The sequence below is a fragment of the Poeciliopsis prolifica genome, unplaced genomic scaffold, assembly GCF_027474105.1.
Source record: "Poeciliopsis prolifica strain line A6 unplaced genomic scaffold, Auburn_PproV2 SCAFFOLD006, whole genome shotgun sequence".
Taxonomy (NCBI): domain Eukaryota; kingdom Metazoa; phylum Chordata; class Actinopteri; order Cyprinodontiformes; family Poeciliidae; genus Poeciliopsis; species Poeciliopsis prolifica.
In genome coordinates this window covers 14,400,398-14,522,825 of record NW_026562381.1, presented here as the reverse complement: position 1 = coordinate 14,522,825, position 122,428 = coordinate 14,400,398, and the positions used below count along the sequence as shown (strand labels likewise).

The window sequence follows — 122,428 nt, the reverse complement described above, 5'->3', positions numbered from 1 at the left end:
AGGTACACCTAAACTTTAACTTTACTCAGTACTTTGAAGAGAGGGATTTTGAAAGAATTAGGCAAAGGTGGATGCAACAAGTTCATCAGGCATGAACAAATATTTATTATATTTAATATTCCAAGCCACTTATATATGAGTAAAAATATGAGTAAAAAAACAAAAAAACAGAAAACAGTAGAAATATTGGATTGAATTTGATAAATACCGCCGTAAAACACTGCAGTAGAAATAAAATGTGTGACTTTATCTTAAAAACCTCTATGAAAGATAACATCCTGCTGCTGCATCTGTTGGGAGAGTAGATAAGTTGCTGGTTTATGGTCTGTAAATGCAGCATAATGTCCTCCAGAAGCTCCAGCTCACTTGATTGTTTGACAGCTGATTGGCTGCTGCTGAGCAGTCAGAGTGATAAAAGAGTAAAATTGACTGTAATCCAAAGTTCACTCTGTGAATGGTGATATTTACTGTTGTTAATGACACAAAGAAAGAACATTTTTGTCCTCACAATATGCACAAGTTGGCAAATTCAAACAGCACAGGGCAGGGGTGTCCAACGTGTGGTCCGGGGTCATTTGTGTCCTTTGAAAGGATTTTGTTTGGCCCCTGGTTACAAGTCGGGAATAGTAAAAGCTGTGCCAGCAAAACAGAAAACAATTTGAAATTGTCTGTTTTTTTAACATGACATATGTATTTCATAAATAAAAAAAGTTTATTGTTGAGCAGAAAATCACAGTAAACAAATTTTTGTGTTTTTTTTTTATTTCATAAATTTTGTGGCCTGCCAGTAGCTTAAATGTGCCAGTTTTGGCCCCAGAGACAAAAGGTTTGAATACCACTGGCATCATGCAAATCTTTGATTATTTTTTTCATATTTTAAGGTCTTCGACAGAATAGAAACCTTTAATTAGTTATATGTAACTTAATATTTCGCAGACGTATAAATGTAACATGATTCTTCTTTTGTTTGAATTTATTTGTAGTTTATTTTCTTTGTATATAACTTTGGGTTTTTTTTTAGTCATACCACAGTCAGTAAAGTCAGACTAAATTTTATTGGTCTAAAATTAATTTAGACATCATTTAAGCTTCTTCTTTAACCCGTTAGATTGGGATTAAATGTCTTTTGCCCCCCAATGAGCCAACTTTACTTCTGACTCTGTCTGAATCATGATGACCCTCTGCAACATTCCTGCTGCAGGACATGGGATCACTGCTGCATACAAGTCAGACAGATAATTTTAACACAGCAGCTCGTAAAACAGTTGTTTTTCCACCTAATGACAGACAGAAGTGCCAAAGTCTCGACATGAGCTCCGGTTGTTTCTCACCGTCTGAGCGAATCTTGAACTGGCTCCCATTTACACACACAGCTGTTTACTGCTGAGTCATGATAAAACATCCATTAATGCACAATTACAGCATGATGTCAGTGAAAAAGTGTCCGTAAGAGCAGAAAACAAAGACATGCAAAACTTGTATTTTGCATTTAATATAACTGCTTAACTTTCAAATTTGCTGCAGTTTCAATGCCGCAGTGTAAAAATCTTATGAGCAAGCTTTTAGTTTTAAAAACAATATTAATTTATTGAAATTTATTTAATCAAACTGAGTAATCTCTACTATGTATTTGCTAAAATTTAATGTTTAGTTTATTGTTTCTTTAATTGGTGGACAGAAGTGATGTCATCTGATAACTGCTGATAGAAGTTACTGTGAATAAAAAAGACTAATTATTTAAGAAACACACCCTTTCTTATTTAGCAGAAAGAAAGATTTGAAAACATTAGTATGTGTGTAATTAAACTATATAATGTGTTTCACAATTGATTTACTAAAAAACATTTTAAATGCTCCAATTAATTGAGTACGACTATATGTGGTGAGACATTACTCCAGGTGAACCCCAAGGCATAGTTCTTCTCCCACTCCTGTTCAAACTATGTCACAGCAAAGTTCATATAAAAACATTTTTAAAAGGGTTAATTTTGTTTCCCTCTTCTATTGGATATTTGCTAGACAGGAACGATTTAAATACATAAAAGGCAATTTATGAAAACTATCCAGCTGTATCTTTTGATATCTCACGTTTGTTCTTGCACAAATAAACTCAACTTTCTGAAAATCTTCAAATGTTTCTAACTGGGGAGCTTTTAGGATGCTGTTTCACTGTTTCTGTACACTCCATATCAGGATATTGTGTGTTAGGGTTATTGTGTGTAGAGGTGAAAAGAAGAAGTATTAGGCCTAAAAAATGATCAGTATTAGAAAGTCATGTCTTTATGAAAGAAGAAAAAAATTCCGTAAAGCCCCGAAACAGAACCTTAGCTGAGAAAAACAGCAAGGGAAAACTTGGAAAGACAATCGGAAAGGATGAAAACTTTTGATCAAGACCAGCTTAGACTACAGGAAAGACCAGCTTAGACTACAGGAAAGTTTGGCTGTGACGAAAGAAAATGTACAGAAATGAGGGTGTGACTCGAGACATTTGCACAATGGTGATTCATGGAGGAATGAAATCAGGATATAGAGTATCAGACTATTTACAGTCTTCCTGTCAACATCAAGCTGCTATTCAAAAGAAGGATGTTTAGGCAATAGCCTAGTAAAAAGGAAGGAGGAAACCTGGAATCGTACCAAAGCAATCACTGAGTTCAACATCCAGAAGGAGCCTCATCCTCCTTTTGAGACTACAAATCTGAGAAAACTCAGATACATATAGAAGCTTTCTATTAATACTCTCTGCTGGAAGCAGGAAAAACAGATCTGTGGTCTCCTGTAAATCAAAGTGGCTTGTTTTCATCACAGACAGGCAGCAGGTCGTTACTGACGCCTGGAGGAGGCAGTTCGCTGCTGGCTACGGTTAGCGCTCAACACGTGGCCCTTACATAAGGGAGCCACTCCTTCATTAAACAGAAACATCTGGGGATGAAGAATCTAATTCAAAGTGATCCAGGAGAGGCAGAGACTTGTCTGCTGACTTCCTGGCCGTTTATGATCAATCACTGCATGGATATTAGGTTGTTAGTTGTGAACAATGCATCGATTAGACTGTTTCAAACAGCGGATTAGGGAAATATTAAAGCTACAGCATCCAGTCCGAAGCAGGAGGGATTTATTTTGAATATAGTTGACTGGATTCAGGTTTCTAGAAGTCTGTCTGAAGAATGTGTGGAGAATTAGATTCAGACTTTCACAATTCGAGTTTATAATAGACAAAACAGAATTAGCAGGCCAACTAAAATATAAAAATCTGAAACATATGGACAGCATAATGGGAGATTCTCATTTGGGGAAGTGTGAATGCGCAATCAAACTCTGATAGGGACCGAAAAAGTTAAATCTGCTCTGCCTACAAAGCTCAGTTTCTTGGTGCAGTTCAGATGTGAACGCCAATCAGACTGGAGTCCGCTCCAAAAGCAGGAAGCGGACGACAATGCAGGGCATTGTGGGTAAATGCCCTGCGTAACCAAAACAAATGCGAAATTCTAGCACTAAAGGGAGAAAAGACTCATGGTCTTTTACCTGAGACAAAAGAGAAATCCTACAACCACTAAAAACTAATGCTGCTCCATTTTTTGCTCATGTCATCTTCGCAAGTGTTTGTGTTGTTTCCTTCTTGACTTTCTTGGTGCAGCGCCACCACAGGTGAGGAGGTGAACCTCACCTGTTATTACTTTTCCATTAGTTTGGTTTGTTTCACAAAGTCCAGTAAAAAAGCGAACTGCATTAGCTGAAAATGTTGCAAATTTGGTTCTCAATCGACCCGAATCTACCAGGGTTAGGGTTAGAAAACTCCCTAACATTCCAACAGGAACATGGATAAAGAAAAAGCCTCAGTCTGTTTTTGTTTCGCTCTTTCTGAAAGTCATGCAAGTCTCTTTTGAGGGGTTTCTTAAGACGGTTAGGAAGGGGAAACCACAGTTTGTCCACAGGAAACTGAGTCAGTCTGGAGATCCAACCAACCCAGAGGCTCCAGAAAGCTTGCAGGATCTGTACGCCAGGTTGTCTTACGCAACGCTGTGGTTCTGCATGTTTAACTTCAAACACTGGGGCCCCTCACAAGGTAACTACTGTTGGGAAGCAGTAAAACTCCACTGATGCTGCGGGCCAAGTACAACGAACACAAGCGATTTTTACTAAACAGCTCAGCTGAGGGCTGATAGATGAAAAGACTCCAATCCAGTTTCCTGAGCTCTGACCTGAAAAAGCAGAATCAAAAACAATTCAGTGCTACCAAAAAGCTTCACAGTGATTAAGTTTTATCCATTTGATCTCTTGTAATATTTCACATCTTTCACATCAGTTTTTTTTTTCTTTTTTAGCTTGTCTTTCGCTACTCTTGCTTGAATACATTTGTTGGATGAAGAGCCAATATCAAGCTTGGTGTTTCTTTTTAATAATAATAAATAAATAAAAAAACACCAAAGGAACTACACTAAAGGAATAAAATAAAATAAAAATCCAGTCCAGAAAAAAGATCATTTATTGCATTATGCTTGATATTTCCAGTGTGAAAGATGAAAATGTTACTCCAAAATATCTAAATACAGTATAACAAATAAATTTTTGAATAAAATAATCAAACATTTATTTTATTTTTAGATTAAATAAATGTACATATTAAATCATTTCATTCTGCGTAGAATGTTACATACTTTTGTGAGTTTTTATTTGATGATTCTTGTTTTTCACCAAACTCTCGTTCTGAATGAGTAAATAGATCAGCGTCTGATTGGTTGATCCGACAGAAAGGTAACTTCAGACCAATCATCTGGACTTTAGCAGAGTTAGCCCCGCCCACTGACTTTAAATTGCAAGGCTGACAGACATGAAGAACACCATAAAATGATCAATTTGTGAAATAATTAAATGTAATTTTTGTAAATATAAATTGCAGCTAATATAATTGCTGGATAGACAATAAATTATGGATGTTGTTTTTATTTCAATATTGATGAATGGCACCTATAAGTACTCATAAACTAAGCCACTTTGGACCCTCTGTTATAAAACAAAGCAAATGACGTTGAAGGCAACTGTTTTAGTATTTACATCCTTTCTGCAGCACTGTGAGCTGATCTCCATGACATGTAATGGCCAGATTGGTTGCATCTTGGGGGGTAATCTTGGCTTGACTAAAAAGCAGCTTCTATGTTCGTCCAGTAAGCAAACAATGAAGTATTGTTGTACCGGATATACCTCAGATACTTGAGGCCAGAAGTCAAAATAGAGAGAGAAGTTCATTTTGTTGTTGGAGAGGGAAAATATTTGAGTTTGTGGACAGATAAGAACTTCATGTGCCTTGTTTTTAACCCTGCACTGCTCCTACTGAGCACCAAGATTTACTGATGAGGGTTTGTGTTTTGTCTTTATTCTGAAGATTCAATTAGCAGAGTTCACTTTTTGTGGCTGAAGCACATAGTTTGACATTTCCGTTAGTGCAGACAAAAGCCTGGCTTCCTGACACCTGTCTGCAAAAGCATAATGAATGTCCCCAGCTGTCAGCATCTCTTTGTGACGAACAAACAGACTCGTTTGTTCAGCTTTACAGAGAAACACGGCAGCCTCCTCTGACCGCCAGGCTTTTCAACTCTCAGTAAAAAAGGAGTCCAGCTGAGTTTATTTTGAGAAAAATTCCTCAGCTGAAGGATCTTCAACTTGACCCGTGTGAAAAACAACTTCAGAGAGACTGAATTTAGTCCTTCAATTGCTTTGATTTCCTCTTTAACTGTTTATACTGAAAGTCTTAATTTTAACATATCTATACATAAAAAAAAAATAAAATAAAAAAAAACTAAAAATGATCTCCTCACACTCCCAGAGTCAAGACAGACAAGAATGTCCTGTGCAGGATGGGAACTGTTTTATCCACCTTTTGGACCATAGTTTATTTTTACAGCACCGAATCAGAACTGCTGGTCAACGTCTCAGACCTTTATATAATCAAATCACAGAGTATTTAAATTTCTTTAGTAGTCAGATTTGTGCTGTGTGTGTAAAAAATGAAGAAGTAGGAGGCCAAAAGAAGAAGAATGGGGGCTAAAAGGTTATTTGCAGCAGATGATATGTACATGGGAGGCACATTTTTAAGGAACATGCTTTGGGAATCCAATCCTGTTGATGAAATATTAATGATGCCTCAGTTTCCCATTGGAAAATCCAAATCCGGAGTACATTCCAGTTGATTTTTTCACTTTATGTCACATGAATGAATACTCTTTCCATCAATTTTTGTTAGAATAGCAGTGTTGCATTTACAAAGTTGGTTTTTGTACGTTTTAATTTTAAACTTTTTCATGTTTTTTTTAATGTATTTTGTGTTCTTATTGTTTGTTTTATTTTTTAGATATTTTTTTTCCACATTAAAAATCCCTAAAACAAAGGCTCCTTTTGTTGCTTGCTTGTTTTACAAGAAATCTCTCCTGGTCAAATATAAAGACTCGACTGAGAATGAATAAAAAAAAAAACATCAAAGGTCCAAAGAATAAAAATGAAAAGGCCTTCAGAAACCCTAAAAAGTTTGCATAAAACATGTACAGACAATTTATTTTTACCAATTAAAGAGCTGTTAACGCACAAGTGTTTTTGCATTAAAAAAATGTCACAAAGGTCTTCAAATATAAAAACTTTTCCTATTACAATCATCTGAAATCAGGATTTTGATGCTATATTTCTGTTTTATTTTAAAACAAATGGCTAAAATCTAAAATAAGTTATAGTATTTAAATAAAGTTTTAAAGTAAATAAGCACATTGAAGGTAGAACTGAATGAAATGCATCCTGTTTATGTTTGTTTTTGCAGTGACTGAATGTACAGCTGTGACTTCCCAGATCAGATCAGAGGAGGGATCAGTTGGGGTGAAGGGTGTGTTTACGGCTGGACCAGTAAAAACCAGTTTAAATTTAGCTGGAAGAACAGTTCTCAATTATTTGCTGTTTAAAATGAGATTCAAACCAAGTTGTTGATGCATTTGAACGCCGAGTTTGGCTGCTGGAATGTCACAACAAACATCTGGAAGAAAGTAAATTATGAGCCGACAACTGGATCTGATCTGATTTTCCTCTTCAACATATCTACCGATACGTTCATCTGAATTTTATTTCATAAAACATGAACACACACCCTCACAAAATGTTTCCTTCTGCCACTTCTGCAGGGGCTGGCACCGAAAGCGTGACTGGAGGAAATATTTGAGATTCCCAGGCAGCAGCTTTCCATGACATATGGGAGCCAGATCTGTTTGTGTGTTTACTGCAGACTTTTATATTTACAGCGCTTAGCAGCTCCTTCTGAAGAAAACACACTCACTTACAGAAACAAGAGCTGATTCTCAGACGGGGCTTCTGCAAAAACAATCAGGGAGCAACAGAAATTCATCCTTCCCTCATGTTTTGACTGGATTTCTTACTTTTTTATTAAAAATGAAACATATTTGTGATGATTATGATTATTTCCAGCAGTCTAGAAAATTCTGCATTTTAAAAGGATTTCAGCATTTAAGCAAAAAGGTGACACCCTAAAATGCTCCATATTTCATTTGCATTTAATGCTCTGCTTTCTTCCAAAAGCAACGGATGTCAATATAAGAGCAACATGTGAGGTACTGCAGTCCTCAGACATGAATGTTTGGAATCCATTAAACTCCTGAGTCCCAGGAGACGCTGAAGGTTTCCAACTGTTTCATATTAAACCACAAGATGAAAACTGATGAAAACGGAAGCAGAGCAACAGAAACCCTTCCACCATGAAGAGTTTGACCTGCTGCTGCTGGATCATAAAATTTCTTTATTGCTACCTTGAAGCCTCTCGTCACAGTTGGTTCAAAACATTTTGCTGTCGGGGCGTCGCTAAAACTTCAAAGAGTAAAATTAAGACAATTAAATCTGGGGAGTTCAGATGCTCCTGCAGATTAAGAAAAGTCTTCAATTTCTTTTTAAAGGCGACATGTTATGAAAAGTTCCCTTTTCTTTGGAAAACTAGCCGTTTCAAAATCCAGCGGGCGCTACGCTGCTACCTAGCAACTCCAGACGATGCCGAGCAACCGCAGCTACAGGAAATTGGATGCAATACTCAATAATGTCACAATTAACAGCTATAATCATTTAAATTCTCAACTGGATTAAGTTAAGCTGATTTCTAAAATTTGAAAAATGAGGAAAAAGTAACTGAAGTTCAGAAATGTTGAGAAATTTAAGTTAACTCATGAGATGAGAGAGAAGTCAATGAAAAACTGTTTTCTTTATTCTGGGATCAACTTTAAGTGATAAAACCTAAATAATTAAAAAAAAAAAACTCCACATTAAGTCAACTTTTTTCTTTTTATTTAATAAGCTGGTTCATAAATTATCACACATAAAAGATTCTTTTCAGTAGTTACAAAGTGGATATCGATCTTAGCGCTTTAAAAAATAAAATCAATGAGAAGGAAATTGCAGACGTTTGGAAGATTGTGGTTGATGAATCCAAAGTCCTCTCAGCGGACCAGAGAGGAAAGTTTAAGGAAAACAAAACATCCGACCCAGTCATGTTCCCAAGATGGCCGTCATCTAGCAGCAGACAAAACCAAGACATGCCGTTTGCATTTCTAAGCACATGCCAGATTCTTGTTCTACGTTCTCCAGTGTGTTCAAAACGGGGGAAAGGTAGAACACAGTAGGCGAGTTTCAGGATACATTTCAACTAGAGAAAAAAACAAAAACAAAAAAAAAAAATAGCACGACCTACAAGTGAGGCTCACAAAAACAAACTGAAGTAAGGAAGTGGCATCTTCATGGCTCGACTTTGATTTCTTTTCTCTGGATTGAACCAGCTCAATCTTCACCCGGTTGCTCATTCAAATTCGTATAACATCTTAAAACTTCTCTTTCTGACAGCTAAAACTTTTGATTCAGAAACTTCCATGATGGATTTATTCACCGAGTCCGTCTGAAGGATGGAGAGGAAACTCATCTGGCTAAAACTGGCCTAGCACTAGTTCATACTCAACGAGGCCGGAGTCTCTTCTCCCGTCGGTTTGTGGAACGTCTGAACGTCTTTCTGGACGATACAGGAGCCTACTTGGACATTTGCTGCTGAATGTGCTGGAGGAACTCATGGTAGGATGACGCAGACTCAGACCGGTCCTCCACCAGGTGCTGGAACAAGGTGGCCTTCACTGACGTGTCGTCTCTGCAAGAGAAAAAAAGATGAAAAAGAATTATTGGCATGCGTTGTTGCAATATTGTATAAAAAGGTTGAAAGGAAAAATTGGTAAAATGTGGCATGAAAGTAATTATTGGTTGCAGCACTACATTTAGTTAAAAAAAAAAAAACAATAATAAAGTAACATATAGCAGAATTATTGGCATTCTGAATATTTACGATAAAATATTAATGAATATTTATCAATTCACCCTTTTAAGCATTGGTCAGAGTGCTTTAAAATCTTTAATAGGTAATCATGACTTCCTACTTTGCTCTAGAATAGGTATGACATGAAACAGAGGCCCAATACCAAATAATGATACAAGACATTTAATCAACTCCACAGAGAAATGATTCCCCAGACAGAAAACCAACGTTCATCCATGTGTGTTGAAGCTAAATTTTACAGAAAACCTCAGATTAAAACACATAGATCTATTTTGTTGTATAGTTCGACCTTTTCAAGTGTTAAAGAGGAGTCAAATATTTCTGATACACATAATTTCATGTAAATAATCCATATAATAGGACTTTTTTTTCAACTGTACGTACTGGGAAATATTTTCCCCTAAATTTAAGCTGCAGCAATAAAAATCCTTCCTGATTTGATCACACAGTCCGTTTTTCTTCTCTACTTTATTTGCTGGTTTCTAAAGTAAAAACATGCTTTTGTTTCAAAAGGAAGATCTGAGGTGGGTTGAGGTGGGTTTTAATGGGCCTCCATCTGTTTTTGGACATTAATTTTAGGGAAATGAAAGTCAGCTTTGCTGTCATTTCACATCACCACACAAGCGGCCATTGAAATACCACTCAGCCCATTCGTCCTGACATCAGTGGCGTAAACATGTGGTTGAGTAACAATGCGGCACCGCAAGCAGCTTAGGAAATTGAAACAATGCGTTCCCAGTAGATGCCATTACCGCGACTCCCAACCAGTGACCTCACTGCGTTTCTACTCTGGAAATAGTCTTCAGTTGACCTCAGACCCGTGTCTTCTGCAAGAAACCGTCTCCACCCGGTTTCTGTTTGCCGTTCTGTTGTTTCATCATAATAAAATGAGGCTGAACATTTCTAACCGAATCCAATTACAACAACTTTTACAACAAAGCTTCATAGTCTATGTTCATTTTTACTTTCGAGACAAAACCTGAAAAACTAGGTCCTAAAAACATGTATGTATGACAGGTTTCGTTAATGTATGAAGCAATTTCGCTGTGAGCAAACAGATGAACAAAGTTGAGCAATTTAATGTTTCACAAGAACTAGTTCTAATTTCAGTTCCCACAGACTAGGAGTTATTAGTAGAAAGGCAAATTCACATGTTTTATGATTCATTTCATAGCATCTACACTAAAGTGCTTTATGAAACATGAAGGCAAATCATCTTGAACTATTACATTAGTTAAAACATCCTCCTGTAATATCTTTGTTTCTGAAATGTTAATTTTATTTTAATTCTGTTGTGGTTTGCAAGTGAAATTTTTCTATATTTTCTACTTTGAAATCCCAAAGTTCGTTATTTTACAGCGGTTTTGTGCAATACACTACACCAGATGGCATATAACTGGGAAGTGGACAAAGAGACGCAAGATTTTAATCCTTCTTCCAAAGTGTGGCATGCATAATTAATCATGATTCCTCTGATTCTGAAAGGTCCAACTGACTTCAGAAGTGAACTTATAAATACATAAGGAAACTCTCGACTCAATCTGATGGCCCATTGGTCCTGCACCAAAATACGGCTGAAACCAATGATTACTTTAGTAATCGATTAATCGATAATTCTGATGATTAATCGCTAAATCAGATATAAAAAAGGCATGTCATACAGATTGTTTTATACAACCTCTTATAAGCCTTTTTTTTATTATGCAATATTAGAAATACTTTAAAAACTTCAAATAAAGAAAATTCTTTTTTTTTTAAACACAAAAAAAGTAATTTCCTTAGTAAATATGAAGTTAAAACTATTCCACTTGAGGAGTTTTGGGTGAAATACATAGTTTTTATCTTAAATGTAAAATGTACATATTTATATAGTTTTGGTTTATTTATTGCTCTGCATATGGTTTTTCAACAAATGACTTGTTTTGAATCTGCATAATCAAGTTAACGATTGATCAACCACCATATTGATTGATGATTATTTTAATAATTGATTAATCGTTTCAGTCCTACATTGGAAGGTAGTTCCATACAGTATGGGGGTCACACACTTTAAGACTTTAATGTCTTAAGGTTTTTCAACTTTAAGACGTGTGAGAGGTGTGAATACTTTTGCACTTTTGTCAACAGGTGTTCCAAAATACAGTTTGAACTAATGAAATAAAGCCAAATAAAAACACATTTAATGGAAAAAGTTTTTGATAAACTCCCTCATTTATGGGGGGTGGACTGTTCAGAAAGAAGCATCAGGCACAGAGTGGGATGTGAGTCCGGTTCTGCTTACTTGACGATGTGGATCGGAGAGCTGAACGCTCTGTTGTCCTGCAGCCAGTCGAGAAACGCTCTGACTCTTTCCGACAGAGGAGTCTGCAGCTCAGGAATGTGATTCTGAGCGTGACAGGGACAGAAAGAGGACAGCCAAAACATCAGCCAACACTGTTCTTACTATGTTTCAGACAATGCAGATTCCCTCTGTCATCCAAGTTACACAATGGAGTCAACAGACACATTCCTGTGGATGGAAGCGCGGTGTGTAGGTAGCGCTAGGAGTAATCTCTCTATTGTCACAGAAATAAAAAACGCAGCACAAACAAGAGGCTGACATTTGTTGTTTATTCTGGGTGTTTCCATCACACCCACCATGCAGTGATTTTTGAACTTTCTAGGTAGTTTGAAAAAAGAAATCTGAAAAGCTTCACCAGCAAATCTGTTTTGCTGTATGAGTTGTTTTATTTTACCAGGCAAACAGAAAAACAGCAAATTTGTCATTTTAGAAAAATGATGACTTGCACCAGTGAGCTGCAGAAAGAGTTTATGCGATGCTAATATCCTGCAGTTTTTGTGTGTATTTTGTTGTTCAGCTCATACTGACCATGTTGGTGGGAATTGAAGCGTAGCTGGAGCAGCCCAGAACATCACGGATAAACATTTCATTGCAGCATTTGCTGATCCACAGGTAAAACACCTGGAGAGATAGGAAGTCATCGACAAGAATCAGAAATAATCATAACTGCAATGTCACAGTTAAGTTATCAATTAATTGGTTATTCTGACAATTAATCTGACAAAAAAGGCACATTCTGCAGGCTTTATAAAATATGTGCAAGCAAGAAATGTGAAAATAAGAAAAACTAGAAAAGACAAATCTAGAGAACCTAACAAAAAGTGAGGTGGTTAAAGATACAACTCGGGAAGGTGGATTCCCATTTGTTGTACAGAGAAACAACCTTTACTTACATTGCCACAGTCCATGAGGAACGCTCCATCTCTGCTGAGCCTCTCAGCAGAAAGATGCAGCAGGTGAGGCTGAGGAACTACAGTGTCATTCAGATGGAGCGCCCCCTAAAGGACACACAAAAAGGCTTCACTTAATGTAACAGAATACAGACACTACAAATCTACAATCATAATGACAAATATATAAAATAGAGACTGACTTCTCCGAGTGAAAACATGATTTTAACAATTTGTCAACTTTCCACTTCTAGTGTAGCAAACAACCTGAATCATGGGAATACAAATTTTCAAACAGGGCGAAATGTGAATATGTTTAAGTTAAACATCCCACCTGGTCAGACATGTTGTCCAGCCGGTACAGGTCAGGATGAAGCATTCGCATCAGCTGCGGCAGCGGCTGCGTCTTGAACTCACACATGGCGAAGATGCGCTCATCGAGCCGCGTGCTCGTTCCGGTCCGCAGCGCTTTCTGGAACAAACCGGAAAATATCTTCAGCCATTCATTTCTCCAATGTTGGAATATTTCTCCGATGTAGGTAATATTTAATTTATTAATCTATCAATCATTTAAACAATTAATTGAATAAAAATAATGGCACATTAACAATTTAAATCAGTTTTTTATAAAATATTAAAAGATACAAATAAATAATTAAATTAATTCCTAAATAAGAAAAACATTTCTCTTTAGTCATTTTGAACCAGTGGAAGCTAAAACTATCCCACTTTAGGAGTTCTGGTGAGAACATATTTACAAAGGTGTTTTCTCAAATGCAAAATGTATATATATTTTTTGCTTAATTACTGCTCTAGATGTTTGTTTTTTTACCAACTAATTGCCTTTTCTGAGTCTATATTTTCCAGTTAATAATTAACTGATTCATAAATTACTTCAGAAATCAATTACTCATGATTAATCACGATTCATCTTTTCTGCTCTAACTCCCACCTGTTTGAGTAGAGCCAGGATATAGAGTGGGAAAAGTCGCATGGCTGCAGGAACGACGACGCCTGACTGCTGCAGGTTCGACACGCTGCTTTTGTAGGCGCTCACAAAGTCCACGACGGCGTTCACCAGAGCATCACGAGCATCTGACAGGCTGGAAGATATCGATCGATCGATGGCTGGAACACACAGCAAAGATCAATTATAAAACCGGAGGGGAACAAACACCTATAAAAATGACTGATAACAGGGTTCGTAAAAACTGCAAAATCTGAGCAATTCCAATGCAAGTTTTCACACTTTGGAGATGAAACATGCAATACAGATCATATAATTTATTACTGTTTTTAATAATGTCTTGTGATAGAATTCAACAATGTGAACTAAAATGTAGCAAATGTTGGTGTTTAACAAATTTTACAAAAAATATTCTACAATTTAAATGACTGTTTAACTTCTAAAAATAATCTTTACTTCAGTTACAGTTATTCAGTTATTGATGAAAAAGACACTGAGCCATTAGAAACAATAAATATTCAGAAGTAAAAAAATGTTTCTGCTAAGTTTTCTGGCATTTAGGAAATAAAAATAATTTTATGCAGTTTGAATATCAAAATACTTTTCAAACATTGAAATTCAAGCAGCCATATCGACCCAGATAAGAATACATTTCTAAAATCTTTAGAAATAAGATCATTTTCAGTAAAACAATGGAAATTAAAGTGGTAAAAGATGTGAACTCACCCATGTTGGCTAACAGACATGTGATAGCCTGAACATCAGCTCCGGCGTAAACGTCGCTCAGCTGACTGACCACCGGCAGACACAGAGTGTGGACTCTGATCCGCCTTTTCCCTATACACCAACAAATTAGAAACATTACTTTTATTTCTATTATTTATTGTATCAGAAAATAATCAGCTTTATTAGGTGCTGAATTTGGGTTTACCTTTACTGGACGTGTAGAGCAGAGCAGCCTGAAAACAGGCCAGAGACGAATCAGCAAGAGAGTCTTCGATGGACATCTGGACAGCGAAGGCAGAATCTGGGTTCACATTAGCCAGCGACAGCAGGTCGGTGGAGCGCACAAAGAAGTTACCGTGGAACGTGTGGATGGATAAACCTGAAACCACATTATTTAGGTTTAAGTATGGCTTCACAGTAACATCTGAAAATGTAAAACTAGCGTCACATTTTGTTGGGGATACCTTTAGTGCATCGTATTCTCATGACGGCCTCGAAGCCGACCTTCCTGGTGAGGTAGCGCTCGAGGTCTCTCTGAAACTTCTCCAGCTGCGCCGGGTTGTGGATGTAATGAAAGGAGGGGTAGTAAAAGACGCTGCCCGCCGAGTACCTGGAGACACACGCTGAAAAAAATATGAATGTGAAAAGGATTAATAAAAAAAATAAAATAAAAAGATTCTTCATGTCTGAGGAAATTTAAAAGAGACTCGTTATGCAAAATTTTCTACTTTCATTTGAGTTTCTACTTCTTTAAAAAAAGAAAACACCCAGCTGCTTATTTGGTAATAAATTAATGTTTTTTGGCGTCTGGAAGATGAGCAGTTTCAAACACTTAAAGCCTGTTACCTAGCAACCCCGACAGAGTTCCGAAAAAGTGATCAAGAATAAAAATAAATTGATTGCTCAGGTTAATTAGATCTGGAGGAACATTTGAATTTCTTTATAATTGGAAATCCAAAAGCTTTTATCCTATAGAAGAATGAGAACCCAGAAGTTTCAAACCTGTTCTTACCCAGTGATGAAAGGTCGGCGTACTGTGAGCTGAGCAGGAACAGATCCACTCCAATCTGCTGCCCAGAGCAGTCCAGCGCCAGCTTCTTATAGAAATCTGTGGCAGGCCCCAGGTGCTGTGCTCCCTGAAGTTATCAGTAAAATGTAAAACAAAATTAGAACAATTTGAGATAAAAAAAAAAAGAGTAGATTAATTCATTTAGCTTTTCCATTTGAGATTTTCAGAAAAAGATTTTCCCATGACAGACCCAAAAAAAGCTAATTAGCTAACAAGGGTATGTTAGCAGCCAGTTAGTGGTAACCTCAACTGCCTCAAGTTACAGAACTCAATAAAGACATCTGGGCACAACTCAATTATTTGATAGACAGAAAGTTCCAGAAGAAAAATAAACTTATGAGATTAAAAAGTCCTGCCTTGACAAAATTTCAGACATTCAGTGAACTTATGTTGTTTTTAATGAATTTTAAATACAGGAAATTCATTTTAGATACAGGAATTTAAGACTGTATGTAGTTAAGACGAGGCTAAATTAATGACAATACATAACTGCATTTCTAAATTTGCTTAATGGAAACACGGCAATTTTGGAAAAAAAAAGAAAGAAAGAAAGAAAGAAAATTGTTTTTTGATCAAAAGCTTTGTCACTAGGATAAGGTTTCACATTTTTTGCATCACAAACTGGATGATGCCACAGTTCAAACCATGAAGAAGACAACAGGAAGCAGCTGTTGTATCATGACATAGCATGTTTTTTAGTAATTATTCACATACTTTTAATAGTGACTCTTGATTAATGGAAACTGCCAAATTTAGTTTCTTTTACATTAGTGGAATACTGTCGTAGTTTTGCACACATTTGTAATGGAAGGACAAAGCCATTTTTGGACGTGAAAAATGTTTTGAGCCAAAACTGACAGGATCCAAACTCTATGGAGAAGTCTCCAGCCACACTTGAAGTGCTGATTAACCGCTTCATTTGTAGATTAATGCAGCCTTCATTAAGGTCATTCAGTTGTTTCTTAGCACTTCAAATCTTGCCAGAGTCTCCACCACATCAGACCTTTTGATTCCAGAAACTTTTCCAAACTCCCCCATAATCAAAATCTATGAACCTTGGTGCTGGATCGCTGGTTCGGATCTTCTCTTGACTGCAGCTTTCCTGGTCCCAGAGTCGGAAGCTGAGTCTGGAACACCGTGACGCGACCGCCGGTGGGCGACATGAGCTTGAAGGCGGCCTGTAGGGCGGAACCGAGAGCGCTGTGCGTCTCTCTGCTCTGGCTAAACATGGCCGGTAGCGACGTCAACAGCTCCTTCACAAGCTGAGGAAGGAAAATCAATTTTAACATCCTCACATATGGTGTGAACATTAGTCAAAATGTTCATATGTTTTATGCCACTGCTAGAAGGAAAATGAAGACAAGTACCTCTTTACTCTCCTTTAGGTTCACCATCAGACTGTCATGTGATGGTATAAAAACATCTGCAAAAACAGTTATAGTGACATCAAAAGCAAAGAGTTTTACTATTATTTCTCACAAAATAGCATCTGGAAATGTTATAACTTCTCCTTAAATCAAATCTTGGATCTCGCATTCCTCTTTCCAGGAGAAGTTGACTGGTAGTAATTTAACTTTTACCTCAAACTGCATGATACAATTTAAATTCCACAAAATGAGTCATTTTTTTTTCTTTCTAAAGAAAAAGTCCAGATATCTAAAATACATTTAAATACTTTGAACCGATGGAATAACAGAAAAACATTAAAGATTAATTTAAAATGTTGTTATATCTTAATAAATAAACCTAAACATTTAGTTATTTTCACAGCAACTTGCCTGGAGACAAATCACCTTGTTAGAAGCCATTAGACCCGTCCAGTTAATTTTATAAAAGGTCAAAAAAATGAATTTCTTATCTGCTGCAACATAGTACTGAAAGGATCATTATATAAAAAATACTTTAAAAAATCAAAGTAGTTTTTGAAAGTCTGATTATTTTACCATGATCCAATTATTTAATTCAGAATTTTATAAAAGTATTGAAATATGTATGCATTTATTTATAACATAAATATATAATAAAGTTAATTATTTTAATATACATCTAAAATATTTAATATGTATAAAATATATTTTAATGAAATTATTACATAAATAAGCATGGAACTTTTGGTCTTTATTAATTTAATTCACTAAATTCAACATACAATTTTCTCATCAAATCAAATGAAATTATTAACAATATTTTAGAAATAAAGACAAGTATTTGTACTAATTATACAAAACCAACCAATGGTTAAAGCAGAGTTTTCCCATGTTTCTTTTCTAATGGGAGTGAAGAGACATACCGTCGATGTCCGACACCACCAGCATCTGAGGCTGAGACAGTCCCTCCTGGAGGTTGTAAAAATGGACGGTGTTGTCAAAGGTGAGGAAACCCACCTTGGTGCGCGCGTCTCCTGGCAACCTGAAATGCAAAACAGCATCCATCAGTGATTGTTTAGGCGGGAAAATGTCAACAAAACAAATGTTCAGGAAAAAAAAATACTCCAATATGAGTTTTCTATGGTGAGGGTGGATTCACACCAGCCACTTTATGTAATGTAATGTTTTTAACAGAACACAAAAATAACCTGAGTCAAAGGAAAATGCAGTTTTCAAACTATGCTTTCATTTAGTTGTCCAAACTCACTTGTCCAGGTTCTCCAGAAGTGATTCACAGAAGTACTTCAGGTATCCTGCCTCCACGGCGTTGTGAGACACGTCGAGCACAAACAGGTAGACCGCCGGCTGTGGGGGTCGCAGCTAACATCAGGGACAAAGACAGAAAGTAAGCTGTCACATCAAATGCTTAGATTCTTCTGTGTTTTCAAAGTTATTTAAAGAAAAATACAACACCTCCCTCTGGTGGACAAACAACCACATTACAATAACAGGAAGTTGTGGAGAATTTTACCATGTAGTCTGAGGAAGCGATGAACTCCACAGTTGAGTTTTGGACCTCTGGCCTTTTGTGAGGCTCTCCGTATGACCTTGTTACCGGGTTGTACATAAACTCATCTGGAACTAAACAAAACATAAAAAAGAAAAGTTTTAGATTTTAAACAAATTCTATAAAAGGATGAAGAAATCAGTACCTAAATGTTTCCTACCATCGTTGACTCGATAACAGAGGTTACACTTCCACCGGCGCTGGTCCAGGAAGGTGACGAACGGGTTGATGTACGTCCGACACGAGCGACACCGTACTATTGTGTTAGATGTTATCACTGGTAGCTGCTGCAGAGAGGATCAGGGGAAGAGTTAAAATCATCCTTCTGCTCAAGTTCTGACCTCTCCAAGTTGTTTTCGCCATTTTGTATCTTTTAGAAAAATAGTCTTATTTCTGCAAGAGCAGACGAACAAAGCAGGCTTTTATTTTCACGTGGATGAATGCATACAGTCTTTGACCCATTTATTTGTTTTGGGCAATAGAACTACTTTTCCAAATCAGTTTCTTTCACTTTAAAACTTTAACAAAAACTGCAGGTGTGTGTCTGTGTCTGGTTAGTTTTTGATTGAAATGTGTTTGTTTTTCATTCAGTGTGTAGAAAATCCAGTATGAGTAGCAATACTTCATAATAAAATAAAAAGTAAAAAGTACATTTTCTAAGGAAAAAAAAAAAAGGTGTTAGTAAATGCAACAGAGTAAATGTAACTAATTACTTCCTGGCTCTGAGTAAGAGCGGCTACCTGTAAATCTCTGAAGGGGTGAAGGAGGAGGCCCAGAGGGAGGCGGGCCTTGTTGAGTAGCGCCTGGGTTTGAGGGATGCTTGTCAAGGTGCACCTGAATGTTCTGGAGATCAGAGGAACAGACAATCAGGATAATAATAAGAAAAAGTGTTGAACAATGACGGCATGTGACCAACTTACTGTGGGCTGCAGTTGACCTTCTTCAGATCGGGGCTGAGGTTCGGCTCCGGAGCCTCCAAGGGCCTGGAAGGGAGCAGGTTCCTCTCCTGCAGCAGGTTGACCGGCCGGAGGGCCTCCATCTCCAGCTCTGGGACGCCGCTCAACCCTCCCAGAGCTGCAGAGAGCTGGGACAGGTTGGGGAAAGGCTGCAGAAGAAGAAATGGTTAGGAAAATAAAAAAATTAGAAAGATGTTCCTTTCTGCACAGCAGTTCTCTTCTGTCACCTGGGAGTACTGCTGGTAACCCGGCTGACTGTACATGCTGTGGGACGGGGAAGCATCAGGGTGGGAGGCCGGTCCGTGCTGATAGGCCGATTGCATGCTGTGGTAACCATAGCTACCAAAGGGCGGAGCCTGATTGGTCATGTTGCTGGAGGGCGGCATGGAATCTGTGCAAAAGACATTTCAGCATCAATATCATAATTAAAACAGGAACGTCTCAGTGTTTTGGTATTTTACTTTAACTATACCACTTTAGGAAGGTGGGATGTTTAATTTAATTTAAAAAAAAAATTACCATGCAACTCATTCAACCTGCTCCTTCACGACTACTTAACGGCCTACATTTTTATATCTGTGCATCCCTAATAAGCTTAGAAAGTTAACCTGCATGGACAAAAATTATACAAAACTCAGAAATTCTGTTTAATAATAATCATAAACTGTGTATTCTCCAGTTTTCAGTTTATGTATTCATCTCGTTCATATTTTGCTCAAGTTGAAAAAAAAAACAGGATCTCTTATTTGCGATGTTTCCATTAAACAAGAAATTATCTTTGTTCACATAGTGAATCATTAAAAAACACGATGCACCATCATTATCCTTCAACTTCCTGTCATCTTCTAGCTGGTTGTTGATCATGTGACTCGTTTGATACAAAAAAATTTTGTGAAATAATAAAATAATTTTAATGCAGGTGAAAATCCACTTCACTCAAGCACAAAAACATGACTTTTTTCTACATTGTGTCAATTGAGCAAACTTATTTTCACAATTCCAATTTGTGTAATTTTAAAGTAAATTGAAATGCAGTTTGATGTTGTACCTGGACAGCTGCCGCCTTCGAGGGAATCATAGTTGTTGGGAACTGGAGAGGCGCTGCCGGTACTGGAGGAGGAAGTGTCGCCGCCTGAGAGAGACAAAAAAAAAAAAAAAAAAAAACAGGCAGGAAGGATTTAAACATTTGTATAAATATTACCCAAGAGGGACCAAGAATACTGGGGTGACAGAGAACAAAACACGGTTAAAACAAGACATTAAATCCAAGTGTCAGTAGCAGGTAGAGGCAAATAAAAGTCAATGGGAAGCAAAAATAGAAAATAAAAAAAAAATCAAAGTGTGAATTTTTGTTTGGTGAATGCAATACTTTAACTCCCTCAGGCCTCTGAAAAACAGGGTCAGAAGAGCCAGAGGAGCAGCTTGAAGCAAACATGAAAGCTTGTCTTTAAGTCCTGAAGGAGTCGTTGTGCTGATGTTGTTTTGTGTGAAGCAAAAGCTTCAGAGGATTGGAAAAAAGTAAAGTTGAGAGAGAAACAGAGGTTTCTACCAGCACCAGAACGTTCTGAGCCAAACTGTACCACACTCAGAAACCCAAGTTAATCCCTGTAAGGTGCTAAAAGAAGCTAATAAAAACAATAAAAACATTGTTTTTTATAGTGACACCACTTTTTATGGTTTAATCTCCTTAAAAAACAGAAAAATAATAATCCGCAGTGAGTTTGACTCATTATTGACAAACTATGACGAGTGAACGCAGACGAGTTTCTGATTGGCTTATAGAAATCACAATTAGACGCCGATTTTTGAAAGAAGAATGAAAATCAAACTCGATTCGCGCCGTTATTTTACAGAAAAGCTTTACACTGATCATTTAAATGTATTGAGAATAAGTGGTGCCATTTAACTTTTTCATAGTGTTTTTTTTTTTTTGTGCGTTTTTGGGAAGACTTGGGAAAGTTTCTGAATCCTGTTATTCATTTCTGGATGTGAATTTAACCCATTTCTGTGTTGTAGAATGTCTTCGGATTATGTTTTTTGTGTACTGGTACTTTAATTCAGTTAAATTAATTTAGTAATTAGATGAAACATGGAAGTGGATTAGACATCCACTCCAGACATCCAGGGCTTTTTATGCAGTTTGTAGTGATGATGAAGTGATGATGAAGTCATTTTTCTGGATTAAAAAACAGAAAAGTCAGACATGGACAATAAAGTTCTTAATCCAATCAAATTTTAGTTATGAGCCTTATTATAATTTTTAATCAAGTTAATTGAAGGGTTTGTCAGTAATTATTTGCATTTTAATTGAAAACCCTAAAGTAAACATTTTTTAATTTAACATTTTTGTTGAACAAAGTTATTGAACAAATAGACATATTAGCTCAATAACAAATATGTTCATTGTTTTTAATCTGTTATTCAGGCTATTCAACCATTAGATTCGTGCAAATTGGTCCATTCAGCTGTTTATCGTTTGTGCATCAGTCCTCTTGGCTACAAATATGCAAGCTTCACATTACGGCAAAGTGTGAAACACTTATGGTGAAATGTCCATGATTTAAAGAATTAATGATGTGGAGAAAGCAAGTGTATGTTTTTTATTGTTTAATATTGTGCAGCATGCTAAATATTAAATATTTGAAGATTTTGCCAAAAGTAAAACAGATTGAGCCTACCTTGTTTACCAGAAATTATAACTGAAAAATCCCCTTTCTTTTTGTCCTTCACTTTAATATTTATAGAGGACAAAATGCTTAAATATAATTTTATTGAGTGCAAACAGAGTACACACGTTCCTCCAACGCATGTCCAACTCTGGGCAGGATTTCCATAAGGATTAGGTGGACAGAATATTTGAATGAAGCCATTAATCCATGTGGGTCAAAGGGAGAGATCAGCAGCAAACCAACACACAGCAGGCCTGATGCTGGGAGCTCATTGGACAGAACTGGATCCAATTATCTAGCAGTAAATCTGAGCAGCAGACGCCGGGATTATGAGCTCTGAGAGAGGCGGACCGCTAAGCATTCTCAGAGACACTTGTTACACCTCTTCCTACAACGTTCAGCTCGGTGGCACATCTCCTCTCTTGTAGCATGACTTCACATCATTCTGGTTCCATCACAGATTATTCATGATAAAAACACTTTTCAAAGTGTTTGATGTGCTTCTAAAAGTTACACTGATCTTGTCATCAGTGCTGAGAAGAAAAGGAAGATTCACAGAATCTGGAATGCAAGAAGCAACATGTGCTAAAGCAGATTAATAAAAGAAAAATTATATGTATATAGTATGCAGATTTTGCAAAAAAGAAACACTGGATTTGGTTTTTAACATGCAAGTAAGTGAAAAAATCTGAAGCATATAATTTACTTATGTCATTATTTTAGGAAGTCAATTATTGTTTTTTTTTTACCTTGGCCTCTGAGAGTCAATGTTTAAACAACTTTAGAGAAATTAATTTTCCAACCAAAAGTTAATAGAAACACTTCTGAATAGATTTTATTTCATTTTACGAACTCTGAAACTATTTTAGCAAACAAATCACAAAGAATATAAGATAATTTTTGTATATTTTGTACCAACTTCACAAAAGAAGTTGTCTAAACTCCCTCAAAATAAAGACAAAATATTTTCTCTATAATTTAGCACAAATCAACAATTTCAATATTTTCTGCAGAGAGCCGTTTTAAAATAAATAATATTATAGTAATAAATTATAAAATAATATTGATATAGCAGAATATTTTCCAATCTGTTTATCTTAATTTAGAGATAAATTAATGTTTTGCACAAAGAGACAAAGTGTGTTGCACCAAGAAGATCTGAGGAAATCATACGGGACAAACAGAAAGCTAAAACAAGCTTTTTCTAAGGGACATGCTAGTGCCTGATATCCAGACTCTCCAGTGAGGATCCGTAAACAAGCTGAGAGAGAGGCTATATTTAAACACATGTAAACCTCTGGCTGATAAAGCTCCAGAGGAGTCGTTACAGGCAGAACACCATGAAGACCGACTAACGGCACCATTTACGTCCCTAACATGCACAAATTCAGGAATACAACATTATTTCTTAAATGTAATATGTTGGTACTGATTTTAGGATTTGCAATCTCGTGGATTTCAGATTAAATATTGTATTAATATGAAAATGTCATTATTTTCATAAAAGTAATAGATTCCCAAATCAAATATTGAGAAAATCATTAATGGTCTAGGACAACTCAAGCACCAGAATAAAAATCACTTTCTTATTCCCTTTTTTAAAAAAAAGCAATTTTTTTTTAATATAACTCAGTTCTGGATAACGATGCAAATACACAACATTATGGAAATTACAGAAAAACTATCGACTTATTTCTAGCCTAAGTTAATTGTTTGCATTTCAAATCCAAATGACATTTGAGCATAAATGGAAAACATTAAAATGAAGGATTGCTGTGGCAGCAACGGCATTTAAACCGCATTTCCAGTCAACCATGAATGATGCAAAGCACTGTTAGTTCAGAGGTCAACTGTTGCCTATAAGCTGTGAACATTCTGCATATATAAAGCAAAACGATGCAGCTCATGCCTAGAGCTCACTGAAAACACTAGTAGACTAAATAGTTAGTTTTCCAGTGCGTCTTAGGGATGCACTAAGAAAAAGAAAACAAAGAAAAAGTTGCACCTGTTTTGTTGAGTGCCACAATTAACAATAATTTTAGTCTTTATCTTTTAGATAAAAGATTCAAATAAATAATTCAACTCCTTTGTAAAATAAGAAAACAAATATTTTATTGCCTAACATGCAATAGCATTATCATTCCCTTAGTGTGTTTGAGCATTTGTTTGATATTTTGATATATGTGAAAATCTCAAACATTTTTGCTGGAAGATCAACACTGTGCTGAAAATCATCCATACTACGAGTTTTATTTTTTTTTATAGAATGTAAATCAGGTTAAGCTACAGCTAAAACTATCACTTCAGAATATCTGGGCTAAACATAATTTACAGAATTATTTTCTATATCCTAAATGTAGATATTTTTTGGCGTAATTCCTGTTCTGAGTTTGTTGTTCTTTCAGCAAAAAACTTTTTAAAGTCTGTACTCTACTTAACAATAGATTACTAAATTATTGGACAATAATTACAATAAATGATTTATTCTGATTCATCGTTTTGACCCAATCTAAATCTTTACATCCCAACAGCATCAAAATTACAGATTTTAATTTGTTTGTGATTTTTCTAAAAGAAAAAAAAACAAGACATCCAGATAAAGTATGAGAAATGTTGCTTTAGACGAAGAAGGAGGGATCTGATTAGTCAGTAAACTGATTAAAGGGGATTTGTTTGAATAAGATAATTTACTCAACAGGAACAGAACCGTGCACAGGACAGGACATTTCAGTTAATGTTGATGCTTAAAGGAGCTGCAGGAGCTTATGTGGATGAAAAAAGCAGAAACAGGTGGGAGAGGGGTGAAGTTTGGAGGTAAAATCTAAAGCAGACCTGCTTCCTCATCCTCATCCTCCTCCTCCTCATCATCATCAGTGCTGGATGACGAGGGGGCTGCAGCTGCGCCTGAGGTGGTGGCAGAGGCTGAGCTAGCTCCACTATTAGCAACATATCCGTACCGCAGGCCTGTTGGAAGGGGGATCGGGAGAGGATCATCAGAAAACTATCAGGACTGAGCGACTAACAGCAGAGGGGCTCGGAGTGTGTGTGTGTGTGTGAGTGTGTGAGTGTGTAATGTCTATCTACATTTCCCCTCAGTCTGTTTTCCTTCAGTATGGAACAGAACTGCTTTTACCTTTAGAAGAATTAAAACCAAACCATTCAATGATGTTTTTTTCCTAAATAATATCATCTCAGAACTTCTAAAACAAACTGAAGTCGACCTTTTTTGCTTATATATCGAGGGCTGGACAATGCGGCTGAAAATCTTAACGCAGTAAAAGCGAATCATATCAGTTGATATATGTACATATATATATATTGATATTTAAATGTATTTGTTTTAAATATCTGAAATAATTTTAAACTTCTGCTTTATCCACAGTTTTCACTCCATGGCCTTGTTTTTTTGTTTTTTTTTAGCAGTAATCAGCGACAGTGAAACATTCAGCTGCTGCTGCAGCAGTTAATCTACAGGTTGTGCTAGGTAACCACAGCATGAGTAAGTCTGTTGATTCCACTCATTTTTTTCCCCCACATCCCCCAGAATGCTGAGCTGTTAAGGATCGGAGTTCTGTGAATAATTTAAAGATTGAATATTCTATTTGATGTATTGTCTATTGATAATGATCACGTGTCTATTGGAATATGAATTGTTATTGATTTATTGTCCAGCCCAACAAAACCAGTTAACAGATTGGCAAAATGACAATTAAAAGAATGTCATTTTGCAAAATACAATGAGGCAAAATACAATTCAAAAATCACAGATGAAAAACATTTATTAGTTTTCTTTATATAACACAAGCAAGAGGAAAACATCAACAAGTGGCTCCCATGTATGCCTTATCCTTTTATCCAATTTTCTAAAGCTGATAGTTTGAATCAGAAGAAAACTATGATCTAAAACAGACAAATAATGTGGAACCATGCTAACATTAAGCATAAAGAACAGCTCAGATATCACTGTTGGAGTGAAGCTGACAGGAAACCTCCCAAATTAAAGAAGAGTGGTGAAAATATGCAATAAAAAAAACAGAACTCAATTTGATATCCAAATACATGACTGTACACAAACTGTACTACTGAAACAAACTGAAATGTTTGTACAAATAAACAGCTCTCTTTCTAAAGTCTGAGGCTGTGCAGGTGGGTTCTCAGAAACTTAAAAAAGAAAATACAAGTGCAACTGGTGCAGGTTTTCTGCTGTACTTCTGATAGCATCAGCAAAGAAAACTATGGATCAGAAACTGGCAGCACATTTCTGACCCTAAAGATTTGCATCGAGGTTCAGACACCTGCACATCTGACAGTGTTTGGTGTGCACAGCAATTTCATGTGTGCTGAATTGGAAGTGCAGCTGTGACCATCTAAACCTTTCACAACCCTTCCACGCTTGCTTAGTTCCACGCAAGTTTCACTGTCAGAGCTGAGCTAAAAGAAACAAAACTATAACGCCAGTTTCTGAGACATTAAAATTAAGACAGATTTTTTTTTTTTACCAGATCAGAAAATCTTGAGTTTTAACAAATTAAATCTTCAAAACACCAAAAATCTGATTAATCGATTTATTGTTCAGACCTACCAGAAGATAGAAAGAAATGATACGATGCGTAATCTGGTCTGTGAGCAAAAGATCTTTAAACACAAACATGCATCTTGTTTGTGAAGCTCCATCTTTGCACTTTTGTAAATAAAGAGGCAGACGTCTACCATTTTTCAATATAAAACAGAAAAATAAGCATTTATTTACCTTGGTGGTGGCTTGGGGAGGAATGGACCGAAGCGGAGGGGGTTTCTGAGGGCGGGCGGTTTCCATCCGCACCTCCGCTGCTTTGTGTCACCCCACTGTAGGAGTTGTAGTTGTGGCTTTGGTCATAGTGTTGGTGGATGTTGTTTTGGACAGCAGCTTATCACAGAAAAACAAATAATATTGTTATAGGATGACTAAACTAAGACAGAACCATTAAAGTTTGGAAACTAGAATTAGATAGGAGTTGTAAATTGGCAAGACACCATCTGTCAATCAATTGAGTGGGTTTGGCAACAACTGACCAATCAGGGGTCACAATTTGATCCAAAATGAAACACCCTTAACCTGGAGGAACTGAACCCACTTTACCTGTGACAAATTTGTTGCAGTCAAAGAGATTTGGTGAAAAAAATTAAGTAAAATGGTAAATGTTCACATGCAATTATAAGCAAAACCAAACACTTTAGCATTGTGCCAAGTTATTTAATAAACAAAAAATAAATATTAAAGCTCAGTATGTAACCTTCATAAAAACATGTTTTTTCCACATTGCCATGGCGTCATGTCAATTGGCAAAGAAAAACAACAACAACCCACATGATCAAACTTTCTCCCTGGTATACCTGTGCTTCCTTTGCCATTCACTGTCGCTGCCATTTGTTGCCCCGTGCCGTACCCTGGCTGCACTGCCGTTGAGGCTGGAGGCAGAGCGCTGAACTGATGCAAGGGCGCACCCATCTGGGTGGACATGACTCCAGGTGCGGAAGTGTTGGAGGAAGTGTGGGGAACATACTGGCTGCTCGCTGGGCCAGATGGGTATGAAACATCTGGGTAGACGGGAATGCCAGCTGGCGATGAAACCAAACTAGGATGCTGCTGCTGCTGCTGATGGTAATGATGACGGGGCTGTGCTGGAGACGCTCTATATGCTTGTTGACCATAGTAGGGCCCTGGAGTGGTGTACAGTGTTTGCTGCTGCTGGAACGCCTGTTGGCTGAACTGGGCATTTGAAGGTGGGGGTGCTAAAGATGGGAGATACGGCTGAGCGGGAGGTGGAGCAGAGTATGGAGACGGTGCTACTTGATGCTGAGGGAGTTGTGTTTGCTGCTGCTGATGTTGGTGGTTGTTTTGGTAGTAGTTCTGACTGTGGGCACTGCTTGTGATTGATGCTTTGCTGGGAGCGGAAGTGGCGTGGCTAGGGATGGAGGAGTAGCTCTGCTGTGGAGGCGGGATGCCATAGTAACCTGCATGAGGGTACATCGATGGGTGGGTTGGTAGTGGACCTGTAGAGAAAGAGAATAGATGTCAAAAAAGAGGCAGTCTACATTTCAGGCCTGAAATCTGAATGAGCCTTCAGAGTCACATAAAGACAGTTACAAAGTCAGCCTTTTATCGCCTGAAGAACATTTCTAGGATTAAATGACTAATGACTCAGCAAGATCTTGAGAAACTCCTCCATGCTTTTGTATTTAGTTAAAATTGACTGCTGTCTGCATTCTCACAAAAACCAGGAGGATATAGCAGTTCTGAACTCCTTACTCTGGCTCTTTGTAGCTCAGAGAACAGACTTTAAAAAACTGTTCTTAGTTTATAAATCACTGAACAGTTTAGCACCACAGTACATTAAAAACTATTGTATCAACCTTTCAGACCACTGAGGTCTACTTTGCATCCCCAGAACTAAACATGAAAAAGCAGCATTCAGCTTTCATTCACTTCTCAACTTCCATAAAACTGCAAACTGCTGAAACACTAAGTTTCTTTAAATAAATATTAAAAATCCACCTGTTTGGAGTCGCTTTTAATTTATAGTAAGTAGAACATTGAGTAGCATATTTTATGTGTATTTTGATTATGGCATTTGACAAAATGTAATGTTTAGTGCTTGTCTTATAATTGATGACTGTAAAGATGACTCATAATTTATTTCACTTCTTATCTGTCTCACTACAGATCAGAAGTGAGATATTATCTCACTACTTAAGATAATATGAAACTTAAATAATTATAGCTGAAAACTCAAGATAAATCTGTGGTCTGTTTACTGGTGCCAAGTCTTTCCTTAAAAACATCAGAAATTTCAAAAATCACAAACAAACTAGAGAAAGCAGAATAAAGACTGGGCAGATAATACAGCATCAGATTACCAGCAGTGCAACTACCACAAACAGAGAGGAAGAAAGCTCAAATTAATGATTTATTTCTGAATAACCCTGAGGAAAGCCCCGACTCCGACAAGAGATGTTGGTACCCTTTCACAGGTTCTCAAGTGTGAGTACGCTCACATCCCTCAGCGTCTAATCACAGATCCTCAGCTAGACTACATCATACAGGAAAGCACTCCAACTGCCGTCCCAAGTGAACAAACATAAAATAAAATCACCTGTACTCAGGTTGCAGCACTTGGAAGCACCAGACTGCACACATCAGTACTACCAGGAAGATCTTACGAAGCCTGCTGTACACCAACAAGTCTGATCTAAACAATAAATTCAATTATACTAAAAACTGAAACTATAATTTACAATAAATATAAGCACTCTGCATTTATTTTTCATATGTATAGCCGTGGTTAATACTCTCATTTCATATCCCATCTATATTTACACTGTTAAGAACAAGCTAATGTAAAACTATAAAAGCTGCTTGATCATATCCCAAAATGTAAAATGTTACACAGCCGTTAATAAACAGACATATTTATGAACAGTATCACTGTTTCTCTTGCACAGACATTTCACCATCTGTCACTGTTTTATCTTACATAAGGCCCTCTAAGATTTTATATTTTTCTTTACCTATTTTTTGCTCCTTAATACTTTGTTACTTTTGTTTGTAAACTTCAAACCTAATGACACTGTATTGTCTTGTGGGTAGCAGAGTTTATTATTTTATCAGAAAAAGGAATACAAAAATCAATTTAACTCAAAAGTATCAAACTTTCTTTATCTTTCATATTTTTAATAAAAGATGAAGCCATAAAATTAAAGTACATACTATCCTAGGGATTAGGTAGGAAAACTTTAATGACAATCTGTAAACACTGCACAGCGATTGTTCTGTAAAATTAGTAAAAGTTTTTCCTCATTTTCTTATATCTGCTAAACAATTTTACATATTGTACAGTCAGGGCTTGTCGCATTTTAAATACTCGTTCATCAGACAACATAAAAATAAATGTAAAAGCTACTCGTACCTGCAATTTTAAATTAATAGTTGTTTTCGGAACTTTTGCCATTAAGTGTGAAATGATTGCGCACAATCTGTCTCACTTGCTAACACTTGGCTAACTTCAAGCCCGTTATCTCCATTGGACTGCATTAGCTTCGAGCTAGCAGGTCTTAGCACTTAGCTTTACCGCGAGATTGAATCATCACTTCTCACAAATAAAAAAATAGGGTTTCCTCTGTTAAGTCAAATTAAATCCGTTCAAAATAACAGTGGCGAAATAAAACGCCAAACGAAGAAACAGAAAGCAGAGTACAAAAAACAAGCCTCCACGGCGTTAGCATGCTAACAGCGGCAGGCTGGCTAATCGATCCTCCTGGCCTGTTACCGTTCTGACAGGGGGGCGCAGCTCCACCGTTCGGCGTTGGGTTCTGGTTGTAGCCCGCAGAACTGTCGAGGTTTGTGAACCCCGACGCAGACATCGCGCGGTGCTCCCGTTCTCACGTCCGGAAACACAAGGATGAGTGAACACACATGAGCGTCCGTGTCCCGAAGCCTGGGTACCCCCCACCCGCGACAGAAGCGGCAGCCGCTGATGGTCGTTGAAGACCCGGGCAGCAAAGCCAGGGAGGTCCGCTCAACTAGTGAGATGCTTAGGAGATTAGCTGACACCTGCGAGCGTTCATGTCACTCCCTCTGCTGGAGTTGCTATGCAAGTGATTATTTTTTCACATAACAGGTTGGTGATTCATTCACTAATTATGTTTAATAAAACATTTGAACATAGTAGCGTTAAAATATCCACGAAATTAGACCATGTTAGCAACTTTTTTTCATGTACACTATCCCATGAATTTTTAATAAATAGTTTCATAAGTCTTGATATGCAAATTAATTTCCAGGAAAAAAAGGAGTGTATAATTACCAGCAGGTGCATCTTTTAACATAAGATGTGCACCAGCTGTCTAAATCTGGACAACTAAAGGAAGCACACACGTCTCTATGAAATGCTTTTGAATCATTTTGGGGGGTTTCGCATTATGGTGGGGCTGCAGTTTTGTGTCATAATTTTTGCAGTTTCAACGTTTAAAAATATTAAACAAAACACATTTTCATCTCAAAGGTTGTAAATTTAATGGATGTAATTCTTGTGGCTGCTGAAGCTGTTCTGATAGTTACAGAAATGATAAGTCTGAGACAATAATTAAAATTAAAGGTTTAAAACAAATCTGTTTTGTAAATAATGGACTTCTTCTCTACTCTGAGTTTTGGTTCAATACTGAAACAGAAATATTTGTAGCAATTGCTTTTTATCTGAATAAAATGCAATTGCTATTTCTACTTCAACATTGTTTTCTATTTCAACAATGTCTTTTTTCTCCTAAAAGAAAAACACAAACGGTAACCAACTGTTATTGTTTTGCATTTCAAAAAGTTCAACCACCTTTAGTTTATTGAAATCAACATGTCAGTTTATTTTAGTACTAGTTGGAATTAGATGATTAGAAAGGTCATCTAATTCCTCCAATTTAAGTTGACAATACAAAATATGCAAAATTAAGTTCAACATTTCAATAAAAAATGTATCCCTTACTTAATTTGGTTTTTTAAAAAACCAAATAGCTGCATACAGCTATCATGCATTCGTGGTTGTGGTTTGTATATGAAACACATGCAGCTTCTCTAACTGACACAATAAGCATCGCAAGGCTTGCATTACACACAGTGCATGTGAAATATTCTGCATATTTTTGGTTAATGAGCCTCATCAATTACTGGTTTGTACTTAAATATTGTTTATCCAGAGTTTGGAGCTGCAATATAAAAACTTAATGGGGGAAACAAAACAAAACACATCTGAAAATTTTTAATTACTGTCTGTACATTCTGAATATTTACATCATAAAATAAGGATACAATTCATAGATCCAGGAGGTACTTTTATGACTTCTCATTATATTTTAATTAAAAGGTTTCAGTAATTGATATATTTAGTTGTTTCTTATTTCATTTTCAACATTGCTATAAATTTTTTTAAAATAAATTTGCTCATTCCATTAATTATTTAAGACACTTTAAATCCAGATCTTATGTTGTTAAACATCCTGAGGGATTCTGGCCCGTGTGTCGGTGCACTCGCACTCTTCTTTGGGTTGCTGAACATCAAAGGCCTCCTTGTCTTGAGTCTCTCCTTTCCTTTGGCAGGATGGGCAGCAGGCGGTGCAACCTTTCTTTCTGCAGCTGGGACAGGACAACACCAACTGGCAGCAGAACTGGGTGCTGCAAAGCTCATACTGGTCCCATGGAAGGCCGCAATACCTGCAATCTGATTAGAGACACCAAGATTAAAGAACTCCAATGGAAAATGAATAACTTCCTGACAGTACAAGCTTTTCTTTAAGTTTGCACTTAAGGTAAAGGTAATGTAGTTTAATTAACAGTCCAACCTGCGATGACATCATTGTTGGAGGAGATGGTGTAGCGTTCATCGAACACGAAAAGTTTCCCTCGATAAAAACCTTCAGGGAAACGCTCCAAGTACTTATGGATTCCCCCTTTCAGCTGGTAAACCTCTTTACACACATCCTGCAACATTTACAGGTTAGATAAGAACAAAAATGTTTTATAAAACATGGAGAATGTTTAAAACATACATTTCTACTAAATACATTATCACTAAACACCTTCTGTAAAGGAGAATGATGAGCTTAATGGGAGTTAGCACCAAATCTGCATGATAACAAATTTTGCTGGACAATAAATTGTCCCAGTAATTATTTTAATAAGTGATATTATTTTCAGATTATTTTCAAGTAATACATTGATAATGGCATAATAATGAAAGTTAATCATCTCAAACAAATACTTAACACTGGGAGACATATCCAAAATTAAACACAGCAACCAAAAACAATAAATAAAACTCCAAAGGGAAGTTTTAAAACTAAGATTTGGCTTACTTTAGAGCGGAGGTAGGCAGATCCACGTTCACAGCGAATCCCTCCTGTGCAGTACATCAGAACCTTTTTGTTCCGGAACAGCTCCAGGTTCTGGTCGATGTAGTCTGGGAAATAACTGAACTTACGGATGTTTGGGGCCAGACACTGAGTGAACTGGCCCTGAGGGAAAGAAAAATTTAAATAATTCACAAGCCTTACTTCTACATCTTGCAGATTTAACAACCAGAACAACCGCACATACTTTATTGTTTTCAACTAATTTTTTGCTCAGTATGCCTTGCAATTATAACTATCAATACTTACAATTTTGCTCTCGTAAAAGTTGCGGCAGTCGAGGAGGATAGTGTCGTCGCTAGAATCTCCGTTTGCCAAAAGAGCTTCCACTTCCTTATGAAACTCTTCAGGGTCCAGATGAGTTCCTGGGAGGCCAAACAGACATTTAGCAGTTTTTACCAATCTTCCATTCAGTAACTTAACTATTTTCAGAAATTTCTTTGTTTGATATTACAATTAACCTTCAAGTTTGAATTATTCGGGCATAAAAGTAGACATAAATTCCAGGGATGAATAAGTGTTCTTTCCACACGTAAGAGAAAACGTAGCCAAGAACCAATTATTATGTTCCAACTGATAAGAAAGCACATAAGTGAAACTGGCAAAGAAACGGCAATAAAAAACATTATATTAATGAGAATTTGAAATGCTTAAATAACAAACAGGCCGGTTCTATTTTCACTCTTTTTCATCCTCTTTCCTAAAATAAAGGGTTTTTTCCAACTGAAAAAATGTAAAGATTCATCAGCCTTTCAACATTTTTTATTACCCTCAGGTTGTAACTCACTCACTCGCTGCAAGCTGTTACCATATTTGTCAGCATTTGAGCTTACCATTCTCTTTGTTGGCATGAAAAACAATTTAATGCGCTGCAGCTGGTAAAAAGTTTTATGATGCAAAATAAAGTTATTTGCAAGATTGTTATGATCAGAAAAACATGGTTAGGCCCTTGAGTTAGTCAGTTTTTCAGACTTGAATAATTTATAATTTAATAACATTTATAGAAAACTTGTCAGAAAACAATGATGTCATCATCATCATCAACTTTATTAAAGACATCAATAGGTACACATGAGAAAAAAAAGAAAATAATAATAATAACTAAAAAAATACTAATAAAATTTGTGTATCTATAAATTATTTTATGCAGCTAATGTCCAAAGATAAACTTTGACACATATTCAGAAACCTGGAAGAAATATTGATTAAATCACATCAATGATTAAAAAAAGTCTGGCTACTTTCTTTAAGAAATAATGAATGTGTTATTTATCACACCAGTATTTTAAAGTACTGGAAATAATTGTATTATAAAAATGTATATCAACAGTAAAACTAACTATTGATAAAGTTTAAATTTGAGTTGTAAAAGCTGACAATGAAAAAGCCACTCTAATGAACAGTAGAGTTTCCTACGATTATTATAGTTTATATATAGCAGCAGCAGAATTATAGAAGTGAAATTAGTAGAATGTTTCAGTACCTGCCAGCTTGTAGGACACAGCATCAGGATCAACTCCCATTGGGACAATCTCCTTAAAGACTCCAACCTTCAAGTCTGTAAAACACTCAGCACCTCCATCGCTGGTCTAGACAAACGTCAAGGAGAGAAATATTACAAATATTTCTACTAATTTACCAGGCTAGAAGTTTAATTGGCAAAACAAAGTCGCAAAATACAACTGCTTTTCCATCTGCTTCTGACCTTAAAATCTTCTTTTTCAATCTGGAAGGCAGGATGTGAGAGCATTGCACTGACATAAATATCAGTGGCCGCATTGGTACCTCCAACTGTCCCATTAATACCTTCTGCTGCCACCCTTATCTGAAGAAGATGGCCAATACATTTAAAAAAAGTTTAATTTTATGAAGTATTTCCCTTTTTCCAGTATTTCAACATTCAGCAGTACAGTGATAGAGTTCATTCACCTTGCCTGTTAAGTGAAGCTTTTCACATAAAGCTTTCTGCCAAGCACAGATAACATGGGGATCATCCAGCTGACAGTAATGATAATAAAGAAGAACCTTTCCAGGGCCGCTATATGTAAACAAGAGATAAACAGATAAAATCTAAAATGACAGAGAGCGTTAAAACTGTAGCAAACAGGAGAATATCTAATATTCGCTTACTTTATCACGTTCTCCTCAGAGAGGTGGCTGATATCTGGTATCCATACAGAAATGTCCGCTACTTCAACTTTGCATTCCTTTAGCGGCTCAGCCTCTTGTTCCAGCTGTTTTAGTAAATGTTCATACGCGGCTTCAGTGAGCTGCTGTATATCAGAATTATGACTTTTAGCCACATGTTTATGGATGGCAGAGTGTTCGCTGAAGGTTTGGCCACAGCAGCACCAGGACGCGTTTTCTTTATCTTGATAACCATTCTGCACGGATGCTACGAAGGTGGCAAACGACTGCAAAGGAGAGAAAAATGTGACATAGGAAATGTTTTTAAAAATGTAATCCTAGAAGATCAGTGTGGTTAAGCAGCTGATCTGGAGTCAGGGGTAAAAGTTTTACAGTGATCCAAATGTGTGTTTTTTTGCCTTTTTTTTTTAAAAAAAAAAAGTTAATTATAATAAAAACAAACAAAACAATTTTATACATTTTAAAAGATCTGAATAAGTATATCAATTAAATGCATGAGTTTAAGCCTGTCGATAATTCTCCAACATCTGGACCAAATGTTGAAAGACTGAACATTAAATGCATATCACAGGTTATTAACGTTATTGATTTTTTATTTGATATTTTTTCAATAGCAAATTATTTTTAGACAGTATAGTCTAATATTCACATTTATACACTAGAGAAGTCACTAATTTTACTTAACAAAATTTGGGATAAATGCGTCCAAAATTGGGTACACAATAATGTATTGCCTATAAGGTTATTTGAAGATTTAGCACAAGTTTGCGAGATCTTTCAAAGTAAAAGCTGTATTTTTACAGCTACATTTTAATGTCCGCTAATATGAAGATAAAATATTATTCTAATATTTGTCGCTGTTTTATGTCTAAAACTCATCGAGATCTATGCGGAGTTTCAAAATTAAAGCTCCTCAAAATCAAACATTTCAATGTGTTGATAAATTCCACTTCAGATCTTAAAGAAATGTGTCAAGAGTTATCTGGAAGTTTTCCTTTATCATTCTTAAATAGGAGGAATAACTAGAAACAGTTTCAACAAATAACACCAAGAAGCTGAATACAGTATATTCTCACCTTCCTCCTACAGAGGCTGTAGCATCTTCTTTGCGAGGCAGACAGCTGTTTCTCTTGTTTTAATTCGTTGCAAACTGAACTTTCAACCTCCCAGTTCAGGAACTCTGAGCAAGATGTTTCCACTGCCGCCATTGTTGTTTCTTGGTCTTTAAAAACAGCTTCAGGACAAGACTAAATAACATTTATTGTTATTTAAAAAATCAACATTTTTAAATAATCGTAATTTAAATATGTTATTATTATTATTATTATTATGGCATCCCAAAAGATGACAGAGGACACATTTATTACAAACGTGCCAATTTGTAGGTCGGACGACAAAAGACAGTGGACGTTCCGTTTGAACCCGGAAAATCCCGGATGTGCTTCACTCGAATCAGACCGCTGTTATTGCCCTGCTGCGTTAGCATCGAGCTGAACCAGCAGAAAAGCAGCTTGTTTAACCGACTTTCTGTTTGTTTATTATCGCCGTTTTCCGTCGTGTATTTTTGCCTTTATAATAGGTATTACACATAATGTCAAGGAGGCGACATAGCGATGAGAACGACGGTAAGTCTGGACGTTAAATGCAGACGTTAGGCTAATAACGTTAGCGCGTTTTCGCTTCATTCACGCATGCTGCAGGGTTACATGTCATGTGATTTTATTTATGGGTTTTGATTGATATATCGCACAATTAAAACGCATTTAAACAAATATTAGTTTGTCTACTTAGTGGTATTGAATTACGAGTTGCTAGGTCATACTAAGAGCCGCGGCGGATTTAACTGGTTCTCTGACCGTTAGCCAGCTAACTGCTGAAATAGCTGTAATTAATATGGGGGCGGCAACTAATCAGATTTTTTGTGTGATTTGATGTCTAGTCAAAAATTCAAATGGTTCAAAAACAAAAGATTTTTCAGTACAAAATCATACACATTAATGTTAGCTAAATTGTTAATACTATGAAATGCTTGTTTGTGTTAAATGTATCATTTCCTCATAGTTTCAGTGAATGAAACAATATTCGGAAGTTGCTCAAATAACTCATTGTCTGCTGTTCTGGCACATCACAATATAAGTACATAAAAAAATACTTCGTTAAAAGCCTAGACATCGTTTAAGCAGTTATTCGAAAAAGTTGTTAATATTTTTTAGAAATTGCGTTTAAATTGTACTTATTTACGTACATCTGCACAACTTTGATTGAGGTTCAAGACTTAGTTTTTAAGTGCTTACATGCACAAGCTGAACACAAAGTGTTTTAAATAAGATAAAATCTAAAACAAATTTGCAAAACATTGAAACATAGACACTATTAAGAGTCTCAACTAAAATAGTATTTCTAACATTTATTTTAAAAAAAATAATGACAGCAAAATAAGTGTTGCAAATGTTACTTTTTATCTGTATCTAATAGATAAAAGTCTGAATTTTATGAAATATCTAATGTATTTTCTATACATTGATTTATATTTTGATGTGTGGCAGTGCAGAGTTATTGACAATCTGCTAAACTATTCAAGGAACTTAAGAATCAAGAGTTTTTCAGAGACATTATTAGTTTGTAAGATTCTTCAGGTATGCCTAAGGTTATGCCCTGAAGCAGCCAATGTAGCCACATGGCAGTCAAGGAAATAGGCACAATATAATCACACAAAACCCCAGGAAATATTTACTAAGGAACACTACAATATATGTTCCCCACATAAATATGTGGGAATTGAATATAGAAATAATTCAATTACTGATGTTTGCCCAGTTTAACTAAACGCAATCTTTTTGATTATCATTTGATTTGTGAGAAAAATTCAGTTGAGATGTGAACACATATCTACTGCTTGTCAAATTAACGAATAATAGTTTTTCCTTTGGATTGCTTTGACATACCAGGAGGTCAAGCTCATAAGAGGAGAAGAACATCTGAGCCCATTGAAATTGAAGATCGTCTGGAGTCTTTGATATGTCGCGTAGGAGAAAAAGTAAGAGGGCTTCTCGACATATTTTTAGCCTTTATCACATGAACATATAAAATGTGATTCCAGTTCTGTGTCATTGTTTTTCTGCTATATTAAATATGAAAACATGGTTTTTTTTTTTATGTCTTTAGAGCACCTCTTCCCTCGAGAGCAACCTGGAGGGCCTCGCAGGCGTCCTGGAGGCTGACCTTCCCAACTACAAAAACAAAATCCTGCGTATTTTATGTGCTGTGTAAGTTTGTGAACGTTATTTGTCTTTGTTGAGTATAGTTAGTTTTAGACGGTTGTTTCACTGATGTGCCATCTGTCAACAGCGCTCGCCTGCTGCCAGAGAAGCTCACCGTCTACACGACTTTAGTCGGTCTCCTCAATGCCAGAAACTACAACTTTGGTGGCGAGTTTGTGGAGGCGATGATCAGGCAGCTGAAGGAGACTTTAAAAAACAACCTGTATAATGAAGCAGTTTACCTGGTACTTTGACTTTTATCATTAAAATAAAATTGAACACCACATCAGTTTTTTTAAAGATAATTTATTTACTTCCCTTTTTCAGGTGCGCTTTCTGTCTGATTTGGTTAACTGCCATGTCATCGCCGCTCCATCTATGGTGGTAATGTTTGAAAATTTTGTTAGTGTTACCCAAGAGGAAGACGTGCCACAGGTAAAGTGTAAATATGTGGATAACTTTGTATTTCATATTATTGCATTTTAAAAATTTGTCATGAAAAATAACAAATTTTTCATGACAAATGTGAATAAATTTTATTTAGTTTTTGTTTAATAAACATCTAAAATATTCAAATAAAATTTTTGTATAAATGTTTTGCGGTTCTGATTGTGAACAGATTATAAGTAGCTGCTGCTGTGACCCTGCTGTGTTGTGCTCCTTTTTCCTTTCCAGGATTTTTAAACTGGTTTCATTTCCTTCCACAGGTTCGATCGGACTGGTTTGTGTATGTCGTTCTGTCCTGTCTTCCCTGGGTTGGGAAGGAGCTTTATGAGAAGAAGGACGTTGAAATGGACCGACTCCTCAGTCAGATTGAAGGCTACCTCAAGTGTGTTTCCCATATTTAGATTTTTTTTCATGCTTTTTCTGATCTGGTTTTCTATTTTTTTTTTTGTACTCTCACACTGTCCCACACTGTTCCCTGCATATATTTAGGAGGAGAGTGAAGACTCATGTTCCTATGCTGCAGGTGTGGACGGCAGAGAAACCTCATCCACAGGAAGAGGTGAGAGTGCTGCTATCCGGAGTGATGTGCTCTTGTGTCAGTTGGCAAACATGCTAGAGATAAAAGTCTCAATTTCTAATGATTACTGATAAAAATTTTAAACAACACAAAAGAACAACTTTAAAACTATTTGTTTCAACATCCTGCAAACCTTCACAATAAAAGCCTGAAGCATACATTGCTTATTGAGGCATATATTTTACATACAGAGTCCTCCTGACTAAGACAATCTGAATACTGTATTCCCTCACTGAGCTGCAGACTGCAGGACAGGTAAAGGACTGATGTGAGGTTAGTTTTATTTAATGATTGCTTGTAAAAAGTCTAAATGCTTAGTACAGCAAGTGATGATCTGGAGAGAGAAATTGAAATCAATTCCTGGAAAAGAAATCAGTAAAAGGAACTTTATGTAAATCAATTAATTTCATACACAGATACTCCAAATGATTTTATTTTGTTTACTTTGGGACAACTAATGAGAATTCAACATTCAGTTACTCAGAAAATTCAGTATTATGTATCTAAACGCGTATGAAAATCTGATGGCTACATTGTGGGCTACATGCTAATGTGGAAGACTGCTGACTTGACCATTTTTGGTATTGATTCCAAATTAATTTTTAAAAATATTACCTGACAGTGAATATTGTTAAATAGTAGTGATGTTGTTTTTCTTTCCTGTTCCTTGTATGCAGTTAGAATAACCTTTCCTCCTGTTCTTGTCAGTATCTGGACTGTCTGTGGGCCCAGATTCAGAAGCTGAAGAAAGACCGCTGGCAGGAGCGCCACATCCTTCGTCCGTACATCGCTTTCGACAGCGTTCTCTGTGAGGCGCTACAGCACAACCTGCCCCCGTTCACCCCGCCGGGACACATGCCTGACGCCCAGTACCCTATCCCCCGGGTCATCTTCCGCATGTTCGACTACACCGACGCCCCAGAGGTTCGTCCATCTCTTCTGAAGGACAGATAAGTTTAGCTTCAGAGGCTTTATTTTAATTTTTTCTCCGTAGGGTCCCGTCATGCCGGGCAGCCATTCTGTGGAGCGGTTTGTGATTGAAGAAAACCTGCACTGTATTATCAAAACCCACTGGAGAGAGAGGAAAACATGGTGGGTGGAGTGCATGAGGAAATAGTTACATAGCAGCTATCCTGCCACAATAAGCAATAAATTAACCATATAATAAATTAAAATGAGTGCCATAATTTCCATTTGAACAACAATCATCAAAGAGATTCTCCCCTTTAATGTTGAAAAACATTTGAACCTAGTAGAAAGTCGTCAGTCTGTTCTACCTGCCACTATTGCCTGTTTTCCCTGGGAAAGCTGAGTGATTATTATTTTGTGGGAAAAAAATTGGGTACAGAGACTTCATAATCTGTTTTAATTATTTTCATTAGTTTTTTGATTTTTTATTTAAAGTTTTCTGTGTTAAATACGCTTTAGAAATATGTTTTTATCTTTGAGCGCTTTATACACGTTATTGTGTATTATTATTATTATTAATATTATTGAAAACTGTTTGAAAATGGTAATATTGGTGTTTGTTGCAATAATTTCTGGGACAATTTATTGTCTAGCAAAATTTATTGTGATGTGTATTGCTCTGAACAAAAACACTAAAGCTGTGCTGCTGTTTTCTCCTGCCCAGTGCTGCCCAGTTGCTCAGTTACCCAGGAAAAAACAAGATCCCACTGAACTACCACATCGTGGAGGTATTTCTCTCTTTCATGATTCTTCCACACAAAGTGGAACAATCAAAACCTTGTGATTTACCAGTTGAGTTTTCTTTGTTTCAGGTGATCTTTGGAGAACTTTTCCAGCTCCCATTACCGCCCCACATTGACGTCATGTACACTACACTTCTCATCGAGCTCTGCAAGCTGCAGCCAGGGTCACTCCCTCAAGTTGTATCTTTTACTGTTTCCATGGCGAGAAAAAATGGAGACATTAACAATAATTGAGAATCGCGGTCATCCAGCATGAGTCTCAAGTCTCTTATAACGGCACAAAGTTGTTGTTTTTTTTTCTCCTTTTTAGAGGAATAATTGATGGTTTGAGTGGCATTCAGAGTTAATTCTGTTGCATTTAGTGGATAGAAACTTGTATTTGTCATTTTGTTTCAGGAGTTGCATAATGAGAACTTTACATACATTCATTGAGAAACCAGACTGCTGCTGTTGTTTACCTTTACATCTGCCTGACAGCTGGCCCAGGCCACCGAGATGCTTTACATGAGGCTGGACACAATGAACACCACCTGCATAGACAGGTAATAATACTTCATGCTAGTGGTTTCACTTGATTAAACATTCTAATTGAGTTAATTATGGGGTCTATAATTTAATTAATTGTATTTAAAAAAGCAACATTTTCAATTCAAAATCTGATTTTGCTGCTAAATTATTGAATAAATAGACATGAGCTCAACAACAGAGATATTTATTGTTTGTAATCTGTTATTTAGGTTATTCAACCATCAGATTGGTGCAAAATGCTATTAAACCCTTTAAACTTTTAAATGTTTCAGGAATCCCTGATCATTCATGGAATATCTTTGGACCATTAGAGCTGTAAATGTCTGTGTTGCTGTTCAGCATAGAGATGCTGTTTAGGCTTCTGTGATTGGCCAAGTCCTCTGGTCGTCACATCAGATCATTTTCATAGCAAATATGATCCTCTTAAGATCTCATTTATAAAAAAGATCTGTTTTGATAAATCTAACAAAATAACCCAATTTCTCTATTTCTTCTTGTAGATTCATCAACTGGTTTTCCCATCATTTGAGCAACTTCCAGTTTCGATGGAGCTGGGATGACTGGTGAGCGATGTGTGGCAGAGACATGTAATCTTTTTTTTAAAAACAAAGTAACTCAGAGTTTAGTTTAATCTTGTCCATGTTTCATCTGTAAAGGGCAGACTGTTTGACATTGGATTTAGAGAAACCAAAACCCAAGTTTGTCAAAGAGGTTCTGGAGAAATCGATGAGGTATAAAACATTTCCACATCTCAGTTGGAGATAATCAATATGAATTAACACGAAACTGAAGGAAAACATTCATTCTAATGTACTGTTTGTTGTGTAAATCTTGTTTACAGTGTAATATCCATATTTTGTTGCTTTAATTACAGACTTTCATACCATCAGAGGATCGTGGACATTGTCCCTCCAACTTTCTCCGCCCTCATCCCTGCTGAGCCCCTCTTTTCTTTCAAATATGGAGACGAGAATGGTAGTAAGACTCCCTTCCACTGTTCTATGTCATTACCTGCCTCAGAATAATACAAACTGGACTGAAATAACAAAATGTAATATTTACTTCTTTCTTTCCTCACAGCCTCATTGCCAGGTTACCCAGTTTCCATTACAGTTTCCAACGCCATAAAGAACCGAGCGTCCAATGAGGAAATCCTCGCCATCCTCAAAGAAGTCCCCAACCCAAACCAGGAGGATGATGATGGTTTGTCTGAGGTTTTATTCGTCGTTTGAGAGCAGATTGTACTTTTTGTAACAGTTTGGTAGTAAGGCTTTTCTCTTCTGTCACTAAGTCCTCCTTCTCTCAGTTTGTAAGATCATCTCTTTAGTGTTGTATCGGCACAGCATGTTTCATTACTTGTAAACTTTAGTTTGTTTGCTTTCCATCCTGCTGCTAATTATTTCTCTGTATTTTCGGTCACGTCTTCTTTTTTCTGTTGTGCTGATGCAGATGAGGGTGAAAGCTTCAACCCACTGAAGATAGATGTGTTTCTTCAGACTCTTCTCCATCTGGCAGCGAAGTCCTTCAGCCATTCCTTCAGCGCGCTCGGCAAGTAGGTCTCCAACTGCGATACGCCATTTGTCAAAACATGAAAACGACATGATTGATGTTGAGTTGGGAATGTGGCGTTGTCTGGAGTGAAGTCAAATGGGGATTTCTGAAACCAGATTTTAGTTTTGCATTGTGCTAAAGTTGGGCAATAAATAGATTTTTATTTTTAAAAAATCAAAGTTTTGGTTTTTGAAGGTTTAGCAGATGGAAAATTTTTACACACAATACATGATAGAAATACTTCATTTTTTAACATAAGGAAGAACTATATGAACTGAGCGGTTTCATGACGACGTTATCAAAGATGATTGGAATAAAAGCCGCTTTTTCTAAATGTCTGTCATTTGCAGTTTCTGTTTTAAAAAATGGAGGAAAAAGTATTTAAAATCAGAAGCGGTATGAAGAAATCTAACTTTATTTTTAAACTATATCGCTCAGCTCTAGGATGTGCAATATGAGGAGTCTAACAAGTCCTGATGATTGTTGTAGATATCTAAACGTGCATAATGACCAGTCAATGAATCCTGCAGATTTCGCTGTGTTGAATCCTTCCAGATTCCACGAGATCCTTAAAAACCTGACGGAAAGTGACGACGGGAAGCTGCACATCCTGAAAGTGGTTTATGAGGTGTGGAGGAACCACCCTCAGGTAAAAACGGCTCAAATGGAGACGAGGGATGTATGTGCTGGAACCAGAACGTAACGGGAAAAGACGTTTGTGTTTCAGATGATCGCCGTGTTGGTGGATAAAATGATTCGGACGCAGATCGTGGATTGTGCCGCTGTCGCCAACTGGCTCTTCTCTCAGGACATGGCTCACGAATTCACCAGGTGACATACACACCATCGTTTTTAATAAAGATCTTTCTCTTTTCATCTATAATCTAAAATACTTTTAACTCATTTAGACTTTTCATCTGGGAGATTCTGCACTCAACCATCCGAAAGATGAATAAACACGTGCAGAAGATCCAGAAGGAGCTGGAGGAAGCTAAAGATAAGCTGGAGAAACAGCAGCACAAGAGGGTAACCCCACGTCTTTTTTTATTTATTATTAAACTTTGTTGCTGTGGACTATTTAAACATAACCCAACAAATGTGACTACATTTAGACAGATTTGTCAGAACCTTAAAGATAAAAAAGTAAAAATGCACAACTGACGTTCATGACCTTAAACTCTGTCTGTCCGTGTCCTGACAGAGGGACAGCGGGGACGACGAGGACATGGAGAAGAACAGCGAGGAGGACGAGGAGGGTCAGCTGGAGGAGCAGATTGAGAGGCTGCAGGAGAAGGTGGAGTCAGCTCAGAGCGAGCAGAAAAACCTCTTCCTTGTCATCTTCCAGGTATGGCTGCTCAAAAACATTTCCAAAGCCTGGTCCACTGGTAAATATCTGGGAAAACAAACACATTCTGATATGTTGTGCCCTTTCATCCACACCAAAACTGTTTTATACCACCAAAATTATTCACAAAAACTCCAACCAAAATGGAGATGTGAGGAGAGCTCTCTAATTATGTTTGCGTGTGACCTTGGAAAAATGGAGATTTAGCGTCTCGCGCGACAAATAACAGTGCTTTGATACAACTCCCAGTGGACATCATCTTGTTTTGTTAACTTTATATTCAATGCTATTTAAAAACACATCAACACATCAACCTGTCCACACAAATAAACGTCCTCGCACCATGTTTACTTCCTAATAGGAAGTTGTGCTTGTTTTGAAGCAATTTGATTGGCTGTGATAATAATTGCGCTACACTGACGCTTATGGGTCTGGCATGATTAAAACCATAGTAAGTGGTGGATTTGTGTGGGTTCATGTGGATGAAAACTTACTTGAAATCAATCTTCTGTACAATATATATTTTTAAAAATGTAGTTGAGATATTTGTAGTCATTAAGACTTAGTTTTATATGTTCAAGCCCTAATTTTACAGTTTGCCATAAAATTGTAGAACTAACTAATATTAGGTAGTTAATTAGCAGATAAATCACCTGCAAATCTCGTAAATGTAACTTTCTAAGTTTCCACGTCACAATTTGAAATTGGAAAAATTAATTATTTACACTTCTAGTTTAGTTGGAATTAGTGTGACTTTCCATAGGAATAGTGACTACATATCATATCAAGACATTTTTATGACTTCAATTTGACAAAATACCAAAAAAAATTAGTTTTTTAATGATAAAGCTGATATGAAAATAGTGCAGAATATGTTAAGGATTGTCTGTCTCTCTCCTAGCGCTTCATCATGCTGCTGACGGAGCATCTGGTTCGCTGCGAGACAGGCAGCGTCGACATCAGCACACCCTGGTATAAAAACTGCATCGAGCGGCTGCAGCAGGTCTTCCTCATGGTAAACATCACTTTCCACTTATTACATAGTTAGAAGAATAAATCTTCCACGTGTTTGGTATCATTTTAACATTCAGTTTTTCCAGTAGTTCCATCCTTTATTATAAAACAGACATTTAAAATGCCTTACCGGGATTTTGATCTGACTTCATGTTTTGTCCTGCAGCATCATGGAACCATCCAGCAGTATATGGGAACTCTGGAGAACCTGCTGTTCACTGCTGAGCTTGACCATCACATCCTGGCCGTCTACCAGCAGTTCTGTGCGCTGCAGCTCTGAGAGAAAACGACTACCTGAGGAAATTCTTTGTTCACGCTTAATGTGAAACAGTAAAGCGTTAGGAACTACTAGCTCTTGCATCAAGAATCTCTTCAGATGTTTTTTTTAAATTTTTATTTATCCGTTTTGTGTTCGGTGCCAATGTGGTCAGTCACATGCAGCCATAGCTGAATACATTTCTCAGAATATGAATCCAGCTGGACTCATTCATTAGTTTACAGTAACGGTCATTTTTATTTTCTTGTTTTTCATGCTTTTTGGGTTTAGTTGACTTTTATCTCCTGCTCGTGTTCTTATTGAATGGATATTTTTTAAAACTACATGAACTGTCTGGGTTCAGACAGAGTGGTAGAAACGTATGCAGGAGAGACGACCGAATCCAGAGAATGATCTACTTTTTTATATTTGTCTTCTGTGGAATTAGGAAGTAAATAAAATTCTCCAAAGTCTTTATCCACCTGCTGCTTTGTGTCTTCATTGTTAAATAGAAACTAGGTGCTGCAAGACCTGTAATTCAAAAACAAATTCATTCTAAAAACGATATCTGAAATAAAGAAGGTGGGAAAATTAAACACCATTTCTTGTGTTTGACCTTAAAATAAAATGTCCAGCGAAGTTAAGAAGTCTGGCACAGACTAGAAAGAACCCAACTATGAAAAATCTAATGCTTGTCTGCAGTTGTAGACAAACATCCAACTAGTGGTGGTTTTACATATATTTAACTTGAAACGTTAAATATTCCAGAAAAACCTTTTTAATGTTTCCATTGTCCAAATCTAGAGCAGTTGATGCGTTTCTGTTGATTGCAAAAATTTAAACGTTTCACAAACAAAGACAAAAGGTGTAAAAAGCCAAAAATGTTCTTATTTTTTCGTTAGAAAGCTAAATAAAATTTTATTACGTGTCTATTAGAAGGACAGCAGAGTCGCATTTTGGAGATAAATTATTTATATTTTTTCCTATTTATGATTAATCTCGTTAAATGTAACAGTTCAGAGGTAAAAAAAAAAACAAAAAACTCAGACTATAGCTTTTAGTCTGAGTTTTATATGTTATATATATATATATATTATTATAGCTTTGGGCTCCATCTGATTCCCTTCACTAACGGCTCTGGTTCGAGGCGTTTCATCCCCGCTGTTGCTAGGAAACGGGTGATGCATGCTGGGATAGCGCAGGTCAGAAGCGAGGAGATGGTAATAATCACATCTAATGTGATAAATGAGCCAAAACGTTTTTAATCAAAGTCAATTCATCATCATTAGTATGTGGGATGATAAAAGTTCAGCTCTGATTTCTAATAACATGAGAAAGAAAGTTGTTAATTCCTCAAATGTTTTGAATAAAAGCGAAAATCAGGCTGAAATAATTGGCTTTTTTTGATTACAAAGGTCCGGATTTACACCGTTGTGGATGAAATCATGCTGGCGAGGACTCGGAAAGGCTTTATTAAAGTTTCAGTAAGAAAACCTCATCTCATATTACAAAAATATACAGAAAGGAAAACTTGGCGAACAATCAAACTGTCGCTGTACCGTACAAAGATCTTCTATAAAAAAAGATGAGCCACTCCAGTTTTCAGGTAGACATTGAAAATACCTGATTCAAATGTCCTTTGTTTAAAACATACAATAAAACATGACATTCACGTGAAATACATATTTACGTACAGTTGTCAGATTTAAAATTATAACTCAGGAAAAAAAAATATACTAAAATGCATAAAAATTCCCCTATTTTTATCCAATCGAAACAAATTTCAAGCTGAGAAAAAAGTGGAAAAAAAAACCTCCACAAACAATGGAGTTTGTGGATTTCGTGGATTTTTAAAATCCAAAAGAAACATTTTTATTAAGTGGTTATAAAACCGTTACATTTTACATTTTAATTGATACACTAATGCTCAGTTGGATTTTAACATCAAATATTGACAAACAGGACAAACGTTTTATTTGTTTACCATGATGCTAAGTTAACCAAAGCTAGTCAAATGTATTTTCGTATTTTTTTTAAGCTCTGAGATGGCAACACATTTTTTTACATGTTTAAATTACATGAGAACAGTTAAGAATGTTGTTAAGGGTTGTTTCCCTGGGCAGGTTTAGTTTAGTGCAACAACCCTTCAAGTGTTTCTAATCCTTTTTTGTTTTTCTACTTCAGCACATAATCAATGAGGTATTTCATCTATGTTAAAAAGTACCCTAATTTCTTCCATCAGTAAACCTGGTGAGAGTTTTCTCTCCATGACAAGTTTAAAATATGAAACATGTTGTGCATACCTACCTGGAAGAGTTATTAGCAAAGGCTTCCTTCACATCAGACCCTGGATGGTCTTAGTTCAATGTGAGGGAAGCCAAAACAAACACAGGATGAAAACAGAGACAGTAGTGATTAAATTATTGTACAAAATTTGCAGTTTAGTATTTCAATTATGTTCATTAATTATAACAAGAGTAAAACACAACTAAAATGCTCCAGGATGCAAAAACACTAAATATTACCAAATATTTTTGGACTAGTTTCTAATGCAAATATCGTAGATAAGCAAAACTTTTCATCAAGATATAAGAGTTTGTTTTAAGCAAATAAATCCTTAATATTGATGAAAAATGAATAATTTTATTTGCAGATTAATTCATTTGTAACTTATGAAAATTGTCTTGTAATAACCGAAATAATCTGCCAGTACTTTTTTGACCATATTAAGGAATTATTTACTTAAAAGTTACATGTAAGTTAAGTTTTATCTCATTTCAAATGGTAAGATTTGTTTGTTTTATAGTGCAAGAAATTGCAAATGACTTCTTTTCTCTTTTGAAGCAATAGAAAGCATGAATAAATTGTTCCTGGTTCTCTTTTAAGAATCATTATCAGAGAATCATATTGCACAGGGATATCTGGATTCGACAGGCATAACACTTAGAGGCCGGATCCAACCCGTAACTGTCTTTTGTTTCCATTTCCTTCAGTTCTCGACTATTTGGTAGGAAGTGGTTGTGTCGTTATTCTCTCTGGTCTCGTAAGCAGCTTGTTTTTCCGCCTCCAGCCGTCTGTAGCGGGTTTGGAAGAAGACGAGGAAGCAGCAGGTGAAAACACTGGACAGTCCTGCCATCACCATCATGGGCACTGAAGAGAGGAGGAGCAAACATTTCATGAAAAAATAAAATTAAAAAAGGATTAAGTAATTAAATATTAAACACTTCCCTACTGTTATTTTTTATTCTTTAGATGGTTTGTTATTTAAACACTGGATTTCTGAAAAAACATTGAGTAAAGTTTATTTGTATTGCAAATTTTAGCAACAATGCAGCTCAAAGTGCTTTACATCACAAAAACATCATAAAGTCACAATGTGAAAACATTGCAATTTGTCAAATTGCATAATTAAAATGATTGATTTCAATTTGGCTTTTTTTGAGAAGAAAAGAGTCATTTAATTCAAAGATTAGACCAGAGGTTCATCGTTATTGTAAAAAACATCTTATCATAAGAATTTTGATTTATGGTTGTCGATAAATTTCTATTAATGACGTCAAATAAAAATAAAAAAGAAGTCTAAAATTTATTTTTAAGATTTTCTTTATGTTTTGTTGCATGAGAGCATCAATCAATATCAGTAATTTAAAAATATGATTCAATTATATAAATCACAATTTTTGTAAATAAGTGACGTCGTGAATAAACTTGTTCAAATGAGCATATTTGTCAAGAACAGCAATTGCATTTGCAGTGCTATGAAAGCTCTGCCATACAGCTACAAAAATAAATTATACATTGTTGTTTAATCATTATTTTTATTGTTATCACAATAGTAACCCAAACACGTTAATAAAATTCTAACTCCATATTGCCCATCTCCTAGATTAGACTTTATTTTGTAATTTTTAGTGCAACATTATGTTGCTGTTGCAAGAAAGATTTATATATCTTAAGGATTTTTACACATTTTTGCCAGAGTTTCCAATAAATTTGTACTTTCTGGTAACATCTTATGAATATTTAATAATTTTATATTGAATAACTGTTGTTCATATGTTTGTTTTACTATATTTATTGGGAAGTTATATGGATTTATATGTATTTTCCAGCAGAATGTACCATTTAAATACATTTAAATTTCAGAATGTAGTTGTAAACATCCTTGCGTTTGAATCCTACTTTGAGTGAAGCTTTACTCTGAACAAAGTGAAACAGGTGTGGCATCATGTGACCAACCTTTCCAGCTCAGCACTGCGTCTCCGCAGGTGGAGAGCGGAGATTCGGTGATGGGTTTGGTCACAGCCTGCAGCAGGATGATGTAAACAACCGACTGCACCTGCCTGCAAGAAGAAAACAAGAATCACTTTCACCTCAATACAAAACTCACAGACACTAATCAGGGTTCATTTCAATAAAACAAAATAAAGTTGTATAATTTATCATTTTGTATTTAGTTTCTTAAATCCTATCCAGATAAACCAGATGTTAAACACCTGATGCTGTATCATTTCAACCAAATGGATTAAGAAGCTAAAGTGAATTCAGGTTTATGCAGGATGACAGAAAGAGACATTTGATCTGGATATAAATAATTGAATAAATAAATAAAACTCTATTTTCTGGTTAATATGGTATAAATCACATTATAACTACATAATGTCTAACTTGGTATAAGTTACTTTAGTGGCTCAGGACATTAAAGGTGTCAGGAGGACAAAGTACAATTAAATCATTTTAATGTTCAATATTAGTTACTATTTGTTTATTTATACGTGGAAGCCTAAAGTATTTTTTTAAACGAATGTTGTTTGTTTTCTGTGTGTCCATTTTATTTTACTTGTTATTTTTATCCTTTAATAAACATTGATAATCCTTGAGAAAATCCAATATAATGTTTATGTGCAAATGGCAATAAATGATTTTCTATTCTATTCTTGTTCTAGTTTCTAGAGCAAATATCTGTACACTTGAAATAAGGTAAAATAAATTTACAACTAACTTTTTAACAAGATATAGGAGCTTGTTCTAAGTTAATAATTAGTTAATATTGATGAAAAAGAAGCAGAGTATTTCATTTATAATTTGAGAAAAATGTCATGCTTTAAGCTGGTTCCATCTGCCAATGGAACCAGCACTTTTCATCAGTACTTCAGAATGATTGACTTATAACAAGCTCCTACATCTCGTTATAAGGTTTACTTGCAAGTTACTTTTATCTTAAAAATAAAACTAAAACCAAAAATACTTGATAAGATTTAGTGTTTGTAGAAACATTATTTCTCTTTTTTTTCAGTAACCTTAAATGTGCAACAACCTTAAACGTTTAAAGGCTTCAGCCATGTCCCATCATGCAAAGCGTTTTGATACCCTGAAACAAAGATGAGCCCAGCCGAGGTGGCCTCTCCGACCGGGTACGAACTCTCCACAGACAGCTCCATGGCCACAGGGTAGATGGAGAATCCGAAGAAGCCAAAGAGAGAGCAGACGGCTGCGACAGCGACCTTCTGGTGAGGCATCAGACTCACCTGAGACGCAAACAAATATCATCACATCTGAGTTCACTCTACCGGGAGTTTTCTTCATTCAGTTTCTCACCACTGAGAAGGCGATGCACGTCAGAGTGGAGAGGCTCAGGCCGATCTTTGTGACCTCGGTGAACTTCTTCGTCTTGTCCACGTAGACGCCGACGGCACCGGCGCCAACGATGCCGAAGACGATGAAAAGAGCGCCGCAAAGGCCAGCGAAGTCCTGCAGAGGTCAGATTTCACAACCTGAATATTGCTGCTGACAGCACTGCGATGCAGAGGTTTGGAAACTGTTTAACCTTTGACATTTAGTCTGATTTATGCACAAAGTAATGTGTAATTGTGAAAGGAAGGAAAGTGTAAAATACTTTGGGAAAATTTGGCCTTAATGGAAGAAGAAAGTCACTATTGAAAGAAAGTCGTTCTTTTAAGGTTTTCTACAATTCATACAGTGGATGCAGAAAACTAGGGCTGAAATTATTAATTAAATTAATTAAAATAATCATCAAGTAATTTAGTAATTGATCAATCATTAATTGGAGTATATAGATGCAAAATAAGGCAAATCGCTAAAGGAACGTCAAACTCAGAGCAGTAATTAACTCAGAACTACAAAAAATATGGATATAAGATGAAAAAATATCTGTAAAAAGTGGTTATATTATTAAGTTGACTCAGTGAAAAAACAGAACTTTTGTGCAGTTGAAAACTCCCTGAGTGGTGAAACACGGCAGTGGAAGCAACATGGTGTTCTTCAGCAGGGGCAGTGAAGCTGGTCTGAGTTGATTTGGCAAAGAATAATTACCAACATGGTGCTTAATGGTTTTGCACTTTTCAGATTTTTTTGCAATTTTTTACTTTTCCACTACTTGTTCAATGAAATCAATAAATTAAAAGTAGTTCCTGTGTGCAGCTTAATCAAACTTCTTTGACTGGTTTCCTGAAGAAGAATATTACAAATAAATATCCTTTTTAGGAGCAGTATTCGTGTTTTTGTCGCTACGACTCCTGCAACCCTAAAAAAGAAGTAATAAATTGTTCTTTTTATCACTTTTATCATTATCAAAATAGCACTGTATCATATCAATGCTCAAAAAGACAAAGTTTTACACAGTTTTGCCAAAACAGACCTTCTACTACTGTGCATAGAATGATAAAACATCTGTAGCTTGAATGTGTTCTTACGTTGCTGTATCCCTTCACACACAGGATCTGGTCCAGCAGCGTGGAGAAGCAGGTGAAGACAGCGATGCCGGAGCCGAAGCACAGCAGCAGGATGAGGTACGGTTTGTTCTTCAGTAACTGCAGAAGAAGAACGGCAAAGGACTTTAGCAGTTACTAATCATTTTTATTAATGAACACTTTTTAGAAAATATTATTTGTACCTCTTTAAAACAACAACAATAATAACCTTTAAGTAGGTATTAAACACACTTTCCATTAACTCCACATTTCTATGTTTGTTTGTTTTTTTTATTTTAATCTTCAATATTGTGTTTTAATTTGTTGGAAGTAAAAAAATTATAATTAAAAGAAATAAATGCTTGAAAACATCTGTCTAGATTAATCTATTTCACTCAGTGAGTTACTGAAATAAAAGAACATTTAAATATGAACCTAATTCATTCAGATTCACTTGCATTATGATCTACAAAGATAAAATGTTTTAGTCCAGCAAGGGGAGATATTTTAAATGTCAGATAATTTTCTACAATAAATTTACATTTTAAACAAGTTTTGAATGTTCAGATGCTACAGTTTATAAGGTTTAATGGATTCAGTGTTAAAATTAAATTTCAGTCAGGCAGCTCACTGAACACCTTTGTTCTCTGCACTTAACTGTGTTTCATTTATTGGTTTTCTCTCATTTGTTCTGATGTCAATTTCTTTTTGAACTTTAAATTCAGTTTATTTATGTTTGCATGTATTGGTGATGAAAAACTATTCATTTATAAATCTCTTTTTATGAAATTAGTGCAGTCATAACATTTTAATCTTAAATCAAAGCGTGTTAGGGTCAAAATTAAACATTTGTAGGCGTAAAATGGCTTTTTTGTTTAAGACAAGCCAAACTGGTAAAAGAGAGATTATTAGAGGTCTTTGACTTCTTCAGTAATCATATTGATATCTATAAGTTTGCAGCTTGAAAACCTCGGTTTTAGGGAAATTAATTAAATTAGAGGTTTGATTCTGCTGAGAAATTTCTTTTCAAATTTCTGCTGAAGGAAAGATTTAACTTTGACGAGCAGAAAACAGAGAGTCGTCTTTATGTTCAGCCGTCCTCTTCCAGCTTTTCATTTTTCCAGGACATTGGTAGGTTGGAGAGGTTGAGGTTTCAAGGTCTTAATGAAAGAAAAGAGCAGGTTAAACACATTTCACTTATCATCTGATTTCATCTGGAAATGAAATCAGATGATAAGTGACTCAGCTTTGTGCAACAGTAGAAACTGTAGATGTTTTCTTTGTGTTCGACTTTCCAACATTTGTAATACTTCTGTTTATTGAAACATCTACTTTTAAAGTTCAAAGTGAATTAAGATGCTATTTTTTTCCAATAATAAACTTAAGGATCAGAGTTTAAAGGGAAATTTGGACAATTATTTTGTTGTTTTTCTAATTTTAATCTAAAAATCAGCTTGATGCTGCTTTACATTTCTGCCTTTGCTCTCTGTGGTTCATTTGTCTGCATTTTTACCAGTTTCAGACCCTGAATGAACGGCTCTGATCCGGAGGTCTCGGCGCCGGCTGACGGTGGCGCTGGGGGTTTGCCGCTCCGTATCCCCACTGTTGCTAGGAGACAGGTGATGCATGCTGGGACAGCATAGGCCAGCAGCTAGAGGAGGGCAATAATCACACATAATGTGGTGATGAATGGGCCAAAATATGGCAAATAAAAAACAATTCATCATCATTAGCAGATGGAACAATCATATTTCTAGTAACGTGAGAAGAATACTGTTAAACATGATTCCCAAAATAATTTGTCTGAACGGACTGGGGAATTTGGTTATTTGATGACTTAAACTCACCAGTTTTGGGATTTGAGTCGATGTTTTGGCGATCACAGGAGAAATAATGTTGGCGAGCAAAATGCCCAGGGGATTCGCTGAGGAGTGAGAGCAGAATGAGCAGCCAGTTTACCAGTTTCTGTTCCCAGTTTCAACGTCTGAGTGACTGAATCAAAACATTTGCATGTCAGAGAAATAAATCTTTCCCTAAACAATTATCCTCTCAACATCTGCTTATTTTACCAAACAGATTTTTGCTTATTTTTTTGAAGACTTTGTGTTTTTATTTCTGCGAGAAATGGAGGACATGGGTGACTTCCTTTAAGTTTTAATCACATGTTGAAACTGACCCAGTTCCCCTTTTCACCCAGGAGAAAAGAGACACATGGTTTTAGATTATTTTCTTATTTTCCAAACATAAACTCCTCTGATGGTTATTGAAATACCTTTAAACTGATCATAACCAATGCAAGTTTAATCATTTTTTTAGGTTTCTGGTGTAATAATTGTAGTACATTTACACAAATAATGACTCTGAAAGCAACAGGAATATTGTTGTATTTTTCTTTTTTTATTATAATTTGGAGACTGTGGATATTTTCAGAATGAAAGATTACCAAATCCTGAACTAATACTTTCATTTTAGTCCTTCGGGGAAAATTAAACACTAGTGAAAGCTGACACAGTTTGGTGTAGCCTGTATTTTGTTGTAATTGGATTTGATAGATTTCTCATTATGTTGGAGTTTTAAAACTGTTGCTCCAGATCAAGTATTGCTTTAATCCTGTTGTGTCTTTAACCTTCAATTTGGGCTGGTTTTTATTACTGGTTCCAGTATTTCAAAATGGTAATCTTCTAATTTCCAGGCTAATTGGACAGACTGATAGATGTATAAATGGACCAAAATCTAATAAAAGCATCAACATTTACATAATTTACCTATTGTCCAGTTTCCAGTACGGACAGATCGCTGCTCTTTAACTTTTAGTGAGTCAGATCTACAGCTGAAGACAACAATTGCTCAAATAAGCAATTATGCTGCCAATTATTCTGACATATTTTACAGCTAGAGAATTCAACAAGCTCAATATTTAGTTTTTATTTTTTTCAATGGCTTGCAAAATTATTCACATATTAAACAGAGATGTTCAAAGCCGAATCCTGGTTTAAAATTCTCCATAACTTTTCCCCTGAGCTGTCTGGTGTGTTCCTTAGACTTTATGATGCTGCCTCAGGCACAGTCTACCCATGTCTTATGCTGTTTGTTTTGCTCTCTTGGAGCCGTACACAGTAAATTCCAAAGTAAATGATCATAAGCTTTACATATAGGAGTTCCTTACACATGGAGGCGATCATGTTGGCTGTAGCTCGCTGGCTGTCGGGGAACCAGAGGGCGGCCAGTTTGGTGGGGGTGAAGACGATGAGGGGCTGGGCGAGGGCGCCGAGCGTCTGACCCAGCATCACTGCTGGAAACTGGAGCTCAAATCGAGCCGGCGGCAGTGTGCCGAGGAAACGCAGCAGAGCTCCAAGCATGTTCAGCCAGGATCCCAGGATGAGCTGTAGAGATGTCAAAGGTCAAAGGGCCGCAGCAGATTAAAAAGCTCGTCTTAGCTTCTTCTTAATTTTTCAGAAATGTTCTCTACACTCCTACCGTGATCCGTAAACCGAGGGTATCCAACATCCAGGTGGTCCCGAAACTGAGCGGTATGGCAACCACCATGAAAACCAGTGACAACCAGTTAATGTCCTCCAGACTGACCTTTAGGTACTGGCCTGACTGGTCTGCAACTGGTGCAAAGGTAAGCCATATCTAAGAGGAAATAAAGCATTTTATTAGATATTTTGATGAGAATACTTGACTGATAAAATACATGTGATGTTATTTTTTTTTGGAGTAATTTAGGAGAGCAGCTTAATTATTATTTTAGTAATAAATCATTCTATCAATTCTTATAATTAAGCAGATACTTTAACACTTAAGATTATTTAATGAAATATTAAAAATATATAGAAGTGCAAATAAACAAATAATTCATTTTTTAAATAAAAAAAACATTTAATTTCCTAACTGGTAATAACACAGCATTTCTTTAATGAACACTCGATCATTTGTAGCAAAGAAAAAAAAATACATCAGCATGTGAAAAGGTGAGACCTTTCTACTTTACTTGACATCAGTACAGTGTGGGGCTGATCTGAGTGTTTTTTATAACGTTTGTCTTTTTTTACATAAGAAATCAGGTGAAACTAAAACTATGTAATTTGAGGAGTTCTGGTTTAAACCTTTTTACAAAAATGTGGATTTTTTTTCCATCTTAAATGCAAAATGTAGATATTTTTTGTACAGTTTGAACTTAGAAACTCCTTTATTTATGTTGTTGTTTCAGAAAATGCCGTTTTTTGAGTCTATATAATCTAAATGACTAATTGATTACTAAATTAGTTGATTGTTTCAGCCCCAAATGCATTTTATCAGGGTTAAATTTGAGAAGCATTTTCATTGTTTTTCTTCCCCTGGTGTTGGTCTGTTGCATAAAAACTCAATAAAATACATAAAACTTTATAATTATGGGAAAACTTTTGCAAGGTACTGTGGGGTTCACCTGCTTAACACTGAGACAACAAAAGAAGAACCCGCACTTGTCTATTCTGGGTACAATGAACTCGTTTGTAAGCAGATTTGGACAAACAATGTCACCATTGTTCACAGCAGGGTGAAAGGTTTCTGAGGGGTTTTTACTTTTTGACACTTTGCTTTGTTTCCTCAGTGTTTTAGGAATCATCTTGCAGCTCATTTTTCATGTTTTGTTACAATCCTATTGAAATCTTACAAATACAACCATAAAACACAATAATATCCAGATTGATCCTTAATCAAGCATTCTTTTCAATGGCATTCATCATGGGCAATAATACACTTCCTATGAGTGACCCTACCTGTGGGCCTGCAGGTTTTTATAAATCCTGACCCCTATGGGACTCTTAATGTCACACTGATTAATGTCTAACTGGCTCTTCAGCTGTTATTTGCCACATCATGAATGCCTCTCCTCCAGCTGAGCTTCTTTTGTGAGCGAAAACACCAGCTCCCTGGAAACAATAACTCCCAACGCAAGCACAAATCCCGCCGGGGCTTCAGATATGTGAGGGAGGGGCTCAGATTGTGTGACTGAGAGCGGCACACTTGCCTCCAGGCACACTCAGCTTCACAAAGACAATGTCCCCTGGGAGTGATATCAAGTTATGCAAACACTAGAAGGAACCACATGTCACAGTAAGTCAATGAATTTGCCTCTACGATGTCTGTATCGGTAGAAAATAATGGCAAAGTTTAACAGTAAAAAAAATTCATTAAAATTAATTCAGATTTTCCAGAGTTATTTTAGATGGAGTCAGCTATGGGCAAGAAGGGTGTCCTGTAGCAGTTTGTATTACAGCAAATTTGAAAAAGCCTCTGACTGAAGACACTGTTTCAATGCACACTGTAGCCTTGGCTACCTTTATCCACCCAAGTTTTCGACCATCTGGTATTTAACATCACAGCTTTATATATCCACTTTGTTTTTTAAATCACTGTCCATTGAGGCAATACTGAATTGTAAATGATAGATTGTAGTGAAAAAATGTTTAAAGAACCTTAACAAGCTGAAATGGTGTGTTTTCCAATTGTAATCAGAACTGAGAAATTTTCATTTCCCAGTCAGAAAAATCAACAGGAATGTCCCGAGAAGTCAGATTTTCTACTGGGAAAGTGGGAGAAATGACTCACCCAGTTACGACTTACAAGACCGACTGTCAAAATGGCTGCCCCTCAACAACAGTACGCTGTGTTGGAAACATGTATTTTACAAGACATTGTTGTAAAAGTGCACTTAAAGTTTACGTTACATGTAGCTCTAAACTAAACAAATTAAAAGTGGTGTATTATTATGAAAAGTAAAGCTTAAAACGATGTTAAGAAGAACGTTCTATTTAATTTTCCTGACTGGAACTACAAATGGACTGCACTATTGAATCTCTTACACTCTTTGATGGGTAAAGAGTGACAAAGAAAATGACAAAGAAAATTTGATCATTTTAATGTATGCCTCTAAAACTTGATCAAAGTCTTAATCAATGAAGCAGCATTGTGATTGGATCTGGATTTAAAATGTTGCATAAAAATATTATTACACAGTAACTATTTTTTTTTGTTCAACATATAAACCCCTCAACCTTAAGTAATTCTCAGTAATATTCAGCATTATCACAACTACTACAATAAGTATTATTGACACAACTATGGTTCCATACAAGCCTGAATTTGACAAAGTTTTCCTCCATAGAAAGTCATAAAACCGTGGATGAAATGACTCACCGTGGCGTTGGAGCAGTTCAGCAGACACAGCACCAGCAGCACAAACCACCTCCTCTTGTAAACTTTAAAACTCAGCAGCCTGGTCGGTTCTGGATTCCCAGAAACAGCCCCGTAAACGGTCCGAATGTCGCTGGTCGTCTCTCCTGCGGCGTCCATGACGACTTACAGAGTTATATTACCTTATTATTGATTAGTTTTTTTATGCTAGCTAGCTACGAACGCGATGTTTGGGACATATCCCAAAGTTTAACCTGTTGATCTTTGTCAACATGTCCGTAAATGTCCGAAGAGCAAGAAAGTAAAGATCAGTTCTGCGGTTTTCTGATAAACTTTAAAGACATTTTAACTCACAACGAGACGCCGGTTTGACAGCTGGAAAAGAAGGAAAACATAATATCGCTTCAACAATCAGGGAACGTCATTGTACTGCACAAAGATCGTCTAAAAGAACGAAGGGTCACTCTGTAGTTTAACGATAATCTGAAAATTTCCACAATTTAATTCATTTCAGGATTGAGACATGCAATTGTAGTGAGAGAAACGACACATTTTTATAGATGTTATTTTGTTTCTTTTTATTAAATATATTCTTTAATAAAATAGTTTGAACTTTGACAGTCAAAATCAGTCTTGTTAAGTTTTACATGTTCTATATAGAATTCGGTTCCATTTGTTATCACAAAGGTGAAGACGACTTGTTCTTTCTGGGTTGAGGTTTACGTTTAGGGATAAAGTGTGAATTGAGTTTAGGTTTGGGGTTAAGTACAAAGTGGTAATGGTTGCTTTAAATGAATAAACAATGGATGAAAGTCAATGAAACGTCTTTGTGAAGGACATGTGTGTGTGTGTGTGTGTGTGTGTGTGTGTGTGTGTGTGTGTGTGTGTGTGTGTGTGTGTTTAGCAATATTCTGTATTTAAAGCATAACTTGTTTATAAAATATTTTAGGATGTTATTACCATATTTAGTCTGTCATCACGTATTGCCTAATATATTCCTGGTAAGAAGCTGATTGAGAGACACATAAAATTTTGATTAAATCTATACAGCAATGCATTTGTGTAAATGGAAAAACAAACAAAAATAAAATTTAACAAAACTGAAACTGTATTAAATAAATAATGAAGATGTCAACTGGTAAAATTAAGATGAGCATTCCCCCATTAGCCCACAATTAAATTTCTAGTGAGTAAGGTGACTGCATTCAATTATGCAAAACAAATGTTCTGTAAATAAATACATACAACAAAAAATGTATGTTTTTTTTTTTTTTTTTGTATGCGGGTCAAATACAAAATTTAAATCCACAGAAATAATTTTGTCAAAAAATTCAAAATAACTTGAAAACTATAAAATATGAAGTCTTGTTAAGTTGTTTATGTCGGAAAAATATGCTAATTTAATAATTAATCCTTCATTTAGCTGATCAATTAAAAAAATTCCAAAACACTTGAACACGCTCGCCCTCCCGTCGCACAGTCTGCGCATGCTCAACTTTTCTCCCCAGCTTTTCGGCCTGTTCCGCCACCACTCGGTGATTTTCGTCTCTTTGTTACACTGATAGTGGATTTAACTCGGATTCAACCCAAACATCCAGCGGACTGTGCGGCTCTCAAACAGGTTAGTTCGCCCACTTCTCCCCCTCCCCCTGGTCAACGTGTCCCCGTCCTCTGTGACTCGCTCTTCGGTTTCACGGTACCGGTTCGCTCCCCGTCTCCGTCCGCTCCCGAGCATGCTGTACGTGTTGTTTTATACGCCTGTGTGGTGGTGTATGGCGGCGCCGGGCCCTGCAGTTGCACACCGGGGATGAGGTGGTAGTGGGGGGGTTAATAAGAGAAAAAGTGTGCCGTTCAGACGGCTGTAACGCTAACCGGGCTGGCCACCGTTAGCCCGGTCTGAGTGGAGCCTCCTGTGGTTCTGGTTGTGTTTAAATGCCGATCCTGACCAAGCACCAGTTCTTGGTTCCTATTAAGATGGAATGTTCTTGAAAGCTCATGCTCCTCCATTAAGCTCCTCCATTAAGCTAACCTCTTTCTCCCCCAATGTCCAAAGTTCAGGCTAACATGTGGAGGAAGAGCTGCCTTGGGGTTTGGTTTAAATCAGAAGTTGGTGCATATATTTGTACCTTGTCTTGTGGGTGGTTGTCGTCCCTCTCCAGGCTGCAGCAGCAGCGAGAGCAGACTGACATTGTGGGGAGGAAGGCGTGCAGAGAGCAACCAACAAGTCTGTGCAGTTTTCTGAGAAGAGATGTAGATAAATTGTCACCTTGGTACAAACACAGCTTTCTCTGTGTGCGATGGAGTCATTTGGAGCTAATGAGGAATTAGCCTGAAGGATAAACTTTTCCATTTCTTGGACTTTTGCAACCAGTGCCTCAAGCCTCAAATCATTCACATGTCTATAGATTTCTAGAAGAATCTCAAAGCTGTGTTGTATTTTGCACTTGAATATGAAGAGGAAAATGTGAGAAGTATGTGGTACTTACTGGTTCCCTGTTACATCAAAGTATTTTATATTATTTGAACTTGAATTTCCAGAGTCTATTCCTTTTTCTTAACCTCTAAATGAAGTTTCCATCCATTTTCTCAAACTTTTTTTTTTTGATTTGGCATATTTTCTATCATCTGCAATAAATTCATAACAAGACCCAATGTTTGAATCTTGAAAAGCATACAAGTTTTTGACATGAACATTGACATTTTCTCCTCGCTTTGAGGGGGAAAAAACAGCGTTCGATTAGACCAGAGTCAAGTCTTCCAGGGCTGGTATGCTACATGTTTCAGTTCTTTCTCTGCTTCAACACATCTGGATCAAATGATAGTTTGTCTTTTGTTAGTTTCTGCAGAACTTTATGACATGCTGAGGATGTTGTTAGACTATTTAAAGCAGTGGTTCTGGAGCAGAGACACATCAAAAACAAGGAGATCCAGACCCTGGAGGACTGCTGCTGGACTCCTATGGATATTTCTCCTGGACATATACCCACTGAGATTGTTAATCTCTTTAACAAGGACATCCTGGCTAAGATAAAAGGAGTACAAGATCCAAGAAAGTAATACTAACACAACAATACTGATAAATTACGTTTGTTACAGTTACAACAATGTGTCAAGCAATAAAAACCTCTGACAGTTTTTGGTTTTAAACTAGTTAAAGAGACAACTGCACATCATTCAAACTATGGGACAAACTCATCTTTCCTGACTCAGTGCACATCAATGTTACCTTATGGTGTAGCCAGATGCTTGCTCTGAGGTTCACTGTAGTTAACTTGAAGAAGATATATGATGGCAGTTTTCCTAAAGTCACTTTGTGTATGAAAATATACTTCACCCTTTGATTAGAGACTGAGGCACCTCCAACTAAGGTCAGAAACTTGGAATGTCAGGGTGACTACAAATAAATTCTGGTCAGTTTGAGTCTTAAGGCTTGTGTTTTTATCTTTGTCAACCATAGGTGAACAGTAAATTGGACCTTGTATTTAAGTTTAATTTGTCAATCTGAAAAGTCTAACTTTGCCAAAAGATTTTATTTTCGGGTTCTTTCATACCAGCCTTGTTTAGTCTGCTTTAATCAAACTCTACTTCGTTTGTCTGGAAAGTCTGGTTCATTTGTCGAGGTGTGAATGACTCGATCTCTGAAAAGGGAACTGTGGACCACATGAAAACATTGGACAGGACCGTACTATAACGGAGGGCGTTATGGGTAAAACCACCAAAACAAACATGCTAATTTAGCACTAGCAGGAGGAATGGATGCTACTAAAGTCTGAGCTATTCCATTTGTGTTTTGCAAAGTAGAAAGTTGCGCTAATGTCTTCTTCAGAGGTTTTTATGTCGTTTCCTTCAGTGGTTCTTTGTGCAGCGCCACCGCAAATTGCTTTTCAGATCGACAAAGCAAACCCGCTTTCACACAGCGCTGTAGCAAATAATGCAACTTTGGTTTCTAACTAAGTGAGTTTCCTGGACTATCAGGTGTAAAACATCAAACAATCAGGTCTTCAAAAGCTGGGATGTAGATTGATTGATCAATTTAAAGCACAATCTTATAGCCGACCAGTCTCTGAACAAAACCTGGACAGTAGCATAACCACAGGCTCAAAACTTAAATTATCATTTGTTATGAGTTAAATAAGCCAGCACCTCCTATTTAAGAATCAGCATTAGTCAGATTTGATGCCTATTTTGTGTTAAAACATCCACATTGCCCTGAGATATCATGTCCCAATCATCATTTTTTGATGTTCTAGCATTATGTCTGCATGTTAATCAGTGTGTAATGATTACAAATGACCTAAGAATCATCTATCCTACCAGAAAACATGCCTCTCTGTCTGGTAAAACAATGTTAATGGTCCCTCTGGGCAGCCTGATAAAACTGCATGACAGGCGAGCAGGATATGGTCTCTTAAGACTCAGCACTGCTTGATAATGAGAAAACTCAATAGAAACTGAAGCGCCGGAAGATGGATTTGTCTTTTTCTTGGACAGGAAATGAGATCAGACAGCTCCCTAAATGAGCACTAAGCAACTGTAGAGGATCCCCCAATTGCAAGTAAAGCTAGTTTTCAACTAAATATTTCTGAGAATGTAGGAAGAAATCACATCTTGACTTTTATATAGAAGTGCTAATTCTATATTGTACTAATGTGGGTGGAAGATGAAAGCAGAAATTGTTAAATATAAAATGCAATTTTTCTTATGTTGCAGTGGAACTTAGCAGGAATGTATGCTTTTATGAACCTGAGTAATGCATCAGTCTCACACACTACGGTAGTTTTTGTTACAGAGAAAAGCCCTGCAGCCTTCTGTTACATGACTACAACAAACATGGATGCATTTAGGGCTGCTTTGTTTGGAAATGACCTGCTGGTCACAACACCAGCCACACCAACAAAGTTCTTTCTTTTCTAATTGAGGGAAACATTAGAAAACCTGCTTGCACGTCCATGTGACTTTTGGACTCACGCGTTTTCATTCTGCTGACTTATAAGGGAACTGAGTCTTTTTATGTGGTGAAATATCATAAAATGCTGAAAAGAGAAATGCTAAACAGTGTAATAGATGACAGAAAGGACAGTAAATTATACCTGACAGTTTTTTTGCATGTCTTTGTTGTTAGCTTTGAGACTACATGAAACATTTTTTATTCTTGATCACTGAAGTATATGTTTCAGACATTTATTTCCTTCTACATCACAAAAATGTACTACTTCTGATTCAACTGTCACATAAAATTGCTAAAATTTACATTGAAGTTTTTGCTTATGTGACCAAATGGGAGAGACTTGACAGGATGGAAATATTTTCACATATCAAAAGATTATTTGGTGAACCTTTATATTATGTTGTGTTGTATGTAATTTATGTTTTTTGGACAAATTATGTTGACAGTTGCTTACAGAAATGTAGCTAAATTAAGCCTGGTTTACAAAGCAAGAATATTGTGACCCAGTCTTCCCCTTCTAGCAATCATAAGGACAGTCTGACTATCATGATGGCTCTAAAGATAATCTTAGGAGGTATTCCTACCGTGTGTGGTGCTTCCAAATAATCTGTTATGCTTGGAAGGACGTTGGGAACGCTCCGACCTCAACTGGGGATATTCAACATGTTGGAATCTCTTGGCCTGATATCCCACCGTTTGGGGTTTTCTAGAAGCAGACAGAAACATGGAGGGGAATCCAAAATACAGAAGACACAACAACCACTAAATAGTGGAAGCAATTGTTATTGCTTCTTGCTTCTTCTTTGTCAGCCATGTTTTATACTCGGAGGTCCCATTTGAGCGCCAGAGGTTTTGCCAGATATCTGACATCTGAATGTTCATGAGTGAAATCTGTTTGTGTGTAGAACCAAACTTATGATACCTGGACAGGGTTTCCCCCACAAAACTTTCTAAATCTGTAGGGTAGTCAACCAGAGGCCTATTGTGTTTTTCAGTTAAAAAATGTTCAAAATTGACATAAAATTTTAAAATATAACTAGGAAATTAAAATAAATATATGTTTTTGTATTTCAGATGTTCATCATGATTAAAGTGATTTTTTTCTTTTATCAGTGACTTCTCACTTTATTTGCTAAAGCTGTTAACATGTTGACCAGTAAAGACCAATAATTTTAGATATTCAAAAGAAACAAAATAACAAATAAAGGGAATTATAGAGTCGCTGTAAACAAAATTGTCTTTTTTTTAAAGGGTTATTTGAGGTCAAAGCAGCAGACTTTTATCATCTATTTTTGACAGAAAGAGAGTGAGAAAAGACAAAAAAAAAAACCCTGATAAATTATGCATATAAAATGATTGAACTCTTTTTAATTTACTGATTTATTGCAGACCCCGTTGTTGGTGTATGAAACACCCATTCAATAAATACACAAAGCTTAGACTGGTGGGAGTGCAAGTAAAGTCTGGTGATCCACCAGGCTTATAATACACTGGGGAAACATTTAGATTATTATTATTTTTTTTAATTGTGTGAGGTCTCTTATGCTTTGAAACTCAACAGAAAATCGCCATGTGAACCAGACATTATCAGTCATTGGATCTGTACCATTAATAAACTGGTAAAGAAAGCTGTCAAAGCTCTTAGTTTAGGTAAATGAATCTACCTGCAGATAGGCCTGTCGCGATAAACAATAAATCAATTAATCGCACAATAAATTAAAACTGTTGGCCTCATTTCTATTGTCTGCTTTATTGTTTCTTCTGCCTTTTTCCTCTTTCTGTTAATGACACTGAATGAAAAAAAGCTCAACTCTGGTGCTCTCCACTGACCCTCCCTTCCTCATTTCCTTAGTGTAATGCCCAGCGCGCACTACACGATCGAAGAGTTGTCGGCTGATTGCCGCCCCATTTTCAAAACCTGAGAGACCACACACTAGCCGACAGAAATCCTAGGTACAACGGTTTGATCGAACCGTGTGGTGTCCAACAATGGACACAAAATAATAAGTCCAGTTAACTCATTTTAAAACCAGGCATCAATCAATGCTTTATCATAATCTACCTGCAATGCATGTGGCTAGTGTCACTTCTGACTGAAGGAAAATCATTATAACTTATTTAGGTCACTTTAACAAAGAACAGCTGAAAAGTTACTGGGTTTATCGCCTTATTTATATTTTCTTTGCATGAAATGTTGACTAAACATTCATGTTGTTTCCACATATCATCTCCTATGTCTTCTGAATCCACGCTTTCTGATTGGCTACCTGCCACATTCAACAGGCTGCATTAACGCGCCCAGTCGGAGAAAACCCGTGATTTAGAGAGGAGAGGCCACGACGATGTACCGTAACACACCACACAAGGGACAATCTTAGTACGTTTTAACGTTCTAAGATTGTCGTTCGGGGCAAAAAATTGTGTTGTGTGAATTATTGCATCAGGCAGTCAGATGTGCCCGACTGCTCTATTTAAATCTAATGATTACTGAAGGGCAATATAGTATACAGACTTCATAATTTGCACTCTTTTGGTTGAATGCAGTATTTATTTCCACTTTGCCTTTATGTTGTTTAGTTTTTATACAAGTACATTTTTTGTTAATGGAGACTGAGAATCCGTTTTATTTTTGTTTTTGGTTGTTTTGTTTATTTTGTTTATCAGTTCCAGTGTTAAGTGTTCTTTTGAAAATTAAGTGTATCTATCTTTGACAGGAAATCACATGTATTATTATGTAATTTCCATTAAATCCGTGTAAAAAGGTCTTCAAACAATATTATTGCTTATCGCAATGACTTGAGACAATTAATCGCTCAGCAAAATCTGTTATTGTGACAGGCCTACCTGCAGGTGCTTAGAGGTAACTAAACATGACCATCCTTGTCCTGGTTGCGTGAATGTTATCCTCCTCTGAAACTCAAGTCCGTGCTTGTGCTCCATCTGATTCCATTTCTTGGTGTGTCAACATCTGAAATAGCTGCTTGCCAACAGGTTGGGTGAATTCCAACACTGACTTTCTTCATTTGTGTTAACATTATAAACACTGACAGACACCATAGACTCTAAACACTATTGATCTCTTTCGCATCCAACCACTTCATTTGTCTGTTGTTGGAAATTATTTGCATTGTTCACCCTGTACAGTTCTCTGTAAAATAGCAACAGGGAACAAGATTTTCTCTCCCTTTTCTCTCAGCTGTTGGAGATAAAACAGTGGAGGGTCAGCAATGGTCTGCATCGCATCAAGAACAAGAAACCTCACAGCTTTTAGTATCTTTGTCAGCTTATTAAAAGCTTTGGGAAATGAATGTCAGTGTGCCAAATGAGGAATTAATCGGTTACCCGCCTTGTACTGCAGACCATCTGTACGGTAAATGGCTAATAACTGTCATCTAAGACCTTGCGGGTTACTCTATCAGACGCTTGTGGTTAAAGCTGAGAAAATGAGAACAATAGACGTTTCACTGAACCCTGCTTACCTCAATATTTCAGTTTAATCTGCGTAATGGAAACAGGAATTTTACTGATTGTTTGGTCTGAAATTAAGTTTGTTTGATGCAGTGATTTTCTGTATCTTCCATGAGAACTGCAGTAATCCTGCAAAACAGACATAATTTCTAACACACAGGACTAATAAGTGTGTTATTCCTCACTGATGCTTCAGAATAACCTGTATTCGTGTCCAAGTAGAGTTTAGCTGGATTAAACTCATCTGGTTCTCTGATATCATTATTGTTGATGTCAAAGATGAGTCAATTTGACCTGGTGAACTTTTTAATTGAAGAATGTGTTTGGTTTTCTGAACAGTCAGTTCTCTTCAGTCTCTCCAGAATCAACACTTATTTATTTAAAAAGGACAAATGTAAAAATCTGTGACTTAAAAAACAAAAAAAGAAAACACCCCATGAAAGGTTGCACCATTTTTTTTTTTTACCCATTTCTTTAGGACTGATGTCTTCAAAGTTAATTCAGAATAGTGTTGCATTAATGATTGCAACATACCCAGGTTCCAAATCATCACATCTCCACCACCGTACCTTACAACTGGCTCAAATGCTCCAAAAATGTTCAGCGCTAATCACCAAACCTCTAGACTGACTGATCTGACCAAAGGACATTGTTCTTGAAATCTTGATCATTCAGATTCAACTTGAAATGATTTTTTCTGGCACCTTTTTGTTTAGTCTTTATCTCTTGGTTCAGACTTTGACTCTTCCTGGTCATAGTATTCTGCACTACACAACATGTAACGGTACGTAAATCTTATAAGACAAGATGCAATTGTTAGTTCATGAGAAGTTTTTTTTCTCATAGACTCAACCTTTTTGTTCACTTGAGACCAAATATTACTGGTCTTTCAGTACAACATTTACCATTTCCAGTTACCAAAACTGGGATTATGAAAGCTCAACGTAACCCTTAACAACCAGTAATCAGTTGCTATAGCAATGCTTTCTGACTGCTTTAGGATTTGAACAACTTGCAGTATTTACATATTGTCCGTGCCTCGTCTGTCATCTTTCGTTCCTTCTGGAAACCCAAGCTGCAACTAACTAGCAGCAGTCGAAGCCACAAGTTTCATTGTGATGCTTTAATGTCTTGTGTGATGATCCCCAACAAAATGTGAAAATGTATTAATCTGGTTGGAGATGGCCTGTAATATTATATTATATATTGTAATAATTAATTGGGGCAAAATGTAAGCCCTATCCTGGATAATTGGATGGCTAATTTGCTACTTATTTGTATTAGAGCTGCCTCTAATGACTGATCAACAGATTTTTATAATAGTGAATATTGTACCACCAGCTCAGCTACTTTGTTGTTCTGTCTAGATGCTTTTCAGACAAAACTAAATCAGAACAAACTAACATCTGAATCAGCAGGTCAGGCTTTTTAAAGACTGGTAATCGGACAGGAACCTGTCCAATCAGCGCGCCATTTAACATTTAAAACCACTGATTAAGGCCTGTAAAGTCTGAAATGGAGCTTTTTAAATTTTGCAGCAATGTTCTGGTCTTGGGGTGAATTTGCTGGGTCATCCACTCTTGGGACGCTTAGCACCTGCCTAAAAAGGTTTCCATACGTGTGAATAATCTATTATCGCTGCAGAATTATGGTTTTTAAAGACCTTATTGCCCCCATAACCTCTCAGATTGATGGGCAGAAATGGTTGCTTTTCTCAAATTTTTAATGATGTCTCTTCGCTTTAACATAATGTTGAGAAATGCCTTTATGCTTTAGAGTAACAAATAGTCAAAGCTTTAGTTTTTATGGAGTGAGAATAATCGTGCAATCAATTAAATTTGGCACTTGATGTTTGTGTTTAGGATTAAAAATAAATAATTTTAGAATCTCATAAGCATCAGGGCATTTTTATTGTGTCACAACATATAAAACTCTTTAACCGGAAGGGGATTATACTTTATTTTTCACCTGCGATTGTAAAATGTAGACAATCATCAGTCTCCCAATTTAATTTTGTTTTCATTACTTTCAATAAGTCTGGCAGTCCTTCAGTGGCCTTTATATTCAATTCTTACTAATGTCAAGCTTTCTTTTTACCTGTGGAAGTAAATATCTTTATGAAAGTTATAATTTAATGTAGAAAACTTTCCAGCTTATCGATTGAAACATTCAGTATGAGATTTATTAACTCACGTTTGGCAGTCGGTTGACTGTACAATAGCAGCTGATGATTTCAGAAGAAACAGGGAATATGTGGAAACGACAGAAAAGTAGATTTAGTGAAATAATGTTTGAAAGATGTAAAAGTGAGGCTGTGGGAGTAAGTGGGAGGAAGAGGACTCCTGGAGCCTGTCAGCTCTCAGGTTGGCTAAGTGCTGACATCTCTCACTGTGACCTGCCGACAGACGCATTAAGTGAAGTTTGACATTTGAGTCCTGACAGATGTGAAATGTAATTCTGCTGTTAAAGCCTGCAAAACTAAAGACAGACTGATACCTCTGCTGATAACTGATAGTCACAGCCTTAATCTTTGAACTTTATTATGGCTGTCTGTTTAAACTGGTTATTGCTTCTCTTGTTTGTAATTGAACTCCTATGTGATGATACACAATTCTCCCATTTGTAGATGATGGAACGTCATCTACCAGCCAGAGACGAACCGTCATATCACACTTAATCTTACTTTAGAAACCAAGTCAAACGCAAGAATCTGTTACTGAAGTGTGTGTTTGTGTTAGGGGTCAGAGTGGGAGATTCTGACCTTTGAACCACAGTCATTTCATTCATGTGGCAACTTCTGTAAATACTGTTGTTTTAACTCCCCTGTGTTGCAGCTTTTCTTAAAAACCCTTAATATCCTGCGTCAAGTTTGTCTCTAAATTGTCCCAAATACAGATGCTTCCTGTTTATGTCTGCTTTGTTCTTCAGTTTGACAGATTTAGTGTCCATTAAAGCAATAGAAGGAGTATCTATTGGCTCCCTGATGTGATTTGCAGTTGTGAATTAATAATCACTAATCGGAAAAGGGTTGAAGATGGTTTCTGGATTACTTCTTTGAGAAGTTGTTTTGGAGTTGTCACAATGGACAGACCCAAGACTTAAGTTATGAAAGATCAAAACATTTTCTGATGGGTGTGTTGAATTTTCTAATAATCTTCCATTTGATCCACTCAACATAAATTGCTGTGTGGAGTTCAGTAATGCAGTCGACCTTGGTTCATTCACTCTTTCAAGCTGCTCTTTAGTTAATTTTATCAGTCTTGTGCTAGAACAGATTTTCAAATAATTAAACTGTTTTAAATCAGTTGGTGTCACTTGAAATATGACTTTATCATGATAAATTTTCTCAATTATTGAAATAATTGTCAGCTAATTGAGTAATCACTAAACAACCTTAAAAAAGCTTGTTTACTGAATAAAACACATTTAGAACTGTAATTAAACCAAAGCTGATTTAATTGGGGCAAAATATATAAATATACATACATTTTACATTTAAGATAAATGTCTGTATATATGTTTTAGCTAAAACAACTCAAGTAGCAGTTTCTTTCTTCAGATTTTTTATATTTATGCCTGTAAAACATTTTATTTTCATCTTTTAATGTATTTCTTTTATTGTAGTTAAAAAAAAATTTTAATTTGTAAAAATGTGTCAATTTTTTAGTATTTAATCGTCAGAATAAATCAATAGCATAATTGATAATTGTAAGTTGCAATCCTGAAACACTCAATAAGAAATCTTGATTTATTAGTTGTTGTTCCTGTTAATCTTTTGGATCATTTTATACATTGTTCTCTTTGGTTACAACAAGGTGATTCAGAAGAAATCAGTTAGAAAACTGCTGCTGTCAGTGGGTGTGGTTGACCCAGAAAACTGCTGTTATCATCAAACCAACATAACAATGAAGTCGAATCTCCACCAGTTTGACACAACTGTGAACAATTAGGACACCCTAAAAACCAACCTGTGATTTTAAAAAAAACATTTTTGAAATACTGGAAAGCTCCAGTAAACAAATGTAAAATGAAGACATAAACATCGTAAAGTGTGTTTTAAAAAATGCAATTTTTGACACACCTGCATTTGATCCCACTCAACTTGCCTAAAACTACAGTGAGTGCCCAGTTGGGGATTGCAAACGCCCACAGATAGTTGAAATCCATGAATACTTTGGAAATCCTCTGAAAAAGCATGAAGCTGTCAAACACCAAGTTCAAACACCAAGTATATCTTAATATGTTTTCATAAACACAGTAGAAATAATCTTAGCTCTACTAGCTGATGTCATCTCGGCTATTTGGGGTTGCAGCCAATCAGAGCCAAGGAAAATGAATGCCCCTCTGGGATTGGCTGGTCTGTAAATCCCAGCCAAATCTGTCAAATAGCTTTGCATCAAGGTGTTTCAGCTTCCTGAGCTGCATTTTCTTTGGGATCTTATAGATATGCTTTACGAAAAAAAATCTGAACAAATTGGAATTTAGTTCCATGGAAAAGTTTTGGGAACAGCTAAATTCACTAATACTGAACCGTAATAGTTCTTTGAAAGTAATCGGATATGTATCTGATTCAGTGTCACAAATCATTTTTGTTTTGGCTGAAAAATTGGAATTTGAGAAAAATAATAAATCACAACTGTAAATTATTGAGTTTGTTTTAATTTATCATGCGTTTAATTGATTTATTGCTTAACAGCCCAACATTCAGCCCAGAATAAAGGTAATATCTTGTTTCTGAAAAATAATCTCCTCTTTCTAATATTTCGGTTCTAAAAAGAGGATAAATCCCATGTTAACTAATGTATTTGTTACTGGAAATTCCCTGGTTGTTGGTTTATTGTGTGATGTTTCTCCTCGTTTGCCTCGCCGTGTGTCTCCACAGCAGGAACATTGCTTCTGTGTTTGGTTTCTCCAAGAGTCCGCATAACCAGCTCATTTGCTGCCTCTAATGACACATGCCACTTAGGAGGAAATATTTGTGCAAAGCCTCTTAGAGTACTGGAACTGTTTCATTTTTGTGTAAGCCGTTTTTAAAGGGAATCATTTACCGCTTTATACATGAAGGCAGAGATGGTCTTACTGCAGTAATCTACCCAATTCCCCCTCAGGGACCAATTTAACTGCAGGCACACATGACTGTAGCAGATATATTTAGTCAGGCCACACAAGTTAGTTGTGATGTTGTAACTCCACAGTTGGAAATGTTGCAGAAAGATGTTTTGTAATGTTTTTTTGTCTCAAATAAGTTCATAAATGTATGTTTTTTTGTGTTTGTATTTTTGGACTGTGATGGGTTATGCACATATATGCATGCCTATAGGCCTGTTGCAATAAGCAATAAATCAATTAATAGTATGATAAATTCAAAATACTGCGATAATTTGATTTAATAATGATTTGTTTTTCTTTTTTCTTTCTTTCTACCAATAACTGGATGATAAAACTGAAGTCTGGTGCTCTGTAAACAAAATGGTCCTTCAAAAAAGGCAAGTTGAGACCAAAACACCAGACTAAAGATCTTAATCATTCAAAGGAAACACATCTGACCTCTCTGTTTGTCTGCTTAATTGTTTTCATCTGTGCCCTAAATTACACTTAAATTCAATGATTTTTTGTGTGACCCAACACTGTTGGCGATATAACCTCTGATATTGTAGCAATTCTGCATTGTTTTTACCAGTGGAGTTAAATATTTATGTTGGAGTCCTTCAGAAGCAGTTTCTGTTTTAAGTTATCTTCCTTTTCTCTTCGGGATAAATGACACTTCAGCTTGAAAAACTGCTCCGCCTCGACTCAAAGCTCGATTATTCCAGCGCCGTTGCCTCTTGGCAGCTCTTCCAGCCTCCTGGCTGGCTGCAGTCTGGTTCTGTTTGGATCGCCTCTATTGTCTGAATGATTTCCCCAGGCACAGAGTCGTGCTGGGGGGGATTGAGGGCCATCAGAAAGAATTAAGCAGCAACAATAACTGTGTGTGTGACGGGGAAAGTGTGAGGGAATCTGTGGGCGGTTCTCGTGTTTTTCAGTGGACTCTAAGTTTGGGTTTGAGTGTTTGTGTGTGTGGTCCTGGGCTGTGTGTTTTGAAATGAAGCCAAAGTTTCCACAACAAGCAGAGGCCTCTCCTCCTGGCTCCGGGCGCTGATGCAGCCCTTCGCTGTCCGTCGCTCCAGCTGGCGGCCAATTTATGCTGGATCCAAACACTCCAGTGGCCCAACAGTGGCTCTTTGTGGAGCCGAAGTGTTTGTCTGTCTATTCTGTGTGTGCTTAACACCTTTTGGGACTTGTAGTCCAGTAAATGATTGAGTGCAAATGTTGTTAGATTTAAAGACGTTTCTGTACCATTTTAGACATAAATTAGTCAAATGACAAGCTGTAGTTTTTCTGAGGCGTTCAGGGTAGCAACTGTTTCAGTCTTTGTTGTTGCAAAATTTTCTGTTGAATACTTAGAGAAACACTTGGAGGAGTGACTCAATGATGGGAAGAAATTACAAAACCTTTGCTTGAGCATAATTCATCTTTTTTCATAACACTACATGCATAACATAAACCATGGTAGACTTTTAAACTGCAGCGTCTTTATTGTTCTGATACATTTAGGTTTGTTTTTGGGAGGATTTAGAAGAATCCATTTCTTCTGTTGTTCAGTAAAGTATCTTAATTATTAGACAATGAAGTAACATTGTCTATTCAAATACGGTTAAAATATTATGAAAAGATGTTAACAGACAAGACCTCTCTAAGATGTTTGGTCACTTTACAAATATTTGAATAATTCTTAATTTTATAATCTAATTTGTGATTTTTTTTAAATTTGATTCAAAACTTTTTAATTTAAAACATTTCCAATTAATAATTTTGATGAATAATTTAATCAAACAATTTTACTTGAATAGTTTGATTAAATTCTTTGTTAAACTATAACTTAGCTTAATTTTCTCCTGTCAGTCAGTAAAACATCTTATTTTACGAAACTTTTTTTAAATGTCTTCCTGCGCTGCTCTTCTCCTTTAACAGGCCACTTGGCTCCACTTTGAAACCGCTTAACTAGAGCACTGACAATTAAATCAGCCGAAAATTAAATCAAGACTTTTAAGATGTCTCCTCTTAATCTAATTGTTTTCATTTAACACAAGTGATCCAAATTGCTTTGATGCAAATCCTAAACATCATTTATGATATTTTAATCAGTTTTTGGCATTAATTCAATGTTTGTTGGCCTAATTTTGCAGTTTGCTTGTATTTTCACCAGTTTTATTGTAATGTGAAAATCAGATTGATATGGTGATTGATTTCAAAGATAATATTGGACTCTAAAGGGTCAGATTTGTCACAAATAAACCTGCAGTTTTCAGTGCTTTGGCACCAACATGCAGTGGAATATACTCATTGAGTTTGGTCGTTTTATAAAAGCAACTTGATATTTTGGATTCAACAGGAGCTAAAGTTGGGCAAATATGATGGAGGTGCAAAATTTTGGATCAGCTGACTTTTTTTTTACACACTATATTGCATCAGACTTTTTAATAAAGTAGTTTTTCTTAATCATTTTTAGGATAATTTGTAAAATAAAACTTTGATATGGATTTTAAGGTATACTGTTTAGTGAAATAATACACCACCGGGGTTTCACCTCACTACTAGTGGAGTATGATCAACACAACAAAGGAAATGTATTTCATGCTGTTTAATATTTCTATATTTTATTGTAATAAAATTAGAATTTACTGAGCACATGAGAGTATCATCATCTATTTAAACAAACTGGAGTCCATCAAAAAATGGTCTAAACCAATAAAAGATTGTTCCTGTGATCCGTACAACATGCTCTGGATTCAGTGATATAATATGATTAAAAAAAATGCATCACTGAGCTCTACCAGCACCAGTATTGACTCCAGTCTGAAGCCATCTTTAGATTATTCAGATTTCTACAATCTTTACTGTAAGGTTTAATTTTTAATCACCTGAACTGTAAATGTTTGGGTGGAATTTGACTATCGAAGAAACGCAGCTCTGTGACGAGGCTCTGTGGCTTCTGAAACCGGAGTGACTGGTTTCAGGGATGTAAAATAGTTTAATTTTTCTTTTTTTTTTTGAGGCAAACAGTTGGACAGGTTTCAGTGGGAGGATGAAAGACGGTGATTAACTCCATTACGAATCACTACAGCACATCAAGAGCAGTTTACTTTAATCTTTCACTCATTTTCACCTTTTTTATAACCAGATTCATGTCTAAGGTTTTACACCAACCCACATCTCAAGAATCTCTGAGTTTCTTTACAATTTATATTTATTGCTGTCAGATCCTTTTCCATTTGATATTAAACTCTTTCGTCAAGTGTACACAAACGGGATAAAATGTTTCAATGATTTTGTTTATGTATATTTTAATGTATTTCTAACTTGGTATAAAATAAGCTTAAATGGTTCAATGAAAAATCAGGCAAATATGCCAATTGTTTTTGTTATTTATTTATTTATTTTTTTTAATCAAATAATCGATTTATGGTCTGAATAACCAATAGAAACATTTGTATCTGTACATATTCAGTATATGTGGTGGAAGGTCTCTGAAGTTATAAGAGAGAGAATAAACCTCTGGTAGAGAGTAAAGGTGGACCGATCTGAAATTAATATCTGAATTGGTCCTGATATTGAAAAAAGTTTTTAGATAGTTTATCAGTGATTATGTCTCTTCAGTCTGAACCTTTTGTAAGAAGTTTATCTTCACGTTTGACCAAGACAGTAAACCTGTTGTTTATTTATTTTGCATTGACAATTGTTCTAATAATTGCAATGACTGAACAAATTAAAGTTGTGTTGTTTTTACATTAGCTAGCTTGTGAAGCTGTTGGTGTATTTTAAGTGTACTGTACTAGTGCAGTTATTAAATAAATTTATAATTCAGTACATTTATGTCAGTGTTTGAAAAAAGAAACGTTTTGAGTCAATTCAGCTTGGTTTTTCTGTACTGGACTGACTGATTCTAACGCTTAAGCATAAGTTCATGTGTTGTTATAAACCTGTAGTTGTTAGATTAAATTACAAATTTAAATTTAGCAGGGTTGATTTTCTGTTTTCCGTTTGTCTCCTGAATCATGCTGCTATTTTTCATCTGATTTGACTTTTTAATGAGCTAAATAACAAAAGCATCGATTTGAATAAGTCAGAGGTGCTCTGTTTGACCGCAGCTTGACCGCATTACATCACAGGGACACTGCAGGTGTAAAGTTACAGTAACATCCGAGTTAAGGCGCTGTGACCGGCAGCAGTACAGTGTGTGCGTGTCCTCAGCAGCCCTCTATGCGTTTCATCTCGGCCGACTAACCGGGATAATTTCACGGTCTGATGAGCTGGCAGAGACCGGCCGGCGCGCCGGACACTTTAAAGACTTTCTTTTTCTAATGCGTGTGGAGGAGGATGAAGGATCAGTGGGTGTTCTTCGCTTCAGATTTCCCCTCTCATCGTGACTAGAGAGGTCGACTCCTACGATTAAGCGATGAATCATGCCTTGTGATGGCATAACTAGTCAATGCTGTGCTGGACATCTTCTGTCCTTCAGCAGAGGGCGGATTCAGCAGGACAGGACGGCTGGACTTGGTTCAAAGTCATTGTCTTTCTCTGCTGAACTCACAAACTTTAGTGAATTTGACAGTTTATTTTTTTCTTTGAGGATCCCCATTAGTCTCTACCTTAATGTCCACACCAAATATCACAATATAAATTCCTTTACAAACAAAAAACGCAGACACAATAACACAAAATTCAAAATCAACCACTTCAACTTACAGATATTACAAAAAGGCAACAAAAACTATTTTGATCAAAACAGGACTAAATTAAAATCAAATATAAGTACAACAAACGATAAGAAACTATAAGTATAAATTTGAACTTTCCATCAATTCAATGTTAAATGTTCTTTTAAGTTTACGGAATTAGCCATCAGTGTAATTTCAGAAGGCAACATATTCCAAAAGGAAATCGCTGCATACACAGCTGTTTTATTTGTCAGCGAGTTGGTTTGAGGCAGACGTAATGTAAAAGTGTTACTAAAGGTTCGTCAGGTATTAAACGCATGTTTATTACAGGTGGGTAACAACTGTGAGAAAAGGCTAGACGGTTTACATGAAGTCCAGATTTTATGGAAAGAGAAATGAAGACCACATGCTCGTCTGTCGCAATCTTATTAAAGAAGTATGAAATATCCTTAAAATGATGATTACTTTTTAAAATTTTTATGTATTTTGGATAGGGGTGCACTGATTGCAGTGTTCTGGCTGATCACAATTACCGATCTTTAAAAAGTCTGACTTGCAGATTCCAATTTAGACCAAGACCAATTTTTTTGTCTGAAATGTTGCTAAATATTGCAAGTCTCAGAGTTGATAACAGTTGATAACGTCAAATCTTTCTCATGGGAGAGCAGAAGCAGACAGTGGTTGACTTTTAGATCTTTGTTGAGGTAGATAGTGGATAAGATCAGCTTCACATGGAAGTAATGGCCGATCACCTTTTCCCAAAATTAAGGACATTGGCACCAATAAATCAACTGGCAGATAAATTGTGCAAATAGATAAATGCTCTCCTAATTTCGATTCATTATTTTGCTGAAAAACCCAGTAATTAGGGCCCTATAAAGTTTTACTTTTTTCCATTTTCTACCTTTCTGTCTTAATTTTTCTAAATTACTTTTTAAACATATGTCAATGCAGAAAGTTTGAAATTATGGTGTGAATTAAAAAATTAACAGATCAATAGCGAGAGGTCAACATTGCTGTGGTTTAACAAAACATCAGCTTTATAAAGTGCTACAGTGTTTTCACCTCGTTAAACATTATGTGCAAAAGTCATAATCATCAGTTTTATGTGTCAACACCTGTGCAGTTTGAAATTACAACTTTTAAGACTTGAAATTTGTAATTCTGTCTTTAAAACTCAAAATTGTTAGTCTCATTCTTTTAGTTTTTATTTTAAACCATGTAATTATGACTTATTCTTATAATCATAATTTTATAACTCATAATTACAACTTCCTCTTGGGCTTTTCTCCTTCCTTTCCAAATGTACTAAAGGTTGGATTTTTCATCACCATAGTTTACTTTTAGGCTTCCTATTCGTTCTCAGTTCCTCAGCATCTAAGAATGCTACATGCTAAAGTGTTTATTTGACATTTTTCCTGATAGCGGTATTTGTACAAATGTAATAAAAATTTGTTCCATCACTTTTCAGGTGTGATTCTGTAAATATAAAAGCAGAAAACCACCAAACTCTGTGACTTTGCCTTGTTTTCCTCCTCATTTATCCCTTTACCATCACCTCATCATTTAACAGCTCCTCTGCAAATTCTTGTTAAAGCTTAGTTATTCTGCTCGTTTCCAGGCTTTGATGAGAGGCACTCCATGATGAGCAGCTAACGCCGTCGGCCGCACAACTGCAGGAAGAGACGTGGCTGCTGCTCCACCCACAGTCGACACATGGCGGTATTAGGGGTAAGATCTGCTCTCTTCTTCAATGTTTTTACCTCCTGCTTTAGGAAAACACTCTTAAATGGACTTGAAACATGATCTAACTCAAAAGCTAAAGGTTTCTCTTTTGCGTTTTGAGCTGAAAGCTTCCAAAGACGGATCTTTCTCCTCGTCTTGCCTTCTGGACGTCTGCACAGTTCTTGTAGTTGAGGAGGATTGCCGGAGATGTTTCAGCCTCTAAATAATGGATGCTCGGTTTCTCAGAGTCTGATTCACTGAGCATAACCCGCCATTAGATGAGCAATCCACGCTGCTCAGTTCACACCAGATCGCCTGGTTGCATCTGTTGGTCAGCTGGATGTAAAATTAGGTAAACAAATCACAGAAATAAGCGCCAGAAACATTTTCTACACAATTAAAAGATTTACTCAATAGGAGCGAGACGAACTATGAGTAATAAGTAATATAATAATAAGAACAGGATTCGGGACTCTGTTTAAATTTAGCTAAGTTTAAAAGAAAATAAAAGCTGTCTTGGATGCAGCAAATTTGGCTTTTCAGGAAACTTTGACCTGTTCGTAACTCTTGATTATAAAAAGACGAAAAATTATGAATGTTTTGTGTTGTAGCTTCTTGTGTAAGAAAATTATACTGGTAATAATTTTTTACCATGATTGCAAAATAAACGCCTGTCTGTATCTTCGGGCCAAATTTGTATAATTTTTGAATTGCAGTGGGAGGCCGCACAAGATAAGTCCAGGGGCCACAAATGGCCCTCGAGCCACACTTTGGACACCCTGATCTAATAGATGCTGTGACCATTCGCACGTGCTCTCAGTTTCTATGAGTAAACTCCCAGGGATTAGTTAACAATGAAACCACAGTGTCTCATGCTGTTGCTCAACTCAACTGGAGCTTCCTCTCTGTCGAGCGTGATTCGCCCTCAGAGCGGCGAGTCGCAGCGCGTTCATCTGTGTTGCTGCACAGCAGCTGTGCTCACTTGTGGATAAAAATCGGTAATGAGTTGTTTCCGCCGGCGATAAATGACTCTCCTGGCTCCTTGCTGATGTTGTCAGGTTGGCGGTGGATTGAAGGGAGCAGCAGGTTATTAGCAGGGAATAAACGAAGATGCAAGTTGGCGCAGAAAACAATGATGCTCTGTGATCTAATATAAAAAGCTGCAGTAATATCCAACTCGTGAGAGTTTAGTCAGAGAGGCTTACAAAGTATTAACCAATTACCCTCAGAGCAGATCCAGCAGCTCTTCATTTCTAAGAAGCTGTCAGGTCATTTATCTTTAAAAAAAGTTCATGAAACAAACTTGGATTGAGGAAAATGAAAAACTGAAGTGATTATTTCAAATTATCTTGCAGATCGAGTTTATTTTCCCTTTTCAGAGACAGATCTTACTGTTTTCTAACTGGATTACTGGCAATCTTTGACTAGGCCTCACTGAAACCTTCATTTTTGCGTTTTTATGAGTAATTCAGCAGTAAACCTCCTGGTGTACTTTGGCTAAATTTAAACTTAAGTGCACTGAAATCATTTCTTCAAACAAAATGACAAATTTAAGATCATGTCACAGCATCTCAATTTGATGTAGGGCCAGACTTTGACTAGGCCATGCTGAAAATAGTTGGACATTGTAGCTCAGGATTTGCTCATCGTAGTTGTCAATGTCCTGCAGCAGCCTGAAACCATCACTCTGCCTCCACCATGTTTTTCTGAAAAGCTGAGTTAGTCTTACACCAGATGTAATGGGACAAACGCCTTCAAATGAGTTTAGTTTTTGTCTTTTAGCAAATGGGCTTTTTTGAGTCTGTATGAATGAATGATAAATCAATTACTAAATTAGTTGACGATTATTTTAATAATCGATTAATACGATGAATAATTTCAAAGAATTCATGGTTCCATGCACTCTAACAGAATTTTCATCACTCTTTCAAGAGAAACAGCCCCACAGTTCCTCCTCTATTCCCAGTTATAGACATGATTATTCTAATGTAATCTAATCTTCCTCATTGCCATCAATGTGAGCAGTGTTGTTTTGTGTCATTGTGGTAGAGCTAACCAACGTCATGTGATGCTTGTTTTGATCTTCAGCCCGTTTCTTTGTGTCCTTGTTCCTCCCCAGAACCCCGACATGCTGACGAGGAAGATAAAGCTGTGTCACATCAACGCCCACATCACATGTCGCCTGTGTGAGGGCTACCTGATCGACGCCACCACCGTCACCGAGTGCTTACACACCTGTAGGTCCTTCCTCCCACTCAGTCTTCATCTGTCTCGACCTATTTCCTGTTTTCTACCTTCTCCTTTTTGTTCTCTTTTATTCTAAAAAGCACAATCAGAGAAATAAACATCTCGTTTTTTTAGCAGAAAACTGAAGCAGTTTATTGATATTTTCCCGTTAAACGCTGATCTAAGTCAACATCTTAAGGTAATTGTGTGCACACACGATCACAGAGCGTGTAATCTGCACATTATATCTCACAAGAAGGGGGGAAATAACGTCGCCTCTCGTTCACACTGAGGTGCTTCATTAGCTGGGTTCAGCAAAGTCGAATTACACCATCTGCTGCTTTCTGCAGTTTGTTACTATTTTGTTGGATCAGGGCTTTGAGTTTGACACAAAATTACCCTGCATCAGTCAGAAGAGATCTTCATTAGTCGAGATTAATGTTTAGGCTGCATCATTAAAACACAATAGAAAATGTTGAATTAAAGTCTAAGCGGTATAAAGATGAAGGGAACATATGGCGTTTTATGCAAGATGAAAATATTATAGCTCAAGTAGAAAATTGTTCTTCATTCTGATTTTAAATATTTTTTTTCATCTCACTGAAAATTACAAATGACAGAAATTATCTTAAAACTGTATTTTATTTGTTTTATTGTTTTATTTTTTATTGATTTTACAAAAAACATTCACTATCATGATGCACAATACAAAGAAGATAAATAGGTTTGTGAATCATGATAAATAAAACAATCATTACAACTATCATTATTTCCCAGAGAAAGATTACAATACTTCAAATACAGAATGGAGAAATGCAAATAAATAGAAGCACACAATCTAAAATCATATAAAATAATGATAAAGTGTGTTTATTACAAGAGAATAGTTTTATCAAAATATTAACAGAATGAAGTATAAATTTTATGACGACTAAATAAGGAAAGTTAAACATCTTGTGAAGTTATATTTTGATGTCAGTTTTACAAATAAGGAAATATTTAATTTTTTGACAAATCAGCATCAAATTATTATCAGCAGCAGGAATTTGAAACAATTATACAAACTACTTACGACTGATCCTCTATCAAAGCTTTTTTTTTTTCCCATTCAAACAATTTCTTCTTGTAATATTGTATCTCTATTTTGCTAATATTATGATTTTATTCTTGTAATTCCCAAAAAAAACAGTCCTAATTCTCCATCATAGATGCTTGATTTTTCCTGTTGTGTTTTTAAAAGTCTTTTGAAATCTTTTCCATGTGCTTTATTAGTTCGCGTGCATGTTTTTATAGTTTGTAGTAATTTTGTGAAATCATTTTTAAAGCCCAGCTTCCTCTTCAGTGCTTCACATCAACACTTCCTGTGTAGCCAGTGAGGCCTCTGCTGGCCTGCCGACTCTGTTTAAATGAAATCATCCAGTTTCTGGTTGAACTCTTTCTAGTTCGTGCTCAGATGAAGCCTTCTGCAGTTCACTCTGTGCTTTTTTGAAAAGAAACCAGCTTGCTTTTTAATTCAGGGATCCCTGTGGGGTCACAGAGTTTACAAGTCTGCGTCCTGTTTACTTCATCTTCCGTCTGAAGCTCACATGAGAGCTGAGCCAGTGCAGAAAGCGTAGCCAACAGCACGCTGACACAAAGCTGATACTTATCCTGAAGGAATTCTGGATTGTTTTTAGCTGCAGGCTGCTGGTAGCACTTGAAGGAAAACATTTATGATATTTGCAACATGAAAGAACAACAAAAAGGTCAAAGAAACCTGGTTTAAATTCATAAAACAAACCCAGATGCTTCAGTTCAGTTTGCCTCCACTAGAAGGAGCCCTATCACCACAGATGGGAGTCTTCTTGGTCACTTCAAACATGAAGCATCCAGACGTGAGGCTTCGACTTTTGCTTCTCAGTCTGGAAAAAAGGGGGCTCCACCGTCGGAGAGCCGAGACAACAAAGACTTTCGCATCACGTCATCGGCACAGCTGCTCTGCTGCAATAAAAATGTCAAGAAGAGATGGATTTCGCGGCACAACGGGTTCTGCAAATTACACCGCAGGATTCCACAACACATTTATTGTATCCACAAAAGGTGGCTGTAGTTGAAAGTAAAATTCCCTGAAGTCTGAATGTATTTTGAGGGGATTTGTACCTTGATCCAAAGTCGCTTTATGATTTCGGATGAATCATAAAACAAGGCACATTTGGTTCTTTTTAATTGAGGCTTTCTTTTTTTCTTTTACACTGATGTGTTTAATACTGAAGAGACTCTTGCATGTCCCCGAGCAACACAAAATGCAGCATTCAGTAAAGAAACACTGGGGTGTGCAGAGGTGTGAAGAGTTTCTTATCATGATAAGAATTTTGATTAATCATTTTCATAATCATGAATTTCACACAAAACTGACAGTATTATTGGACATTTTATGTTTGCACAAGAGTGTCAATAAATATCAGTAAATTCTGCAATATGATCAAATGCAGTTACATGTGTAGACCTATCGCATAAGCAACAAATTAATTGATAAGATAAATTAAAACAAGCTCAATGATTTGTCTTTTCTCTCTTTTTGCCAAAAATGAGATGAAAGAAGTCATCAGTCTGGTTCTTTGGCCTCAACTGTCCCTTTTTTGAAGGATAATTTTGTTTACAGAGACTTTATAGTTTATTTTATTTGTTTTTTTCTGTTCTAGTGTTAAGGATTTGTTAGAATTTAAAGTTTATCGCTGAGAATATTTTATTACATTATTATGGCCAGAACATACCATTACATCACTTGAAAATGTTCTCAAAGCAACGACAGTCCTCATTGTGTACAGCTTAGTGACATAAATCATATTTTTTTTGTTTAATTTTTGTCCTGAAGAAGTGTGTTTGAAGTTGAAATGAACAATGTTTGTGTTTGTGGCACTATGAATGGAGTCACACGAGCCATACGATTACCTAAAAAAGAGCAAAATGTCAGGGGGTAGGGGGTTATTTATTTTTTTAATCATACTCACGCTAGTTGTTTACTTTCAGAACCATGGACGAGTTTGAGGTTTGCAACTTTTAAAACCAAAGGAAAGGCATCATGGTAGTGAAGCTAGCAGGGTAATGGAGGATGTACACTGTGTTGTAACACTTTATCTGCTGTGTGTGTCTGCAGTCTGTAGAAGCTGCCTTGTAAAGTATCTGGAGGAGAACAACACGTGCCCCACGTGTAGGATTGTTATTCATCAGAGCCATCCACTGCAGTACATTGGGTGAGTGGGGGACCGCTGCAGAGCAGCACACACACACACACACACACACACACACACACACACACACACACACACACACACACACACACACACACACACACACACACACACACACACACACACACACACAGTCTGCAATCAGCAGCACGCCGCCACGAACCTGACAAACTGCTGAGGACTGAGGAGCCGATGGATCCATTTTATTCCAGCTCTGCTGCAGGGAGCAGCGGCACGGCCTCGAGCTGCTGAGGCGCTCTGTGTGTTTTTCTAATAGATGATGCATCTAACCCCAACTCATTCACAACCTCGCTCTACATAAACACTTCAGTGCTCTGCAGTTAATATTACACCGTGTGTGTAAAACACCAGAGACATAATGCCTGTGATTCGGTTATGTTTTATTTCAAAGCAGCTAGTGTTTCACTGTAATCTTTTATAAAAGGGATTCCTGTAGTATTCAGTCTTCCTTCCATACTAACTTACAAACTCAGTGACTATTAAGTATCTGATATTATTTACTTTAGCAACGGTATAAAAATCAACCACTGTCCTCTCCTGTGAGTCAGGTTTGACTGTAGACTGCCCCACCAGATCATTCTGCACATTCGCATTAAGAATAGTCAACCCACTGTTGCAACTCAGAGACCTTCAAACAAAAATAACCCGGTATTGGCCAAAATCGGAATCAGCATGTCAGACTTTTTAGAGATCGATAATCTAGGATCGGCCAAAAAGCTGCAATCGGTGCATCCCTATTGTCCACATGTAGCCAGGTATTTGATAAACTTATTTTAATGCTATTGGCTTTTCATTCACACGTAACCTCCATTTAATATTAGGGATGTACAAAATATCGGGACTAACATCGGTATTGGCCGATATTTGTAATTTTGGTCCAATAAATTAAACTGAGCCGATATGAACAACAGATATTTGGTTTTCTCTTATTTTGTCAGGTTTTAGTTTTGCTCTACACTGCCCCCTATTGGTGAAGTTCTTTAACATAACGCTCAGTAGATGAACTTTTCTTAAACCAATCAGATGTTGTTCAGATTATGTTATAGAAAGAAATATCCTGTTAATCATTAATGATTAATTCCTTCTAAAAGGAATTAATGCTCAATTCAGATTTTTAAATTAGATTTTTTCTTCTTTTTTTTTTGCGACTTGTTTTTTACCTTCTGTCTGACCTGCAAATTCTTTATTGGGTATTGTAAAATTGCTCCTGATCAATAAGAGCAGATCTATTCAGTCTAACTTATTTATTCTAATTTATATTTAGAATTACGAATTGCTCTTTCTGAACTATTTGAAGGAAGATTCATTGACATTTAGGAAGTCAACCTTTTGTTTTATCAGTTTCTTTAATTCTTTAAATCAAAATTACATTTATGCCTTTTGATTATAATCAACTTGATCATTTTGATAATAGCAGTTGACAAAATGTAATGTTTATAGCTTATTTTATCATTGCTAATTGTGTTGTTCTTAACATTTAAAGCACTTTTAAAGATTTGAACTCCAATAAAGTCATGTATAATTCACTATGTATAATTTATCTTAGAATTAATCTTGAATTTTACAATTCAAGATGAATTGTGCAGAATTTTATTGATTGTTTAAGTGGAAGGACTGGAAATGGATGGGAGAAAAGGCACGTAGGGACCTTGGAGGGCTATTGATCAAGAGCGCTTTGAAGGATTGATCAAGTGTCTAACCGCTTGGAGGGGAAATGAAAAGAAAAGAGGGAGTGGGAGAAAACTTCAGCACAATGCCCAAATTTGAAAGCTTTATTACTTTTTCACAAAGAGCTGGCAGAGTGCAGATTTGCATTCTAATGAAACACTAATATAATTTCCGTGATTAGTCTGATCTGTAATCTGTGGTTGCAGTGACGCACAGCTCTGTGTCAGCTCTGCATGCGCTCAGCAGAAATAACCTCTGGCCTTCTGAGATTCAGCTTATTGTTTGTGAACTCTTGACCTGCTTGACGTTTTTGACTTTTTAATTTTAACATACTTATTTCAATTCACCTTTGTCATGTTTTATGATATTTCAGCAACATTTTCTTAGATTTTCCTTAGTTAAAATCCCCAAAACTGTCAATGTGTTTTCTTATATTTGATTTATCTCAGGGATTTCCAAAGCATGGCGCATGGGCCTTTTATGGCCCGTGGACGGATTCTGTGTGGCCCCCAACTGCAATTCAAAAATTATACAATGAAGGTTGAGAGTTTGAATTTGTGATCAGGATAAAAATACTCCCAATATAATTTTCTTACAAAGTATTTGTCTTTTTATAATCAAGTTTTAATTTTTGATTAAACTTGCTTACATATACAATTTTATGATACTAATAATTAAAAATGTATCTTTTACTTTTTTTTGAATTTTTGCTATTTGTTGTAGTTTTCCATCAATCTGGGACAAATGGAAAACATTAGATGGTCAGATGGTCTCAGTGTTGCTCTAATAAAACATGTTTGATCAGACTGGGTGTTAACTTCACCTCCTTTTTTAAATCACTTTCAACACAAACAGTTTCATCTGTTTCTGTTTAGATGTGTGGCTGAGTTTTAGTGTATTTAGTGGTGAAACCTCTGCTACTTAGCGATGCACATTTTAAGAAACTAATCCTTCATGACTTTAGAAATGTAGTTTCTGTCAAAAGCTGCACAGCTGGTGCAGAAAGACAGGCGTTGCAGCGCTGCTGTTGAATATAAGTTTCATTTCTTTATGTCTTGTTGAGAGATTTTATGCTTTTTAATCAAAATGCTTTAGGAAATGAACCAACATAGATGCTTCAGAAGCTTTAGGAAAACTAATCCTCATCCAAACTTCATGTTTGGTTCTTAAATGGAAACTCCTGAAAAACACATTTCTGAGCTTTTTCTCAGAAAAATTTAATATAATTATATTTACTGTAAGTCCATACTTTGTTTCTCACTTTTTTGTAGAGGTTGTATTTCTGTGTTTTGGACCTCAGGTTATTATGATTAATAGCTCTTTTTCAAGTCACTTTCATTCTAGTTAATGATTCCTATTACAACTGATTTACATTTATATTAAAAAAAAAATACTATTAACATAAATTTGTGACAACAGTATTTGGCAGAAATAAGGTTTAATAAGCTCCTGAATTGAGGTTTAATAAGCTCCTGAATTGATTTTTCAGTATTATTTTTGTGATTAATGCAGAAACAAAATATTGCAGTTTCAGTTATCATCAAATAAACAGAGCTGGCTGCAGCTTCATTATTTCACAGAAAATTTTACATAGCTGGAAATTACACTTGACAACAAACATCACAAATGATTTAAAGCCAACATGTCAAACAGATGGTGAATAAAATTCTTCGGCTTATTTACAGTATGTTGATCAAACTTGACACGGATATCTGAATCTCGCTTTAAGAAATTAATCTGTTTATACACTTTTCTGAATTTCCAAGTGAATTAGGAAATTATTGTTTTCTTATCTGCTGTTTTTCAAACATAGGACATAAAATTTTACCCAAAAAAAGTCCAATAGAAACAGAAGTAGGTAGAAACACTACTTCAAAATATCTTCACTCAAGTAAAAGTAAAAAGTAGCCATGAAATTTCTCAATTAAGAGTAAAAAAGTATTTGGTAAAAAAGTGCTCAAGTATTGATGAACTAATCAGATTACCACTCCTTTAATACTTAAAAATTACACAATCAGACAGAACAAATGTAAAATTAAGTGCAATTTTTGTATTTTAAGGACAAAAATTAGAGTAATTCACATGAGTAACAAAGAAATAGCAAAATCAGGCAAAAAAATATATCCAAATAATTAAAATACAACTGAGGTTTTATTTTAAAATGTATTATTATTATAAAATTATTAACGTTTCAGTTAACAAAAACTGCAGGTTTGCGCCTGGTGATTTTTTGTTTTTCATTCAGTAAAGGTACAGCTTTTTAAAATACTTCTAAATAAATGCAATTGAGTAAATATATCTAGTTACTACCAAACTCTGAATGCAACTGAGAAAAACAACGAGTAAATTCTTCAGCTCCCAGTAAAAAATTGGAAGTGCTACCATCTTTTGTCCAGCAGGGGTCACTGTTTTGCTGGTCACAGCTCATTTTCTTTTGACCCTCAGTGTGCCGCAGCGTTGACAAACATGCCACGCTTTCTGGATCTTTCCTCCATAACTCTGCTGCAAACTCGACACGCCGTGTCCGTTATCCGGCTGTCAGAACCAGGTGTCAAAAAGCACCGTCAGACCCAGGCCGCCCCCACTGTGCCGCCGTGTCACAAGCACAGAAAGAAAAAAAAAAAGGCTACTTCACAGCCAGACTGGGAAGAGCATATGCTCCACACCAAATTCAGAGAGTGTCAATGTTACAACACCTTGGACATTTTTCCATAAATGTCATCTTGAGGTTTGAAGCTTTTTATGATCCAGAGTTTACAGAGATGCAGGAGGGCAAAGAGGTGAGCATTTTTGGTTTGACATGCTGGATAAATCAACTGGTGGGTGGAAGAGTGATGCCTGTAGCTACAGTCATTTCATATGGTTTCAAAAAATAAAAGCCTGCTCTCTATGTGAGAAGTACTTTTACTCTCATTTCTCCTCTTAGGAATCTCAGAGGAGTTAATAGAAATTCCAGTTAAGGTGACAAATTTAGAGCAAAAACAGAAAACCAGTAGATTTATTTTCTAGATGTGGAGTAATATCTCTATGTCCACATGTTATTCCCTGTCCAACTGTCTTAAAATTGTGCACTATAAAAACACAAAATCAAAGTTTAGTTTCTAGATTTTTTAAAAGTCAATAATCAATTATTTTGATGAAAACTGACTGGACCAAAATACTTCATATAATTTTGTGTTTTTGCAGTGCATTCTCATGTGTTAGAATGGCCCAGTCAAAGTTCAGACCTAAATCAGACTGTAATCAGACTGAGCTACAGCTGCTATAAAGAGAGTGAACTTTAATGGCAAAAAGTGTCAATTTTTTACAGATTGATTATTTACAAATCTTTTAAATATTTTTCTTCACAGTTATATACTAATATCTATTGGTTCATCAAACTAAATACCAAGGAAGTGTTTGGGAATTAATCACCTTGCAGTGCAGGGTACTTTAAATTTTAACTAGAGACTGATTAATCGTGGTTCTGAAATGTAGAAATAAACATGTTGGATTAATATTTTGTGTACAGTTCTTTGCGTTAGGTTTGCTAACCATTTCCTTCATCTGTTTTAGCCATGACCGAACAATGCAAGACATCGTCTACAAGCTGGTACCGGGACTTCAAGAGGGTAAGAGTCACCCTCTTTTATCAGAAATGGTTTTCAGCTTCAACCATGTTGTTTATCTCTATCTGGCTGGTTTTACAACGTTAAAATATGCGCGCACTTTTACAGCTCATCCTTCATTTGTGGATTGTTTTCTAGACCCGAGGAGCTTTTACCACAGATGTAATCAGACACTTGAGAAATCCCCTTTTATTTGTCGTGTTTGCCTCTTGTGCAGCGGAGATAAAGAAGCAGAGGGATTTCTATCAGAAACTGGGCATGGAGGTGCCTGGGGACATTAAAGGAGAGCTGTGCAACATGAAGACTCATCTAGATCAGCGAAATGGTACAAACACACCCTTTATGCACAGGCTTCAGAAATACAGCTACCATTTTGCACACACTATTTCATGTAGTTGCTATTTGTTAAACTTTTTCCCCACGGGGACTGAAAGCAGCAACAGCATTGAGTTGGTTGTTTCTAGTTTTGAAGGTTTTGTGTATTTATTCTGGAGTTGCTTTTTTTCAATCTAGGCTGACAAACACTTAAACATTTTGATTATTTTTTTTTTATTGCAAAGGTAGGATTGCAAGAAAAATTTATAAATTTCAATGTGTCTCCAAACAAAAGCAACAATAAGCTGCACCATCCAGGCAGCCAATGATTGAAATAGACCATTTTCTCCTGAATGGTTCTAATTGCTGGTTTTTCTATTCAGACACTTCCTTTTCTGTTTACTTAATGCACCAAAACCAGAAATGGTAACTTGTTTAGTTTGGAGATGCATCACCAAACATCATCTGTCTATATTTATGAATGGAGGACACCCAAATAAAAATCCAATTTGAGCCAGATCCAGATGTGGTACTAAATCGGATATGTGTCTTGTTTGTCCCACATTCATCATGCCACATTTAATTCAGGTTTTACATCACTGACTTGGCATATTTGTCATAATCATGCACCAGAAAAAGCCAAATATGGAAAATTCAACATGTTTCATGAGAGAAGACAACACCTAAAGTGATGTCTTGTTTCATACATGTTTGAAAACCCCTTTAATCTCCCAGGGCAATAAAATAAAAATAGTTTTTACATGTTTTAATGTTTAAAGGTTTTAAATGTCTTTCACCTCAGCAGTGTGTCACTGCTCTTATTAGCCTATGTAAAGAATGAACCCCCCTCAACCAGTAATGACTAACATTAGCAGCACAACCATGAGGAACAGCAGAAGCCATTAAACAGCACAGATGAAGGCAATTTAGCCAACCAGAGTGAGTTGATGGTTTGGTTTTTGTGCACAGTCGTTTTTCTAAACCGGCTCTCTGCTGCATGTTGGTGTGAATGTGTGTCCAGAGGGCTGTCATGCTGGCAGACCTAATCGTTCGCTTAATCCCCCTCTCTGATTTTGGTAATTAAGGCTCAAATGGGAGAGGAACTGCTCTGGTTCTGTTCCTCGAAGTCACTTGTGGCTGAAGCGAGAACGTAGAGAAACCCATTCAGAAAGAAAATTAAAACAAAGGAAGTTCTGGACTTTAATCCAGCATCATCTGCATGCAGGAGATTAAAATTTAAATATTATTCCTCTGCCTCAGGCAGTGATAATATCTGTAGATTTATGTAAATATGGCCAGTATCTGATTTAGCAGCACTGGGTTAATTTTAAGTTGATTTTTCAGATCTTGCAGGATATTTTTCAAACTATGCAGTCGTGCAGAGTTCAGTGTTTGAAAGGAACTTGAAGTCGTAGCAGGTTGAAATAAATTGCCCCGATTGCTGATATTTGCGTTAGCTAATGAGTGTTTAGAACAGGTTTTCTTTTAAAATCAATATGTCATTCTGATTTGATCTGTTGTAACCTCAGAGAATGTAAAAAAAAATTATTAATCACTGTATTTACATTCACTTTGCATTTATTGCTGCCACTAGAAAGATTTTTAAAAGTTAAAAGACCACAGCTTTGAACCACAACTGTTTATATCTGGTCTAATACTTTTTTTTACACTCACACATGAAAATGATCACAAATAGATTCACAATCATACAACCGTACATCTTTGAAAAGCAAAAGTGGAAGCTCCTGCACAACCAGCAACAATTCAGCCACTGCTTTAATGAACAGGAAGTCAACAACAAAACACTTGTCCTTTCCAGCAGCCATTGTTCAGCAGTAAAACCAAACGTGCAGGAGCTCTGGTTTGGTTGCTGGTAACGGCTCAGTTCCTGTTGATTGTGACTTAATAATAAAGAGGTTTTTGAAGCGACTAATTTTCCAGACACCAAAGAGCGGGTGGGTCTTTTTAAGCGCTTCAGCTAATTTTAGAAGCCATTGCGACCCAACTGGAAGCATAAAAATGTCCAAATATGACTTTCTCATAATCAATCCCCTTTAACGCGTTAAATCTGTTTGCTGTCATATGGAAACACTAAGTTCTGGAGGACTGCTTGACACCAGCCAAAACAAAAGCTGTTTCCACCGGCACACAGACTCATTTTTCTAAATTACCAGCTTTTCTGAGCACTTAACCCAAGAAGACTGGGTCACTTGGGGACGCATCGAGTCTGCAGAGTACACTTTTGCTTTCATGACAATCTAAACTCCCACACCAACACACACAGATGGCTCACTCCATCTCTCACAAGCTAGCCTGAAAACGTCATTGTGCACGCCTGTGGGACTTTAGCGTTGGGAAGATGTGCCATAAATCATAAAAAAGACAGAAGATCATTAGCTGACGGTAACAGGGGAGATGAAAAGACACAGCACAAGACGCAGGAATTGGCGTGATATGAGACTTTAACTAAAGCATGGCCCTCCTGATGAGCAATAAGTGAGGCTAACGCTGGAGACAAACACCGGACAAGCTTAATGTTCCTCAGAGGGATAGCGACAGTTGGCCCAGACGGAAAATACTCACAGAGGACAGAGCGTATCTACAGTCTGAGACTCACATAAACACAGTTATTACCTCCGCTGAATCCTGGAACAGACTGAATTTCTTTGTTTCTAAAGGTTACTGGAAAGCAAAACCCATCTGCACTGCTGTTCCTGTCACCGCAACGCAATTTAGACTTCGATAACCAAGTTTTACAGCTAAAAATTCAATACTGCAACAATATCACAGGCAACAGGAAAATTCATAAAAGATGTGTACTCTAACTTGATCAGCTGGTGCTGCTTGTTCGTGGAGCTTTTATCAGATGGATGAGGACTCTCTCCTGCGGTGAGGGAGCGCCCTTCAACTGAACCTGTTCTGGTTGGCTTTCCCCTCAGCTCAAATGAATTATATACTGTATTAAAAGCTGGAGATGGATGGTTTGTTTGCCATCTGTCTTGTCAGGTTGTGAGGAGGCAACATTGACATCACCAGGATAAAGTAACTTCATCATTCAGACTCAAAAAGAAACAGATCCTGTCTATTCTAGCAACTGAAAACTGATCCAACTTACATTTTTCCATCTCAATGATATTTATATATTTATTTAAATATAGGATGCAGAAAATTAAAACTTTTGGATACATTAAAACTTAAAGTACATTCCAGCATATCATATTCAAAAATCAGCCTTATAACCTTTAATGTATTATTGCAACATTGGAGCGGCACTCCAATGTTGCAATGTTCTAGTTTCCAGAACCTCCTCCTACTTATCCATCCATCTATCTCCAATCAACCTCATATATTTAAAGACAGACCTCAAAAATATCTACTAATGTCTTGTACTAAATACAAAAAGGCAAAATCTATTAATTTAACTCTGGATAATTATGAAATGTGTTGAAGTACCCTGTGGCTCATAAACTTTGCATTTATTTGTACTTTTTATATCTGCATTTATGTATCATTTTTTTTAGATTATCATAGTTTTTTCTTTTTCTCAAACAGGCGACACAAAGTTAGAAGACACAGCGAATAAGGAGGCCGGAGAGGAGAAGCCAGAGGAGGACAACGACTATCACCGCAGTGACGAGCAGGTTATTATTCTGCTTATTCATTCTGAACAAATGGACATATATATATATATAATTTTTTTAACTTTTAAGGAGAAATTGGTTCTGTTTCCTGTCAAAACTTCAATTTCTGGTAACAGTCTTAAAGGCATGAACAACACAACCAGTCAGGCTAAAAAACTGTGGAGATTTGAGTTGTCATTGTTGCCATACAGACTCTCTGCAGCATGAAGCATCTCTCCTGCATACTGATGCACAGGCGGAAATTTTTTTTCATACCAAAAAACAGTGAAAATCAAGCCCTTCATCTCCGAAGAAGCTCTCCCTCCCCTGGATGTGGGAGGGGTATTCTGTCCTGACGTGGGTGAAGATCTTGGCCTTCTGTAAATTCAGCAGCGATGCAGAAATGCCCACAGAATAGCTAATACTGCAGTCTGAACGCAGTGATGTGAAATGTCACCGAGAGGTGGAGAGGGAGAGAGCCGGGAAATACAAGATGACATATAAAAGAGGGAGAAATTGCAGGAAATTGCAGGATTGAGAGGCCAAAATGGCTGCTGACAGTAACAAGGGTGATGAGGTGATCATGAAATTGCAGAATTTCATTTGCAGGATTTTTGTGTTTGAGAGTAGCTTCAGTCACCCAGCTTCAGCCTCGGTGACTGAAGCTTGTCGGAGGAGGAGAAAGGAAAGAAGGAGCAGAGGGGTATCGGAAGAAAACGATGATGTTGGAGGAAGGGGAAGAGAGTGATGGGAAAAGATGAGAAGGTGTTTTAGAGCTTTCAGGAGAAAACAGAAATGAAAGCTGACATTAAACGACGTTTCATCCAGACTGTTGAAATATTTTTTTTTACCTGTAGAGACAGAAGGGTGTCAAATGCTTCTTTATTTTAGACTTTTTCACAAACCATTGCTGTTTATTTTTCAGTAAATTTGAACCTTTCTATATAGAAATCAAAAGAGAAAAAGATTACTTTCAATTCCTTTCAGCTCGACAGTGTTCTTAGAGATTAAAAAGTTCAAGCTAATTTTACCTTCACTTTGTTATACATAACATCACAAAATCAAATCAGCTCAATATGTCCTGTATATTTTTATAAATTATATCTCCAAAAAATTACATTTAAGACTGTAGACAAACTCATAAATGAAAACATAATCAAGTATTATTGTATTTATTTAGCTAATTACTTCACATTTATTTACTTTCATTTTGTTATTTAGGGCATTTTAGCTCAACACAATAATTAAATAAAAGCTGCTTTAATTATTCTTCCTGACCTTCAGCTTTAATTCACAGTTTTTCTTTAATTTCAAATCACTTTTATGTACACCTTATGAAGAGTTTATTATGTAGTTTGTACATAAAACTGATCTGAGCTCAACTAAATCATAACATTTGAATGTATTGATGTAAGAAATAATTGATTAGTGGAATGAAAATAGTCAGTTACAGTTTGGATAATGTTCTGCTTCAGGTTTTGTGTTGGTTTTATATTCCTCAAATGTCTGCACAGTAATTTATGCATGGATTGGTTTTAAAATGTGAATATTTCAAAATCTCCAAAAGCGGCTTACCAAATGTGCTGGGTTGCTGGGCAACGGGAAGGGTTTGGCTTTAGTTGCTAGGTAACCAAAGAACTTGATGCCAAAAGTTTTTTTTTTTTTAAGTGGAAGTACAAAAAATGTCCAAAATGTAAATTTTCCCCTTTATAACACCAGCAGTGCATATTTTTTTTCATTTTATGAATTAAATAGTAATTTTGTTTCTGTTTACTCAGATTTTTGCGAGTTTAAAACACAGAAAGAGTTTAGAAAAAGCTTCAGAAGATTCACAGCAGCGTTTCTGGGCAGGTAGGATGAGGAAGACGAATCCCTCTTCCTCTCCCGGTTCAGTCAGGTGTAAGAATCGACAGGCGAGCCGCCACGCATGGACGACCTCCAGCTGCCTCCTGGACGACCTTTCAGAGCGTAACCTTGTGGCGCTGCCTGAGAAAACTAATGAAACCTCTGACCAGAGTTGGGCTGTAACCAGTTACATTTACAGGAGTAATTTTTAGGACTATTTTTACTTCACTGTTCTTTGAGTAATTTTATCGCTACTCTTACATGAGTAAAATTTCTGAATTTTCTATTCACTCAATAAAAAACAAATATTTTAACCAAAAATTCATCATAAAAAGACACACAGATGCAGGTTGTTAAAGTTTTATATAGAAAAAAAATGATTTCAAAAATTTTTTTGCCTTATTTTGTTATTTTTTTTGTTACTTACATAAATTACTGAGTTTGGTCCTTAAAATACCAAAATTTCCATAAAATTTTATATTTTAGTCCTTCTGATGATGTAACTTACATTTTTTAAAATAGATTGATAATTTGATCAGTTACTCAGTAGTTGAGTAGACTTCTTTACCAAAAGCTTCACACACAAACAAACTCAAGAAATCAGATATTGCTTAGATTTAAGGTCAAGAATTGCATTTGTGTATTTAGAAAATAGCTGTAAATTTTCTTATTGACGCCACTTGAGGCCTCGGTTGTCCAAAGTCGAAGCTCGAGCAAATATTCAACATGAAAAAGTTGCGTCAGAGCTCTGCAACAGCTCTGTAATGAGCCTGAAGCTTTTTATGCGCGCCTCACAAAGCACACTCAGTGTTTTCTTTGCTCTCCTCTCTCTTGCATCAGTGCATTTGTGTGTTTAGCTGCAGGAGCCCTCCTTGGCTCCGCGGACCCGTCGGTAATGTACTATAATGTTATAAAAGTGCCTCGCAGGCCGCCACCGAGCCGCCGCAGAGTCCTGATCACCAGCAAGGCTTTTATTTTACATTATGAGCTTCCCCTCACTGCCAGCGCCACTGGAAACCAGACACACTGAGATGTTGGTCTTTGCTTATTGAAGGGCAGACTGTTCGGCAAAGCACTGCCACTGTTTATTTGAGGATGTTTAAACAGGGGGGTTGTTGTCGCCTCCTATCTCCAAAAAGAGGAATAAAAAGAGACAGAAGGACAGTCGCACATGAAGAGCTTTGCTTCTCTCCTGTTTTGTCTCTTGATGTGTGAGTCCCAGTCATGATAATGGTTTCTGACCACGCTCCGTTTCACCTGAGGGGGCAAAACAAATTCACAGGCCAGTGGCAGGGAAAATCAGTGACATTCAGGAAGCCAATAGCAGATTAACATCGCTGATTTCGCCAACTTTGCTTATGAAAGCAGAATAGAGAATCCGCTGCAACGAAGTTAATTAGTTATTTTATTAATCGATTAATCCATTTTCTGATGATTAATTGATGAATCAGATAAAAAATGGCACCATGAGGATTTTTAAATACTTAAGCCTTTTTGTATACAATATTAGAAATACTGTAAAATGTGCAAATAAAAAATACACTTCTTTGTCTAAAATGCAATATAATGTATTTATTTATACTTAATTACTGCTTTGACTGTATTCTCTTGCATACTCCAGTTAATGATGATCAAATTAGTTGACAATTATTTTAATTACTCTGATTAATAACGATTAATCGTTTCAGTCCTACAAGCAAATTCTGCCTACAGTAGATCTACACCGTTGTGCAGTAATGATGGTACTGGAACGATAACTTTTGTTCTTTTTTAGATATTTTAGTGTACGTTAGTTAATGACTAATCAATAAGTAAGTTAGTTGATTAACAATCGATTTGTCATAATTTATCAGATTATTTCAGTGCTACTTCCACAGGTACTGAAAGCAATGATCACAATGCTGCAACGCTTTTAGCACTTCTGTAAATTGATTGATTGAACATTTATATCTGTGGAGTTGGCGCAGATCCTATAATCATGATTTTTCTTTTGTCCAAAAGGTCAGCATCTGCCTGGAGTGCAACAGCAGCAAACTTCGAGGTCTGAAACGCAAATGGATCCGCTGCTCAGCACAAGCCACCGTCCTCCACCTCAAAAAGTTCATCGCCAAAAAGCTTAACCTGACATCGTTCAACGAGGTACAGAAAGCAACACACTTCAGGCTGGATGGCTGAGTCTCACCGAGTCACAAGATCACTGAAATACTTATTTATTTCTGCACTTCTCCATAGAATCTAAATTATATGTCTTTGTGATACACACAGCGGTATATTGCAAAGTTGAGTAGAAGGAAAACGTGAGATTAATCATGATTGTTTTACATGATTAAAATAACGTTCTTCCTTTTTATGCTGTGACTCATTTGTGCCCTTTGTGTTTGGTATAATTTGCATGAAAACAAGCCCCCATGATATCTAATTTTTCTATTTATTGTCTTCTCCGCCCCGTGCAGAGCAGCAGGGGTAGGCAAGAGTGGGCGATATTCTGACAGATGGATTTTTAGATGGCTGTGAGAAATCGCCACAATCGCCTTCTCGTTGCCTATTTTTCCCGTTTTTCCTTCGTGTCTTTTAATATTTTGGCTGTCACACAGATGAGTGGGTCGGCTCCATTAGATCGTCGGCTTGCATCGCGCGGCTCTGAAGCGTCGGCCGCGCTTTACCCCTCCGGCTATTGTTGTGGCTTTCACTGACTGTGAAAAGATGCTTGAAACGACTCCGGATTTTAAAAGCGAGAGCATAAACACACCCGTTTAAATTTATCTGCAGGACGTCTGATGCTTAACAATTCAAGAAGAATAGGAACGTTAAAGTTTACATAGAAACCAAGAAGGGAGATGCTCAAAAATAATCCTACCAGATGATTTGTGTCATCATTGTAAGATATTGAGACACAGTTTGAAGTCCATATTGATTACAACAATTACCATTTGTTGAGACGTGCTGTTGTTAATTTGTGTAATTTGTGGGAAGTTTATAGCTTAAACTCTCTACATTGTTACTAAAACAATTTTTAAAATCAGAATTTTATATTTTCAAGTCAACATAAAGAGATGCAGGCATTTAAAATATGTATTTCAGAATAAGTATGACAGTGATTTATGTCTTATATTTTTGAGTTTTGTTGTGACCTGATGAGTGTGCAGCAGTGAACCAGCAGGTGCCGCTGTGACGCACGGCCTCCCTCTCTGTCTCAGTATTGACCTGCAGACGGCGCTCTGTAGAATATCAATACTGCTTCACGGTGGGAATAGATTCATCGAGCCAGCCGCGTGTTCGCTATCGAACCTCGGCCGTCCGGTTCCTTCTGTCGTTCACTGAGATTTCACCACAAACTTCATCATCATCATCATTGTGCACAGATAAAACTAGCAGCAGAAATCCTCATCCAGTCTGCTTTCTGTGGGGAAAAAACATTTTATTTTTCTCCTTCGATCTCTCTGGTAAATAAATAATTTTTTTTTTTGCTTCTTTTCACAGCTGGATATTTTATGCAACGAGGAAATCCTGGGAAAGGACCACACTTTGAAATTTGTTGTTGTGACAAGATGGAGATTTAAGGTAACTAATTCTGGCAGTTTTGAGGAAATAAACATGAATTCCAGCTGAGTTATGAAATGTTTTGATTGACTTAATCCTGTTGCATGTTGTCAAACTAAACACTATTCTAATCAATAATTGGTTTCGTCTCCCTTCACTAGTTGTGTTTCCATAATCCACATAACTGCACAGATTGGAGTTACGAAAATAAATTTGATTAATTGAAACAACAGTTGTGAAGAGGATAAAAAAGGTTATATCAAAATTTGTGCATTTGGCAAAACTGCAACACTTTTTTGCGTCGCACTAGTCACACGATCAACAACGTAAGAGAGTCCAGCACTGCAAAAACACAAAATCTTACCAAGATTTTTTGCTTGGTTTCTAGAGCAAATATCTTGATACTGTTTAAATTAGACAAAACTAACTCAAAAGTGCCTTTTAAGCAAGATATGAGAGCTTGTTTTAAGGAAATAATAATAGTTTTGCTGAAAAAGTATAAGATCAACTGGCAGATTATCTTTTTTGCACAAAGATATTTGAACAACAGACTAGGAAAAAATACTTGGTAAAACTTTCAAAATGTTGTTGTCCATTCCAGAAATCTCCACTCCTGCTCCATTACAGACCGAAGATGGACCTGCTGTAGCTACAACGGACACAATGGTTGTTTTATTTGGATCCTTTTGGTTGGCTTCTTCGCCGCAGTGAAACTTTCTTCTTCTTTGTTTTCTTTTTCTTATTATTATTTATGCAAAGACGATCAATACCAAGCAAACACCTGACATCAACAAAAGCCAGCAATTCGACATCTAATGAGACAAAAACTGGCACAGGACCTGCAACACCGGCGTGGTTTTACAAACTAAAACAACCTTTTTCTTCGTCTGCTACATCCTACATATGTGAACAAAAAGAGAAAAATGAAAAAAAAAAAGGAGAGAAAAGCATATATTTATACTTTTGTACAGAAAAGACATGAACCAAGACACTACTGGTGCTCTGTTTACACACAAACAAGATGTCGGGAGTCATCTGAACATGTTTTTGAGCTTCATCCTCCTCAGACGACGACTGACTGGAGAGGAAGGTCTTTTTTATATATAAGTAAGAATATACATAAAAAGGCGTCTTTTCACAACACAACATGTTCTGGGAGCACAGAAAGTTTATGGAAAAGTTATATAACATCCATCAATTTTAAGCTGATAAATCAATTTCCTCTGAATTGTTTTTTTTATTATTTTATTTCCATTATGTCTGATTTGGATTTCTAATGATTGTCAATTGTGAATAGGCTTTTTTTTTTGTATGTAGTAATTTATGTTCGATATGCTGATATTGTACATAAAATGTCATTACAGAGAGATTGAAGAGAGACTTTAGACTGTTAAATAGAAAAGAGAGAGTGGATCCCTGAAGTGCTATCTATATGGTGATAAAGACAGACTTGCTATCAGTATCAGATTATATGAAAGCATCTTTATGTTGTCTGAGAAAGACACAAAACAGCTTATATCAAATCTGCAACCATTTATGTGGGTTCTGAATATGTGAATTGACTTTAAGGAGGAAAACTGTCCCCAGCTTCAAGCTCATATAGAGAATAAGACGTTTAAGATATCGTCGTTTAGGCAGATTGAAGCCATTTAAATTTTGTTTTCCTCACTCTAAGCAGTCCTTAATATCCGTCCTCGTGTTCCTGCACTTTTTTTAGCAGCAGAAACTTATGGAGGAGGATTAGGGCCACTGGATAATAATAATAAAATATAATCATTGTGATTTATGAACTCAGAAAATTGAATTCAGAAATCCAAAGGAAAAAAATCAGAGAAAAAGTCAGAATTCTGAGAAAGAGGCCAGGAATATGAGATTGAAGTCCAAAACATGCTCAAAGAAAAGTCAAAAATCTGAGAGAAGAATCAAAAAATCTAAAATCTACGAAAGTCAAAAATATCAGATGGTTGACTTTTTACATAAATAGATAAAAAATAATAGATATTTGTAACTTTTGATTAAAGTCAGTGATAAGAAAAGGTCAGAAGTCTCACGTTAAAGTCAAAATTATAAAATTAAAGTCAGAATTCTAAGTAAAAAAATCTCAATTATGACATTAAAGTTGAAATTCTGAGATTAAAGTCAGAAATTGGAGACTAAAATTGGGATTTTGAAGAAAAAAAGGAAAAATTTTGAGGAAAGAAATTCACAATTTTGAAAAGTCAAAATAATTTTTTGTTTTTTTCAGTGTCCCTAATCCTCTTCTGTAGAAACTTCAGTTCTAAGGATTTTTATAATCTGGACTCATCAGCTCCACTTGCAGCTTTATGATGTTTAATTGTGGACAAATTTGGAGAAAAGGCATTTAAAATGAGAAACACGGTCTTCTCGCTGTCACATTGTTTATTCTCACTCCCAGCTGAAGAAGCTGCACAGTCTTCAAGTTCATTCCTGAAAAATGTATTTGTCATTTCAGTTTTTGTTTCTGTATTCGGATTTTTTATTTTTAGTTTGTTTTTTGCAGGACAGGCAACGTTCAAGAACACAAATTCAGGTTTAGCAGGGGCTGAGGCGTTACTTAAAGCATTTTAATATTGAAATTGAGAATAAAATGACCACAGCTGGGTCGTTTGGTGCTTTTTAAATGTGCGTTTGTATTATTGAGGAGGTTTCTTCTGTAACCACATGCGGTTCTTAACTGTGTGATGCAGCAAATCTGCTAAAGCTCTTCTTTTACATCCCCAGATCTTAGAAAAGTTTCTTACTTTTCTGTTTTTCCCAAGCAAATGCAGAACTGTCACCTTTTCACATGTGAAACGTTTTATTTAGAGGCTTCTTCATGATGTGGAATAACTGAAACGTTATTTAAAATCATTCCAGAAGTGAAACTATTTCTTTTTAAGGATTACAACTTGCACAATATTTTCACTTTTTGAAAGTGGCGATATATTCATTCATTTATGAATGAATATATTTTTATTATTTCAATAATAATCCCACTCACTGACATGCACTGTGTCTCTGTGGCAACAAATCCAGACAAACGCAGCTGAAACACCTGCAGAATTAAAGCCCTGACAGCATAGCTGCTCATTGTTTTTGGTTTCTGTGAAGCCATTTTATTAGAAATGCATCAATTTACTTTTATTATTATAGTTATTAAAGTATGTTGTTAAACAATATTTAGGAGCTTTGACTTTGAAAAATAGCCCTTATGTGCATCTTCTTGCCAGACTTTTTCCTTCCACTTTACTTTCCATTAATGTCCGTCCAGGTGCATCTCAATAAATAAGTCTATCTATGTAACTTTAGATTAATTACATTTGTGCTGATGTTTTCATGTCTTTTGTCTGATCTTTTTTAATATACAACTCATGAAAACTTATTTAATTTCTTAAGCTGCTCCAGCAATAATATTCTGTGGAATTTCTTCTTAAACCTGTTCTGATTTTTTACTGAACACAGAATATAACATCAGTAAAACAGTAAAAATTCTGTATTTAAAGGTTCTTTATTTACTGTTTTCACTTTTTGGAAAAATTGATTAAGATTAAGAACAGCGACAAACTTTACATTTTATGTTATTTTGTGCGAAACTCAGTTATGAAATTAGGTTTCACATATTTTTAATAGACTTGGAGGAATATATTTAATCAGAAAAAGTTATTCTTAAAATGGCTTAAAAACCTAAAACAATGAGCTAACAGGACTATTTTTCTTTTTCTTGATAAAACACTTTTTTCTTCCTGATTTTAATTGAAACTTTTTGCATCACAGCTGCTTGATTTCCACATTAATTTTGTTAAACGATAAAACTCTTCAGTTTGTCGACTGTGGGGTTTTAAATATTTGTTTTGTTTATTCCAGCTTCTGCTTGTCTTTGTTGGTTTGTGCTGAACGTTTTCTGTTTTCTTTGACGTACATCAGCTCTTCAGGTGAAGAAGCTGTAAACACCCAACATGGTGCTGCTGTGACTAGAAAACAAGAAAAATCTCACAAACACTGCAAGAACACAAATTATTACCAACTATTTCTTTCTACTTTCTAGTGCAAATATCTTGGCTCACTTGAAATAAGACAAAACTATTTAAGATATAAGAGTTTGTTTCAGGTCAATAATGACTAAATATTTTACCTGTAACAAGACATTTTCCCATGTTTCACATGTTTCAAGTGAAACTATTATAGTTTAGTTTTCTAATTACAAGAACACTAAGAGATTTTAAAACTGTTAAAGATAGAAAAATGGAGGAATAAATTTCCAACCAAAAATTCAGAAATTTTTAGATTAATTTCAAAAGTTTTCTAGAAGAAACCTGAAAATATCTGAGCTCTGAAAGACAAAAAATTGCTATTTATATGTATATGTACATATATAGCTTCTGTAGTTTAGAAATTTCCAAATTATTTCTAGAAAACTTCTGGTAGTAATCTTAAAATGTTTTTTGGTGGAACGTTTTTCCCTCTTTCTGTCTTTTTATCTATAGTTGCTTTTGGACACCATCATATATTTGCGCTAGAAAGTAGACTAAAGCTACTTGGGTCAATTTTATCTTTATGCAGTGATAATGTACCACAAATGCCTCACTTGCCCATTTATTCCTGCTGTTTCTGCTGTAATTGAGGGAACTCAGTTTGAGAAGTTAACGGTTGTCAGGTGGAATAATTATTTCAATGTGGTGCATCTGAAATATTTAAGACTAAACAGCTTTAGATTATGCAGTAGATTGAAAAATAATTTGTGGACAAAAACAGTTTTTTTGTTCATTGCTGATGGAAAAGGTGGAGTTTTCCCTCGCAGTGACGGTCAGACTTCATCTCTGGTGCTTTCTAAGGTGCTAACATTCCCTCATCTCCAAGTTTTCCTGCACAAATCCAGTCCGTGACGAAAAGGCGCTGTGCGAAACGTCGCCTGTTGGTTTTTGTTTCTGGTGTCGTTTCTCGTCGGTTCTGCCTCTCTGTGCAGATAAAGGTGCTGTTCCCCTCCCTCGTTCCTCCTTATTGATTTGTCTGCTTTACCAGCTGATGCAATTGAAAACCAAGGGAATTTTAAACAAGTTGAGGCCCGATGAGGTGGATTCTGTGAGAACTAAAAGTAAAGTGGTGAGAAATTGGATGTGCTGGCACCAATTTCATGGCTCAAATCGAAATCACACTTATTATGGGGTTCTTTGGTGTGAGATGTTTGCGCCTCTCAGTCAGATTGAAACTTGCTGGTTTTAATAGCCCAGACTTTCTGAATTATTATTTTTTATGGATTCTGCTGAGTAAGGTTTTCACTCCCAGCTCACTGGAACGGATCGATGTTTAGCTCTTTATTGGGACCAACATTAAGACATGCTGCTTGTCAGAGGTTCATGGCAGAGCAAGCTCAGCTGCAGATAAACAGTTTAATAAAAGGTCTTCTATAAGGTTATTCTGCTGTCGCTCTTGCATTAAACAACATTTCCTCAATGATTCTGGCTGCAGACTGAACTCTTAAACAGACTCTGCTGTTAAGTAAGTGTCCACTTTGAAAGTGTGGAAGGTTTTGTTTAGCTGTTGCTGAGAAAATCAGTTTTCAAACTATGATGTATTATTTTAAAAGTCCTATCTAAAGCTGACTGACTCATAAACCTTTAGTTTCCTCATTACCAGAAAGCATTGCAGTTACGAGCTTACATTTCATAAATCATTTTATTTAGCCTCATTGCCATATTTCAGTTCATTTGAAGTCCACACTTTGACTAGGACACTCCACCCTCATTCCCTCTCCCCCAATCCCCTTTTTGTTTTGTTTTGTTTAATCAGTCACTCCGATCTGGACTTTCTGCTGTGTCACAGACTGAATGGTTTTATATATTAGTGTGATTAAAATTACACAAAATTAACTTACAGATAACTTTTCAGCAAGATGCATGAGCTTATTTTAGGTCAATAATTCATTAACATTTATTTAAAAAAGACAGAATATTAGGACCATAATAAGAATATATAAAAAACTAAAATTACAAGAGTGAAATTGAAATAATGAGAATAAAGTCGTAATATTTTAAGAGTAGTTTAATATTTCAAAGATAAATTCATAAAAATAATCTTGTATTACTATGACATTATTCTTACATTATTTTGAATTCTTGTAGTTTTAGTACATTTTCTTTACATTATTATTGTGATCTTAAAACTTTATAATTGAAATATTTAATTCTCGTTATGATTTTCTTTGTGTGGTCCTAATACTTTATAAACTCAATAAAGGAAATCATAATTTGAAAACTGCATTTTCTATAATGTTTTTGTCAGATATTAAAACTGGTTAGATTTTCTGAAACATTTAAGTCAAAAAATAAATCTTTGAGATTTGTCATTTTCACATCACTATAAATTCTTGGTCAAAAGAGAATTAGGCAGCAGTTTTGTTGTTTTCAAATTACACAAAAATCCTTCCAGATCTGGAGGTTTTTTTCTAAATTTGATCCGTTTTAAAATCTTTCTCTGCTGAAGGAGAAATTTCTAACTTGACATGTTTAGTTTGTTTCTTTGCGTCTGAATTTTCCCGTAGTGTTTTAATGTTAACAAAATTTTCCCTTTGTGAGCGCAGAAAAAGAACGTGGTTTATTCTATTTGCAAACAAAGTGTGCAATATACCTTTTCCAGACTGTTTCAGCCCCATTGTCTGTTTTGTGTTTAGTTTGTTGCAGCCAGCTCCTCAGGTCTCTAAATGCCTTCTGGTTCCTCACGCTGATCAGGAAATCTGACACTAATCCACCCAATACACAAACATGGATTTGGACTGGATTTTATTTCACTCTCGTTTCCTTTTCCTCCTGCAGGTTAACTCAGGCACTTATTTGGTGTCCTTGTCCTTGTATTATTTATTGCACATTTTATGATCTGGTTTACACTTAAACACAAAATGTATCGCGGTTTAGGACTGGGCTGGAATTTCTTACATACAAACCTACAGAAGCTTTTGTCAAATCATAAATGTGTATTTCATCAATAAATGCCTTTTAAAAGTATATCTGCTGATTTATTTTCTTAATTAAATAGTTATAGGAAATGTCTGCTGCAGATTTTATGATGATATTTTGGGGGTTTTGGAATTTTTTTTTTTTTATTTTACCAGTAATGATGTAAAAAAAAATGAATTGTAAGTCAACAATAGTGTCTTCGTTGTACGGCACATGCGGCAGTAAAACCAACTAATCAAATATGCTGGAGCTCACCTGGGGTTGCTAGTTAACGGTGCAGTGTGACTTAACACTCTGAAGGTCTTTGAAACAACTCACTTTCTAAACATTAATTTATTTCCAAAATAAACAGCTGGGTGTTTTTCCAAGCTCTTGGGCTGGTTTTAGAAGCAATAGAAACCAAAATGGAAGAAAAAATATTTTAAAAATGTGAATTATGCATATTAGATTTCCTTTAAGATGCTCAGTGTCTCCAGAAAAGCCGAATTTTTGTCCACTAAAAGTCTTGCTCTCTTGTCCCCTGCCAGCCTTGATAAAGTTTTGACATATCAGAAATACATTTTATTTTTAGATACCCTCTTAAACCTCTGACTGAAATTTTTAAACACTCCACTGACCCTTAAAGCGAAAACTTAAATCTCAAAACACATTTTATTGACAGTGTGACCCGGATAAAATTTACTGTATTTAATAAATTATATAATTATCACAACATAGCTTTAAATTAAAATGATGTTGACGTAAGTTTGCTTTGATGAGCCAAATTTAAGTCTGGATCTGACTGAAAAAGTTTTTGTGCTTCCAAAGTGTCGTCCTCTATTTATACCAAATAAATGTATTTATACCAAATAAATAGAGGGCGGAATAAGGAAGGAATGATCCTTCCTTACAATGCAGAATAAAATCATGGTGAACATACTCCCACTAGGCAACTGTTGAGTGGTAGTAAGTTTTTATTTTACCAAAAAAAGAAACTATCAGCCTAAAGAAGGATTTGTCACCAGCAGATGCCTTTCAGCACAGCGACAGATGTTAAATGTCAGGCGTTTGGTGGCAAAGCCTCCAGTTTCCATCTGCTCACACTGCAGCTGCAGCTGCATCATCTGCTGGACTTCATCCTGCAAAGACAAACATTGGTGAAGTTTATTGTTAGAAACCTAATGCCAACTCAGTCAATGTAGGGGAAGCACTTTAAAAATGGCAGAGAAGTGTTTAAATGCAGCAAAACTTTCAATACAAACAATTAGTTACTTATGGAAGTAAAAGAAAGTGATTTAAAATTCCACTTGGGTCTCAGCTGCTTCTGTGAACAGCCCAAAGTGCTTTAAAAAAACACCCAGTTGTCATTTTGGCAATATGTTGACGTTTTTGGGATCAGGAAAATTAGCCATTTCAAAAGCCCAAAGAGGCATTGCGCGTTTCCTAGCAACCCCGGCGGAGCCCAGCCCGTCACCTAGCAACCCAAGCTGAGATCCACTGTCTGGTTTTACTGTTTGGTTGTTGATTTACCATCCAGAAACCGCTTGCAAGATTCTTGTTGGTTGTGCAGGACGCTCCACTTCTGCTTTTCAGAGACGTATGATTGTATAATTGTCTGCAGTTATTTTTACGTGTGAGTGTTGAGCATGGCGACACGAGGCCCTAAAGCAGCTTGAAATGGGCAGAACTGAGCAGAAAAGTCTCAAAAGTCTCATGTTCTAAGAATAATTTTGGGCAAAAAATGTAATGAACGTGTTTTGTATACTGTACCTACCCTACCATAAATTGTGGAAGTTCTTAGTCGTAAGAACTGGTTTACTACACTTTGGAGAATATCAAGCTGTTTTTGTCTTCTTTAAAAGTGTTATTAAGGTTTTAAATATTTCACTTTTTATTTTTACAAATGTCCCAGTGATCCTTCTCATGAAAAGACAGACATTATTTAAAATCAGAGACTGCTCCTTTGCAGTTTTTATCAATCGTCGCTCGTAGAGGAATTATTCTCAGGAAACGACGGGAAGCGGCGAGATGTTTGTTTTCTCAGGACCATTAGATTGCAGCTATTTCAGTCGTCTTCTGTGGGCGGCGTGTTCAGATGTGTAAAATGAGAAGAGGGAAAATCACATTGTCGGCTCATTAACCAAGTCGGCCGTGCAGATAGAGGGGCTGGCGTTTTTGGTGTTTGTTGCTGGTGTTTTGCCACATGGCGTAGTTATTACACAGCAGGGGCAACAGGAATCAGATCCGCTGCTGTTCATCAACATGTGATGCTGAAATAATGGTGCTCGGATGATGTAACGGCGTGATTTCAAACCAGTTCAGGGTATTGACGAATAAAAAGCCATCTTTGTGGCCCTGGCAGTAATAACATGTTGCTCACATATAAACCTTTAATAAATAATATTTGTCATGTGAGCTGATTCACATTGATGTGGAAGAAAGATTTATTAATACTTTTGCAAGTATTAATAACTGTAAATTTATTTTACAAAATTACTTTTTTTGTAAAAGACAGTCCTGTCTTTTTATGCCATGAACATAACTCATTTTTTTTTTTTCATTGTTACATATTGTATTTATTTATACATAGATGCATTTTTATTTTTCCTATATGATTGTATTTCACAAGTTCATGACCAGCTGATGAAGGATTGGACTCTGGATTATATTTGCATAGAGAGTTAAAAAACAAAAAAAACAAAAAAAAAAACATTTACGTGTAAATGAGTCTAAGCCTTTGAGAATATATTCTACCTCCAAATGGGGCCTTTGAATTATAGGAAGAGCTGAAAAGCATTGCAGAGCGGTAGAGGTGTAAACCTCCTGACTTTTATTGATGCGTTTCTTCTTATTTATTTCTTTTCATTTACTTCCAATCCACACCCTTCATGGGTTTGCTGATACCGTTGCTTCAGGTTATTACTCCTCTGTATTGCAGGTCAGAGAAAGCAGCGGGGAAATAAAGGTCAATAGCTCATGACAAAAATGTGGCAATAAAAATACTTTCTTTTCTTATACAGAGAAAGCTCTTCTGGAGGCTCGAAGAACAAAAAGAAGTTTTTTTCTTTTAGTCATTTAAAAAATATACGGTTTGAATTTTGTATGTGATTGTAACAATAGCAACACTGAGTGACTTTCCATTGTTATTTCAAACATTGGAAAGTCAATGAAAGCAAATGTTGGAGTTTATAACGTGTGCAAGTAAGTTTTTGAGTAATTTTGACATTTTGCATTTAATTTTGGGTCATAAAATCTAGTTGAAATGTTTCCCCTGCTGAGTCTCAGCGTTGGGTTTATCGTCTACTTCCCTTCCAATAACCTGCTACTTATAATAGACTTTGACGGGTTTGAGTGGAGATAATAAAACTTAAATCTAAATTCTACTGCTGTGCACCTCTGCATGTGTATTTATCACATAGTTTGGCTGCATTGCATGTTTTCATTGCATTGTCTTATGTATTTTTGCATAAATTTATGTGCATGTTTCAGTTTTATTGTTTGATCTTTGTTTCCCCTTGACAATCCATTGAATCATATTAGTGAAGATTTGATAACCAATAGTAGTTAAAAGGGAAATTAGATTTTCTACAGTAATGATACAGACCTTTGGTCACATAAAGGACTAGAAGTAGAATGTGATGATTATTCTGTTTACAATGTTTAATATCAGCCTAGGAATGCAAATTTCCCCAAAATTTCAGATTTAAAACACATTTGAAGTACAAATCTTACAATTAAACCTACAAGCATGATTTTGGAATAATGTAAACATCTTTTAATGCTTTTTCAAGTGAAATATATATAATTTCAATTAAATCTATGGGGGAAGTTAAAGATTAGGGTGATGGCGTGTCTACCTCAAACACGTAGAGCTCATAATAAAAGATAATTGATCATATTGTTAGTAGAAACTTGCAAAAAGTATTAGGGACACACTAAGAAAATAAAAATGATAAATAAATTGTGAGAATAAAGTCATAAAATTACAACTTTAGAAATAAGTCCCAATCTGTTATGAATGTGACATTTTTATCTTCATTTGTTAAATATGTCATTTTGAAAACTAGATCATTGTAGTTATTAGGCTGTCAGCTAAAATAAAGCCTTAGAGGGCTACGACACTGAAGGTGTGTGGGAGAGGTTTGTTATTGAGGGTTTCTTTATTCATGCTTTTCTGTTTTATTACCATTTTTCTTGTATTTGCAGTTTAGCTCACGAAGCTCGAGCTTGACGTTATGCAGCTGCATACAAAAAACATACAAAGACTCCCACGTAATGCTGTGACTCATCAGATTAGTTTAACTTAAGAAATGAGACTTTTCCTCTCAAACTTTGAGAATATTCTTATAAAAATGCAAACAGAAGAATCAGCTGTGTGCAGCAGGGTTATGACGGGTTTGAGTTTTTCATTACAGTTAGTTTTTACAATGTGTTGGCTATATTTTATTGGTTAAATATTGCTTGGTTCTAGTTTGTAGTAGTTTTACTGATTATAGTGTTTTCTCCCATTTTTTTCTGTCCCCATGAATCTGCATAAGTCAGGCGGATTATGCAGTGTCGTAATTTGCCGACAGCAGACGTAAACTGCTTGTGTGGGGAAAAGAAAATAAATTTTACATCAGTTTGAAAGGCTAATAAATAGATTAATAAACACAAAAAGGAAGAATATTACTTGTATGATGACAGTATACATTTTAAATACATTTGATTTATTTCAGCTAATGAAACTATTTTGTTATTTTGTTTGTTTTTGTTAACTATAATAACCTTGTCGTGCAGAGATATAAAATCGACTGGCTTTGATCCTTAAGAGACTACAGATGGTGAAAAACATTGACCTGGAAGTAATAAGAGTTAGAGGGGCAGACCACATCCTGTTGACCTCAGTCCCAATGAAAAACATGTATTACACACATATTATGAAGGAAAGAATAGCTTTGTTTGCCTTTGAACCAATTATCAGTAGCACAGAGTTGTTCACAGGAGCAAAGCTGTGTGAATCTGTGTAAACATTAGTATTTTCCCTGAGGCTGATGTCGACAGAACATGAGCAAACCAACCTCTAACGGCGCCGAACGCAGGAGACATTGACCAACACAGCAGGATTTTCACTCAAAGTCTCTGCTGCTCATGCATCATCCCAGGAGTCCAGGAGATTTCACTCTTTGACCTCTGCTACTGCTCAAACTTTCCTTCATAAATTAAATTTGCATCCATTCTAAAATACTCAGTGTTCTCCAGTAGCAGTCAGTCTCTCAACGAATCTAATGAAGCCTCTGAGGCTTTGTTGCTATATCACAGTTGTTACATACTACTATTGGTTCAATATCTGGACTACTATTGGCTTCGTTGGACGCACCTTTTTAAATCTTAGTCTGTCCGTATGATGAGAAACCGGGGAGAAAGATGTTGGAGTAGGGGATTCTTGCCCATCCTGATAGACACAAGAGACAATTTGAACTTCCTCCTTTTCTGTTATTCAAAACACTAACACTGGAAACTTTATAAAAATTAAACTTAATCTCTTTTTGGCAACACCTTTTGAGGAATTGGTACCTCAAATTCCCTCTAAAGTACCATTAACGGACATATTAATTAAATTCACATTTCGCACATTTTTCTTTTACTTCCGGTTTTTTCCCAACTGTTTCTAAAAACAGCCCAAGCCTTTAAGAAAACACTCAGCTGTTTTTTTGGGAGTAAGTTGATGATTTTTAACTTATTCTAGAAAAAGAGCTGATTTTCTAGATTCAAAAATGTCCCGACTGCCACAACTGATGGGCACAGTAACCAATCGGCACTCCAGGTTGTTTGGTCGGCTGATTTTACTGCTACATGTTCTGTACCATGGCGGACATACTATCCAGAAACCATTCTTTTTGGTTGTTCAGGAGGCTCCACTTCTGCTTTTCAAAGTTGTACGGTTGTATAAATGCACAGGTTTGCAGCCATTTTCATGTGTGAGTACCAACATTGAGTTGTGGTTGACTGTTTGACCTCACCTGACCCACTTCATCTCTGCTTTAGTCCAATTAGATTTGCACCCTGGACCAACAAACGTTCATCTTTGCTGCCATTTTGATGAGCAGTTTTTAGCTGTACCACATAACAGACATAAGTTGGGAGACTGAGCTGAATTCTCCAGAAAACAGAAGCAGCAGTGACTCAGAGCCTAAATTACAGTCTCAAAATGGCAGAAAATGACAGCATTTATCACTTGATTCCCCTTAACAGCTTCAAGTCAACATCTTTTTTTTCTCAAATTGAGGAGGGAATTACATATTTTAGTGAATAAACACCAATCTATATGTTAGGATCAAACAAACAACTCAAGTTATTTTAATATCCATAATATACAGATGTAAATCTCCAGTTTTTAAGAAATTACTGGAATAAGTTTACGTTGCATGAAAAATTTGATTATCTGTGTTTGTATGATTCAGCAAACACAACAGAAAAATGATCAATCATGCAAAATGTTGATGTTTCATTGAAACCTTCAGTTTTTATGCCACTTGTTGTGACAGCTGCTTTTTCCAAAGAAAAGAAAATGTAATATTTACAATTCTCAGAAGAAAATTGTCTGCAATTTGAAGAAGAAAAACTATAATAACAGTAGTTTCTGAAGCTACTATAACTAAAACTTTTCCTAATCTTTAAACTTTAAACATACTTTCTGGTGTTATAAAATGTTATTTACTAGAAAAAATCTCCCACTTGTTGCATTTGTTTAAATGTTCTTTTCTACAATATATTCAAAGACATTTTGACAGTAAACCAGTTTAAATGCATTGATGAATTCCTGACATCATGGAAAAGCCAACCATGATAAAAGCCACAACTCTAATTAAAATAGTCATTCTCCATTTATCAAGAAGCATCCTAATCAATGTACTTTAGATTTTCTGGTAAACTGAGTCATGTTTTTGATAAAACTGAGAAAAAAATTAATTTCTTACCAAGAGCTGAAAGACTGAATGCTGATAAACTAGGGAAGCAAGTAGCTCTTCTTTAGTTCTTCTTTAGGATCATGCCACTTGTTGTATTCTTTTTGGTTGTGGAGAAGCCTCAACTTCTGCTTTTCAAAGTTGTATAATGGCAAATCTGTTTGCAGTCATTTTTAAATGAGTGTAAATGTTGACTTGTGTTTGACTGCTAGATATTAGGAACTAACTTTGACTCAATGTGGAATGGAGCAAAGAAGCCAAAACATTTCTAATAAAAAAAAAATATATATTTAAATGCCATAGAAATGCACAAATTTGAACTACAATAATAAATTAGTTTAATGAAAACACAGCAATAAAAAAAAAACAACAAACATTTTTCATTAAAATGCTTTCAGCTGCAAAGGAAGCACTTTTTTGCATCATTCAAGTCACATGATCGACAACCAGATGTTACTACTGGCAGAAACCACAAAGAAGGCTACAGGAAGTGGTCGGAGGGTGAGGCACAGCATGATTTCTAATGACTGATTGCATGAAGAAACTTATTCACAAGTGATTATAATTGCATTTTGCTATATTACAAACATAAACATAAATATATTTTAAAATGTTTGTAAAAAAAAGTTAAAGCACTCTATAAAAATGCAATTCCATAGAATTTTCTTCACTGAAAAAGATTTTCAAAAAGGCAAAATTAAGTAATTGTTCTCCCACAACTTTTCCAGCTATTGTAAAACCACATTTAGTGTTTTTTTCTCCATAATTGTGGCAGAATAATAAGATACACATATAACTAATAAAATCCGTGCATTTGGCATAAAGAGCTGCACATTGCTGACTGGATAAAAAGAAAGAAATATTGCTGTTTCTGCAGGATGTCAAAATGTCAGAGTGAAACCTCTCAGAAGCAAAACGCCTGCAGCCATGACAACAGAGGAGCAGACAAAGCTTTCCATCAGCTGGATTTATTCTCTCTGATTGGCTGACTGGACAAACATGGGTGGGATCCTGGTCAAATTTCTAAATGCTAACCTCAACATTGTAGCATTTCCCACACAAGAAGCCTGCACTTTGAAGCAAGATCATTGATTATTCCTGAAAATAGAACCCAGCAATCTGGCTGGGTTAGCTGTGGTCGTAATGAGACAGACACAATCAGCAGCTAAACTCAGGGAGGCCGTGACGATTAGAGGATGCTTCATCAAACATGGCAACATGTTTCCCATCTGTTGCTGTTCAGTTTTGCTGAGCCTGTTTAAATTGTAGCTTCAGTTTTCTCTGCTAGTTAACACGAATGGTACACTGTGTCCTTCTGCTCTGAGAAGGTTGTGTGAAAATCCTAGTAGATTAGCATAGCTGGAAATAATAATCAAGTTAATACTTGATTTGAACGTTAGCAAGTTATCTTCACCGTATCTAGATGACTAAATTATAGAAGCCAAGAGTGGATGTTTTCAGCACAAGCTTTTTCCAGATAGTTTACTCAAGTTAATGCCTTAAATTCACATTTTATAAAGTTAATGAATTAATTTCATAACAGTTCTCTCAAGATAAATACTTAGTTTTCTGTTTTCTGCATATAATTATTCCCAATGGATTTCTCAATATCTGATGGTTTTCTTGACAAAATGACCTAATTTTATGTTTTCTCCAGATAAGTTTTGTGGATTTTTTCACATAACAAGATAATTTCATGATGGTTTCTGAAGAAAATGGCTGTTTACTCCAGATACAGACTCAAAAACAAAATGTTTTCTTTCTAAATAGCATCTTAATTTCCTGTTTTCTCAAAATAACGAGTTAATTTCCCAATGGATTTCTTGAGATAATGAGCTAATTTTCCACTTTTTGCATATTTTTTTTCCCGGTGGTCTTCTCATAATGAAAAGTTTATCATGGCAAAACAAAGTTTGTCTACTCTTAGCTTCTGTACTAAAGACATAAAATTGCAAACATGCCATTGTCTGATTTGCAGTTGATGCATCTAATAAATAGATTATCACACCAAATAGGTCATTTCTTCCTGGTAGCAGTTGTTATATAGTCTTTAAAATCCTTAAATGTTACTCTGGTGTAAAATAGACACAGAAAAAGCTATCAGAAGATGATGCACCATAGAAAGAAACTATTTCTTGGTTATTAGCCAGCAGCAGTTCAATTAAATTACTTCATGGGACTTTCCCATGAGCAGTGAACCAACAAAACTAATTTACAGCACAGCCTAAAAAACAAACGCCAGGGAGGTAATTACTCCGCATTTCATTTTTTAAGTATTATTTTCTAAGGCTCTGCTCTGCTGTGCTTTCACCTCATCATGTTCCTCGCTGCCGTGTCATCTTTTGAATTATCAAAAAGCTGAATTTCAGCATTTTTGAATCTCTGACTTATAGAGAGACTACACAGGAAAGAAATGTTATGAAAGAAACAAACAAAACTTTTATTCCTCTTGTAAGCTGTCTAAATAAGCTGCCAGAAAATCCCAAATATCAGAATCAGTTTTGTTTCATGCAGCAGAAAATGGAAATGTTCTTCATGGTGAGCAAAGAACAAAAAGCCGTGCACAGCGCTGATTTCATGGTCGTTTCTTCAGAAGTTGACAGCATCCACAGTCGACTCAGTGAGTCCTTATGGTTGCATCACCTCCCTGAAGTACCAAGCGCAGCCTGGAAACACAGACTTTGATTGTCAATCTTTGATCAAAGCTGCTACCTAGACTTTAAATAAACTAGGTCACTCCTCACTTCATCTGCATTGCTTATATGTATATTTATTTTTACGTCTTTGCTCCACATCTTCTTTATTCAGATTGCAATAACACAGCAGCTTACTTGAAACAAAATCAGTGATTCCACTTGCATCCGTCCACTCCTTGGGATTCTTTGATTTTTTTGCATGTGTGTGCGTCTTGTCTTGGAAATGTAAAACCCCTGCCTGGTGATTTGCATAAGATGGAGCAGCTCTGCATGCATGCATACAAAGCCTTTGATGTCATGGCCATCCCTGCCTGTGGTAAACTCTGCTTCCATGATAATTATGTGTGCTATAGACTCACACATTGAGGTGAAGCATTGCCTCGTAAAATACATCTTTCAGCACAGATGTCGAATATTTTGCAGCATTAACATACAAATTTACCAAGAATTGATGGTAGTTTTATTCTGGTTCAGATAAATCAAAATAAAAAGGTATTTGCATACAGAAGTTTTTAAGTATTTCACCATCCTCGTCATTTTGCGCTCATTTGCGATGGAAACGCAGCTACCGACTGGAGTTTGTTTCTCTTGTGATCAGAGATGGTTGTTAATGTCGCCTGATGTGGTTTTTACTAAACATTTTTACCCAAATGGCTTTGTTTTAATGTACATTGCATGTCACATGTCAAGTCTCAATCATAGGATCCCTATTGTTTAATATCTAGATGCACTCAGTGTCTCAGTCTACATAAAGTAATAATACTGGTTATACAGATGATACACAGCTCTACATCACGATGTCTTCAGGTGTCTCTGAATAAAATGTAATGTTTACAATTTTATTGTTTCATAATTAATAACTTTTTGATGTTTTTCTGATGTAAAAAGCATTTTCTTAGTTGCTGAAATTTCTTTTACAAACTTGGCTTGGCTTTCTTATTAAAACAATTTTTATTAATCAAATTTTATTTCTCACTATTATTGAACTCTTTGAAATGATTTACATTTTAACAACTGTAAAGGTTTGTCTTTAAGGGGCATTGACAAGATAAATGAAAGTGTCACTTTGCAGCAGGTTTCTTTAATGACAAACCAAACCAAACAAGAAAGTGAGTAAATTAGTCACCAGATTGAGTCTGACTATAATAATAATTTTAAAAATATATCTTAATTTTAATCAACTATATCAGTACAAACCTGCTTTTACAGCAATAAGTGAGGAACCACAATAAAATTACAAATAAAATTATGTATGAAAATTAACTTTCTGACCAGAACGAAGAAGTTTCAGGCTCAAATTCAGTTGCAGAGATCATTTCCAGCAGCAGCGTCTATGCATTTTAGTTCACTGCTGAAAGAAGGGTGCACATCAAGTGGAGCACAGCTATTGTGTGATATAAAAGGATGCTCTCTCAGTGGGATTCTCGTTGACTGAGTGGCACAGAAAACGCCTCCATCACCTGTCACAGGAGTAATTCAGGCCAGAGATTTGCTCTATGTTTAGCTAAAAGGTGGCAGCCCAGAATGAATGAGCTGTCACTGCAGAATCAGCCTGATAACATTTTAAATTTAAAATGGTAATTTTATACTCAGTGATATGACAAAATGTGACCATAAAGGTGAGAGGATGGATTAATTTCAGAAATATTCAGTCTCTTCTGGGGCAGATATATGGACTTGATCCATTAATACCTGAAGGCTCCTCTTATCTAAACTAGTTCATTTTTTAAAGCACCCTGTGTATTTTTATAAATAAACTTTTTCATCATTTCTGAATAATCTAACCAAGACATTGTGATTATTTAACATAATTGAAGAATTGACTCTTCAAGGATATCTTTTTGGGGGTTAAACTTTTGTTTGTGATCCAAACCAAGCAATTTCAGAACCAGTTTTACTAACTAACTTTATTTTCTTGGTCAAGCTGGACAAAATATACTAATTTAATTCTTTATTTAGGAAATTGGTATTGTTCTCAACCCTCTGGGGTTCAGGTACATATGGTCGGTTTTGTAATTTATCAGAAACTGATTTTTTGTGCGTTGTTTATTTAATAAACTTTGTCCAAATTCTGTCCTAATTTTGAACAAAGCAAATAAAAGTAAAAACCACAAAAACACATTAAAGTAAAAAAATTTGATGATTTATCCAGCTGAAATGAAAAGTATTATCTGTATTGGATTTATTTGGTTTCAGACTGATACAGTGAGATAGATTATTCATTATCTGAAGAGCAACAGATGCATATTTGTGTTTTGGTTTTTGAGTCACGTTTTATCTCGGTGTGTGTCAAAGTGTTATCTGTGTGTCCCAGGCAGGTCCAGCTCATGTAGCATCCGACCAACCAGCTGCCGCCATGCAGGGCCGTAATGAAGCAACGCACAGACTCAGACACGCTGCACTCAGTCTGTCAGAATGACATATCAACAGTTTTTTTGATTATTTTTGCCGTTCTCCAGTTTCTTAGAAACAAAGAAGTCGTCTGCGCGTTTCCTGAGTCAGAATTTCGACATTTATTGGTGGTGGCGTCCAGTTGATCTGGAATAAGGCTGCGTAATTGAGCTCTCCTTTCATGTTGGGTCTGTTTGGAATCAGAAACCAGGGAGGATTACTCCGCCTCCAGCTAACGCCCACGCTTGGAAGATTCACTTGATGCATAAAAAAACAAAAACCTCCACTACTTCAAACACTATGTGGCTGTGAAAAGGAGAAACAATGCCAAGGAAGGCTGGGGGATTTAGGGTTATTAAAAATAAGTAATTCCATCTTCACGCTTCAACAACTTACAAGATGTCAGCTGCACCGACTACGCCAACAAGTGTTGTAAGGGATGTTTGGCTGTAATTGGAGAATGTTTCTTTAAAGATAATTTATGTATACATCGTTAAAGGGAAAACCAAGGGACTTAAGATTTATCTCAATATCCGACGAATAAATCCAGAACAAACAACTAAAGACAATTATTTCAACTTTGTTTCATGAAAAATAAAAAGCAAAACTTCCTGTATTTACATTTTTTTAAATGAATTGAGATCAGCTGGAAGGGGCTGAATGGGATTCATATGATTGAAGATTTTTCTGAATACTTTAAGCATCTTTTTGTGATCATATCAGATCTATTATTTATTTCCCTACATGTTAAACCAGAACAGATTCTTCCCTCCCATTTTGAGCTCATTTCAGGAATTTGAGAATTGTAAAAACTAACTTGATAAATTTTTCTTTACAGTTCAAAGTGTCATAATCTGTAGATGTTTGGACTTTTAATTTCATCTGTATTTCAGTATTTTCTAATCTTGTTAGTTCTTTTCTGCTTTCTCATGTGTACATCTTGTTCACAGCAGAATAATCTGCTCTGAACAATAAGATTATTTTTTTCTTGCCTATTTCTGACTTTTTAACTGCAGTCTAAAAGATCCAAATCTGACATTTCTCAGCTAATATCAAATGCTTTGTAGTAAAAAGGTGGAACATTTTCAATCTTTCAAACCCAGAAATTTCCAAGTTGTTTTTTTCTTGAAAATTTCTGAGGTTTTTAAACAGTAAATTTTTAACTTCCCAAACTCAGACATTTCCATGTTTTTTTTCTAGAAAATTTCTGACCTTTTTCTTAAGATGTGTGTGTTTTTGGTGTAAATTTACAACTCCTTCTCTTTTTCTATGGCCCTAATTCGCCACCAAAGATTTAAATCTGTCGTGAGAAATTTGATTACCACAATGTATAAAAACACAAGTGCTCTGTCGCAGCTTGAATTCAACCTTGAATCCTTCTCTGCACCATGTAATTACATCCGAGCAGCAGCTGACGCCATGCGGCAAAGTCTCTCTCTTGCAGATCAGTTGAGTGTCTTTTCAAGGAGCACACGCCTGTTGAGGAAGGCCAGATGGTGCGATCAGCTGGCCTCCTCTCAGCGCAGCGTGCATGTGGCTTGTCCTCACTCAGATCCCTTTGTCGTCTAATGCCTTCTTGGATCTCCGTCAACCTGCACCAGGCTGGCTGGATCAAAGAGAATATTTACAAGCCTCTTCCGTGTTCTCATCGTCTTTAAAAAGAATCGGGCAGGTTTCTGCTTCTTCTGCTCTATTTTTTCCTTTTTCAAAAGAGATGAGAGCTGCAGGCTAACCTTGTACTGCTAAGATGGAGGAGGATGATTCTGAGCCTTCATGTTGGCCTGGTTTCTGTCTCTGCTTTGGCTTGATTTAGTGAGAGCCTGCAGTGTTGGGTAGTAACTAATTACACTGCAAAAACACAATCTTACCTTCGAGTGCAAACATCTTAGTACACTTGAAATAAGACAAAGCTAACTTACAAATGACTTTTCAGCAAACATGACTTTTTCTAAGTCAATAATTTTGTAATATTGATGAAAAAGTACTTGTTCTATTGGGATATTATTTCACTTAATAACAAGACATTTTTTCCATGTTTTAAGTGAAATAATCTGCCAATAGAGCAAATACTTTTTCATCAGTTTTAATGACTTGTTGACTTAGAACAAGCTCCTTTATCTTGCTGAAAAGTTTATTGAAAGTTAGTTTTGTTTTATTTCAAGATATTTGCACTACAAATAAGATTAAAAAAAATACTTGGTAAATATCTATCTCGGTGTGTCAGACTGAATTTAATTTCTTTGGTGGCAGCAAAGGTGTCTGAATATGAGATATTTTTCTACTGGTTTGCACATTAAGTGAATCATGTGTTGTATTTCTTCACCAAGAAATTGTTTGTTTTGATTTGAACTGAATGTCTGTCACACTAACAAACGTGAAAATAAAATATGAAGTTATTAAATGAACTATTATGATCTTAATTACATATATTGCATAAACATTTTTCCAGGGGTTTGTGCACTTCAGGATGAACAATTTACCTCACATCATTGTCTAATTAAAATATACATGCTTCATTTTTGTCCTGTTAATTCTAACAAATTTGGTGGAAAACATCCCTGTAAAGAAAGTAAAAGTCTCTTATTCACCAGTGATACATGCAAGTGATGATTTGAAGAACTAGAAGCATATTGGCAACTGTTTTTAGGATTACAGCTTTAATTGAACAACATTATATCTAATGCGCAGTGCTTGTGAACGTGCACGTCAAGCCTCTTGATGTTTTCCCTGAACGCCGTTTTTACCGGTCATTTCCTCAAAGCAGGCGCCATCACCAACATCAGTATTCAGCATCAAGGACATAAATACTCACTGATTAGAATGTTCTCCATTTAAATATTCAAGCTTAAATATGCAAAGATATGCACATGCTTATTTCTCACCTGCAAGCTGTGGCTCGGGGATCTGAGTAATCAACGCATCACAGTTTAATCTTATAACAAAAAGAAGATATTCCCATCTGACTGTGGGATGCGTAACAGAAAAACATCCGTTCTGACACCGTTGTTCTCTGTCTGGTGATCACAAAGTCAATAAAACATCTCACACCTGCTTAACTTTCAGAGGACCAAATTAAATGTACTGCCAAGAGGCATTAATCAAAAGCTCCTCTGTAGAAGGATAAATTTCTAGGTTTATAACAAGACGTGGACAACGAAATATAAGCAAAAATTAGGCACCTTAGGCAGCACAAGGTGACAGAAAAAAATATATATGTATATTCTGTTTGTGGAATACATATCCAATAGATGTTATTGATCCTGGAAGCAGAAGTAAATGAATTTGTGCATGACTTAAGATTACTAGAATATGCTTTTCTCTGGAAAGGAAAGCTGGAAGCCTGATGAGGTAACATTTAAAAATATATTTCACCATCACAATTTTATATAGGTTAATCATTTATGAACAAGTGATGTGTATATATTATCCTGAAATTAATAAAATATTCTATAAAAAAAATAAATGATTGTGGTTTTGAATTGTGTCACACTTTATTAAATCTTTATCGAATCAGGGCGATTCTTCAGAAAAGCATAGTAAGACCAATTGGTATGCTAATACGAGTTTGTGTTTTTACAATTTACTTTGATAAGCTAAAAGTCTCCCATGTTGAAACGCCTCTTTACCATCACCCTAATCTTTAACTCCCTCCACAAACTCTCAAACATAATGAAGTTGGGAGTTTTACTGGGCCTCTACAAAAGTTGATATCATGTCTACATAGCAGAAAAATATTGATAAAAACTAAATACACCAAGATATCTGCTGAAAAGAGCGACCAATTATTTCTCTAAACCAACATGATTTAGATGTATTTCTTATCTATAACTTATTAATGCCATTTTCATGAACTGTCTTGGCATTTATTTAGTTGCTGCTGTCAGACAATCTATTAAAAGCTGCCATCTTAAAAATAATTTTAATGCATATTGTAGTAAAAAAATAAAACAAGAGGACCTGGATGACAGCTGCACACTTCTCTCACTGTATGTGGAAGATTAAACAAAATCATGTCAGTTTTGGTTGAGTTTGAGGATATTTTACATCTCAGCCTGCTAATCTCTAAAGGTCAACCACTTACAACTGTTAAGTACAAGTCCTCTGATACGTCTCTGTCTTCAGACAGAATAATGACTTTGTGATGTGAATAAATGACAGACTGGTCTTTGTGGCACATCGTTGGGTATAATAAGCAGTGACCATGATGATGTTATCTCAGTGTGTAAAAGCTGCTTGGGAGTAAAAACATCCTGGTCTGGGAACCTTCTGCCCTTTCTTATCCTGACTGATGACTAATTGAGTCCCACAGGTCCAGGAATTACCGATGTCTATGTGAGGAAATCAAACCATGGTGTAAAACGATCAGTGTTGCTGTGGACACTTTCCTGACCTTTATCAGTTGTTATTTAGAGTTTTGCACACCTTTCTATGCATCTAATTTCTCCATAAAGAAAATAGATGTGCAATTTTCCTCCTCACACACATACATACACTCAAATGTTCTCCCTCATTATCTCTATTCCTGCAAACCCTAATTAGCTTGCAGAAGGTCAGCTCACCTCTGTGGTATGAAACAAAGCAGGGACTCACTTCATCGGCCCAGTTTCAACACGCTCAGCATACAATGAGCCTAAAAAGGAAAAAGAAACTAAGCAAACAGTTCTGCTTGTCCAATAAATATCCAGATGTTGCTCATGTTGCTGGATGCAACATGGCTTTTTCAACAGAATTTAGCCTCACAACTTGTTGCTAACTGTTAGTGCTAAGCTAGGTCAATAGCATAGCTCACCATATTGCTAACTCGTTGGCGTGTTAGCAGAACTGGTGTTTATGATTAGTGCCTTCAAGTCAAATCAAGTTTTTCTACATTTTTCAGTGTAATAATATGCTAATGCAATTAATATTTTTTTTGTACCACCAGTTACC

General features: G+C 36.1%; 5 protein-coding genes across 7 annotated transcripts; 2 read left to right on the top strand and 3 right to left on the bottom strand.

Moving 5' to 3' along the window:
* Positions 1 to 8,308: 8,308 nt before the first annotated feature.
* Positions 8,309 to 30,504, bottom strand: LOC129360459 (protein transport protein Sec24B-like). Of its 3 annotated transcripts, none has more exons than XM_055030698.1 (24): positions 30,214 to 30,504; positions 27,281 to 27,940; positions 26,658 to 26,813; positions 24,740 to 24,871; positions 20,287 to 20,370; positions 19,466 to 19,629; positions 19,203 to 19,387; positions 19,023 to 19,125; positions 18,443 to 18,569; positions 18,247 to 18,356; positions 17,983 to 18,095; positions 17,639 to 17,757; positions 16,716 to 16,771; positions 16,404 to 16,610; positions 15,292 to 15,415; positions 14,744 to 14,902; positions 14,485 to 14,658; positions 14,280 to 14,390; positions 13,539 to 13,714; positions 12,921 to 13,058; positions 12,590 to 12,694; positions 12,225 to 12,317; positions 11,637 to 11,740; positions 8,309 to 9,172 (listed from the first exon to the last, which is right to left on the bottom strand). In XM_055030698.1, the coding sequence occupies exons 1-24, from the start codon at positions 30,305 to 30,307 to the stop codon at positions 9,058 to 9,060; spliced, it is 3,609 nt and encodes a 1,202-aa protein (XP_054886673.1). In that variant the 5' UTR covers positions 30,308 to 30,504; the 3' UTR covers positions 8,309 to 9,057. The 3 variants fall into 3 exon arrangements, with proteins under 3 accessions (XP_054886673.1, XP_054886674.1, XP_054886675.1); XM_055030699.1 differs by having other exon boundaries at positions 18,443 to 18,566; XM_055030700.1 differs by lacking the exon at positions 24,740 to 24,871.
* Positions 30,505 to 31,281: 777 nt separating this feature from the next.
* Positions 31,282 to 36,305, bottom strand: LOC129360653 (thiosulfate sulfurtransferase/rhodanese-like domain-containing protein 2). Its single transcript, XM_055030977.1, has 9 exons — positions 36,064 to 36,305; positions 34,970 to 35,253; positions 34,769 to 34,877; positions 34,545 to 34,664; positions 34,323 to 34,428; positions 33,089 to 33,204; positions 32,786 to 32,944; positions 32,273 to 32,411; positions 31,282 to 32,151 (listed from the first exon to the last, which is right to left on the bottom strand). Exons 1-9 carry the CDS (start codon positions 36,193 to 36,195, stop codon positions 31,922 to 31,924), a joined length of 1,395 nt encoding a protein of 464 aa, XP_054886952.1. The 5' UTR covers positions 36,196 to 36,305; the 3' UTR covers positions 31,282 to 31,921.
* A 114-nt stretch (positions 36,306 to 36,419) lies between these two features.
* Positions 36,420 to 46,154, top strand: LOC129360652 (nuclear cap-binding protein subunit 1). Its single transcript, XM_055030976.1, has 23 exons — positions 36,420 to 36,612; positions 37,936 to 38,024; positions 38,153 to 38,253; positions 38,336 to 38,492; positions 38,575 to 38,682; positions 38,955 to 39,076; positions 39,184 to 39,253; positions 39,980 to 40,195; positions 40,266 to 40,363; positions 40,905 to 40,968; positions 41,053 to 41,163; positions 41,461 to 41,525; positions 42,012 to 42,074; positions 42,168 to 42,242; positions 42,386 to 42,486; positions 42,592 to 42,714; positions 42,961 to 43,063; positions 43,618 to 43,711; positions 43,790 to 43,893; positions 43,971 to 44,088; positions 44,264 to 44,407; positions 45,309 to 45,422; positions 45,588 to 46,154. Exons 1-23 carry the CDS (start codon positions 36,579 to 36,581, stop codon positions 45,699 to 45,701), a joined length of 2,388 nt encoding a protein of 795 aa, XP_054886951.1. The 5' UTR covers positions 36,420 to 36,578; the 3' UTR covers positions 45,702 to 46,154.
* A 976-nt stretch (positions 46,155 to 47,130) lies between these two features.
* Positions 47,131 to 58,976, bottom strand: LOC129360255 (solute carrier family 49 member A3-like). The gene is made up of 10 exons (XM_055030357.1): positions 58,571 to 58,976; positions 55,865 to 56,023; positions 55,554 to 55,770; positions 54,235 to 54,311; positions 53,901 to 54,038; positions 52,391 to 52,507; positions 51,276 to 51,428; positions 51,048 to 51,205; positions 49,917 to 50,020; positions 47,131 to 48,827 (listed from the first exon to the last, which is right to left on the bottom strand). The coding sequence occupies exons 1-10, from the start codon at positions 58,724 to 58,726 to the stop codon at positions 48,667 to 48,669; spliced, it is 1,440 nt and encodes a 479-aa protein (XP_054886332.1). The 5' UTR covers positions 58,727 to 58,976; the 3' UTR covers positions 47,131 to 48,666.
* A 1,126-nt stretch (positions 58,977 to 60,102) lies between these two features.
* On the top strand, positions 60,103 to 105,537 carry LOC129360698 (polycomb group RING finger protein 3). The gene is made up of 10 exons (XM_055031058.1): positions 60,103 to 60,188; positions 78,363 to 78,472; positions 80,586 to 80,703; positions 83,829 to 83,925; positions 89,167 to 89,222; positions 89,437 to 89,544; positions 93,087 to 93,175; positions 97,001 to 97,138; positions 98,480 to 98,560; positions 99,141 to 105,537. The coding sequence occupies exons 2-10, from the start codon at positions 78,458 to 78,460 to the stop codon at positions 99,186 to 99,188; spliced, it is 750 nt and encodes a 249-aa protein (XP_054887033.1). The 5' UTR covers positions 60,103 to 60,188; positions 78,363 to 78,457; the 3' UTR covers positions 99,189 to 105,537.
* The last annotated feature ends 16,891 nt before the right edge of the window (positions 105,538 to 122,428 follow it).

What these genes read in the sequence shown, in the direction of transcription:
- LOC129360459 (XM_055030698.1), bottom strand. Translation starts at nt 30,307, where the DNA reads ATGTCTGCGTCGGGGTTCACAAACCTCGACAGTTCTGCGGGCTACAAC. An exon ending in GTTACCAGCAGTACTCCCAG is followed by an intron (nt 19,388 to 19,465) that starts GTGACAGAAGAG and finishes CTTCTTCTGCAG; the next exon opens with CCTTTCCCCAACCTGTCCCA. An exon ending in GCTCTACACGTCCAGTAAAG is followed by an intron (nt 14,391 to 14,484) that starts GTAAACCCAAAT and finishes GTTGGTGTATAG; the next exon opens with GGAAAAGGCGGATCAGAGTC.
- LOC129360653 (XM_055030977.1), bottom strand. Translation starts at nt 36,195, where the DNA reads ATGGCGGCAGTGGAAACATCTTGCTCAGAGTTCCTGAACTGGGAGGTT. An exon ending in TCTGAGGAGAACGTGATAAA is followed by an intron (nt 34,878 to 34,969) that starts GTAAGCGAATAT and finishes GTTTACATATAG; the next exon opens with CGGCCCTGGAAAGGTTCTTC. An exon ending in CAACAATGATGTCATCGCAG is followed by an intron (nt 32,152 to 32,272) that starts GTTGGACTGTTA and finishes GTCTCTAATCAG; the next exon opens with ATTGCAGGTATTGCGGCCTT.
- LOC129360652 (XM_055030976.1), top strand. Translation starts at nt 36,579, where the DNA reads ATGTCAAGGAGGCGACATAGCGATGAGAACGACG. An exon ending in TATGTCGCGTAGGAGAAAAA is followed by an intron (nt 38,025 to 38,152) that starts GTAAGAGGGCTT and finishes TTATGTCTTTAG; the next exon opens with AGCACCTCTTCCCTCGAGAG. An exon ending in CGATGGAGCTGGGATGACTG is followed by an intron (nt 42,075 to 42,167) that starts GTGAGCGATGTG and finishes TCATCTGTAAAG; the next exon opens with GGCAGACTGTTTGACATTGG.
- LOC129360255 (XM_055030357.1), bottom strand. Translation starts at nt 58,726, where the DNA reads ATGGACGCCGCAGGAGAGACGACCAGCGACATTCGGACCGTTTACGGG. An exon ending in CGACTCAAATCCCAAAACTG is followed by an intron (nt 54,039 to 54,234) that starts GTGAGTTTAAGT and finishes GCCCTCCTCTAG; the next exon opens with CTGCTGGCCTATGCTGTCCC. An exon ending in CGTGCATCGCCTTCTCAGTG is followed by an intron (nt 51,206 to 51,275) that starts GTGAGAAACTGA and finishes TTTGCGTCTCAG; the next exon opens with GTGAGTCTGATGCCTCACCA.
- LOC129360698 (XM_055031058.1), top strand. An exon ending in CATCCACTGCAGTACATTGG is followed by an intron (nt 83,926 to 89,166) that starts GTGAGTGGGGGA and finishes CATCTGTTTTAG; the next exon opens with CCATGACCGAACAATGCAAG. An exon ending in TGACAAGATGGAGATTTAAG is followed by an intron (nt 98,561 to 99,140) that starts GTAACTAATTCT and finishes TGTCCATTCCAG; the next exon opens with AAATCTCCACTCCTGCTCCA.